The 144,179-nt window shown below is 37.7% G+C and overlaps 2 protein-coding genes and 2 long non-coding RNA genes across 4 annotated transcripts in view; all 4 read left to right on the top strand.

The window, feature by feature from the left end:
• The window catches only part of SP4 (Sp4 transcription factor), a 28,101-nt gene extending 7,257 nt beyond the window's left edge, over positions 1-20,844 (top strand). The window contains exons 4-6 of the mRNA XM_082043927.1: positions 16,111-16,339; positions 16,575-16,774; positions 17,816-20,844. Of these exons, the coding sequence (XP_081900053.1) occupies positions 16,111-16,339; positions 16,575-16,774; positions 17,816-18,063 (677 nt within the window). The 3' untranslated portion in view covers positions 18,064-20,844. The remainder of the gene's footprint in view (positions 1-16,110; positions 16,340-16,574; positions 16,775-17,815) is intronic.
• A 10,519-nt stretch (positions 20,845-31,363) lies between these two features.
• LOC309436986 lies at positions 31,364-46,450 on the top strand. Its single transcript, XR_014183451.1, has 3 exons — positions 31,364-31,467; positions 44,395-44,511; positions 46,332-46,450. It is a non-coding gene; the product is annotated as an uncharacterized lncRNA (long non-coding RNA).
• Positions 46,451-57,318: 10,868 nt separating this feature from the next.
• DNAH11 (dynein axonemal heavy chain 11) lies at positions 57,319-143,897 on the top strand (the record flags this gene model as incomplete). The annotated part of the gene is given in 26 exon segments (XM_082044605.1): positions 57,319-57,381; positions 59,555-59,623; positions 60,658-60,821; positions 61,574-61,644; positions 61,647-61,690; positions 61,694-61,703; positions 61,706-61,725; positions 61,851-61,949; positions 61,953-61,993; positions 65,963-66,101; positions 83,820-83,871; positions 84,332-84,567; positions 86,446-86,639; positions 89,128-89,299; positions 91,386-91,428; positions 91,431-91,496; positions 129,113-129,186; positions 131,544-131,631; positions 131,634-131,778; positions 132,382-132,504; positions 139,492-139,696; positions 141,032-141,196; positions 141,697-141,837; positions 142,087-142,103; positions 143,357-143,455; positions 143,894-143,897. Coding segments are annotated over 26 exon segments (2,544 nt in total).
• LOC309436985 lies at positions 110,072-124,409 on the top strand. The gene is made up of 3 exons (XR_014183450.1): positions 110,072-110,156; positions 110,705-110,851; positions 124,208-124,409. It is a non-coding gene; the product is annotated as an uncharacterized lncRNA (long non-coding RNA).
• Positions 143,898-144,179: the final 282 nt, after the last annotated feature.

Below are 144,179 nucleotides of genomic sequence, written 5' to 3'. Positions count from 1 at the left end.
TTGTGTGGATGTGTTAATTGACAACATGTGTCTATGTGAAAGGAACTTGTCTTGGGTTTAATGGTTTTAAGAAAAATATATTGTTCATAAAATCATTTCCATTTAGTGGACTGTTTCTTTGTCCCTCAGCACATTTGGCTTGGAGTATATTTGTTTTAGGAACAGCACAGAATGTGAACATTTGTGGATGCTGAAGAATATGCGGTGGGATAAAAAGAGACAGGTTAAACTGTGTTGAAATGCTGAGTATTAATGGCTTCCCTGTAAAAGTTTTGTGTTTTGCATGTAGGTTTCCTTTCACTGGAGCCTTCAGAAGAGGTTGCAAGCTTGTTCTGAAGTTGTTCATGGTTTTTGCTTACAGTGGGAATCTAGTGGTGGTGGTGGAAAGGATGTCTTTTCAGAATAATTCCCTGTTCCCTATGAAAAAAAAAAAAAGTAATAGATCAGACTTCTATCTATCTTACTTAAACATCTTGAAGTATTTTCATTGTGTCATGATGAAGGTGGTTCTCCCATCCAAAAGTGTATGAAAGACTTTTGTTTTAAAAATAGTGAAAAAATGTTACTTTTATATATACTTGTCCAAGCTTTGTTAGTTGTGTTAGGCAAAAGTCACCAGATTCCAGCACCTTGCAACTCAAGTTCAAGCCATTTTGTTTAAGATGGATGGTGACATGGCCTGAATTATGGGGAATTTGGAGTTCATCCACCAAAATAACCTGGAGGGATTCCCTTTGTTCAGTGGAACAGTCTGTTGCCTGACAATACTGAAACTGGAAAGTTTCAAGTCTTTTGCAGGGATGTGCTGTGTACCCTAAAACAGTTACTAATGACAATGAAGGCCAATACCAAGTGTATTTATTGGAGGCCTTTAAAAACATAATGAACATTGCACTTCTGTTTCATACTCTCTAGTAATGTGAGTTACTAGGGAATTTCTCTCTTTGACCAGCTACCTTCATTGCACTACTATGAGTAGTTATGCAATTTCTCAGTACCTCCAGGTCTCCTCCTGCTTTCTTGTGCCGTTTTTCATTTGTCTTCATCTGACTTCATCTTGTCTTCAAGCCTTTCTCTTTCCTTCTTTAGTAACTCTTCTTGTGTGACAGTCACTAGTTCTATGACTTGCTGTTCAAAGACTGAAGACATCATTTAGATATTACTATAATTCTAGTTGAAACTTTGCTGAGGAGTTTGAAACATTGTACCAAATTCTTCAAACAGGAATAAAATGATACATAAGATTAAATACATGTAACTCAGGCATAGTGACTGGAAAAGGGGAAACATCACACCCAGTTTTCAAAAGGGTAAAAGGGAGGACCCTGGGAACTACCAGCCAGTCAACCTCACCTCTGTGCCTGGTAAGATCATGGAACAGATCCTCCTAGAAGCTACGTCAAGATATGTGGGTGACAGAGAGGTGATTAGAGACAGTCAACACAGCTTCACATAGAGCAAATAGTTCAGCCTTCTACAATGGAGCGAGTGTGTTGGTAGATAAAGGAAAATGAGCTGATACCATCTACAATAACTTATGTAAGGCCTTTGCCATGGTCCCATGTGATAATATTGGAGAGATAAGGATTTTTGTGGATGGACTATTAGATGGATAAGGAATTGACTGAATGGCTGCATTCAAAGACTTGCTGTCAATGGCTCAATCTATTGATGGAGATCAGTAATCAACGGTGTCTCTCAAGGGACTGCATTGGGACCAATACTGTTGAATATCTTTATTAATGACATAGTGGGATTTGAGTGCACCCTCAGCAAGTCTGTGGTTGACACCAAGCTGAGTTGTGTGATTGACACACCTGAGGGACAGGATGCCATCCAGAGGGACCTGGACAAGCTTGAGAAGTGGGCCCGTGTGAACTTCATGAGGTTCAACAAGGACAAGTGCAAGGTACAGCACTTGTGTTGAAACAGTCCCAAATATCAATACACACTGGGTGACAAATGGATTGAGAGCAGCCACGTGGAGAAAGACTTCAGGATATTGGTAGATAAAAAATTGGATATGAGCCAGCAATGTCCGCTTGCATCCCAGGAAGTGTATCCTGGGCTGCATAAAAAGGTGCAAAGAAAGAAGTGCAGTTAGCAGGCTGAAGGATATGATCCTCTCCTTCTTGCCTGCTCTTGTGAGACCCCATCTGTAGTACTTTGTCCAGTCTGAAGTCTCAAGTAGAAGACAGACAGGGACCTGTTAGAACGGGTCCAGATGAGGGCTGGAACATGTCTCCTTCTAAAGGATGAGGGAGTTGGGGTTGTTCAGACTGGTGAAGAGAAAGATCTGGGGAGACCTTATTGCAGCCCTTCAATATATAAAGGGAGCTTATAAGAAAGACAGAGATACTTTTTACCAAGGCTTGCCTGTAGTCACAGGACAAAAGTCAGCAGTTTTAAACTGACAAAGGGTAGGATTGCATTGAAAATAAGAAAGAAATTCTGTACTATGAAGGTGATGAGATGCTAGAACAGGTTGCTCAGAGAAGTTGTCAATGCCCCAGTCCTTGGAAGTATTTAAGGCCAGGTTGAATGGGGCTCTGAGCAACCTGGTCCCTTGGAAGGTGTCCCTGCCCACAGGAGGAGGCAGTTGGAACTAGATCTTTAAGGTCCCTTCTTACCCAAACCATTCTATGATTCTATGAATATAAGAGTCAAAGGTGTTTCTGACCCTGTCTGATGCTGCCTGCAGGTGCTGCACGCAAGAGTAATCTCATGTATTCTTCCCACCATTCAGTGATTTGCATCTCAAGTCCTCCTGAGACAGAAGTGGGATCACTTTTTTAATATATACTTAATGATGGATTTCTTTTCTTCCATGAATTTGTCTTTTTGAAGCTGTGTAAATTCTTTACATCTTCAGTACTTGTCTGTAAATTGTGTCTTAATTGTTGTATGTTGTATGACGCATATTTATTTAATGTTCTCAAACTCCTGCATTGTGAAAAATTAAATTATCTAATTCACCTTTATACGATTTACGGTCTGCTATTATCTATCACGTAAGCTAGTTAGTGAGTGAGGGGTAGGTGCTTAGTCTGAAGTCCTAGAATATTACACTTGTGTTGTTGAATGAAAAAAAATCAATTTTTATGACAACATCTAACCTGTGGGTCTCCTTCCTCGTGTTAATGGAACAGTGAGTATGTGTAGAAGCAAAACTCAGTTGTGTAGCTGGTCAAGGAAGGATGCCTGTAGGTGGTAACAAAGTGAAAAGAGCTTAAAACAGCCACAGTATATACAGGCAACCTGGCAAATATAAATACCAAGGGTGGAAGTCAAAGAAGCTGAAGGATGGTTTTTGCATGTTTTTTGTTTTTTAACAACATCCAGTGTTTCCCTGGATGTCCATTGGCAAAGAAGCTGCAGCAAATACCTTGAAAGAAACAAGCTGCAAGCTATGGAGTCTGCACTAAAAAGAGATAAGTACAAAGAACTGAGCTACTTTCCACAAAACCCAGAAAGAATGCAGGAGTTTTTCTTAGTTTGTTTTACTTCATAGTGTGTTACTTAGCATTCTGAGGGTGTAGTTGGGAGGAGTGTAGAAATTTAGCATACTTTTTCTGAAGTCATGAAAGGTCACTTGTAAGTGCTCTCAGGTTGCCTTGAGCTGACAAACGTTGAAGAACCACAGTGTTCTACATATTGTAGCACTGCTTCAGAGTAATTGTAGAAGCATTTAGTCTTCTATTGAAAAAATTGCCTTGTTTGTGGGTTTTTCTTAAACTGAAATTCAAAATAGTGGTAGAAACAGTTTAACAACAAACAACACTGGTGAAAACAAATGTTTGCCTTAGTGATGGTAGCTTAAAAATAAAATATCAATATACTGTTGCTGACCTTGATGCGTAAGGAATGCGCAGTCCACCTGTTCAGCTAAATTGCCTATGGAGAATAGCTTGGTAAAAATGCCTCAGTAAAACAAGCTTTTTCTGCCTGGCCTGTGAGTAGCAAGGCATGACTTCATCATTAATTCTAGATAAAATAGGAAGGAGAAGCATTTCAAGTACCAACTTTGCTCATGATCGTGAAGTGAAAAAGGTTTCTAATGAGCCATTTCTATGCTTTTACCTTGAAGAATTAAATATATATTCATAAAACTTCAGAGTGTTAGTGAAACTGTATTTCCCTGTTAGAGTATGTATGTGGTCTTCTAAAAATGCTTCATCAATACAGGTGCACTCTCTGAGAATATCAGGTTTTGCCATCCCCTCTCATTCCCTGTTGTCAGAAATTGAAGCATATAGAGCAGGAAGTGAATTGGCTGAATTTTCATGTTCAGAAAACATCAGGTGAGCAAACTGAGTCATCTTCGTCAGCCTGCTAGCATTTTATTATTTTTCTTTTAAGGGTGCTTAGATCCATACTAAGCCAATCTTCTTGTTCTTCTGTTGCTGCCTGGGGTGGGGAGCAGCAGGAAGCATGTTCAAAATCTAATTTCAATAGTTTCCTCAGTGTAACTTAAATTATTAAGTACTTGGTTTCTCATGATTTTGGTACTAATAGATGAATCAATTCTTACTGCTTAAATATATTAAAAACGTTTAGTGACAGTGGTGATTATTGAGAAATCTAACTAGAAATGTTCTAAGGGAAATGTTAATTTCAAGTATAAATAATGTTATTCTTGACAAACAACTACATTTTTCAATGGTCAGTAATTTTAATGAACAATCTAGTTAATAAAAGTTGTTTGATTCATATGATGTAGCATATTAGTTTTAGAAGTACTCAGGACTACATAAAAAAATATGTAATTTTTATAATGAATATTTTGCCTTTGTCATGACACCTTGACCAAAACAATAGCTCTGGACATCTGCAGTCTCCTGAGAAATGTGTCAACTCAGCACACACTTAGGTTACTTTGGACTATAGTAATATGGATTTCTATATGCATCCATTCTTAAGAATGGAGTTTTGAGTAAAATTTAGTACTACTGACAGTGTCTAATAGTCATATACCTTAATCAACTGGTTATTGGTAAACCATGTTATCCCAACGTGCATTATTAGTCTTATTAGATTGGCAGACTAGTAGCATTTTGTTGTAAAGAAAAAATGATCAGTTAATATCCTTCTGCCAAAATGAACTTGGGATACATGTAAGGTACAAGTCTGACTTTCCTTAGTTGTAGAGTAGTTTCAAGTGATGATGTGACCACTTTTCCCTTGAGCAAAATACTGAAGTCTAAGAAATACGGGCCTTGGTTGTCTTGTTTCTTTGGTCATCGGGAAGTAACTGACTAAAACATCATGCTCTTCAGTTTGTTCTGAACCAAAAAGGAGGGCTGGGTAAGATTAAACATAAGGTTTTATAGGGATAACAATGTTACAGAAGAAGATGGCAGAATTTCTAAGGGTTTGGATCTTGTAGATTTATATGGTCCTTCTTCATATAGTCCTTAGGGAGCAGTTAGGCAATCTGGACATCCATAAATCCATGGGTCTGGATGGGATGCACCCACGGGTGCTGAGGGAGCTGGCTGACGCCGTTGCTGGACCGCTCTCTATCATCTTTGCCAAGTCTTGGGAAACGGGAGAGGTGCCTGAGGACTGGAGGAAAACAAATGTTACTCCAGTCTTCAAAAAGGGCAAGAAGGAGGACCCGGGTAACTATAGACCGGTCAGCCTCACCTCCATCCCTGGGAAAGTAATGGAACGACTTATCCTTGGTGCCATCTCAAGGCATATCAGGGATAAGAGGGTCATGAGGGGCAGTCAACATAGCTTCACCAAAGGGAAGTCGTGCTTGACCAACCTCATTGACTTTTATGAGGACATAACAAGGTGGATGGATGATGGCAGAGCAGTGGACGTGGTCTACCTTGACTTGAGTAAGGCATTTGACAGTCTCACACAGCATCCTCACAGCTAAACTGAGAGAGTGCGGTCTGGATGATCAGGTAGTGAGGTGGACTGCGAACTGGCTGAAGGGAAGAAGCCAGAGAGTCGTGGTCAGTGGGGCAGAGTCTAGTTGGAGGCCTGTATCTAGTGGAGTGCCTCAGGGGTCAGTACTGGGGCCTGTATTATTCAATATATTCATCAATGATTTGGATGAGGGAAGAGAGTGTACTATCAGCAAGTTTGCTGATGACACGAAGCTTGGAGGAGTGGCTGATATGCCAGAAGGCTGTGCTGTCATCCAGCGGGACCTGGACAGGCTGGAGAGTTGGGCAGGGAAAAATTTAATGAAATATAACAAGGGAAAGTTTAGAGTCTTACATCTGGATAGGAACAACCCCAGGTTCCAGTATAAGTTGGGGAAAGACCTATTAGAGAGCAGTGTAGGGGAAAGGGACCTGTGAGTCCTGATGGACAGCAGTATGACCATGACCCAGCACTGTGCCCTTGTGGCCAGGAAGGCCAATGGCCTCCTGGGGAGTATTAGAAGGGGGGTGGTTAGTAGGTTGAGAGAGGTTCTCCTTCCCCTCTACTCTGCCCTGGTGAGACCACATCTGGAATATTGTGTCCAGTTCTGGGTCCCTCAGCTCAAGAAGGACAGGGAACTGCTGGAGAAAGTCCAGCACAGGGCAACGAAGATGATTAAGGGAGTGGAGCACCTCCCTTATGAGGAAAGGCTGAGGGAGCTGGGTCTCTTTAGCTTGGAGGAGACTAAGGGGTGACCTCGTTAATGTTTACAGATGAATGTGATGAGGATGGAGCCAGGCTCTTCTCAGTGACAACCAATGGTAGGACAAGGGGTAATGGGTACAAACTGGAACACAAAAGGTTCCACTTAAATTTGAGAAGAATCATCTTCTCAATGAGGGTGACAGAACACCGGAACAGGCTGCCCAGGGAGATTGTGGAGTCTCCTACTCTGGAGGCATTCGAGACCTGCCTGAACGCCTTCCTGTGTAACCTCATCCAGGTGTTCCTGCTCCGGCAGGGTGATTGGACTAGATGATCTTTCGAGGTCCCTTCCAATCCCTAACATTCTGTGATTCTTTTGTAATTCTATAATACTTATCTTTGTTGGTCCTTGCCTGATGAAGGTTGTAACAAAGTTACACGTTTTACATCTTTACTAAACAAATTAGTCTTTGTATTGGTTAGCCTATCTACTGTTATAAAACAAAGGCTTGCGTCTCATGTTTAGTCTTACTCTAAACGATCTTTAAAAATGTTTTATGAATCTTATTTTTCTTGATAATAACTTTTAATCACCTTGCCAGTGTGTGGTGGGTTTTTTTTTTGTTTTTGTTTTTTAATTCTGAATAAATTATCAACTGCTATGCAACTAACCTAGTTTTAAAGTTAGCTATCTTCCTTTCTGTTGGAAGGATTTTCCATTTTCCATGTATGTACCTGTTAAATAATCCCTCCTGTGCACAGAGGCATATTTCTTGTCTTGATCAATGTGCAGATAACATTTTGTATATCCAAAATGTTTACTTACATTCATGAACCTTCTAGTCAAGTGTAAAATATGTGAGCTAGCTAAACTGTAGTCAAAAACCCCCACAAAACCCAGCCAAAAACTCCCTACCTCTCCCCACCCCAGAAAACAGGGTACTGGAAGCTTAGCTTGCATTTTTTTATGTCAACCTCCTTCTGTCCTTTCAAGATTAGACTATTACTATTTCCATGGTAATATACAGAAATTGAACAGAGATGTTGAAAAACACACTTCCTGAGACCAGTATTTTAGTTTCCATACAGCGGAAGTGGGTAAGATAGGCATTTGAATTTTTTTTTTTTCTTTGTTACAGTTTGTCAAGTATTGAGCTTCTCTGGTCAGACTGCAGAGACTAACAGCCAAAAAGTTTTGTTTGAGTCCTGTCCCCATTCCAGAGTTAAGGGGAAGAGCTGGAAAAAAGAACTGGGCCATGTTCTGTTTTGGCTATAAGCAGTAGAATAACCTGAAAGTTGGGGCAGAGTGATGGGATAGAGGGAGATGTTCCATTAGAGTAAACTTAAAAAATTCACTTTCTTAGATCTACTAATACAGTTCATGCAGTGCATCTGATGTTCTGCAACACAACTAGTACTTAACTTTTCAGTTATCTCTTGGCTCCAAGGTTCAAAGCACAGGGAACTCCTTGTATTCATCTGCAGAGAAGTGTTATTGAGCACTCATCCTAAATACACTTTTCTTTTTGATTGTTTTTTCAATGACAATGAAAACCAGGGTTTTTTTTTGTTTTGGTTTGTTGTTTTGTTTTGTTTTTTGGTTTTTTTTTTGGAAGGGTCTTTTGCCTTAACGGTAGAATAACAAGTTATTTCTCTGATTCCAACTTCTTTAGAATCACTTATAAGCTGATCATATTTTCTTTCCATTTGAAGCCACAGCATCCAGAACAACCAGAAGCATTGCCCTACTTTGACTGAAACCTCTATTTGGTTGTGCAAGACTAAAGTTTGTGAAGCTGTAGCTCCTTAGTTGATTTTTATGTTGTTTCTGTATAGGTCTTTCAGTGTTCTATTTGTAGTAGCTCTTTCTTTTGTTTAATAAAGTAATAAAAAGAAAACTGGTTTTCAGCTTAGTGAAAGATACTACCAGCTGGGAAAACTTCTTTGCTGTCTCAAAGTACTGAAGTGACTTCAAGTTGTCCTAAACCACTTGGGTAAAGCATCACATATTTGAAAAGTCATTAGAATACCTTCATGAAACTTCTTGGGCATTGTTTTGTCTTTGTGTTGCCAATAAGATTCTTGTACAAAATGAAGAAGACTTCAGGGTTTTTTTTTTTCAAGGTGTTTAAAACCCTCAAACTTTTTACAGCCTTAACTCTCTTACTTTTAAGTGGTATTTTTCACTGAAGTTAGGCATAATTATGATCCTGTTCAGTAATTTTTGAACACACTGAACCATTTGGCATAGGAAGCTTTTGGAGGAGAGGGTAACAAGTTCTTACAAATCTTGTCAAACTTAGCAACAGGCAGAAGATCAAAAGGTAGAAACTTGCTGCAGTGTCCCTGTAGGAGGTAGAAAAGACAGATGTCTAGTTGATGCTGCAGTTTGCACTTTAAACTTTCTGCTTGTAGTACCATCTGGACACAATGCTGTGCTGTGATAACCCGTATTTCTTTTAGTAGCTGGGTGTGTCCAGTTCATTTCTCTCCTCCAAACTGTTATTCTCTACAGAATGTGTGTCCTTGCATCAGCCCTTGTAAAGTTTCTCTTCTGAGGAATTCTTCCCCTGTCATGTGGTTGTTTCTTCACAAATCCTTATAAACCACTACTTCAGGTTAGAAGAGAAGGCAGACCTCTCTATGTACCATTTAAGTAGCACTGAATTGCATAATCTTCAGTGTAAATACCAAAATTCAGTGTTGTCTTCACATATATTTAATTTTAAGAGATGATTTGCATTTCATTTTTCAGCATGAAACCTCCTTCCTAGTAGATTTTGTTTGGACAAATGTGATCTCTGAGTATACTATTGGCACAGGCTTTTTTAAAATTTTAAAGTCTTGGCTATATGTGAATCAAAGTATTATCTTTTATTAAACATATAAAAATCTATTAATATAAATAAATATATTATAAAAATATTAAAAAAAAAAATTTATTATAGATTGTCTGCATGTCATTGTGGAGAAAGAATTTTAGAGTAAAGGATATTTGCAAGCTGACTGCATTTGATGTATGCAGGGGGAGATGAAAAATCTCTTTTATCCCATTGCTTTGCGTGAGTAAGTTATTGAGTAGGTGAGTTGCTGCATCAACTCTGATGCTTGTAGGGCTTTGGAACTCTACAGACTGTCATGAACGTAGCTGTCCTTTAGTAATATACATGGAATTATGGTTGTCTGTTGCAACCTTCTCTCTCATTTTTAGAATATGCAGTTGAACAAATTTTCTTTTTTGCAACATTAGCCACTCTGTCTCTAGGTACATTTTGCAAAGTGTTCCTCAAATTTTGCAGTAAGGTGTGTGCTACTGAGATAACTCATTAGTGCTATCATCTTTTTGACTGCTGAATGCTGGTTGCACAACACCAACAGGAAATCTATAAAAATTGTTCTGGGGAACTGAGTACCAGAAACTAGAAGTGTCCTTTTGTTAGTCTTAAATTTCTCTTCCTTCCAAGATCCATTTCTCTAAAGCCTGACTTCTATGATTTCTATGGATCATGAAAGTTAAGTCTTTTTCTTCCCTTTTTGCCCTGTTTGCCTCAAAGAGTAGATGTTCGTGCTTTGCATTCAAGGTTAACAAGAATAGGAATGCAAGTGTAATATGTAGTAAAAGGAAACTTGTTTTGACTTATGATGGATGGCCAAGCCTAATAACCATCATCTTCAGTGGTCAGTCACACTATAGGAAAATACTTCCTAGGTACTATGCATTAGCTTTCTTTAATTATCCAGGTAGTGTTATGGAAGTTATTATTTGCAAATTAGCTTTGAAGCCTACAATTGATTGATAGAGATGGTATTTGACTTAATAGTAATTACTTGAAATTGTTGAGATTTCTTACATGAATGTGTTACAGATTCATGTGTATGATAAAGCACATATGGGTTGTAACTGCTAAGGTGCAGTTTTACTGCAAAATTGGGAAACTGAGTAAGTGATGCTGAAGAACAAAGGATGTGCAATCTTTTATCTTGATAATCCTATATCTTATGATAATAAGTAATGCATTCACTTAACTGCTTAAATGGGAAAAAAATAGTGACTAAAACCACATAGGTTCTTCTATTTGAGAAGCTTTAAAAACTTATGTGGTATTATTCTTGATTACATTCAGTCATAATCGTATATGCAATATTGCAATGAGTGAGAGTCTTATTGCACTTGATTTGCAAAATAAATAGCATATCGGTTGCCTTGTTGTTTACATGTTGTCCTGTTGTCAGCAAAAGAAAAAGCCATCTTTTTGTTGATAGTAAATGAAATGCAATGGAGTAGTTGGGATTGGTGTAATTTTGTACACTAACATTTTGAGTAACTTGACAACTTGTGCAATGAAGTTCAGTCATACACAAGTTCAGTGATTATTTTGTTAATCAAGAAAGTTTCAGAATTTCTGCAAATTACTATTAAAGAAATCCTGAGAACCTGAGAAAAACTTTTTTTCTCTTCTAAAAGCAGGTGTAAATGTGCGGTGACTACTTTGACAACTCATATAGAATAACATAGGTGAACTGAAGTGTGACTTTGTTCACCCATGAAATGATTTGTTTAGACCCCTTTCTGAAATCTGTGTTGAAACATGAGAACTCTTGTTACTGAAAGGTTTGATTATGAATGGTATAGTGATATCAGGTCTCGTGGTTTGGAGTATGTCAGCAAGATATAATGACAAGTGATTTCGTGATTGTAGCAGAATTTCTGGGAGGCTTTATATGGCATTTTAATGCCACTAGTAAGAAGTCATAGGGATTGTTTTTAATAGGTCTTTTTTCTCCATCTAGAAAGTGTCAGGAGATCCTTCTGTTCCTGTATAGATAACATTATCTCAGCCACCTGTTTTCAAAATAGGCAGGGTTTGTTCAAAGAAAAAAAGCTAATTTGTATCTAGATCGTCTCTATTGAAAAATTCTTATTTTTATATATTTTTAGAAGTTGCCCGAATTTAATTTTGGAGGATACTGACAAGCTCATATCAACAACTAAGTTTTCTCAGTATCTGTTCTTCAGTAAACTTGATTTAAGAAACCGTGAAATTCCTTTATCATCCCTTAATAAGAATAAATGATGTAAAAGTTAAAACCCTTAGTGATCCATAGTGGATTCTAGTATATCCTTTAAAACAATCAAAATCCCATATGACTCAAGACTATAGTAGGCTCCCTTTGTGATTTAGCCCAGGGCATGTTCTGTCAGATGATTTGTGAAAAATTTCTGATTATTTTCTTCAAGAGAAAAGATTTTTCAACCTGTCTAAAATTTTAGTCTTAAAAAGCAACAATGAAGAATTTTATGTTTAACAAATTTAAAGTTATAGAAGATGCTTTTCTTTCTATTCTGTATGCTACTAGTGTGCTAGCTTGTTGGGATGATCTTTCAGGAGTTCGAAACAAAAATTCAGTCTTGAAATTACATTATTGAACTTCACAGCGTTTTCTGATAACCATGTAAATCTCTGGCAAAAAAAAAAAAAATATTTATCAGTTGTATGCTTCGTTCAGTTACTTTTTTTAACTCAAAGAGCAGAGATTTGTTTACTGAATATTGTGTGGCCTGGATCTTTAAATAAGGCTATTTGTGTGGTATTTTGAGAGTTTCAGAAACTTCTGTTCTGAGTTTAGTAAGTAGAATACAAGGGAAGTGGCTTTAAAATAACAACTCTGTGAGATTAATTTAAAGAAGAAAACAAACGTTCACATTATAAAATGTAATAACTTTGTTAATGCCATCTAAAGAACAGTAATTTTATTACACTTGAACTGAAACCATATGGATAATGTAATTGTCTGCCTGAGCAACCTTACTTTTGGCATTTTCTCTTTTGTATTTTTATTATCACCTTTACAGTTATTGTGAAGTTATTCTACTAGAGTATATCACTATATTATGTTTAATAAATAGATTAAGGTTGTAGCTCAGTAGTGTGTATCCTATACTCCAAGATAGGGATGTTCCTCATATGGGAGAGGGAAAGTTTGGAGCAGATAAAGTGTGTGTCAGCAGTAGTACTCAGTATTCTGAAGAAGTATTAGAAAACCATTGTGTAGTTGGCCATCTAACAACTTAGAGACTGAAAGTCAGTTAATATCAAATCAGCACAAATATCAAATGCTGAACAGGCTTTCCCATAAATGTGGATTGCTCAGATCCAGCAAGAGTTATATGCTGGACATTCATCACTGTAGCGCTACTTGTGGAGTGAAAAATTCAGTCATCCTCCTTAGGGTTCATTTACCCTAATTTGCATCTTACTTGGAAAGCCTTTGTCTAGCAAACTGGGGGAAAGTTGCACTGAAACTTGAATAGCAATTCAAGAAAATCGGAGAGAAAGGGAAAATTTAGAGGAAATGATGCTTTTCAACTGTGTTCAGACCACAGACTAGTTAGGTCCCACAACTTTTTTGCTCAAATAGGATACTGTGACATGGATGAAGTCATCCCTCTGACTGTAACGACAAAGGATAATTCTTATAAATGGACCTGAAAACATGACTGATAGTGAAAATAGCATGAGACTGCAGTAGGTGTGGCCATAATGTCTGTTATATCTTTAACTTTTGCAGCGACCATTACAATTTACAGTGATGCTCTGTGAATTAAAGGAGTTTGCTGCTTAGGTTTAACAGATGTGTGAGTGGTTTGTGCTCTGTGAAAGTCTACAAGCTGAGCAAGTTCTTCCTGTTAAGTTAGTTACCTTTGGCTAAGCAAAACCTGCAGATGGTTTTCAACACAAGCAGTCATGTTAAGATGAGCATTAGATATAACAAAAATTATCAGCTGCCTTTGACTCTCGCTATTCATAGCCCTTGGTCAGCGCTTCAACAGCTTGACAGCCTGACAAGGAATTGCCCTTGGACCAGCACTTTGTTTGGAAGCTCTTGTGTCCTCTTCTGCCACTGTTAGACCCAAGTAGATATTACTGTTTGCATTTATACAACAGTGTTCTCCTTATCCTATCATATTCTCCCTCAAGGATTTTTTGTGCATGCTTTTCTTTCCCATCAGAATATGGGAAATAAATTTATTTCCAGTACATAGCTATTGTGAAAAGAAAGACTTTGTTATGTCCTAGACATATGGAGGCTCTGCACTCAAGATTAAGCTTGTAATTCTTTTTCTATGGTTCCTCTGCTGCAAACACCAGACTTTTTTAGTAATTGTTTGTTTGTTTTAATACCTCTCTGTTCAACAGCAAGTGGGATTCAAATGTTATCTCTTCTGGGTTTGTCCTTATTATTTTCAGAGAACTGAGAGTACTTAGCATCCGTCAATATTTGTGGCCTTCTTAAGAAAACAAGGAATCTATGTTTATACTTATCTAGGCAGAGCAGGTGCAAATTCCAGATGGAAACCAAAAAAGAGAACTGGGAAAATTTGGTCAGTGTTTCTGGTAAAAATAACCTTGTACTGACCAAGGCACAAAACAGTTTTATTCTATTTCCTGTAGCTAACAGTGGCCTGTTTGATGGCTGTCAAGTCACTCTGGGACAGTCTCTGTATATTGTGTTCATTAGTTCTAACCTATCTGCATGTGTGTGGTGGTGTTCGGTGCTGTGTGTTGGATTTCATTTATGGCTGTTATCATGGCGTTAAACAAGATAGCATGTATTGCTCCTCAGCAATCACGTTGATAAAGTAGTCACTATCCCATGCTGTGTTATATATGAACTCACTTGGTACCTAGGCAGTTTAGACTTGAGAGAGTTTTCTTCTCAGTCTTATCCCCATTGATGGTGTCTGTTACAGATGCTTGAGAAGTAAATTGGAGTACCCATTTGAATCTCTCTGAAGGGATTTCTAAGTTTTAAATTAATGCTTCAATACTTCGGACTTTTAAGTCTTAAAATATTATAGTTTATTCTAAGGATTTCTGGTTGTTTTTTTCCTCTTCTTCATTACATGAAGGCACTGAATTTTTTAAAATGGCAGCATCTAATGATATTTTGTGTCATCCCTGTTGCTGGCAGGACTAGCATTGAGTGTTGTCAGATTGCAGCTGGAGTTCATATCTCTGTGTCAGATTTAATTTGTCACATTATTTTCTTAGACCAGATAGTACTAACTTTTTAAGCAAACATAATAATACCCTGCTACTCAAGAAACTACACTTCTTGTCTATAATGGAATAGTCTCTAGTTTGCTTTAATATCAAGACAGTAATCCTGATTTCCTTTGATCAAGAAAGTCAATGAGATCAATGAATTTATGCAATGAAACTGAATTCATAATTCATCAAGTCAGTCTTAGAATTCCATTTGATTCAGTCAAGCTGCTTTTCCAGTCTTCTGGAAAACATACTTCCTTCTGCAAAACAAAATCATAGAATCATAAAATATCTCAAGTTGGAGAGGACCCATAAGGGTCATTGGGTCAAACTCCCACCTCCTTGCAGGACTACCTAAAACTAAACCATATGACCAAGAGCATTGTCCAGGTGTTCCTTGACCTCTGGCAGGCTCGGTGCCATGACCGCTTCTTTGGGTGCCTGTTGCAGTGACCGACCACCCTCTCTCAGTGAAGAACTTTTTTGTAATGTCTGACCTGAGCTTCTCCTAATGCAGCTTCATCCCATTTCCTCACATCCTATTGCTGGTCACCAGAAAGATCAGCAGCTCCCCCTCCACTGCCGCTCCCTGAGGAAGCTGTAGGCTGCAATGAGGTCACCCCTCAACCTTCTCCAAGCTGAACAAGCCAAGCGGAGTGACTTCAGCTGCCCCTCCTAAGTCTTACCCTTGAGACCTTTCAGCATCTTTGTTGTGCTCCTATGGACACACTCTAATAGTCTGATGGCTTTCTCATACTGAGGTGCCCAGAACTGCACACGGTGCTCCAGGTGAGGCCGCACCAGTGCAAAGTGGGACATTTGCCTCCCTTGCCTGGCTGGTAATGCTGTGCTGAAAAAAAACAAACACCACAAACAAACAAACAAACAAAAACACCAAACAAAAACACAAAAAGACCCCCCACAACGCTCTGGTATGCTACCTTATTCAAGTCTAGTCCTAAAACATTTCTTTTTCTTTGTGAAATTTCCTTTCTGGCTCACTGTTGATTCAGGACAGATTGTAGGAGTGACAATTCTGTATGTACCATAAAGCAACTTTTAAAATTAGCTAATTGTAGTTTTCTGAATGTAGATGTTTTCAAAGGTCATTAGAGAGATACTAGTTGGCAATAGATTTAAAAAGCTTTCTATCTAAGATTTTGTTTAATGTTTTGTCATTTATCTTAGTTTTTGAGAAAAAGAAGATGCTTGTTACACTAGTTCACGTTTCTTAACAGTCAGTAATTTGCAGTCTTGTAGTGTTCTAATAACAAATTGCATTAAACAGGGGCTCTCTAAGCTAGCAGGTAAGTCGTCTGGTAGTGCTGCAGGAAAATGGCTGGATTTAATATTTGGTTTGTGGCTTCCTTTAACTTTAGGTGGATTTTCGTTCTACAAAACATATGAAGTGTCTTTGTGCATTTCACTTATTGAAGTGACTAATAAAAGGTACCAATGCTTTCTTGTTTTACAGGTCAACAGCAAGGACAGGATGGAGTAAAAGTACAGCAAGCCACAATAGCTCCTGTTACTGTAGCAGTAGGTGGCATTGCTAATGCAGCAATTGGTGCTGTTAGTCCTGATCAGATCACACAAGTGCAGCTGCAACAAGCTCAACAAGCTTCGGACCAGGAAGTGCAACCCGGCAAGAGATTGAGAAGAGTTGCCTGCTCATGTCCTAATTGCAGAGAGGGAGAAGGAAGGTAAATGTAAATTTTTTCAGTATGTATTTAGGCTTCTTATCACAGTTTGCCTTCATTTGGGCATGAGATTTTCTTACATTGCCTACATTATTTTTAATGCTTTCTATTACAAAGTATATTTATATATTTTTAGACAGGGGATTGTAATTGTCTCTATTAGCATGAAATATTTTTCCTAATACTTAATAATATTTTAGAATATAATTGCTCACCTGTTTAAATTTGATCTTTTTAGAGGCAGTAATGAGCCAGGAAAAAAGAAACAACATATCTGCCACATTGAAGGATGTGGAAAAGTTTATGGCAAGACATCTCATCTTAGAGCACATCTGCGCTGGCATACTGGTGAAAGGCCATTTGTATGCAACTGGATTTTTTGTGGCAAGCGATTTACAAGGAGTGATGAGTTACAAAGACACAGAAGAACCCACACAGGTTGGTCAGCCCTTTCTGTGTGCATAATAGAGCAAGTCTGCACCATAGTGGCCATAGCTAAACAGCGTTATCAAAGATCTCACTTATTAGCATCTCTGAAAACTACTACTAAGAGTAAATAAAGTAACTTCAAAATAGAGGAAGTAGTAGATTTCAGTTTTCATCAATGCAAGCTGACTGAAATCAAATAAATAAAATGAGATCTGTTCAAACTGTTCTTCTGTACCTGTGCTAGAAAAAAGTGACTGTCACAGATAGCTGATGTACATTAGCTAATACCTGATCTAAATTTGGCAAATTTTCTTGAGCATGTAGGATTGGCCATGGACCAGGATTGTCATTTCCTGACTTGGTCTAGCTCAGTCCTTAAAAAATGTATTAACCTAGTCCACACATAAGTTTTTATCTTCTTGGGAATTTTCTTGGAGTCTCAATTAAGAACTGATAAAGCAAGTTCTATTTACAGTTCAGATTGGAAAAGTGAACCTTTTAGAAACTGAAAATTTTATCAGCCTTTATATTTCTAACTCCAAGAAGGTTCCCCTCCCCACGATTTACAGCAGTGGAAGATAGAGCTTGAAGTCTAAGCACTAATTACATTTGAAAAGTGACAAGACTTTTTTTAGTATGGTGAATTTATTTCTTCTGGCATAGATTTCATACATCCTCATGGAGCCTTGCAATTCATGTTTCCTAATTCCCTTCTCATCACTGTAATCTTAAAAACTGTTCTCTCAGGGCTTTTTCCTCTCCTGCTCTGTCAGGCTTATACGAGTTTATGAAAATTATTTGGTGACCTGAAATTCAAACTTCTCACCAGACAATCACAGCATAGCAGATATTTGTTGAGAACATTTTAGTAGTGAAGAGTGGGTTGCCAAAAGCCTGTGACCTGGAAATCGGACAGGTAGAGAATAAAACATTGGATCCTTTTAAAGACACTTCAAATGTTGAATAGAAAAGGATCATATTCAAATGCTCAAACAAAGTGTTCAGTGTTGTCTTTCAGTAACATTTGGTTTTGTTCTTCTTTTAAAAAAGGTGAAAAGAGATTTGAGTGCCCAGAATGTTCTAAAAGGTTTATGCGAAGTGACCATCTCTCTAAACATGTCAAAACTCATCAGAACAAGAAGGGTGGTGGAACGGCCCTTGCTATTGTTACCTCGGGAGAACTGGACTCTTCAGTTACTGAGGTTCTTGGATCTCCAAGAATTGTCACTGTTGCTGCCATTTCTCAAGATTCAAACCCAGCAACTCCTAATGTTTCAACAAACATGGAAGAATTCTGAAAGGATCAATTATATGGACGCCTAGTGCTGCACTTACGTTTACATACCTTTCAGGATATGGAAGTGGGCTGGTAAAGTGGATTACAGAGCAGGAAATCATGTTTTCAGTCATGACTTCTGTAAGTGTTCCAGGTTGGAGGGTCAGCATGGGAAGTGTACACTGGTGCAACAAGACAAAAATTTCAAAAATACAAACAGCGCAAATTGATGTACTGGATTAACAGATGGGGGGATATTATTTCCATACTGTACTTTTTTAGTTATATGTCTGTATATCATGTAATGGTTTTAAGTGAACTTCCCCCTCTATTTTAGCATTGTATGTTAATGTGTTTATAAAATCAGATAATATCAATGTAAATCAGGGTGGACCTTGACTAGGATTAATATCATTTGATGAAGGTACTTTGTTTTTGGAACAAATTTGTAATATTTTCATGAGAACATCCTTTCCCCATAAGGCACAGCAAAACCGAATACAGATTGAATGATAGTGGAAATATTTTAGGTTTTGCTCAGTCCATAGAACACGTCAGTTGATTTTGGCCGTCTTTTCTCGAGTTTTGGAATTGCTTAATTAGCAGCTGGATGATGCATGCTGCAAAGTGGTTCTGAGGTTGCCCTCAGATTAATTTTGACCACTACATTATAGTAGTGTGTATAAATGACAATCAGTGAGTTCTAATTCCTCTCTCTGTTTGGAGAGCTAAGGTTATGTAGAATTAGTCTATACAGTAGGAAAGATAAACCCATAGAAAAATATTAATGTGAGGTTTTACAAAAGTAATGGTATCTTTATGTAGAATGAAAAATGAATCTGGCAACTTTTGTGTCAATTTTTGGTATTTCATTTCATTATATTTTCAACATCCATAGAATTATAGAATCATTTTGGTTGAAAGAGACCCTAAAGTTCATAGAGTCCAACCACTAACCTAACCCTGGCACTGAACCATGTCCCTAAGAACCTTGTCTATACGTCTTTTAAACACCTCCAGGGATGGTGACTCCACCACTTCCCTGGGCAGTCTGTTCTAATGCCAGACAACCCTTTCCATGAAGAAATTTTTCCTAAAATCAAATTTGAACCTCCCCTGGTGCAACTTGAGGCCATTTCCTCTTGTCCTATCACTTTCTACCTGGGAGAAGAGACCAACACCCTCCATGCTACAACCTCCTTTCAGGTAGTTGTAGACAGTGATAAGGTCTCCCCTCAGCCTCCTTTTCTCCAGGCTAAACAGCCCCAGTTCCCTCAGCTGCTCCTCATCAGACTTGTGCCTCAGACCCCTCACCAGCCTCATGACCCTCCTCTGAACTCTCTCCAGCACCTCAATGTCTTTCTTGTAGTGAGAGGCCCAAAATGAACACAGAATTCCAGATGGGGCCTCAACAGCGCCCAGTACAGGGGGACCATCGCTTGCCTAGGCCTGCTGGTCACACTGTTCGTGATGCACGCCAAGATGCTGTTGGCCTTCTTGGCCACTTGGGCACACTGCTGGCTCATGTCCATGGTCCATTTCTAACTCGTAGGTAACAAGAATCGTAAGAACTCAGTCTTAGTTATTTAAATGTTTTAATTTTGTTAGAATTCATGGAAATTAATCAGATAATTGAGTGTTGTAGCTCATTCTCCAGTATCTTCTCTGTGTAAATACTAGTTATTATATTGTGGTTAATGTGTTGAGTTCTTTTTGCTTTGACTTAATAGCCAAAGAGAAGAATCAATTATCAGATTTTAACCAAAAAAGAGTATTACAAGTAAACATTTTCTCTCTTTTCCCCTAAATATTACTGTCTTTGTTTTCTCTTCAAGGATAATATGTGGGCTGGTAATAAATATCTCTTGTCTATCCAATTTTACATTGAGCCTCCAAAGACAAAACAAGCTGGGGTAAGAGGAACATAGATAACTTTTTACTACATGACTTTTGATTTCAACAGTTTGGTTACATTTTCAGCTGTGCCAGTTTAGTAGGAATATAGAGGAAATGAAAAACAATGATGATTAAAACAAACTGCATTTTGTTGTGAAAACTCCAGTATGTACAAGGAGGAAAGATGGCCAAATATTTCATACTCAGGATTTTTAATTACTTCCCATAGGCATAAATGTAATCTTTTACACAGAGTCATTTGGTAATAATTCTCTTTACCAGTTTTTTAAAAAATTTATACACCAAAATATTTTTATGTAACTAAAGGAAGTACAGTGCAAGAAGGATAAGTATGGTTTTCTTCCCTGCAAATTACAAAAGGAAGAATGTGTTTGGTAGCTGTTGGTTTGAGACACATAACAGATACCTTGTGCATTCTCTCACAAAGCATACACTTCTCATCTGAATACTTTATCAATCTTGTGGTGTTTTCTGTATTTTTGAAGCAAAAGAAATACCAATCATTGTTTACACTGTGTACACTTTAGGCCAGCCCTTTGTAGCAAAATACTAAGCTGAAGGTATTTTATACTTTCAGTTTACATAAAAAGCTTTGAGATTAAAGAAAAACAATTTTACACTGTGGTTATAAATTTCAAGTTTCTTAAAGCTTTTGTAGACTTGTAACAGAGTCTTTAAATTTTAGTTGGGTTTTGTACATTATTTTGTATATTTTATTTAAAGTACTCTTAACTGATGTATCTGGATTTAAAACATCAGAATCAATTAGATGTTACATTTAATACAGATGAACATTAGGTAGTATTAACTGTTAATTTTATTATATAGGAACTGAAACGTCAAATATATATTTTATCATTATGCTTCACAATCAGTGCTATAAATTTCTTTATGCAAAGAAGAAACTTTCCTAATGTTAATACCATGTTTCCTAGAAGCTAACAATTTTTGTAAACTGAAGTTACGAGCATTCTGCACAACCATTTCATGTATAATTTCTTCATGCATACTTTCGTATGCAGATAGGAACCGAAGTCATTTTTAATCTGCAATGAATCCCTATTATAGATGTATCAAAAACTAAATCTGGTTGGCTTCATAGCGTCTCAAGTACATTAACTTGTGTTAGCAGGTGCGCATTTTACCGCTGGAATTAGAAACATTTTGCCAGTCTGTTCTGCATACCGTTCGGAATCCACTTTTCTGTCTTAAAAGGATCGTAAATTCCAATGTCCTTTATTTGACTCAGTGGGATATAGCTGTTGTAAGTAATAGGGCACAGATGTGCAGTAGTATCTTGTTTAATGGCATTTCACTGTTCATTCCCTTTGCCACCATTAAAAATTTTGCTTTCTTGTAATTATCAGTGCAAAGTGTATTTACCATGGTAGAACTCCAGTGTTAGAATAGTTTTTTTCTTACAATATACTTTCTTTGGTTAGATTTGTGTATGTGTTGCCGATTACATTAGAAATTGGTGTTAAGTCATTATTTATCACATTCTTTCATGAGAGCAGTAATAAAAGTGTGTAATCTAGGAGAAAAAGTTAATTTGTCAAAGTTAGGTAAGCATGATGTTTAGGTCCTATTTTTCAATTTTATAACTGTTTTATTGCAACAATATTTGTATTTAAGTCTTCATTTTAATGCCTTGTGGTGTTTTTTTTATGCATGTCACTGAATTGTCATCCCGCAAGAATTGATGTGCAGCATAGGGTATTAAATCTACATAATGATTTTGAAACAGAAAAATAGTTGATGGTAAAAATGTAAATGTTTTGCAAAAATTCCTTATAAAAAAGTTTTGTAGTAATATTTCACTTGTAAATTTTTCTAAAAAAATGGAAAAGGAAAAAAATGAGAGTAACGTTTCCCCACATCTAGAACTTAGAAATTAATTCTGCCAGCAGAGCCTGTAAGGCATTAATTTGACACTTTTACAATGCTGATTTGTATAATTTTTGGTGGGTTTGGAACTAAAATCATGTACAAGTTGTTGCCTGCAATAACATTTTGCAAGTAACCTATTAAAATTCCCTTGAGTTTAAAAGGTTTCTTCATTTAATTACTTACAATATAAAGCAGCAATAAATTATGTTTGAGTGATAGTCTGTTCATCAAGAAGAACACTAGAAAGCAAATGCTTCTCAATGGGGAAAGGTTGGCAGCAGCTTCTGGATTTGTGTAATTAAGGGCTGGACTTGCTGGTCAGCATTTCCCAACTGGCAGAGTCCCAGCAGGGAATTAAACCAGCAGATTCCAGCTCAGCATGAATTCTGTGGGGTTTGTTCAGCTCTTGCGAGTGGAAGTTACGGTTGTTCCTGAACATACCAGAGGAATAACCAAAGGAAAAACTTTTCTAAGGTAAGGAGTATGAACATACAGACACACACAAGCAAATAATTTTATATATATCTATCTAGATATATAGATATATTTTACAAAAAATATAATTATATTTGAGAGAGAGAGGAATAATAGAAGTGTTGTGATTGTATTGCAGACAGGGAATGAATAGAACAGATAAGTGGAAACTTGAAAGTATTGACTTCAGCTCATAGAAAAATATATTGAGCTTCTCTCAGTGAAATGTAAATGGGTTCCTGCATTGTGTTATACTAAAACAACTTTGGTATGCTAAGTTGCTAATTATAATGTATACTAATTTTTTTTAATACTAAGAGAATTTTGATGGTAAACCTTACAGTACTTCTGCAGTGAACGCGTAATCGTATTTCACAAAGGAAGAAATAAATACCAAGAACATTTGCTTGTTCCATCTTCCAAAAAGGGTGGAAGTTAAAATTTGTGGCTTCTAGCCTTGTACTGCAAAACAGAATAATCTTTCCTAACTGAGACCTAGAATCAATTATCTTTATTGTATGGTTGATTAAATACCTGTTTAATTTTAAGTCTTATTAGCCTCTATTCGAATGCAATGGTTCTACTGCTAGACAAACTTATTAACTGAAGTTAAACTATGCCGTAATTCAAAGTAGCTGCATCTGACCAACTAATACATCTTTATTGCCTACTTCTTCACTATTATGGCTCTGGCATTTTTATTGTGAATTATGAGGTATGCAGAGTTTTGAAGCAGTTTCTAGGTAATTGATAAGAGAGGAGTCACTCAGCCACCATTGTGGTACAATATCAGATGAGGTAACAAAATCTAACATGAAGACATTAAGGATGAATATGCATATTCCATTTTACCCTTTTAGTCCTTTAAATGTGATCATTTTGTTCTGTGAAACAAAGTATAATACCAACTTGAGTAATTTCTTCTACAACTTCACATTCAGAACCACTGCTATTAATTTTATTACATTTTATATTTATTCCATTAGCTTACTTTTATGACCAACTAGGTAGCAAATACGAGGCTCTTGTTTTCTATATGTAAAATTCATATTTAATTCATATTGAATTTCATGCTGTCACCTTCATTTCCTTATGCTTTCCATGTCTTTCCTTCCGATTCCTTTTCCTTTCACCAAAGCTACTTCCGTCATTTCCCAATACCCTGAGACTTGTGAACGCATGTGGAAATTCTGTGGGGACCAGTTGCAAGCAGCCGCTATCCTTGTTTGCTGGAATAACTTTCATTGGGCAAGGACAGCAAGATGCCTTTTCTAGCAGAACTGCTTCGCTCTATAAGTTGCTAAAGTCATCCTTGGGTAATTGGTGATGTCATCAGGTGAAGCGCATGTGTCTAAGGGCACTTTCTTCAGCTAAGCTACATGTGAAACACTGTGGCTTAGTGTGCCCACCCCATACACAAGTGATTTAACATTAACAGAAATGTTGAAAGGTCCCTCATTTTGCCATGGTATTGCCTGTCTCTTCTCCAGAACCATTTGGGATAAAAGATTTATATCTTGCACAGGATTTTTAACAGACACTGATGTTTGGGAATTGTTCAAATGAAATGTCTCTGCTAGCACTGCTGAGGTATTTTTCTGGTGGTGTTGTTTGGGTTGGTTTGGTTTGGGGTTTTGTTTGTGGTTTTTGTTTTAGTTGGGTGGGGGTTTTTTTTAGCAAGGATCAAAAATTATCTACTTCTAAATTGCAAGGTCAAGGAACATGAGCATTTCTTCGACTTATATGAGCAGCAGTGTGCAATGTAAGACTCATAATATGTAGATTCTAAGCTTTGCCTAGCATTTATACTTTTTTGTATGGAAAATGTCTATATCTTGAAACCATTTAATAATTTATTATAATAATGTCTTTAGCACAACCTTTTTATTAAAACAAACAAAGCTCACAACCAAACAAAAAAAACCAAACACCACAACTACAAAAATTATGTCAGCCTTTAGAGTTTCCTCTAGGAAGAAACGCTTTCTGTTCTAAAATAAAGTCTATTGTATACCATAAATATCCAGGGGTTTCTTTACGAGAGATATATTTTAGAGCATTTCTAGAGTTTTTCACTTTATCTCTCACATCTGTCCCCTATGTTGTATCCTGTCCTAGATTTCCATTAAGACCTCTCTTACTGCATTTTCAAATGCTATAGCTTTGTATCTTAATCATCTCCTGCTTCTTGCCAAAACCACTGCAGAAACACATAGGCTAGACAAAAGAAGTAATCCATCTCAAATATTTATGTTGGAAAAGTCTTTTGGAAAGTACTTGAGTTGAATGAGGTTTCTGTTCCATTCTCACACACTATGAAAGTGGCCCAGAGTAGAATTTAAAATGGAGCATAAATTTGCAGAGCAAGGGATGTTTCTCAAAAAATGTTTGTCCTACTGGTCTGAAATTCTGTTGGTAATTTTTAAGCTGTTTTAAATTCAATGCAGAGTTTTGTGTTACTTGTATATATTTTAAAAGAAAGTTTGGGAACAAATTCCAGGAAGAACCCAATCTTAAAGATGGCTGACCAAATGTGTTGACACATTTGTCAAAGTTTTGAAAGATTTTTAAACTGCTAAAAACAAGAATTAAGAGACGCATACTCTCCATAGATCTAGACACATTCAGATTTTTTTTAAAATGTAATTGAATTATAAGGTATTGATTTACTTTCATAGTTCAATTTACTAGCTTAAACTACTACTAAGTAAGGTGTGTGTCTGCTAACTGATGCATATGCATCTTTCAGGAGCTACTAGAAAGACTTTTGAGTTTGTCCATCCACATGTATATAAAACACTGTCCTCTTTTTGACTCCTTTTAGTCAGTTCTATTTCAGTCTTACAAATACACATCCCCTGTTTACAGTTTTAAAAATCTAAGGAACTAATATATAAAATTACACAGGTAGGTGGAAAAAAGCCAAGAAAGTGACAGCCAAACCAAGTGAATTAACACTTTCTAGGCACATGCTTTACTTTTATCCTGTTATAATTTTTACTTAGGCATGCCAGATTTTCATCACCTTCTCCTGTCAGTTCCTAACAGGAAACTTCCATAACTAGATGTGGAAGAAGTGTTTATTTAAAGGAAAAAAATGTAGCTAGAGCCTAAACAGGATTGTAGTTGGTGTAGCTTTTTCCACTTAAGTCTTAGGTTTTTATTGACAGCTGTCATTAAAGTTTACTGCTACTTTTGGTTATTTCTAAAGGTGTTTAATACAAGATGGCAGAGTGAACAGAAGCCAAAATAATTGAAGGAGGCAAGAATTACTGGAGAATGGAATGAGAGGAATGACAAAATATCTAATTAGCAGAAAAAAGGCTGATAGAAAAGAGTAGATTAAAAAACAGGAGACTAAAGAACAAGGACAAACCTGAACGGGATCTAAAATGATAACAGAGGAGAGGAAAAGTAATAGTTCCCATTTTGAGCTAGCAGGAGGTGGAAAATAAGTGGGTTTGTCCTTCTGCATACAGACTTCTTTTTTTATGCTTTTGACTTTCAAAACAGCACTGATCATGCAAATGGTGCAGGCAGCTTCTTTCTTGATGAGCAGCAGAAGTTGGTACTCAGTAGACTCACTACCAGAAGTTCTTTAAAAGTGGAAATTCTTGTTAGTGTTTATTTTTCTAAACTGCAGGGTGTGCAGGCACAGATTACGTTAAAAGTAGAGTCCCCTGGGAGCTGTGCACGAGCATAGTAAACGTCAGTCATCCTGGATCTGTTACCATCTGTTTACATTAAGACAGGCAATCAGTTTTTACAGGCTGTCATAAAACAGAAAGATTTTTCTACTTACATAGAAAAAAAAAAAAAAAAATTCAATTTCCCTCAGCTTTTTTCCCTCCTCTTTATAGCAGTGTGAAACTACACAGAAATCAAGTTGGTAATTTTGATGGAATAAAAATACTGTGGCTTAAATGGTAAGCGCTTAAGACATGAAAAAGCAATACATTTAAGCTCCTGCTCTTAAATATGGGCAGAACTGATTTCACTGTCTTCCAACATCAACTTACTGAAAGAGTTCAAATGATGTAATTTGGATGTATTATGGTCCATATGGCTTTCGCATTAAACATAGACCATACTTCTATGTTAACATTTATAAATTTCACTTATGTTGAATTGAATGCATGAAGCCTCTGTTGAAACAATATTGAAACCTTTGGGTAGCCCCTTTTTACACTTTAAGCCTTCAAAACTAGTTTGCTATTGTGGATCACCTAGAAACCACTCTGATTACTGTTTATTGTTACTGTTTATTATTACTATTTAGCCAGTAATAATGAGTGATTGCAACTTTGTTCTTCCTTCAGTTACGACTATTCAATAGCCTCTGTCTTCTGTTTGTTTCAGCATATTAGTCTTACCACAAAGCTAGAATAAAATTTCTTAGTCTTTTAAGAAGCCTAGTCTGCATTAGATTGTTATTTAATTTATTGGCAGTAGCCAACTGATCACCCAGTAACACACATGTGAAGAGTAGAGAGCTGGAATATGTAATATACCAATATGTAAAGAGGCATTACCTAGAAAAACACTAACTTGAATTCTGTCTCTATTTGATCTCTCCAATTCTATCAAGTTCTACACGTGGCCTGCAGGAAAAAAATAAATCATTATCCTTGGTCCTGAGAAGATGTCTGACAAATACACAGGAAGACATGCAGTGAAAAAAGTAAAAAGTTAGTTGAAACAAATGGGAAGTGCAACCAAGACCTGCCAGTTGAACAACAGTGATGAAGCTTTCAACCAAACTCTTACTGAATTGCACTGCTAGAAGACCTTCTGCTTTGCTGACTGCTTAAAACAAGATTTAAAGAAACAGAAGGATTATCAGAAAAGAATAAGGCAAATAAAACTGGAGAACAAATTATGTCTGTCACTGAGGTTACAGAGGAAGTCAGTAAGATACTTAGGGTCAATTTTCAGGAATTTTAGCCCTTATTTAATGGTGGAATTATTTTATTTGAAAAATATTGCACTTGGTTTCTCCCCGAGGATATGGGGAAATTACTTGCCTTCAACAGATCTAGAGAGACAGATGAGACTTTTTCACCAGTGCCCATCTAAGTTTGTAGACTGCTCTGGATGTGGCCCAAGATGCAAGTTTGTTTGCAGGGGAGTCTTAGAAAAACCCCTGCACTTACAGCAGGACAGCTACTTTCTCTCCTGCTCTGGGATCCCAGAAAGAGAAGTAGATCAAGCCTGGCAGTGAGGAGCTTTATTGCACAGATCGATGGCTCCAAAGAGCAAGAGAAGCTGAAAGAAAAGTGTTCCCTTGCTGTTTCCTTGAGAGAGGTAGGAAGTGCTCTAAAAGTTGGTTACATGCTAAATGTCAACCAAATGAAGCATGAAAAGCAAAAGGATAACACTGGTGGGAGATCCAAACTCCAAGCCCTAGCCACAGTGCTGTCCTCCAGCTGGCCCCCGCAGAGTGGGGAGTAATCCCCTTTTCTGAGAATATGAGGACAAAGGTGCTCACAGGAAAAAAAAGGGGGGAAAGAAATATAGCGTCCTCAGTACTGCAGAAGAATGAGAGAAAAAATCATCAAGGAGCACTAGTTTATTGCAAAAAGTGAGAGGGAAAGCCAGCTCCCTAGGTCTGGCAGGCAGCAGCTGGCAGGCAGTGGATTGCTATTGATGAGGGTTACCTCACTACCTGTGCTTAACTTTTATGAGAGCTTTAATGCAGCAGAGAAGGGCTCTGCACAGTCAGAGCTTTGCCCACCTCCAGGTACTGGTTTCTTGGATACACTGGTAGTTGAGCTCAGCTTATAGTCAACGTTTCATTTTTTCCCTTGATGCAACCTGGTTTTCTTAAAAAAAAACTCCTTGATCACAGAGATCTTGTAGATGCCCTTGCCAGGAGCAAGCACGTATTTTTTAATGGTACTGTTGCATTAGTCACATGGGGAAAACAACTTTGTCTGAGATGAGTGGCCACTTATAGAGGTGCTCTACCATTTGGCTGACCAGCAAGACGGCTGGCCACCGTTTGCTGACAGAGGAATGAGCAGCCTGTATGGGCCAAACTGAAGAAACCTCAGAGAGAAACCCATCACATGCCAAATAAATCTGTCTTTCTTTGCAGCTGACGTGATGGATGTTTTTCTCAAACATCTACAGATTTTTTGCTTTCACTATGTTGAAAACATACTCTGCAAATATCTGTATTTTGTTTGTGCTTAGTCAGAAACAATTAGCCAGCTCAAGTAGCTGTGAAGTAGTGAAGGCCATCACTAGTGACCTGTTTCTGCTGCTTTTAAAAAAGCAAATCAAGGAGAAGTCTTAAATCAAGATAGAAAATATTTATTATGCTGAGAGTGTAACTCCAGAAAGCAGCTGTCCTCACACCACTGTGTAAGAGGCAGTTACTTTTCCCATGACCTGAAGTTTAACTAAGAGCTGTCCAAATAAAGGCATGATAGCTGTGACGTTTCCTTCCAAGCCCCTGTCCCTGTGTGAGGACAGGCAGGACACATCCCAGGGGATGCAGTGACGCTAGCCACAAGTGGGAACTGGACATTTGTGGTCTGTTTTATTTCTAACAGCTTCCATCTGATAGGCTGTCCTGGAATCCCCGAGGTGTGCTGGGGAGCAAGTATGAGCAGAAAGCAAAAAATTAATTTATGGCAGTTTTGTAAACATTTGTTAAGGGGGGATGGTGAGATAGGGACCCGAATTTCATGCGTTCCCAGAGGCAGTGGGGAGAGGAGTGATGTGTAAGTATTGTTCTATAAGGACCCGATGCTGCTAATTATCACGAATTCCTCCAAATCCGGCCACTCCGCCTGTGGTCTTCTCTCCAGCTGCTTCCCTCGGGGCTGCCGCAGGCGGCGGGCGGGCCGGGCCGCCCCCGCTCAGCCGCCGGAGGGAGCGGAGCTGAGCGGTCCCCGAGCTCCCTTCCCGCCCTCGGCGGCGCAGGTGCAGGTGGCGGTAGCGGGGGAGGGCCGAGAACCGCCATCCCCAGGAGACGGGACGCGGCGAGCGGCAAGTACGGGACGGCGGGGGGTGTGTGCACCGGGGGGGAATAAATCGCCGCGGCGGAGGAAGCGGAACAGCTCTCGGTGCCCTTATCGCGGCTCTGCGAAGCGGTCCCGGGCGCGGCAGGTCAGTGGGGCTGGAGCCCGAACCCGCCTGGGGGAGGCAGCGCCCGGGAAACGCCGGCAGCTGCCGCGGGTGCTTCCTACCGCCCCACGGGGGACCGCGGCCGCATCGTGGTGGGCATTCTCCGGGGAATCGAGGAGGTTTTGTTGTTCCCTCGCGCAGTGTGGATAACAGGAGAAAGCAGAGGTGGTTGTTTGGTTTGGTTTGGTTTTTCAGTTCCACGGGTTGGGTTATTTTGGAAGTCTAAAGAGTGAGGAGGCTAGCAGGGAAGATGGTGAGAATGCTGTGTCAATGAAATTTACTCTTAGCCCAAAACAAAAAGGTTTTTGTTTGTTTGTTTTTGTTTGTTTTTGATCTTTGAGGGGGAGTGGGGAATGGACGAAGCTTCAAGCTTATTCCAGATTCTCAATTTGATCAGCAGTCTCAAATATTATGTGTTTGTATAACTCTTCTTTGCATCATTGTGAGGCTTCACTTACATCTCTTCTCAAACAAGCTGTATACATTTTAATAGGTTAACTCTGGGATACTAACCAAGGGTTAGAAATGCTGATGCTTTATAGTGGTCGTCTTCCTGCCATCCTCGCCTTCCTTCTTCTTCCTTTAAGGTATGTGGTTTGAAGATCTTCTGTGCTGTTTACTTGGACAAAAGTCATTGATTTCTTCTCTGCGGTACTGGCCGTGCGACATCTGTGCTGAAAACTGGAAATATGAGAATTGTGTAAAGCTCGGTCCCAGTTAAAACATTTGTGGCAAGTTAGTTGTTTTCATTAATGTAATGTCCAACTGGAAAATCTGTGAAAACTTTAGTTGTGCGCAGTGTAGCTCCCCTTCTCTCCCCTCTTCTCCTACTGATGGAGTTGTGGTATGGCCAGGGCTGTTGCTGTTTCTTACTTCTAGTTGCTGGTCTATGCCAGGAGCATGATGACCTTCTCTGAGGGGATTATTCCTCTGCTGAGGAGATGCCTCAGTCTCTCTTTGTCCTCTGATGGTATTCAGGGAGCTACAACATGGCCATAAGTGTCACTTAATGCTATATATGCTTGTTGGTGAGGTGGGGTGAACTGGGACCACCCTGTACTCAGTTATGGCTTTTAACTTTCTCAGGTAGGTTAAAAGTATTTTGCTTCAATGAAAAATCCAGATTGTGTATTTCTGAGAAAACAGTGAAATTCACGGTAATTTGCACAGCTGCCAAGTCATGAAATACAGAGCTCTGGCAAACAAGATTTTGAAGAGTTAGTTTATTTTTGGACATGAATACATAATTTACAGTGACATTATGCTGTCAGAAATATTATTTTGGTGCCCACCAACTTAAGAATCATGTGTATAGAGTTGAGCAGAGTTAGGTCTGTGGCAGTCTCATCTCATGTCCTAAAATGCAATCTCACTTGTGCCTGGAAGCATGACCGTAATTCTGTATCTGCTAGTGAAAAAGCAAGTTCTCTGGAAGATATGAATATAAATATTTTTGGCAGAGAGAATATAGATGACTAAATACAATTATGTATATTGAAATATGGCACTGATGAAAGGGGGTGTGCAGTATCCAGGGATAGTTTTCAGAAGCTGATTTGCATGACCATGTTTCCAAGCCCAAAGGCTTGGGAAAGGTCAATGCGCATCTATAGGGAAACTGGAAAAGCAGGTTTAGGAGTGTGTATATGTAGTATAGGTGTTCTGGAAAACATTCTTTGGATTTGCAACTTGCCTGTTTATATGCCTTGCTTTCTCCCCTCAGTCCCAACAAAACAGGCTGAGATTTTGACTTGTGTGATGCATTGGTTGTTGGAGACCAGTGATGGGCAGTGGAGGTTCTCCTCATTGTCTTTATTTTGTCCAAACAGTGCCACAGTCAAACTGATAACCTGCATCTTACTTGCTTCAGATGCCACATGAAGTGATGCAGAAAGCTATCAGTGCCATGAGGAAGACCACAGAAGGCCTTGGAATGGAGAACAGAAAGAACCTTCAGTTTGGGAAGCTGCCTCAAACACCACTCGAGCATACGGTAGCATTTATAGAAGAGGTATTTATAGCCAAATACTTGTAATAAAGCAGTAAAAACAAGGATGAGGTTTTAACTGGCAGCAGAGACAAGTGATGCAGCATAACTCTTACTAAAAGAAAAAAAGTGACTCTTTAAAAAAAGCAGCTACTCCACTCTCTATAGACTCCTCAGAGACGGCTTGCTGCTGGAGGCTTACTTCTGTGTGGCGTGTCACTCTTATTTTCATTTTGTTGCTTTTCCTATAATGCATGTGACTGCTGTCATCTGAATTGTTTGCAGCATGAGGTATATATTCTTTCCTGTGCTCAGGTGTCTAGAGCCATCTTCGATGCAGCGATAGTTGTTGTCCTTCTTGTCCAGTCTATGTCATTGTGAAAGATGAGGGATGAGTCACTTCCCTTGTGGGCACCAATGATGAACCGCCTCTCCTGCAGGAGCCGCAGCATGGGGGAACTGCCACACCAGCACGCAGGGAATCATCACCTCAAACTGACTCTCTGCTGACTATATGATGTAAAAACAGTTTATTAAGTCACACGATTAAAGGCTTTTACAGCTCATAAAGGAGGAAAGCTCCTAAGAGGGCAGTAATAAACAGAAGTAGTATTTGGTTTTCTACCAGTTTTCCCAAAACTGTGCTGATTCTGAAATGTAAATCATAGGAGATTCACATACAGGATTTCAAAACTCAGCTTAACTCCTGATAACTCTTATAAGACATGAAAACAAGTATTTACATGAGAAATTCTTAAAGAATAAGGCATAAGTAATTAAATCAATATATGTGCAATTTCTTTTAGTGTTTATGTCTTAAAGTTGCATAGAAACCTCTTGCTTTATTAACAACACTGTGTAGTAGACACTCAGAGTTAGGGCTGTGTACAAAATGTCTGGGTTTTCTTTGGCTTGTTAAAGTTCTGGGAATAGAACAAAATATTTCATTTTGAAGTGTAGCTGAGTCTACATGAATATCTTTAAAATATTACAGAGAGGCCATAACCCAGACCAGACTCGTACCTTTCAGTAAAAATTCCCTTCAAATTGCACTTGAAGCTCTGCTTTAAATTGACAGCGGATCTATGCTTGGTATGAAAAGGCAGTGTCATGAAAGCAAAAATTGTCGTACTGCTCTTTGCAGGTCCTGAGTCACATCTGTGTTTCTGACCTCTATTATTTGGGACTCTTTCTCAAAATTTTGAAAAGCATTGGCTCATCAAAATAACATGTTTTGAATGGAAATATCCTACTTCTGAGTAAGTTTCTGTATTTACAGATCCCAGGAACAAATTCTGGATTGAGGAAGAGACCAATATTCAGTGATTCATGTCCATAGTTGGGATGCAGGAAGCACAAATTTAAGACCAGGACAGCCAAACAGATTTCACGGAACGCTTACAGTTCTTATTGCTACAGTTCTATAACAAAAATTGACATTTCAAGAAGGGTATAAGTGTGTGCAATTTATGCCACAGTATTCCAGATACTGTGTATAAATACTGGTGGCAATGACAAAAAGAATAGTTTTCATCTTCTGTCCTTTAGTACTTTGTTAGCAGCCTTCAGATTTCAGGCTGGTCATTATCTCAGCAGTTTGATCTTGAGAGACAGGAGTTATGAATAGGGGCAGGGAGAGAACGGCAACTCTCCTGCCAAGAAGGAAATCTCTTCCTGATTGTAGCCCATGACAAAACTCCCATCAGCTTCAAAGGAGAAGGATTTCAAGCACAGCAACCTGAATGCATCTGAAATCCACTGCTGGGCACTTTGGAAAGGTCAGGTTTTTTGTTGTTTTTTTTTTTTTTTTTTTGAGGATTAGTGAGGAAGAGAAAAAGGCTGAGGGCAAATCGGGGCTGGCTTAAAGAGAAGAGGAAGTTGACAACTAAGTTTGCAGTTCATTGCTAAATCTGTGTTTATTAAGGAAGCTGATTTTTGTGAAACCTGATACAAGCATTCAGCTGGCTTAGGTATTTCTGCTTAAAATGAGAGTGGGATTATTTCTGCTTTGGTTTGATGTTATGGAAACAAATATCTAAGATGTACTTGTCACAAACAGTATCTGTAGCACTATTGTGGCTGTTTACTTAACTAGCATATTGTGCAGAGAGAAGCCAAAATTTCCCAGCAGTATCACCTGCTGGAGTTTTCAACTTAAATATCTCAGAACTTCCAGTCTCCATGTGTTGCTCTCCTGTGTTATAAAAATAATAGTCTTCAGCAAAAAGTGCTTAAAAAATATTTTTAGAACAAAATATATTAAAAACTTTTGCAAAGAAGAGATAAAGTGAGAAATGAAAGAGTAGAGATTTTCATGTGAATTTAGTGCTTGCTCAGTATATATATGAGGAGTTTCATTTATAGCCTTGACTTTTAAATCTTATCTCTAAACTCCAGTGACATCTCATACTGTGATTTTAGTGTTCAACAACAGCAAAATAAACCCCCAAAATGTCATTTTTGCTCATCCTTTCCACACTGGAGCAAACCCAAACCCTGTCAGATTTATGAACGTTGGGAAGTTTAAGGAGTTTATTATGTTAAGGGTGCATAACCTCCTTCATAAAGCCACAAATGAACTCATTAAGTTAATGTCAGCTTTACGAGTCTCTAAGGAGCGTGCAGCAGGGTAAGGCATCGCCTCTTCATGGGTGAGATGGGAACTGGTCCGAGTGGGAGATCTGGGGAAGGCTTTGAGGAGGGGAGAGCTGGTGTGGGCTCCACCATGCTGGAGCAGCTGGAGGTGCTCCAGTGCAGTCCTGGAGTGAGTGCGAGCTCCAAAGTGCTGAAGAAACCGTTTGTTACTCTATCAGGGCCTAATAAATTAGGTCTCAGGAGAGGAATTAATGTCAAAACAGATAAACAGAAGCACCGTGCTGCTCATCCTAGCTTCTCTGGCTTGTGTTTTTGCCCACTTGCTTACACAGCACAGTTCAGTTATAAGTGCAAAGCAACAGGTATGCTGTGGCTGCACTTGTGCAATTCATGTCTTCACCATGAAAACAAGCAAAAATAAACCCTGAAAGTGAACCTCGGGTTTGTAACTATTTATGCAAGAGCAGACTTGCACCACTATTTTCCTTATTGCTTCCGTTTGTGTTATTTTTCAGTTTTTTGTTTGTAAATAACTCTGGCACAGAGAGGAGTAAAAGAGACACAGTATAGATGTAGCAGCACATCTTTAACTGCACTGAGTTCATAGCAAGAACTCTGTCTCCCTGAACTCTGTCACTCAAAGGTTGCTCATCTATTCTGATGTTTTGCAATAATGTACTTTTAGCCTTATGAGGGCCTGAAGTGACTCAAGTCCACACACTGATGAAGACATTCCTCCAAGAAGCTCACTTGGGATGCTGGTGTGAAGTTTAATTAATCTATGGCTTTGACCTAATTCAGCAAAATAATTTCTGTTTGAGCACATGCCTAATTTTAAGTGTCATAACAAACAATAACATGCTGCAAGTTTCTACATGCTGTCCTGAGCACAACCCTGTACTGACACGGTTTAAGAAACAACGTGGAGAGAAGTTAGGAAATGTTTAAGTAGTGAAAGAAGATGAAGAATTTAAAATAGATGTGTGAACTTGAAAAAAAATCATAATCAGTGTTATGCATTTGCATCACAGAAAATATCTTTCAAAAGGATATCATGGGTGCATATTTCTAGGAAATAATTTTAAGTATGAGCTTATAGCCTGCAAGTAAACTGCCTTTAAATGGTATATACTAGTGGCTATTAAACCATGGAAAGCAGGGTTTGTGCTACTAAAAGGATTTGGTTTTCCTGCTAGGAAAATACTGGCTATAGGGGAATACAGAACTGTGCTTGCTTCCTTCTTCCCCTACTTGCAATCTGTTTCTGTTTTCTGAGGGAAGGAGGAGATAATACAAGTGGTGTAAACTTCTGAAGCTGCTCAATATTAATTTTCAGCTGACTGAGAACTTTTACTGTCCAAAAACATAATTTCCATCTACAGTACAATTTGACTGAGATTCAGGTAGATGTTAATGTGGCTAGAAAAACAAGATATAGAGCTGATTTTGATTCAAATAGTCAGAAGTTTGAGAAGCATGGCTTGGGCTAGCTTGTCTTTCTCAGATTTAAATGAGCAGTTTGCAATGTGGCACCAATAGCCAAGTTACTGTTATTACTGATTTGTAATAACAGTACTGTTATTTCTTCTGCTTTGCCTCCAAGTGTTAGTACCTATTCAAAGCAATAAGGAAAACCATAGGTCCTGGCCAGGCTGTGTTTCCTAAGATATGGAACATCACATGGAAATCATGTGAAATAAAACACAAATTTTGAAAGGACTGGTGTCAGGAAGAACTCCTCTTCCCATTCTCATAGTTGGAGCAAAGACTGACTTGCATCACATATATGCTGAAAATAAGTAAGGAAAGACTACTGTGTGACCTATGCAACACAGGAGAGGAAAAAAGAAAGGGGGAAAAAGAGCTCGTTTTGGTGGTTTTGAGTCTCAGATGTAAACTGGTAGTAAATTGCATGAGTGAGAAAGTAATTAAACAGTGTTCCCAACATAGTATTTATATTACTCCATTTTTTCTAAGCATTGAAAGGTGTTTTAATGTCATTTCTGTGCAATTAATGTATTTTAAACATTTTAATTGCTCTGTCATATGAAAACGTGGAATTACAAGAATCTATATTTTCGGTTTATTAATTTCAAAAGCAAGATTTAAGCTGTCTGTAGAGTCACCAGAATCGCATGAAGCTGTGCTTCAAGAGTACACAATAAGGTTATTCTGTTGAATTACCTTTTAAATGTGTTTCCAATAGATTGCATTTCTCTGTTTCCTTGAGTGAACTGTACCCTTATCATAAAAGGCCTCATCATTTTCAATGAGATTGGTACTAATCTGAAAGGATGGCATCAAAAAGGAGCGTGGCACTTATCATTGTCATATGCGTCTGTTACATATAACAACAGCAATAACATAAGTCATGTCCCAGAGAACTCACTGTTTAAGTAAACCAAAGGCTTGATTTCAGTTTAGGGCTGGCTGTGTACAGAGATGATTGATAATCAGTGGTTGAATAAGCAAAGATTTATAATCCTGTCAATAGCAAATGATTTTGAAAGCCTTGGACAGGGTCAGCTCCTTGTTGTATGTCATGGCAGTGAAGTAGGTGTGCCAGGCAGAATAGCTTAAGTGTGGACCTGAAACTGAGGGAGAACAGATGAATTAGCTTAAATGAAGGGACTGAAATGGGAAAAATAGAGTGCAAAAGGAAGAATGTAAACTCTAATGTTCCATTAATATTTTATTAAAATGCTTTGCTATATATTATTTCCCCTATTTGTAAAGGCTCGCAAAGTGTAATAAAAAGTTATTAAATAAAATCTATTTAACGTTTATGTTAAACTCTCAACATCCATTCAAACACCAAATTGCCATGTAACTTATTTATTAGAAAATTAAACAGTAAAATGAAGATTTTTCACATCTGGAATAATTTCAAGGAACTGTTCAAAGGTTCTACTGCCAGTAATTTGTGAGAAGGTGCTTGGCCATAATTTTGTTTAGTAAATAAAACTGGAGGTGTGATCTGTGTCTTCATAAACAGCCTTTTTAGATCTGCCTTCAAGGTTTTTTCTTATGGTTTTCCTCTGATCAGAACGAAATTCCAAAGTTCAGTGTCGTTCATCCTTAAATGTAAAGGGGAATGAGGAGAGAAGAGCTCTGTACAATCACAATACTGTACTTCCCTTCTTTTTCTATGCTTTTGACAGGTGGCCTTGATCTTTAATTGCTTGCTTTCTCCTTTGTTAAATTCTAGCTTCAGAGTCCTGTTGTTCAAAAAATTACTAAGATCTTAAAGGCCAAAGAAAGCAGCTATTATCCTGTTTCTCAGGACTTTTTCAAGGAAATAGAAGATGGTAAGGGTGGAGTGAACAAGATGTACATTTTGTCTGTTTATATGTTTGTGTTACAAAATATGGCAAGGCCCATTTTGCCACTCTGACTTTGCACCATCTTCTTCGTCACATGTTTAAACTGGACATTAACAGGCTAACTTATAAAATTTTCATTGAAATTCATTGGAATGCCTGTCAAATTATTGCACTCTGTTAGAAGACAAGCGCTGATGGATGGAACCTGATCTCAGCCCAAAATGGCATGTTTTGAAGTGGTGCCAAAAAGTTTGGATGGAGCCATACATAATTCTTAGCTTGTAAGGCTGGGAGAAAGAGAGGGCAAGACATGCCTAGGAGGGATGGCAATATGAACTAGAAGAATATGGCAGGGGGAGATAGAATGAGAACTACGACCAGGAGAAGGTTTTAGTTCCCCCACCCCTCATCTGCCAACACTACTTGCATTGCCTTAATTAAAGATATTAACCTTATGTGTTTGTGAATCTGTAATAAATGCAAGTTATACTGGTTTGGGATAAAGTAAGAACAACAAAAAACAATCTATAGTCCTGTCCTCATCACTACTCACCCTGGCCTCCACCCCTGCTCCCAGCTTACTGCATGCAGACAGTGTTATCCATGAATCCTGGTTCTCTCTTTCAGGTTATTCATGTTACTGTCCAGAATTATACATTAGGTACACATGTGTCCTAGGTTTGATTCTGAGTTTGAGGGAAGCCCTCTAGTGTTAATTTACTAAATGAAAAAAACTAGAACTACTTACGTTGGCACTTCTGTATGTGCTGGCACAACATATGCTATGTGAGAATTAGTAGCCGAAGGCTCTGTAGGTGTTATGGCAAACAGGTGAATACGTTTCCAATATAATTTTATTGGGGGAGAAAAGTCCCTTCATCATTATTTGTTGGAAGTTCACTGTACAAAAGTTGATAAATCAGGGTCAGTCTAGCTGGAGGGACTTGTAACAGGTTGAGTATACTATGGGAGTATCTCAAAAGTGAGAGATGCATGATGAGATACTTTACAAACTAGGATAGTTAGGGATAACAATTTTAAAAGATAATACATATTATTTTTCTGTTCTTATACAAAGTGGAAAGTAGCTTTATGACTCATATCATGACTGAATTTTTAAAAGTTACTTTAAAAAAAAATTTCTTCTTCATTCCATGTAGTCTAGGTTGTATCTTTCATCAGAAAAATCTTTTCAAAGGAGAAGCTGAAGAACCATTGGAACATGTGTGAAAATAGCTAAAACTACCTTAGAAAGCTTTAAGAGTTCATTCTTTACTCGCAGAAAGAGATTGCAGAGTTATTTCACCTGTGGCAAGAAATTTAAACCATGGGATTCCAGATCTGAGATGTTGTTTTCCAAATCTGATGTGTCCCTGAACTGCTTACTGAAGATTGAGGTATTACCTATCATCTATGTTGCTGGATAAATATAATATCTGAGATACGTGGGCTATTCTCAGTTATACAGACAGCAAGACTCAGGTTTCTAATATCTAGAGTGCAAAATTACAGTGTGTAGGAAAAATTAGGAGTGTTGAATAGAATGCTGTACAAGGAGCAGACTAGTATCAACAGTAAGAAAAATGAAAAACATGTTTCTTAAATCCTGCCTTTCCCAGAATTTTGAAAGCTGCTTGAGAAAAGTGCTGCCCTTCACATGCAGCCCATGGCTGGGACTTCCTCCCTAGCACGGTGACTGCATCTGTTTATTTCTAAGAACGGAGAAGGAGTCATCTGTTTATAGCTAGAAAAAAATGTGGTGTTTTAGGCTAGTCCTTGGATGAGGGAGTACTCTTCAGCTCCCCTTTTAAATCTGTGCCAAGAAGCAAGGGAAGATGATAAATCTGAGGCTGGGAAAGGAGTGTAGAATATTTTTTCTAATATTGTGGCTAGGATAGCTGTATAAGGTGGGAACAGCTTATGGTTCCTGCTCCTGGGGCCTTTTTTAATGCTTTCCTGAGCCTGGAAGCAGTTGCAGGAGGAGTTCAGACTGGCTGCTGATGAGGGTGCTCTTCTGGTTTGCTCCTGAAGAGAATAGGTGGTATGTGTTTCTAGACACACAAGGAAATAGTTATTTCCATCCCTTTGGGGCATGAAACAATTACTTCATTCAAGTGAAATCAGAGACCACAGAAATTAACTTGGCACATGTTGAAAAGGAGCATGAAGTGGGTTCAATCTTACTCCTCTGAGAAAGATTTATGTTTAATTTTCATAGCAACATTTTGTGTTATGATAATAAATCATGTGTTTATACAGGAACGTATGTGTTTAGTAGTACTTCCCCTTTTTAATCTAGGCTTTTTTAATCTGATAAAATGAAAATGGAGTTAAATTTGTATGTTCTATGGGACGATTAGCTTCCACTTGTCTTTTAATCCTATAAGTGGCTCAACCAGGGTAAAGCCTTACTGGAATTACCTGTTGTTCCTCCACTACTGTTTTGTATTAATTATTTAAGATGGCACAGATTTTAACTTCTCACTCTGCCAAACTGGAAGAGAGAAGGTCAGATGAGGCAAAAAGCATCTAAACCGTAAGGTTTGATACTGTTTTTTGTACAGGCATACCATTAATTAATGTTTATTAATTTAATATAGGAACCTTTAATTGACCTGTTGGAATTTCAAGAGTTGGAAAAGCTGGAGTTTGGTGGAACAGCAGGGAAAATTTTAAGTGGGCATGTCTGCAGAAACAATGAAGAGTTTCTGGAAAGCTGTGAAGTTTTCAGAAAGAGAGCACACAATCATCCAGATTATAATAACATGGTAATATTGTACCCCGCGCATGGGCATTTGTGCTGTTATTTTCTTGTTTATTTTAAAATGTCTGTGAACTTGAAGGTTGTGAAACTGGGAATTATATAGTGCTGAACAGAACTAGACATGAGATGACTGCGCAGCTGTGTTCAGTGTCTCCCACTTCTAGTTAAATTAGAAATTCATTTTCTTAAGAAAAGAATTCTGGGTGCTTTCTCCTGATTAGATGACAGAATTATTTAGAAGTGCTACATGTAGAGAAGCATTCAAATGACTCTTACCAAAGAAGTCTAAGAGAATGAAATAAATTTGGAGAAACTGAAATGAAATCCCCCTCCTCCCAACACACACACATTGCCAAAATTAAAAAAAAAAAAAACAAAAAAAAAAACAAAAAAAAAACAAACAAACAAAAAAAAAACCACCCAAACAACAACAACAAAGGGTTATTAATTACTTTTTGCAGACAGTCAGTTCTGTGAGCTTTTTTTTGTGACTGTTAGGGTATAATTTATATACAGTTCTAGTGTAAAAAAATCAGTTGATTCTACTTGAAAAATAGAGAAGTTTTTAAAAATGATTGGTATATAGTGAAGTCTTGCAATAGTAGTTAAAATAGTTCTTAACACAATGCTCACTAACAGCCACGGTACGCATATCTGATAAGACAGAAAGAATGTTTATTACTGTTCATAGAAGCCTTATTTGGTTGTTTTAAACATTTTTGGTGTTAATTCATAGCTAGACCTATCTGTGAAGTTGGAAAATGGTGCTTTCTGAAGGATTTAATTCACTTTTAACACAAATTCAGATATAGAAGCATCCTATTGCATCATGTGGTCGGCCTTGGTGCCTGCTGGCTGGAACACTCGGCTGCCTTCAGAACAGGCTCCGCTCCCAGCGCAGAGGATGCTTTCAGCTTTATGCATGGGGAGGGGAATAGAGGTGCCTAGTGACTGCCCCCCTCACAGGTATGGCCAGCAGAACAGCAGCCAAATTCATTCTCCCTTTTGGCCCTGGACCCACTGTCTTTGAGAATGGGGAGGTGTTGATTAAATTTCTCTGGAAGTGAGTAGGCTGGTGAGCCCCCCCATCTGTCCCCTCACAGGTGTGTGCCCCAGCCAGGGCACGTAAGGCAGAAGCTGGGGAGTAACAATGCCCCAGTGCCAGCTGCAGATTTAATGGGTGCCCCAGGATGACTCTCTTCTTTGCCATCCTAATCCAAAAGGTCACCATCATAAGCACGATTCAATCACCCCAAGTAACTGACATTAAAAACATACTTTTTTCTAATCTGGTTGCTGAATGCACTTCATTTAAATGAAATTCTGTCTCTCTGTTGGATGACCCCCAAAATCCTCAGACCAGCTGACTTTCCTAGGCGTGTCCCTGCCATTTTGCTGTGCTCCTGACACCTGCTTACCCACAAGCCATACTGGATTTGCACAGCTGCAGACAATGAGGAGGTGGGTTCAGCCTCTCTGATGGGTGTCAGCTTTGCTGGCATTCAGCTCAGACCTACTGCACAATGTTTTTGGCCGCACAGTAAGGAGAAAGGAACACATGCTTTGGGTAAAGTGTTATTTTAACAAGCAAATTTTTCTGAAATCTTAAAGTTGCTATTAAAATAATAGATATTATTAATAGTGTAATTATTAGCAGAACAGAAAAATGTACTGTTCTGTTAGATGTGGTAGGAAATATATTCTGTGTGTATGCATGCTGATTTTTCTTGCAAATATGTGGCTTAATCCAGGTAATTAAAAACCCAAAGGAATAGTTGTAAACCAGATTTGAACTAAATAAATGGCACAGGTTTAATTCATGAAGAAGCCTTGCAAAGTTGTTAATATCTCTGGTACTGCTTTAAAATCCACAGCAAAGCTTCCCATGTTTTCAGGTTAGGACTCACTATATTGTGCTTCTCAATTTCGTCACTCTTGATAAAATCCCTTCCCATTCATACCAAACTCCTGCTAATCACCACACAAAGCTACAAAGCAGCCTCAGAAAGTATGAGTGGCAGCAGAGACCTACTGCTGGTTGTGTGTTTTGGTTTTTTATTTTGGCCTGCCTTCTGAGGCAGCAGGATGCTCGGAAGCATCCTTGTCTGTAGGAGATGTGGTTTCAAGACACCCCTTCTCACATCTGTATGTAGTTCGCCTGGTTTTGCATTTACTCCTATGAAGGTTTCCCTACATACTCAGTACATAAATGTAAATGGTGCTGAGACACTGGAATGATAGTTTTAAGATTCTGGTTAAAGTACAGCAATTATCATATTTGGCCAGATGTAGATTGTAAAGTGGTTTAAGTGGATAAGTTTTTGAGGCAGTGAGTCCTTCCTTAGTGACCTGGCTGTCTTAGGACAAAAGAAGCCTTTATAGCATGTATCTGGATGATCATTGTGGATTGTAAGCTTGTTGACTTTCCAGCTTATTGTGAAGTAAAGCACAGTCAATGAGTGTTAGTTTTCAAGTTTGAGCCATTCTTAGTCATGTATGGCAGGCTTAATGTTGACAGAAGTTCAAGTGGAATACCAAGCACCAATTACTGTGCTATTTTTACTGTCATCAGTAAAGCGGGTTGTTTTTTTTTTTTCCCAGTTTCTTCAGAAACTATTCGCCTTTGGGTTTGACAGTACTAATCAGGAGGTTTATCAAACAATAGCTGTCATCTTATAGCTAATTTGTTTGTCAGAAGCTTCAAAGTTCATGCTATTCAGTGTATGATGTATGAATAGTGTCCGCATATTTCCAAAAACCAGTTTCACGTGCTTCTGAATAGGCAATGTGAGGTGTTTGGTTCATATGTGGATGCAAAGGCCCAAAATCCAGAACAGAGCACTGGTCTGGTTGGTGGCGTGACAATGGGGGTTTGAATCCAAAGAGGAGTGAAGGATGTTTAGCTTTCAGAGCACAAATATGGACTTCTCAGAGTGATTGCCTTACAAGCATTCTTGATGTGTTAAATATATATATATTTTAAATATATATCACACCCAGTCACAGAACTAAATCTGAGTTTCTTTATTTGCTATGGAGAAGTGCATGTAGTTCATCCTATCATATGTTTTTGTTATATATGTGGGGGTTTGTGCAGTGTGTTTAAAGAGAAACCCAAACAAACAAAACCCACATTAGTTGAGGGGTGAGTGGGTTAGAAAAGAAAATTGTTAAATAAACAAGTTAATTTGATATACCTTTCTAAAGATGCTGCATTTTATTTAAATATCCATATTGGCTACTGGTACTGCTTTTTACTTATTTTTCTAGTGTCTTGCAACAGAATGGAGATACAGCCAAGCTGTAAAGAAAAAAAAAAAAAGGAATATTTTCTCAAAGATGATCAGTGTTTAATATATTTTACAAAGGGACAAGTGTAGCTTTACATGGACATGTTACTGCTTGTGTTACAGGAGCAGGCAGAAGATGCTGGAGCTCTCCCTTTAGAGCCAGCATGAAGTTACATTAATATGGACCTATGTTTTCTGGTCCAGTATTATTTATCCAAAAGACCTCATTTGTGGCCACGGTTAATCACCTTGAGTATTAAAAAAGTACAGCTGTGCTATAAAAAAAAATGACTGTTGTTCTGTTGCCTAATACATGTGGTAGCTGTGGATTCTTAATCTAATTAAATGTAACAATGAGTCAGAGTCAAAAGATACTGTTTACTTAGTGAGTTGACTTCAAGTGTCTGAGTAGCTCAAGTCTGATGCTCATAATATCCTACTTAAGGATTATAAACAGAGATAATTTGGGCTTGTAAAAACTTGTTGGGAAGTCCTTTGTTTAATGGGAGGGTTAACAGGGTGAAACAGCATAAAAGTAAGGAGTGATATTACTTGACATAGGTGTCTGTCACTCTTATCAAGCTTCCTAAACAAAATATTTTAATAATTTGTTTTTTTTTAAATGTCTATATCACTAGTACACACATGTATAGATCTTGCACTGCTACACACACATATAGATCTTACGCTGTTATTTAAAAATAATCTGTATTGCTAAGCCAGTACTTCAGTTTCTAATTCAGTTTCTGTAAAAAAAAAAAAAAAAAAAAAGCATCACTGTTAGGTAGCACTGATCAGCTCATCAGTTAAAATAGTACTGAAAAACCTGAAATAAAATAATCTCAGAAGCTTGTTCAGTGACAGAGGCCAGCTGTGTGTTTAGTGTAACCATATGCTGCTCATTATCTTTTCTCCCTATTTTCTTCCTACTGAAAAGAAATGCATTTTATATGTTTTTATTTTTACTTTAATATTACAGGAGTTTGAAGATGATTATACTGAATTTAAAGCCCAAATCCTGGATCCTGACAGATGTCCTGCCTCAGTTCTTTGTATAGGATTTCATGACTGTTCAGGGTTAGAATCCATGTTCAAGGTCAGTATCCGTACATATGAATCTGTTCTTTATTATTAAAAAAATAGTTTTGTGCATTGTTTAAATTATACTTTATATCTAGGTAAGATAGTTGTGAATGGAATGCCCAGAAATACTGACTAACATGTATTTCAGTTGCAGAATCAAACTGAGTTCTTTGATTCTACGATCATTTTAATGATGTTCTGAGTACAGGTTCTTTCCAGAGGTTAACTAATGGCTGAGGCCAGATTCATAATTCAAAGAAACAGACAGATGCCCCACTCGCTGACATTCAGTATTTGCACTTGACTGCACAAGGTATGGAGAATCTCATGGATGGCAGGTGCATCCAGACTTTCCATCCAGGGTATGGCATAGTTGGCCTGGGTAGCTGGAGTGTGTTTCTGCAGTAGTACGAGTTATTCTTAGGCAGGAATAGTTCAGATGTAAGAAAGGGAACAACTGATCAGCAACAGTTCTTCAAAATACAAGTTAGGAGTTGTCCTATGTAGAACCTGAGTAAGTGATATCATGTTATTAAGAAAGAAGTAAGTATGAAAGATTGTTAAGGAGAAATCTCACCTTTTAATGACCATTGATGAGGTCTCCAACAGAGTACTGTGCGCAAGTATAAGCATTACAATTCAGGAAAGATGATCTGTTGATGGTTAAAGAAGAGAAGACAGAACAGACATAAATCTTCAAATGCATTAAAGACTTCTGCATACACGAAGGAAATAATCTGTTCTCTACGTCCAGAACATAATGAACTTAATTTAAAGTACAGAAAGTTCAAGTCTGATGACTGGGAAGACCACTTTATGCCAAATGTAATGAATCGCTAGAAGAGATTGCTAGGGGAAGTTACAAGCTCCTCATTATTCAAAAGTTTCAGGGAGGGCTAGAAAAGCATCTCTTGGAAATGGCAGAGGTATAGCACACCTCACCTTGGGGCAGGAATACAGTCTACTCACTCTTGAAGTCCCTTTTAGCCATACATGTCTGTGGCATTGTACGCATTGCACTCGAACTGTGTCAAATTATTGCAAATTAGTTGTGGTAAGTACAAGGCAGTAATGATAAACACAACTACAAATTTTGTGCAAATGAATTTCCTTTAGGTTGTTGCTTTTGGCATTGCTAACACTTAAATGAGTATCTTGCATTTAATGCTGGCATTTACCCCATTTGTTTCTAAACTTATTTTCTTGCTGAATTCAGATAATACAGTATTAAATCTATTTTTTCAAAAGGCAGATAACTTGTCTTTAATCATAGCAAAAAGAATGGAAGATGACTTATCCTCAGAGAAACCACTTCTGCTTCCCTCTTGTTTGGTAATTTTTTTTACAGCAGTAGGGTTCCCACCCATCAAAAAATGAACATATAATTAAGACTGTATTGGTGTGAGACACTGGAGGAAGACCCTACTGACTTATGAGAGAGACTATATCTGGAAAAAGGAGAGAAAACAGATAGGTTAGAAACATGCAGGGTAGGATTTAGAAAGAATCTTGAGTGTGGGGTAGATGCCTGGGTCTGGAAATCCTCATTCTGTACTTTCTAAGATCTAAGCTAACTTTTTTGTTCTTTGGCATTCTAGAATTCATCTATTTAGCACAATTTAAGAGCTTATTTGGAAATATGTGGTCTGTTTATCAGCACATGGCACATAACCATAGTATAGCTTGGTACAGTTCCAATACTTCAGAAGAATTTTGGATGAGATATCAAATAGAGAGTAGAGTATTAAAGGAAGAGAATTCTGATGCTTAATTTGTTTTCTTTTTTGCTGTTTTTTGTTGTTTTGGTTTGTGTTTCTAATTTTTATTTTCAAGCTCTTAGCTATCTTTGGAAGCTTTCTACAAAAATCAGTCATGATGGAGATATTTAGCCCAAATTACAATATTTGATTGGAAACATATTATGAAGAACTGAGTAACTGCAGATGTATACATGATGAACACCTTAAAAAGGTATGCCGCAATGTGAAAATAAAAAGTTATGTTCTTGTTGGTGCATAATGGCTTCGTTTCTGTTCTAATAAGTAGGCAGAAAAAAGAATGGAATAATTAACAAAAATATACCAGTTACTTCAGTAAACCTTAAATGGTCTAAAGAACTGAAGGAACAAATAGAGACATTTTGATCCTACTCTGCCTCATCTGTAAGTGTTCATAGTCACTGATTTAGTGGAAAGTTAACAGCCCTTAAATGAGGCATCACTAATCACTAAACAAGTGTGATCTGCATAATATGGTCTCTTACTCCAGTAAATTTAACATCCATGTTGTGCGTGTATACAGTTCAAAATTTCTGGTATATTCTGAACACTTCGTGTTTCTGCATTGAAATGTACTCAGTAGTGCTCTCAGAACTTATTTTCAATAACTGTAAAAGATTTGCACAATGATTGTTTGGATCGGTCAACACGACAATCTAGATGGTCTTTTGAGGTCCCTTTCAATCCCTAACATTCTGTGATTATGTGAATCACAGAATGTTAGGGATTGGAAGAAAGAAAAATATTATTGTTCTATGGTGGCAAGACATTCAAAGATAATTATGTGGGACTTAGACATCCAAGTTATGTGAAAATTGTGTCCCATCTCTTCCTTCTCTCCTGATCCTTAAGTAAACGTGCTTTTACATGGCAGCACAAGGAATGGAAAGCTCCTGTAGGAGTATTAGACAGACATGAATTAAATAACAATTAATAACAATTCCAGCTGTTGACTACTGACATTGCTAATACACAGAGGGTGTATCCTCCTTTTTGTCTAGAGAAGCATCTGCATATGAGAGACCTTTATGTGGTCTGTTCTGGTAGATGCACTACACTGTAAAGAGTATTACATACAATTGGGTAGAAGTTCAACTGATAGTTTTAATCAGATAATCTAATTAGTCAATCTGAAAACATCTTACCAGTTTCAGTAAGTTTTCCAGTCCACAGTGGAATTTCTGTTTCTCTGTCAATGTGATCCAAGCCAGATAGAAGGGATGACTAGGAACATAAATGTCGGATTTTTGACATGTACCTTAAACTAGTGTTCTAGTTACTCTGAAGTGACTTGGATTCGGGCTTATTGTTGTTCTACTTTCTTTTGACACAGACAAAGAACCTGTCAGGTTTTTTTCCCATCCTAATGGAATGGTGTGGGGGGTTTGTTGGTTTGTGGGTTTGTTTGTTTTTCATTGTTTATTGTTTGGGTTTGGTGTTTTTTTTTTTTTTTTTTTTTTTTTGTGGAGATCCTGGGGACACTTGTAGAATGAGAAAGCTATTTCCAGGTCAGCTTTCTATATTTTAAAATAAAGCAGCAGGAGTGGAGCTGTTTTACTGTGTGGAAGATCCCCAACATATTTCTGAATGAAGTTTTATGAGAATGTACATGAAATTACTGAGTTCATTAAGTAAATGATCCATAAAATTAATTATTTTAGAGTTGACAAAAATTCGAGTAAAAGCTATGACGTAAGAGTATAGCTTGTGGTTAAATAAATCCTCCACTGTTATTTCTTATTCATAGGCAGGTGCTTGGGTATCCTCACTGTCAATATACACATTTTACTGATACATTTCTGCCATGTGAGATACTGTGATATTTTTTCCTTCATGATGATGTTACCCTATTAAATTGGAATTGCCTGAAAAAATGAATGCTGTTAAGAAGAGAGCTGTGTCAGTAAAGCACAAAGTAACTCCTCTTCAGGCATCTGAGGTTGCAGTTATCAGAAGAAAATGCAGTTTAGTTGATGTATGTTGGTTTCTGTGGTCAATCTTTTTTATCTCTGGGTTTTTTATGAGGACGTGATCAATGACAGGTGTCATTACCTGTGTTTCATCAGGGTAAGCAGATGGAATTTGTTTCTTTTTTTTTCAAGAAGCTGGTATAATTCTAGCAATACCAAACCTAGGTTTCTCTTGCTTCTCTTCTAGTGTTGCATATACTCACCGATAAAATAAATAACAAAAATGAGAGTACTTGCTCATATTCTTTATTCATGTTCTTTTAAAAAGTCAGCATAATGTGCATAATGCAGTAATCTAAAGTGGATTATTTAGTAGATCTTTTAAAAAGATTGTGAAGAGAGTTTGTTCATATTTGTACAACTTTAAGAAGAAGTGGTTTAGTAAGTTAAGAGATTTATTGTAAGAGTATAATTGTTTTCTGTACCACTTTTAATTTTATGGTTCAAATGTAGAGTTTTTCATAAGCCTTCTGGGTGCTTTGAAAGACAATGCAAATGCAGCTTTTTAACCTCTTTACAATAATTGATCTCAGCTTTTCTTATATTGAATAATATATACGGGATCTGTGGATTTCACTGCCAGGTTTAGCTAAGCTCAATATACACTATAACTGTGCTTTTTTGAGTGCTCTTTTCCTATTCAAGGTTAATCAAGAGCTTGAAATGCTGGAAAATGAAATATTACCAACACAGGAACCCACAAAATTATTTGAAGTAGCTATTCCAGGCTATAAGCAAATGAAATAATGATAAAAAGAAGTGCAGTTGCTCAAGAAATTTGGAATATTAGTGTTTATATTAATGTAAGATTTTTGAAAAAATATAAAGTTAGACTATATTCTCAATTTTATATTTTAATTTGATCCTATAAGTGTTTATAGTTTGGGATTTGTGTTGTGTGGGGTTTCTTTTGTTTTTTTGTGTTTTTTTTTAGAAGTTTAAAATACTGAATATTTTCATGTTGCTTTTGTTTTTGAAATTATAGTTGCTGTGTTTTAGGATACTCAGAGCGAAAATATCTCTGTTCTCGAGTTAACCAATTTCAAGATAATCCCAAAGCAAAACAACCTTCGTAGTTTCATTTTTGGCCTTTTTAGTGCAAATAACTTACATGACTAATTAAAATCAATGAGTAAAAATTCAAAAAGCCAGAAAATTCCACTTCAGAACTGAGAATTGTACATTAGAAGACTGTAGAAGACAAGAAGTAAGAGTCCAGAAAAATCAGTGTATAGACCTGTATGGGCAATCAGCCTTGTAAAGTTCTCTTTGCCTCTAGAAGTTTTTTTCATAGGTAAGGTTAAAAATACATGCACTAGATTTTCTTTCCATAGTTGTTTGCTTAGCATTTGTGTTACCAAGAGGGGGTGCAGGGCAGTTTCTGCCACATCTCTCAGGTGTATCTGTATTATCAGTAGATACAGGTGTGTGTTTAAAAGCACAAGAAGGGTATGTATGTATACCTGTCAGATACTGAAATATTGCAACTGTTTAAATGCTTGGGTTTTGGGTTAAATTTTGAGGAGATGGATTATTTTGTGTACTTTTAGGTAGTAGGGGTGTAGGGTTGAAAAAAATAAGGTTCAGGAGCTGTTGCTGTGTGACTGGCTTTACCCTGTATCCATTTATCTGTTACGTAGCAGAAGGTTGTCTTTACCAAATGTTGTTGACACTTATCTGTGCTTTCTGCTTCAGGACAGCATTGATGATTGGGCTAAAACCCAGTGGAGACAGATTAATGTGGAACAGATGGACATGGAGCTCAGAAGCTTTGCCAAGGCAGGTTCCATAGCTGTCTCCTTCTGCAATTTATCTGTCTTGGTGCCACCCCTTTCTCACTCTTCCCTCCCACTTTGATGTTTCAGTGGATTTATTGCTTGTATCCAGACTGAATGTTCTGGACATATTTTGGTTTGGGAGCTTTCCTTCAAAACTTTATTCTTCTGGATCAGTTTGCAGTCCCTGTGGAGGTATTATACATGGTCAAACCATGCTGTCGTGCCTCTGAATTGAGGCAGTACATGAAAGAATAAAGAAGGTGGGGTTTATGACAGACCCCACTAGAAGGAAGGCATTATTTTGAGAGACAGATGAAATTTGCAGAAGTTTATCTGCTCTGATCTAAGACATAGCTCCAGAGTGTTGGAAGTTGCAGCAAAGATGCTCCTTTCTGTTTTAAGTATTTTCAACGTTTTGTTGATATTAGCCCTGCAGAAGACAGTTCCCATGAGACAGGGGAAGTATGAAGCAAAAATAACAACAGAGACCCCCAGGCTATTTGTAAGACACCTACAGAACAATAATAATTGAGTATGAAAGGAAGTCTTTAACCTAATGGGTATAAAGTTTCTTTTTCTTTACACATTGATTTAATTCAGGAATAAATAGCTTTCATCACATACCCAATCAGTAGTGCTTTAAGAGAAGAATCAGACATACAGCAGATGTCTTGGCTTAAAATGCTTCAAAATTACAACACTCTACTTAGCTCGTTGCAATACCAGGGGTCATATGCTGTGATAGGGGTGGTAAAAATGAGTGTTGAGATAAGTGTGTTCTCCTTCTGCTTTTGCATCAGTCGCTGGGCACATATGACAGGTTGTGGAATAGAGAAGGTGCTGATCACTGCCCATGAGCTGATCGCTTGTGTCATGTTCATCATGCTTCGGTGTGCATGAGGTCTCCCTTATACTTTTGAATGGAGGCTTTGAATATATTAAATTTATTGATACTTTTATCTCCAATAAGAAAATTGGACTTAATTTGTTGGGCTGTGGTAAAGTAAATGGCTCTGATCCAACTGTAACAATAAAATCACAGTGCAAATGCAGTGTTAACACAGTTCCATTACTTTAAGTGCCATACTGGAAAGTACATTTCCAGAGCCTTTGCATTATCTACCACATAAACTACTGACTCCAATAAAATCTTCCCTAGAATTGTATTATTTACAGCTGTCCCACACATCTGCACATGCAACAGGAAAGCAGAGTTTTCTGACAAAACCCTTAAATTTTTCTTAAAGTTATAAACAAGGTGGCTGTCAATGGGAAGTAATTATTGCAATTATTTTAATCCTTTATTAGAAAATGCGGTCTTTGGATAGAAAAGTTCATTCCTGGGATGTGTATAGGGCCTTGGACTAAAAGGCCAAGAATCTGATGTCATCATGGAGCGCAACACTGGAGTTGCAAAATGCTGCAATCAGAGACAGACACCAGTACCGGGTCACAAATGTGACAAGTGTAAGTATTCAGCCAGAGATACCCTTGAGATGATCTTTCATTCTCTACCCATAGATGCAGCAGGACTGTCAGCCATGTGGTGAAGACACTTCTGCCAACTCTTCAATGTGTAAGTGGAGCAGAGATTGAGGTTTCAGACAGAGGCATCTTGTGGGCTGAGAAGTGAATCTGTGGTCCTTGCTCAGAAAAAAAAAAAAAAAAAAAAAAAAAAAAAGACCAAATTATCTCAAGAGAACTAAGAGAACTATGGTTGAAATTGATGATCTTAAGGATCTCATCCAACCAAAATGATTCCATGATTCTAAGGCAGACCTGGCTTGTTAAATTAGAAGGTTCTTCCACACCTGACTCTTTCCCTGCTGAGCCTGAAAATAGCAGTAAGCTTGAAAGGTTCTCTGTCTTGTCTGGGACAGGGGAATACTTCCCAGTAATAATTAATGTTAAATATTTATAAGAAAACCAAGCGATGTGGCTAGAAACTTTTCTGGATAGAAAAAGAGAACATCTCTTAATAGCGATCAGAGGAAATGATGGGCAGAAGGAAATGGAAGGTAAGGAAAGAAAGGCCACCTGAAGTATCAGCCTACTAATATGTTTTTAAGAATTTGTGTGTAGAGAGACTACTGACCTGACAGCAGGTAGGAGAAAGAGAAAAAAAAAAGAGAGGGGTGCCAGAACAAGGAAACATTTTACCCGACTGTTGATCATAGGGCTGGAAAAGTAAAGAAGTTTGTATGAACAAATAACCACCACCACCACCAAAAGTTATTTTAATTTCTCAAAAAGACTCCCAGAGATTTTCTTCCTAGGGTATAACATGGGCAGGTTGTTGGTTTCCAAATTTTGAATAAAAAGTGTTTTAAACATTTTGGAAAAAAAAAAATAAATTGAAGCTCAACTTTCAGTCATTCCAAAATGAAATAATCTGGAAAGCTGAAAGAAAATCACAGAAGAGTGTGAGTATAACAGAATATTTCTACTCCAATATACCAAATATTTTTCACATACAGTTTAAAAAAAAACCACATTTATAATTATTTTTAGTGCCAAAGGCTCCTAAACAGGCCTAGCACAAGCTTTTTGTTTGTATTAAATATTTTTGCCTGTGTTAAATATTTTCAAAGCCTTGATTAAAATTATAAAGCTTTTTTTTTTTTTTTTTTAATTGATGTAATACAAACCAGAAACAAAACATGGGAAACCCCCCCTGCCCTCTCCCTGCCAAAGAAGGCTGGTGCGCAAATACTGTGCCTGTAGCTTCCATCAGCTTCAATGGTGGCCGTGAAAATAAACTTGCCTTTTAGTGTTATGATATACAATATGTCACAGTACGAAACTGTTTCAAAATGAAAAAAATACAGCAACAGCATGAAGAAACATTTCAGCTAGACTGATTAAGTTCATGTTTTTGGGACAGATCTGAAAGTATGTCCAGTATTTAGAGTGCATATAACTTTTTTCGTTGTTTTTTACTTGGATTCCGTTTGAATACTGTTATATGCTTATATCTGACTTTTCTTATTTGATCACTTACTTTGTGCTCTGCTGTCTCTTTGTTTTACAGGTCAGGCTTGTAGTAGCAGAAGACATTACCTTGACATACCTTCTGGGACTCCAGCTTCATAAAGTATTATAGAGAATGAAGTCCAAAGTATAGTTGACGATGCTGTGAAAGAATTGGGTATTGGAAAGGTGAGAAATGCCTATATTTTCCTCCTGCTTTTGCAGAATAGTGTGTAACAAACTATTTATTTGATTAAGGTTTTTGTTTCAAGAAATTAATAATAGAAGTGAATATTTTCATGTTACCTAGGGACCAAAATTCACAGCCAAGTGAAACTAACTTCCTGTCTGTGGTGTAGTTTACCATTACTGTGAATTAAATATAATTTGAAGTTCTCAACTCAAAATATGCAATATGATATGTATAGACAGATGTTATTACTACTTTTCTTGTCCCAAGGTTTTGGGAGAAATTAGACAAGAATGTACTGCCATGGAATTTTCTTATGAAGAGCATCACAGGAATGGAGCTCCTTTATTAAAGACAGATGAACAGCTGCTTGAAACTTTAGACCACAATCAAGTAAGGATTTAATTAATAGGAAAAACATTAGTATATCAATGTTATTTACTCCCTTGATACACTTGCTAGTTAAAACTTTTTTCCTGAGTCTTTATTGCAGAGAGTAATGTCTTATCCAGATGTTAGTATTGGGAAATTATATGTATGCTATGTAACTATATTTACTAAAAAAAAAAAAAAAAGCCAAACACCTGTTTCCTTGTAGAAGTTAACAAAATTACAGCTTTCTAAGGTTATATCTTCTTACATTTAAAAGCAAATCATTGAACACTGTAAATGGACAACGTTTTATTAAAAGATATCTGTTACGATATACAATAATGAGTCAAAGGAGGATTAGTTAAACTCTTATTAGTTCTAGTTCCTCTGTTTGATAAATTATTTTGATTAGTGCAGTTTTTCACTGTTTTTGGTTTTTCTAAGTTCAGCTGCAAATGATTCTGAAAAGTAAATATGTGGTATATTTCACTGAACAAGTGAGAGGTTGGCAAAATAAATTGAACATGGCAGTTTCTGTCATTTCCATTTGGATGGAAGTTCAACGCACATGGTCTCATCTAGAAAGTATTTTCACTGTCTCTGGAGATATCAAAAGCCAGTTGCCTGAACATGCAAACAGATTTGATGAAATCAATGGAGGCTTCGTAGTACAGCTAATGTTTTGTGTTTACTTATATCTTACATTTGAACTATTTACAGTGGGTTATTAAATAGATTTTTTAATAATAATAACATATTGCAAGTTTAGTTTGAGTATTGATTTGATAGGTGTGTATGTAACATACTGAATTAACATTGTTACGAGAGTCTCTGGCTTACCTGGGAGAATATCAGGAGTGAAATTTGCATTCTTTATTATTAAAATAAAAGTAATTATTTACCTTGTTTTTCTGTTGCATGGACTGGCACCATGTAAGGTTCACCACCTTATCTCGTCCTTATAGGAGTATTCATTGTTACCATTTTAAATCAAAAACAGATTGTACTGTATTGTTCTCTTTTACTCTTTGGTCTGAATTCTTCCTTAACTAGGAGGGAATTCTTAGCTTTAGCGTGATTAAAGGCAGATAATGTTAAGATCTCTGTACTCTTTTCAGCCTTTCTCTTTGTGAAAAAGCTCTGGCTGAATAGAAAGTAAGTATATAGCTTTTCCTTGCCTCTATTTTGTTTCTTCACCAGACCTGCTAGACATCATTTCAAAGGAACACAGCCGAAACATGTGAACCTCTTTGCACACTATTGTACTTCATTTTGTCTACAGAAAGGCAAGCTTTCCAGCTAGCCGTGCAAGGTGATAGTATCATAGAGCAACACTTTTGCTTCTGAGTGTTAATTTACTTTACAAATAGGAACACTTTGTATACAGAAGGTAGTGAATGTTTTCCCCCTAGCTGGGACAAGTACATGGTGTTCAGAAAGGGGAGATGAAACCATTGTGCTGAGGAAAAGTGTTACAAATCCTGTGCTGGCTCATGTTGGAAATCCAGATATGTGCAATTTGCATTTATTTGGATGTTTGAGTTGTAGGTTTGTGGGAATTAGAAATAGAAACGGTCAATGAAATTAGGAAATCTATTCTGCTTTTGGTGCTGATTGATCAAATTTCAAGCATGCTATGTGGAGTGATGATAAGTAAGACTGAATGATTTATGGTCTCTGTCAGGCTGTTTCTGACTGATCTTCTGACCACTGTACGAGGAATGGTTTTGGGTTTTGTGGCTCTCCTTCTGTTTTCCTCCCTTGAACAGTAATCTGCTAGGTCTTCTGACACCTTGAGACCAATTTGTATAAAAGCAAAGGCACTTTGATGTATTTCACAAGCTTTATACTATGTTATCTCTGTGCCAGATGATACTCCTGGCCTCAGTGACTATCCAGCTGTGGCCATTAATTTTTTGAGTGCCAGAGTTATTCATGTGTCTGAGGCAAAGCCTTTATAGATGCCATGCGACATCTAACAGAAGAACTGATATTCTCCAAGAGGATGAAGGGCTTGTGAGGCTTAAATGGTTGGATGGTGAACCTTTTCAAACATGATGACAGAGTCTTGTTAGCTTCTTTACATAACTAAATCTCAGTGGCTTGTTTCATCCACTCACTGCTATGTGCCACATATAAAAAGAGCAACCCAACATATCTTCTGTTCTAGTTTTCAGGCATAGAGCACGTTGATGTGTAGACAGTCATCTTCAGCCTCCATGGTATTTGGAGAGGTATGTAGTTATACAAGGCATTTAGATCTGAATTGACAATTTGTGAAATATTCACTAGCCATAAGTAATAACAATTTTAAGACTTCTCAGTTTTATACTGAGCTATCTTTGTTCTTCAGATTCTCCTTATGACTGACAATAATGTGATTAACCCCAGCTTTTCCTATAAAAACCTCCTGTGTAGTGATCACGCAGTCAGATAACATCACCATGTCAGTTTGTGCCATCAGGGAAACCAGAAGCATTCTTATTATTTGTTCAACTGGCATCCAGTTATGGACAATACTATTTTTTTTTTTTAATTGTCTTTAAAATTTCAGAACGAAATGTTGATTAATCACCTGGACATTCAGTGCATATTACTTGCTAAGATCAATTGAAGTACTATGAGCTGAAATTATTAGAATAAGAAATACAATTGTAAGATTCATGCAAGAAGTGTAGAGATTTAAGTGCTAAAAAGCAATGAAAAGAAAAAAAAATTTACTAAAAGCCACAGAACTGATGAAGCCTACGTTTGGGTGTTGAATTTCTCATACTTCCTCTCTTCCTTTGTCCTTTTATTTCGTCTTCCATTATACTTTCAGGTTCCCTCCCCTCTTATCCCTTAGCACACGCCCCTCCAGACCTGCAGCTCTCTCCCATGTCCCCTGTCAGCTGAACTGGGTTTTTAGCTGTTTTTGAGCCTTGTGTTTGCTAATTGGCCAGCCAGTATGTGTGCTAACTGGGTAGTGGTAGGTCAGAAAGAACAGTTCAGCAGCTTCTGAGACAATAACTTATTGTTCTCAGAACAGTGCTGAATGGATAAGCATTCACATTGCATAAAATCAATGTTGCATGTGGTTCTAATGATTGATTGTCTCAGCAGGGAGGCCCCAGACTCAATGAGTAAATGTATGCAGCTTGCCTCTGAGAGTTAGTTTCTCCAAGACACAGCTACATTTGAGTGCACAGGGACATAGGAAAGACTGTATTGTCTGCGTTTTCCATTCTGCAGTCATGGAGCAAAACTTCATACTTTCATATTCGGAGGTCTAAGGCAGTATGTCTGTGTGTTTAAGCCAAATGGATGTGTAAAACAAAATGTCTGGTATCTTGGTAACTGGGAGGGGTTCCTCTGAATGAAATCCTACTGAAGAGGCAGTAGGAGAGAGAAAGCAGAAGAAATAAACAAAAAAAAAAACCCACTCTCAGTTCAAGTTTATAAAGCATGTTGATGTAAAGAAAATCCTTTGTAAAGATTAAAGAGATGAACTTCCTATATTGTTAGTATAAAATATACCATTTATGTTACATGCATAAATTTATGCATGTTTTGTTTTTTTCTTTCAAAAAGTAGTCTCTTGGTTGCAACACCTTGAGGAAACTGTACACAAAATGGTGTGTCTCTGTTTCATGGCAGTGATACTGGCCTATGAAGAGAAGCACAGAGAACAGTGGGGTTTTGACTCCCCCGCCCAGGTTGCACTTACTGGTTCATAAATCTGATGGGTTTTGGACGTAGAAGTGGTGAGTTTCAGATGTGGAAATGGCATTTGGTAAGCTGGAAGAGGGCTTGGCGTCAGCCCTGAGGGATTGCCACAAGAAGCAGGTATGAATATTTTCTTTATTTATTTCAGTGAAAATAAGTGCAGTGTGAAAATGGTTTCATAAAAAGAGATGAGTGGCATATTTAATAATTTTAATCCTGTAGTAAATAAACTGCTGTTAGCATCAACTGGAAAAAAAGAAATATGCTTTTTGCTTCCATTACTGTTATCTCATGGACATTTTTATCACATCTTAATTACTGTGTGGTTTTGTTTTTTTTTTTCCTGTGTGATTATTCTGAACTGAGATGAAAGATAAAAGCAAAGACAGTGCCAAACATCAACCACAACAGTGTGGCAAGAACAGAGTACTCAACCAGTACACACACACACAAATATTAAACCCATGTATTTGTGTAAGGAAGCCAAAACTGTTGGTTTTGTTGGTGTCAAACCAAACAGTTTACTTCTAATTAGTTTTGATCACATTTCAGAAGGGATCCTTCTACTGTTTGAATTTTGCTTTGCCCTTATTTACCTCTAGCCTCTCTTGAATGTCTCTGTCCTGGTGTGAGTATTCTTTCTATTTGTGAAAACCTAGAAAATCTGCCAAAGGAAAATATTACATATGAAAGAGACTTTAAAGGGAGAGTGTAAAACTGATAGAGGTGTCTAAAATTACCCCTGAAATAGAGAAGTTGGATAAAGATTAGTCTTTGTTTGCTATTTTGCATAGTACAAGAACTAATGGGCACTGCCTGAAGCTATTAGGTAGCAAGCTTTAAACAAAAGAAATACCTTCACACAGTGTACCATTTAAAATACAGAACTTTTGGCTACTGAAAAACAGATGTATAAAAAAGGTCCGATAAAAGTGTTAGCCAAATTTCCAGTTCATGACTATTAAATAGAAAGCTGAAATAAATAGCATGGTTCGGTTTTGTTGGATTGGTTTGGGGTTTTTTTGAGGTGTGTGTGGTTTTTTAATTTTGTTTGTTTGTTTAGTAAATTCTGGCTAATGTATCTGCTTCAAGTTGTGACATATGTTCCAAACATATCCATCTCCTGGAGTTCTTTATGTTCCTTTTTTTTTTTTCCTCCCCTGCCCCAACACAATCTCTGCTTCCCTCTCTGTGATCTGATCAAGCTATATTTCTGTGATCACTTTGCAAGTAGAGCAGAACGATGCCTCATACTGTTGCTGCTTCCTGACTGGCCATAACATGTGGTGAGGACTTTCAGGTGGTTCTGCTGTAAAATGAATGGACTAGGAAAGATCATCTGGACATCTCTGCAGGTGGCAGCACACTGCCAGTGAAATTACCTTCTGGCTTTATTTTTGTAAGCATTTTCAAACTCTGTTAGGGCTTAGATGGTGATTCTCAAAACTTTTTTTGTGTGGACTATTACCTTCTGTTTGTATATTATGTAAAAATATTACTTTCTTCTTCTATATTATATAAAAATAATACAGGAAACATAGTGGTTTAGGCCTCAATATTTCACCGTCCATTTTTAAGCCAGAGTTTTGAAACATGTACGAGCATATTTCTGTCTCACACTAACTACCCCATAAATTATATTGTTCTATTAAAGTTAGTTATATTTGTCTCCTTAGAATCACATGAGGTACCTGTTTATATTTTTCTTTCCCATTAATATGAAACCTGAAAAATTCCATATGGTCTTTCTACTCTGTATAATAAATTAATATAATATTTTATGGTCTTCATTTCTTTGCCTGCTTTTAAAATGTGACTCACTGATCTTACCTCAGGTCTACTTTCAAACAGTTTGCAAATAAATGTTCTCATGCAAATAGTACAATTTTTGCAGAGTCTTGTGCTTATCTCTACAGAGATTTTAACCACAAAATTGACAACTCGGCTTCCTGCACATTTTCTTATCCATCCATTCATCTTATCCTGCCTAGTTAACCATCTTAAGTATTTGTGCTAATGTGGGTTGTCATTGTGTTGGAGGTGGTTCAAATGTCTGTTTAAACCAGGATTTCTTCTGGCATATCATGTTTAATATGAGTAAATTTGTACATACAAGCCAGTTTTTGTGGTGATTTAATTAATGATGTAGGCAGAACTAATGTCTAGTAGCAATAATGGTGGATGGTACTGGGACCCATCTGGTCTTAGAGGGTTACCTAAATCTTTTCAGGTCACTCAGCTAAATGCTCTTATTACTGTGTTCCTTGGAGAATTTTCTGTGTGTTATTGACAGAAAATCATGACCATTTGCACCATAGATGTTCATGCCAGAGATGGAGTAGCAAGCCTTGTAGCTCAGAAGGTGTGTGTTTGGGTTGCCTATATTTTACATGCACAATTCTAGTGGTTTTGACAGGCATTAATAGTGCTTAAGCTAAGTCTGGATCTGCATGTGGGTACCAGGACAGCAGAGGTGGAATAGGTATAATAATGAAGACACCCTGCTTCAGAGCTGTGTGCCATGTCCACATTCTCACAGGTTACTGCCTTCTGGATTTACAAGTTACCTGAAAAAGAGTCAGGTGTCAATTTTTAGCTTACTGCTAACCCTTCTAATTTTTAGCAGGTTTTCTGTAAGCAGCAAGATATTTCCTTTAAATATCAGATCACAAACCTGTGCGCAGATGATCCTTGGGCATTCTGGGGATTTTTCTCAAATGTTGCTACTTATTTGGCCTTTACTTGTTCACAATGTGTTTTGCTCTCCTTTTAGAGGCATACATGTGCATGTGCAAGGCATTCCTGTACTGTGGTGACTCTTTATAAGTGCAAACAATTACAATTTTGAGTGTTTATTGAAACCAAAATGCTTGCTTTATGTGTAACTTTATTCAAGTAAAACTAAGGTGGCTGGCACATGTTGCTGGTTTGAATGCACAGAAAGTTTCATTGGATGGGGATTTAAATGGGAAAGAATTCTCATTTTCCTTCTGACCTCCTGAGCTGTAGGAATAAAATGACTTTCTAGAATAGCATTAAGACAAGAAGGAACAAGGCTCAAGGAGTAAAATGAAATCATTCTTGTCAAAGTAATGTCTGCTCCCGGGCAAAGACTGTGTTGTTTGTAAGGAGAGGTCTTGGCTTAATAAGTGTCAATGTGTTCTGCTGTAATAGCTCTATTAAAAAAGATCTTATATTACACTCGCATCTGTATAAAAGCACAAGTGCCTCGAGGTGCGTCTAATACTTTATAATTGGTTGTACTAGTTGTTATTCATAAGTGGCTAGGAATGAGGTGTGAGACCTACTGATGACAGCTTCAGCTTCGTGATGGGTCTCATTTCTGTCATCTGAATAGCTCCTACCTGGCATAATGGCTCTGCAATGGCTTTCTAGGTCACCAGTTCCCCAGCTTTTGCTTTGGTGTCACAGCTACGCCATAGATGGGATGATGGCCAGAAACACTGTTTTGCCAACATTTGCAATATGCAGTTTCAGTGCTTTTATGAGTACTTGGGAAATACCCCTTGGCTAGTTATTACACCTTTGACTGACAGATGGTGACTATTACTAATAACAGTGTCTATCTATTTCAGTGAATAAAAAGTTAGATGTTTCTCAGAAGTTCAGTATTCTTTCATACCTCATTTGTATTTTATAAGACACAATGTCTTTGAGCATGGGTGTGAATACTTAAGTAATGGTATGATTTTAATGTCCATTACTTTTAAAATAACTGAATTATTTCTTGCATATTCAGTGTCTAGTCTGAAGAAGTGTATGAGTGGATCTATATCAAGGTTAATCAGGAGTTTTCAACAATATTGTGTTTGTTAAATTCCAAACCAGTACTTTTTTTTTCATGCAAACAGTAGAGAATACTTCTGGCAATATTTTGGCTCCAAAACAGAATTTCTTGTCAAAATCAGTGATGCAGAAAGGAATCCTGGCTGGCTTCGTGCTTATGACCCTTAGTTGAGGGCAACAATCCTGGGACTTAAATCTTTGAAAGAAACAAAACCGCAACTACAGCCTCCTGTTCCCTGTCCTGTGTGACCACTGATAGGATATTCCTTTTCTCTTAAAATGTTGATGTGGTTGTTTTTTATATCCAAAATAAGCATTTTCCAGTAGTGCCACATCATGGTTTTACATGAATGTGGAAGAGCTACGTTTGTGGTTTAGGACATTAAATTATAATCAGAAAGTTGACTCATAATATATCACCCATGAAACATAAAGTTTGAAAAAAAACCCTCCCAATGTTGCAAATGTTCCTTGCCATGCTAACAATCACTTTTCTTGTGTTCAGGTGTTACATTACTCTAACCCAGTCTCTCCACTTCACAATGAGCTGTGGTCCTGTGGAACTAGCCAGCACAGGTAAGAGACCACCAAAGATCTCATCTGTGCTCTTGGTATGATGGTGTAAGTCTTCAGCTGTTTGAGCAGATGGATTACAAGGTGAGATGTTCTGTTAAGCTGTATGAAAATAGAATACAGTTGTTTTAGTTTCTTTTTCATATGAAGTATATTGGAAATTGTTGCTTTTAAGAAAAAGATCTTGAGTCTTTCAGTTTTTATTTTAATCTGTGGGGAATATCTATAAACGTTTGGTCCAGACAGGAGCTTGGGAATGCTTTGATGAATTCAATTGCATCTTAGAAGCTCTGTCAGTGGTGACAGTATAAATAAAGACTATCCATGATGCCATTATGAACAAGAAAAATAAGTGGTTTAGCACTGCTGCTTTATTTTCCTGTGCAGTCTATAAATACTGAATCAGTACAATCTTCTCCCGCTGTTCCTCTGAAATGCAAGTCCTTTGTAAATGCAGTAAGGGAGAAGATGGTAACATTAAATCACCTGCATAACAAATGATATTAAATAACAAAAAACTTTCTCTTCAAAATGTAGCAATAAACCTGAGTGAACTCCTGGCCCTACAGGAATCCAACAACTTTGCTGTTGAAACTCTGTTCAAGTCCTGCCATATGAAAACGTTGTATCACGTGGGTGAGAATTGTGATGGGCTTCAGCCTTGGAAGAAGTCTCAGGGGTTCTAGGGTTTCCCAGTATTTTTGAGACATACCTTGTGTTTCCACCACACCATGTTCTCCTTCCTCTGCTTCCTTTACTCAGTGCTGCCTCTTGGCCCTTTCAAATTCCGCACATCCCTGCCAGTCTCATTTATTCTATATGTTTTAAAAGACAATTCCTCCTATAGCCATACTTCAGCCATATGCACTCTTTGTTGCTCTAACACTCCAGTCCTTCCCTTCCAAATTCAGTGCTGGCCAGAGGCACAGATTACTCAAAGCTGGTGCCTGTCAGGGAAATGCCTCTCTCTGTTTGCTCAGCTCCAGTAAACCGTCCCAGGCACTTGCCTTGGCTGTTATGTGAGACTGGGTCCAGGCCTAGAAGCACCTTTGTCATCTGACCACTCATGGCTGGCTTTGTATGATGCAGTTGTTTATGTCTAATCCAACTGTAAAATTTCTTCAAGTATCATCTTTGTTATAACAGATTTTTTTCTCCTTGGTGAAAACATTACATTGAAGTAATCAATTGGAATGTTTATTATGATGAACGCAGGATGTGCAGGTTGGACAGAACTACCTAAAAAACTCAAAACTCTGTTCAGGCAATATGCTATAGTGTAGTTTTATGGTATACAAGTATCTCAAGTCTGCACTTAGAGTACATATTTCACCTAATGTTACCAGCCTTGGTTTGCAGTGAATTGTAATTTGGGTTTGATTCAGCATTTCTGTGGGGAAAAAAAAAATGGTATTCACATTGTGCCTGCCTGCACACCGTAAGTGCAAGAGAAATTAAATGTATGTATTGCCTTTTTAAATCGACTTAAAATTTTAAAGGTATCTGTGAACACATGGAATGTACTTAAATATATGCAAGAGTATTTGCTGTTTTGTGGTAAGTAGGAATCCTCACAGATGGCTTAACCTAGTAAAATGGTCATTTGAAAAGTGTCTGACTATCACATTCTTCCATGAGTTTAGGCATGCATTTGTTCATAGGTGTTTTGTAACTACCATTTGAAAATAAAGCTGCATACCCTTGCCTAGTACGATATTGGATGTTTGTTTGAGAAGCTGTGAAAAGTATTGTGCACAGCAAAAGAATTAATATGCTTTTGTACACTGTAGGAAAGTCCATTATCTTTTTCTTAAAGTACTATTCTTTATATCTTAACACTGGTGCTGCAAGGAAGAAAGTTTTCAAAGTGTTGGAGCTGCACTTTGAACCATGTGGTAATGATCCTTGACTTAAATGGCATGGTACTTGCTTAAAAAAAAGAAATGTCATTTGAAATCCTTCCTTCTGCATTAACACTTTTCACTGGTTTAATCAAGACTTGAGAAAAAAAAAAAAAAAAAAAAAAGTTTTCATTTCTCAACATATTGAAGTTCAATGGGGCAAGCTGCAAGGCATTGCCAGGCTGTCTGGGGAGGCACAAGTAGAGACATGCTATCTGGGATCTGCTTCTCTGAGCAGTAAATCCCTTTGATTTTTTTTTTTTTTTTTTTTTTTTTTTTAAGGCAGAAATTTAGGGCAGAACTGGGCATCACTGTGGCTTTTGTGAGCAAGCTGAAACACAGATACTATTTTCTTCTGTATTAAAAGTACATCAAGATTTTGATGTTTGATTTTTATTTCTGCTTTAGCCACGGAATTCCTGACACACCATACTCCTTCGTGCTTTAATTGCAGAAAGACACAAAGTTTGCTAAAGTTAGAAAGCTGTTTGCTCAGGCACATCACATCCTCTTACCAATCAAACATCCTGCTTGAGATGGCAGGACTGGGCAGCAGCAGCAATTAGCTTTCTTGTTCTTAGAGTCTAAATTGCGATCATTTGTAACAAGCAGTAAGTAACAACTGTTTACGAGGAGGAGGTTAGGCTTTGCCTATGCAAAGACTGTCAACTTAGCCATTGCTTTACCAAGCTTTCTCATAATTGCCACATCAGATCCCTTCAAGGCAAAGCAGGATGAGTGCACACCAAGGGAACGATGTTGGGTAGCCCCTCAATTCAGAACCTGATACAGGGGAGGGCAAGGTGACAGGGACTCCATCCACTCTTTCTGCGTTTGGACAGTCAGCTGTCTTGGCAGCCACGTCCTCCACAGTCAGCTCGATGTGACGTTTGAAAAGAGAGGAGGAAGGATTGCTGTTGCTACCAGGTGTTTCATCTCTCAGTGGACTAACAGAGCATAGAAAATGCATGTGAATATTTTTTGTCATTCATTCATTATTTTTGTTGTTACTTTTTTTTTTTTTTTTAATTTTGCAAAAAAAATAGTAGGGAATGTGAAATAATACTAATTAGCAACATCTCTACTGAAAGTCAGATAATTGCTTTATTTGATATGCTTTCTATAATGATTTTCTTTGGTTTTGTTGCTTAAAAAAAAAAGAATTCAAAATGTACTTGCTACATGGAGCTGAAGTGTTACCTTTACTCAGTTGTCACAGAAAGAAAAAGCCTTTGGAATTGAAATGTACGCTGCTCCATTTGAGACTCAGGAATTTAGTGCTGTAGCTGATTTCTGTTGTAGCTCTTATCCATTGTACAAGGCACAGGAAAGGCTAGGAGGTAACTGGTAAAGCATTAAATCCTCATATTTGTCAATTAATAAAATCTCACGAGGTAGAGAAGATATATAAAATACTACCAGCCCAATGTTTCTTGTGCAGGCTATTATTTTAAATGCAAGAAGGGTGTTGGTTACCTTAGGTAGAATAGTGTATAATTTTTTATAATTGACCACAACACAGATAGCAGCGCTTGTTTGGGCTTACGAATAAATGCTTCTGAGGGAATAGCTTACTTAAAAATTGTTTAACAGATTGGTGCTTACTCTTTCTCTAGACTATACATTATTGATTTCTGTCAGAAATATATTGCTGGAATAAACCCCTGGTCTTATTTTTATAATATGTAAACATGAATTGGGAACAAGAGAAGTCTTTGTGTTTGTCAGTACTAAGAAAAGCTCTGAGGGGTAAGTTTCCTGGTTTGCAGCTGGCATGAAAACCAAATTCAAGGTCTCTTCTCTGCTACTATGTAACTTAAGTAGTGATTATTAGTGAGGCAATTGTTTAGCCTTTGCATTATTCCTTTGTGTTACACTTTTAACTGGAGTTTTTTCTCTTTTATATCATTAAAATGGCCATAGGTTTGTTCTAAAAGTTTGAACTAAAGGTTATAGTTAAAAAAGGAACAGTGAAACCTCCAAAAGCAACCGTAACCTCATGTAAAAGAATTAAAACCCTGAACAAAAACAAAGTCCTTTTAAAAAAAAGTCATTTTTAGCAATGGCATGGTGTTGCACTTGTCTTCCAGACCCTGTAAAGCTGTTTACCATGTCCTGCAGTTGCTGGTGGCAGGTGACACCGCCACTGCAGACTGTGCCTGCTCCGGGTTGTACCTGTCTCCCAGCCCTGCATTTCTCCACTGCCCCCTTCGTGTACAGAAACATTACTGAATGCTGACAATCAACAGTGCCTAATTAGCTCCTCTTGCTTTGAAGTAAGGTCCTTGTTAGCTTTGACTGACACTCTTAATTGTGATTTTCTCCAGCTCTGTCTTTAAAAGTGTTTGCACACAACAGTCATTTGATTTAAGTGACTTACTCTTATCATGTTTAAATAACAAATCTGTTTTCTTTCTCAGACCCTGTGCCATGGCTGTCCCTGACATTGAACTGATCTGTGAAATGATGTTGATTGCAGAACGGTTTATTGCTACACGCCTGTTAGCCAAGAAGCTTATTAACTTGTATATTCTCTGCAGGGAACTGCTTCCTAAACAGGTGAGGGTCTGTTTTGGGCTTTTTTGTTTCATATGTGTTAACTAACACAGAGTCACTTGGAAACAGTGTGGCTGGACATCGTATAATAATAGATATCTTTTATCTATGTAGTTTTATCTTTTATTTTGAAGACACTTTAAATCACATGTCTATCCTTATTAAATTGTTAAATATGAATTTAGAAGAAAGTCCCATTTCCTCTGATCTTGGGACATTTGTAATGCATTAATTTTGCATTAAGTAATTGCATATCACTGCTTCATACCTGGGATGGTTGAACTGCATTGTGCTGTTGTGTAGTATCTGTATTAGAAATATAAATGGCTGGTGGAGAAGAGAAAAACCTTGAAGTAAGAATTATTATGAATAACAAATAATATATTCTGTTTGGATGTATGTTGTTTAAGCTTTCCTCAGTAAGTGGAGGATTGTTTGAAAATGGAAATAAAGCATTGCTAAAAAGTTTAATTAGTATACTAGGAAGAATTAATATTCAGAACTGTTATCTTAAAAAATCTACAATTTATAAGACTTTGGAAAGTTTATAATTTCTTCCCCATATGCATGCTGCTTACTCATTTCCAACTGAACCATTTTTCACAAGACATTCTTAATATTCAATTTTGTTAGTGAAATAAGAACTTGGAGAACCCTTCAGCCTTAAGCCATAAACTCTAGCAGGCAGGGCCATTATGAAAGCAAAAGCAACTTTATATTCATGTATGCATAATTTTGAAATTATCTTTAAATATCGTGGAGTTTTTCTGACACATTCTTGCAATATTTCTAGAGATAATGAATTTCAATGTTGTACATCTTAAGACAGTAATATTGTCTGCTTTACTAGAACAGGGACTCATCAACTTTAATGATTACTTTGTCCTGGAGTAATTTTCTGGAGTCAGAAAAATCACTCGTACATTTATTTTCAATTTTAATATTAATAATAGTGATACACAATGATACACAATATTAACATTTGAAGCAAAAGCTAGAATGTTCTTGTTATGTTTTGGGTTGTTGTTTTTGGTTTTGTTTTGTTGTTTTGGTTTCTTTTTTTGATATTATTTGTTGTAATGGAAATGGGAGAAAAAAAAATCCCTTTGATTAAAACTCTGGGCTGCCATAGAAAACATAGAGCAGTTCGGAGAACTCTTAAAATATTGTTTCAATGTTGGGGCTTTTGGGGTTCTCAACAAACCTTTGGTGGCACTTAGGACCGCAGCTGATGAAACTGCTTCAGAACAGGGTTGTCAGGGATTTCAGATCATATGCTGTGAAGGAAAGGATTTCTGGTCCTGTCATCCCATGGTAAATAACCTGAGTGTCTTAAAGTCTTTGTATACTGGACAGTCCACATGACAGGCTGCTGTAAAGGTGCTTGCTCTTTAGCAGCCCATCAGACAGCAAACCAACAAAAAATTTGAAAAAAAAAAAAAGTCTTACCTAAATCTAAGAAAATCTCATTAAACCCAGTATGTTCCTAATATTTTCTATTTTCCTAACCATCTCCATGTTTAACTTCTTTTGTTGGGTGTAACATTTATAAAATGTAGAGACTCATTTTCATTGTGGACACTCAGTATCTTTAGTACCTCAGAAAAAAATGGCAGTTTTTCTTACTGATGATGAAGTGTTCTGAAGTTGAAAATTGCTTTTTATTTTTTCTTCTTTGTGATATATCTTTTGCATTTGATTCACAGTTATGGAGTGCTGCTATTGTGGAAGCTGATAGTGACAGCTTTTAAAAGTTGCTTTTGTTAACTTACGGGTTCACTACTGGTTTTGTTTCCCTCTTTTTTGTGGGTGGGGCTGGGGGGTGGTGGTGGAGTTGTGTTTTTTTGTTGTTGCTGTTGTTGTGTTTTGGTGGTGGCTTGTGTGTCTGTTTGGTTTTGTTTGGTTTTTGTTTATTTTTTTATTTATTTTGGTTTGGGTAATAAGACCAACTAAGCTGTATTTATATTGAAGCCCTAGTTGTGGGTGCAGCTAATATTTTGAAACCTTGCCTGCCTGGTAGCCAGTTTGCACGCTGACAGTAGGGTAGTCACAACCCCAGATGGAGTTTTGAAATTGAGAGTTGGGTAGTTTGTGCACATGAAGGAAACAAACTTTAGATCACCAAGAATGATTCGATGCATGCTAACGTAAGGAGATGGTGGCCATGTAATTCTTGGCTGCAGCCACACAGAGTTCAGAGGGGAGCTGATCATCCACATACTTACCCAGTTGTTCATATGGTAGCTGGTTCCACTCTGCGTGAGCTGCAAGAACACCTTTAAGTGTAGGTGTAGCCTTAAATGTTGAGCCCTTCAGCCGTTGCAAAATTGGCTGTTGAGGCGTTTCCTTCAATCATACAAGCTGCTGTTATTCAAATTGTTTACCTCTCAAAAATGTTTCGAACTCCTTTTCTTTCTACTTCTATCCTACCTAGGAAGGAAAGGGAAAGAGGTGAATGTTAGGCAGCCCCAGAAAAAAGAGGAAGAGGGATGCAAGAGCCTATGTGTGATTAAAAAGTTGTGCCTTCTGCATTGGGTATCTGCATTCTCACTAGCAAGGCTTAGGGGAAGATACAGGCTTTTTCTCTGTCCTTCGCTTACCAAAACTTTCTAGGCTTTCCCTTTAGGCTACGAAGATGTTTATTTTTTCCTTTAATTTTGCTGCTGGAGCTGTTTGCAAAATATGTTGAGAGTCTGTCCAGTCTTCTCTTTTGGAAACAGAAAAGTATTGCCAGCAGCAGGTTGAATTAGTACAAGTTTGGCAGCAATTTTTTGCTTGCCTTGATTCATCATGGAGGTGTAGTTGCAATTAATACAATACTTGATAGTACAAATGTTATCATTTATAATATGGAACAAAGCAGTGGAATACTAAAAATTAAACAGACATTCACTCTTCTTTTTTTCTTCTTTACTAGACTTCCAACACTGTTCTGAAACCACTGCAAGACTACAAGTGATTAAAAAGATGTCATTTTACTCTGTATGTAAACTGATTGTTTTCTTCTTAAATACTACCACTGAGTTTTATTTCCTGTGCTAGCATGGATAGTTAATGTTTTCACAGGACCATTACAGCTGGGGACCTCATGCTATCAAGTACATTTTGGTAGCTGCTGGATCACTGAAACAAGGAGACAAGAACAGATCTGAAGATTAGGTAAAATCTTCACTTAAAAGCAACTAAGAGCAGGAGCTGTTTCTGGTGTTCTGCCTTTGAATAAAACCAGAATACTAAAAAGAGAAAGATTTAATGCTCTTGCAATGTGTTGTTTACCACCCTTTTCCAGGTGCTTATGCAAGCCTTATGAGACTTCAGTTGGCCTAACGTAGTGACAGATGATATTCCAATTTTCATGGGCCTGATCAGTGACCTGTTTCCAGCTCTGGATGCTCTGAGGAAGAGGAACCTGCAATTTGAACAGATGGTTAAACAATCTACCCTGTAGCTTCTCTTGCAGCCTGAAGAGAGCTTTATTCTCAAAGTAAAAGAATTCATTGCCTTTAATTACTCCCCTTAAGAGTTTCAATCAAAATAATTGCAAATGGGTTGTATTAGACATGAAGGTTATTTTTGAGTATGTCATGGTATTGATAAGGTGTCCTCAGTGTCTTGGTATTTCAAAGGCATTTTGTCATGGCAGTAACACACCTCAGTATGATAAATATGCCTATAAAGAAATATGCATCCTGTTCAAAAAAATCTGTCTACATTGACAAACATGTTTGTTTGTGTACAGCACCAAGCATTTTGTACTCGGCAGCAAATTAATTGTTCATGATTATTTATAGAGAGGAAAGAAGAGTACAGGAGCAAAAGCCTATAAATAAGCAGGTGTGGATTTGGAATGTGCTTGGTTATATGTGCCTTTATTGTGTTCTGGTATTTTTGTATGATATAATGCCCATTGTGCTGTGCACCAAAAACGTGCATGTACATGTATGTATGCATGCATATGCTTAAGAATTATCTATAAGCTAAATTTAAACACTCATTTTAGTGTGAATGACAGGTAGGGTGAAAAGGTGAAACTTAGAAACACTGATTATTATACAGACCAAATAAAAAGTGTGCTGCTTTGGACTACTAAGAAGGTCCATTCCCACCCTCCTTCAAGAAGCATCTATACCTGCTGTACGCAGTAGCACATTCCTTTGTTAGTGTTTATTGGAAACTGAAATAACCAAGCTGGTTAGATGTGACTTACTTCAGGATTTATAAAGAATTTTCTGCTGTAGTCTATCTTGTTCCATTATCCTGGCAGAAAGGTGAAAGACAATAAGCTATACCTTGGGGTATTATGAAGTTTGCATACTTCATAATAGAGTCTTTTGATTTCTGCTCACTGGGTTTATCAGAAGACGAGTGCTGAGGAACACTGACTTGTTCCTATTGGACTTTAGAAAACTAATGTGGATGCTCTTCACCAAGACAGAAATCCATAAGCAAGCAAGGTATTGCCATTCTACAGCTCACAGAACTACATATTTGGAATAGAAGTGTTCCTTTAGTGGACTGATTTTGTAGTTTATGGAATTATAGCTGCACAACTGTTCTGAGTGTGGAATTAATGCTGCTAAATTGATGGCAAAATTGTCATAACTGTTCTGTATCCCTGGGCTGACACAATCCTCCTGGACTATATGGCTGTAAAACAGAATAAGATTTGTTCTCTCTTGTTGAGGTAACTGCATTAATTAATATAAGCCAATTCTCTTCTTGTTTTCTGGGAGACAAACAGTGTTGCTTGATACAGCAAATCTGCTGAGAAGGTGTATGTCCATTTATCCTGTTAAAGGAAATAGGAACATGAAGGGGACATGATTTTTGTGAATAATTGTGTCTGTTTAGAGGACCACAGGAAAGGAAAGGCATTCACCCTGTATCCTTTCTCTGTGGTGGCTTGTTCAGCTGGAGGAGCTGCTGGGAGTGCATCACTGTGTTTGTCGTTGGAAATGTGGAGACTGGAAAGAGTAAGGTACCTGCCTACTTACACAGCGTGGTTTATGTCTCACATTGTAAACAAATTACCATGGTTCCTGCAGAAAACGTTCTGCATGTTGCCTTTGCCTTGGGCTGCAGTGTAACAACACATGTTCATGCCATCCAGTCAGCCACATGATGTGCAATGGCCAGGCTTGAATGTTACAAGTAAATTCTATGTTGTAAGTGTTGTTTGCATGTCCCAAAGGAAAATTAGTCATCACACCAAGTAATGAGCATTCAGTTTGACAGATAGACTAAGAAATATTTGTTCTGAAAGGAGAGGCAGGATGGTTTAATTAGGCTTTTGGACAGCAATTGTGAAATATATTGCCAAAACACTAGACAAATATTTCTAATAGATAATGCTTGCCCATTTCTGCTACTAAACATTGGCAGCTGTGCAGATTTTCTTCCCATTCAGCACTTTCTATTAGAGAAGATGGACTGCAGAGTACAGCCACTTCAGAATGGGATTCTCCTTTCCTATCCTTAGGCCTAATGGAATTTGAGGCTAAACTAGCACAGAGGCAGGATTAAGTCAGGGTGAACAGTTGACTGAGTGCAGGGTTTTTCAGTCAAAGGCCCAGTGCAGGAAGAAAGTTAACAATTCCTATTGTATCAAAATTGTGACACTAACATGCAGCCTGTGCCTCCTCTTTAGGTGTTGGAAGCACTCACACATACATGAACGTGAAACAAAAGCCTGTTTGGAATGACCTTAACCCAAAAGCTCTGGCAGCTGATGAGCTGTTTGGTTTTATACACACTGCAACACGAGAATGGAAAGATGGGAAGTAGCACACATGTTCTTACTGGAACCTGTTCCTGGAGGCATCATTCTCAATCAGAAACGAATAGTGCCAGAGTTCAGAGGAGGTGTTAGAGACCAAATTATTGCATTTTTCTATGTTTTGGTGAAATGAAATGTGGGTTCAGAGCACTGGTGGCTATGGAAAGATTGGAGGCAGGGCAGGATGCTAGTAGATAGAAGAGTACTAGCCTGAATGATGCCAATTCTACTACCTTGAAGGGCGAGTTATTCTCCCCCCAGGCCTATGAAACCTCCCATATCTCACCCATATCATTAAGACTAATGACATACTCTCCTGTAATCATAACAGAAAGAGGTCATTATTACATAAAATGCAGTCATTTTGCTGTATCAGGTGTTCACTGAAAATATTTTTGATTTTACTTTGAATTACCATCTAATAAGCAAGCCAAAGAGAAAAGTATGGTTTTGATGATACAAAAGCTTCTTGTTTTAATGATGCATTAAGTCTTCTGAAGTTTTAATTGCTGTGCAGTGTTGTTATTTAAACACTGAAGTGATGAGATTCTATTGAAATATAATTTGCAGGTCTTCTATCATCTCTTCTGAGAGAGTGAGTTAATATTACCCATGAAGGACGAAAATTGTTAGTTCTGGATGAAGATATAGATCCTAGGTGAACTGAGTCACCCAACACTGTTATGGATGGTAACAAGGTGAGCATCAGAGAAGCAACTACAGTGGCTATCCTTCTGCCTTTTTTCACATTTTCTTCTTCCTTTATTTTTCTGGAGATAGTTTTTCAGTGTGTATTCCTTTCTTCTTCCATTCTTATAATTTCTTTGGTTTTCACTATTGCTAAGTAATATTTTAGCATCTGAGTAACACATTGTGTCTTGCTTATTTTGTACAACTAAAAGGCTTAATTCAAGTAGCCTATGTATACTGCAAGGTTGATTGTGCCTCCTAGTGTATGAATGGATGTAATTCAAGATGTCAATCATAAGATTATTGAAACTGGTATTTGGAAAGCCTCTCAGTAAAACAGACTGAAGATTCTATACATGAAGTTCTCGATTCACTGTAATTAGGAAGCTAGTGTTAGGGAATCTAAATAATTCCGTTTTAAGCAGTAGTACCCAGCCTTCTTATTCTCTTTTTGTTAATTATACATTTAAACCAATTTTGTTGGCTATCCGAAATGCCATAATGCAATGATATCCAAATCTAAAATCTGAATGTAACCTTGGGAAATTGATTTTAGTTTAGCCCATCCTCTTAAGCTTTCCTGTCTTAAGAACTTAAACCTACCTAGTGAAGAGGTCTCTGGTTCCTCAGGGAGGTGTCTCCCTGGGGCTAGCTACACAGCCTGCCTTCAGCTAATGAACAGAAAGTGGCTTTACCAAGGGATGTGTCAGAGCACCTAATTTTGGGCTCCTGCTCTGGATCATTTTCTGTTTTTTTCTGTTGACATTGAGAAGGACTTTGCCTCTTCTGCTTCTGTCAGCTTTCAAGAGAGTTCACATTGATGAAGCAGGCTAGTCATCTTTTGAATAAATGCAACTGTGGAAAACTCAAACAAGATGAAGTAAAACTTTTTGAATTTTTCCTCATCTGTGTTTCTGAAGTAAAAAGCTGTAGCAATTTTCAAATAAAGTGTGTTTAGCTACATTCAAGAAATAGTGTATGTGTGTAGTGTTGCAGACAATTCTTGCTCCTTTGTGGGTCTATAATAAATCCATACTTGACTTGATCATGTTCTTGTTAGACAATGTATCTTAGCTTGCTTCTGATGCAAAATTTACTGATGATTTCTAGGTTCTGACCCTTACAAGCAATGAACATGTACCTATGACTCCATCAATGTGGCTGTTATTTGAGCTACACCATTTAAGAGCAACTACACCAGCTACCATATCTAGAGCTGGTGTTCTCTATCTGAATACCCAGGACCTGGGGTGGAATCATGGGTACCTGATGACATTAGTTAGCGTTTTTAGGATTAATCTTGAAGATTAATGGGAGTAGACTCCATTATTTATATTAATTCTTACTTCTAGTTTTTATTCTGATAATAGTGGGATGATATAGTTGGTGGCCATGTATATTCTCAAATATGCAGTTCAGAAAATTTCACCATCAGTTAAGTGTTTTATTTTCCCCTCTTATGTGTACTGCTTAATCAAGGCAGAGGTGTGACAGGTTGACTCTGTCTGGATGCCAGGTGCCCACCAAACTGCTCTATCACTCCCCCTCCTCAGCTGGACAAGGGGAGAAAAATACAAAAATGCACTCATGGGTTGAGGAAAGGACAGGGAGATCATTCAGCAGCTACTGTCATGAGCAAATCAGACTTGACTCAGGGAAATTAATTTATTACCAGTCAAAATCAAATTAGGCTAATGAAAAACCTTAAAACATCTTCCCCCCACCTCCCTTCTTCCCAGGCTTAACTTTACTCCTAAATTCTCTACTCCCACCCCCCTTAGCAGTGCTGTGGGACAAGGGAATGGGGTTTGCAGTCAGTTCATCACAGTTCATCACATCTGCTCTTCCTTCCTCCTCAGAGGGAGGACTCCTCACACTTGCCCTGCTCCCATGTGGTTTCCCTCCCATGGGAGACAGTCCTCCATGGACTTCTGCAGCATGGTTCCTTCCCACGGGCTGCAGTTCTTCACAAACTGCTCCAGTGTGAGTCCCCCACGGGGTCACAAGTCTTTCCAGCAAATCTGCACCAGCCTGGGCTCCTATGCCCATGGGACCACAGGTCCTGCCAAGAATCTGCTCCGCCACAGGTTTCCTGTGGGGCCACAGCCTACGTTGGGCATCCACCTGCACTGATGTGGGGTCTTCCCCAGACTGCAGATAAATCTCTGGTCCACCATGGACCTTCATGGGCTGCTGGGGGACAGTTGGCATCACTGTGGTCTGCACCACAGGCTGCAGGGGAATCTCTGCTCAGGTGCCCGAAGCATCTCCTGCTCTCCTTCCTCACTGATCTTGGTGCCTGCAGGGTTGTTTCTTTCACATAGTCTCACTCCTCTCTCCAGCAGAAGTTGTGTAGGGTATTTTTCCCTCCTTCTTTACTATGTTGTCCCAGAAGTGCTACCACCATCGCTGATGGGCTCAGACTTGGCCAGAAGCAGGTCTATCTTGGAGCTGGCTGACACAGGCTCTGTCAGACATGGAGGAAGCTTCCAGCCGCTTCTCACAGAAGCCACTCCTGTAGCCTCACAGTTACCATAACCTTGCCAGATAAACCCAATACAAGTAGTGAACTAACTCTGTGCTTTTTGTAACGCAAATCTGGCAGTAGCAAGAAGTAAATAGCTTGCCTAATTTTTCTGACAGCTTTTTAATAATTATCACCATCTTTGATACTGTGAGGGAGACTGTTTTACATTGGCTTGGATTTGGTTTCTCTTATTCCTCTGAATCACAATATAGCTCTTTTAACTTGTTTCCTATCTATACTTCATGCAAATTACTTATGAGAACAATGTTTTCTCAATAATATGAGTTTTCATGTATAAAAGGGAATTTAGTTATTCAAGGCACGATACATTAACTTGAAGCAGTCCAGCGTGAACTTTTCCTTTTACATTTGTTGAGTTGATCCAAAACAGTTCTTAAAAAATGTAGTAAGTGAATCTTTTTAACATTTGTCAGTCCATGTTTTTATTTTCAAGCAGTATTACTGCTGTTTCATGTCAAAATTCAATTTTGCAGCATTCCAGTATGTCATCAACATTTCAGCTGGTTCTGTCTGTGTTAGAGCTGTATGCCATTGGGACAAGAAGCCTTCAGTGCACATATTTCCCAGAGAAATCTTGTCAGTATGAGGATTTAATTAAGCAGTATGAGTCTGTACAAGCTGCCCACGTAGGGTGATGAGGATCAGAGGAGTGGTGAGGACATAGAGAGGCTACACAATCTCCCACAGCAAACAGAGGAGTGTAGAGATGGAAACAGTGGGCAACAAACTGCCCAAATAGAATAGATGTCAATGAGTAAATAATCGGTTTAGACTGTGTTTGACTAATACTGTGTGAACACGAGCAGAGGATAGAATTGTCTAATCCTTGGGAATATGAAGGCATGTGGCTGTTAACCTGAAGCATGCTATAATTAGTTTAAAGATAAGCAATTTTAGACTTGGTTTTGATAGGAACTAAATGAGAAGGATTACTTTTTTGTCTTTAATTACATATAGTCAGGCTTTTCAGGCAGACTGGGTTATATATACAGTTATAGATACCTGCAATGCAAGTCACGTTGAACTTGGACGTCACGTAATCCTCGGTCTTGTGTACATCTTACACACTGGTATTTTAAATAATCTGTTCTCAAAGAACATAAAACAAATACAGAATTCTTGTTCTCACCTGCTTTTAGGTGGTCTAGCCCCTTGAAAGCAGGAACAAAGTATCATCTGGGTTCTTTTTCCTGCCCTCCTTGGGATAAAACATAGAGTCAAGGAAAGGGAGTGTAACCATGTGCTAATATCATAATAGCTCTTAGAAATGCAGCAGTGTCATGACCTTTGCATGAACAAATAAAAATGTAAGGCTGTTGGCACTTATGTCTGACTTATAGCCAGTGCAGTAATATTTGTGCATTGCACTAAAGGCAGTCACAAATAGTTCTCAAAAGTCAACAGAAGTTGGGATTTCAAAGCTAGAGGGAAGAATTTTTTTATCTTTTTAACCTCTTTTTGATAAAAAAAAAAAAAAAGTAAGTTGTTTTCCAATTTGTTTTGAAGGTATGTTACCAGCTGGATAGAAACAAGGAAATACCAATCCGAAAAGGCCAACTTGACTGTTCTCTTTGTTAAATATGTGCCTCCCTGCTTAGAACAACTCAGAACAAGATTTAAAACTGTTACTCCTATTCCTGAGAATAATATGGTTTAGGTATGCATTAGGATTAAAACTACTTGCGTTTTAAGAAACAGTATTTCTAAAACATCCACCAAGCATGTGGTACTATGCAGGAGCAAAAATACTTCATATCACTGTGTATCTGAAATGTATGTGAGATGAAATTGAGAGTTTCTTATATAGCAAACCTGGACCCTTATTTTGGAGACGTACAGAAATTCAGAGGTTTTGTTTCGTAGCAGTCCACTGTAACAAGAAGAAATGTAGTCTGCAGCACTGCATGTAATTCCCTGATTCCTTAGTTCTTGTGTTGCTTCTGTTAGTAATGTCTTAAGTAGCTTACGGCTAGCCATTTCCTCTCTCTATACAAGCATTCTGCCTCTCTCTAATTAAATGCTCTCTAAATTCATTAGTGTTAGTTACTCTCATACTCTGATAATGAGTCCCTACATTATTAAATGTTACTGAAGAATGGAGCTGAGCTCTGTTTGTTTCATATATAAATGATCTGATACTGCACATCCTTACATTGACATTTTAAATGTACTTAAAATGCCTTGTAATTCTAAACTCTTCTGAGTGTTTGCCTGCTTCTAAATAAGTCAATATGAGAAGAATAAACTAATTATCGAGTATGAGTGCTGAGAACTTGTCATAATGTACACGCCTCAGCTTTGTCATCTTCTTCATATACCTTGCTTTGAGTAGAGCAGAAAGGAGCTCCTAGACAATAAGAAGCACAGCAAGGAGTTGCAGTCTCACTACTTAAATTTAAATACCTTCTTGAGGCCACTGTCATCTTCCAATGGAGTAAGACTCACAGATCATTCTCTTCACATATTTATTTATTGCAAACACTGTTTTCTGCTGGATTGTTTGCTGATCCCTGAAAGTGTGCCAATGGATTTCCCCAGAGAGACCTATGAGATGTATTTTGGGGTTTTTTTGTATTTGGGTGTTTGGTGGGGTGCTCTCTCAAGATCAGGTAAGTTAATGAAAATGACCACAGTATCTCACCATGCTTGAAAAACAGATACACTGAAAAACAGTATATATACACACACCTACCTACCTTTTTAAACAAATACAAAGCTGTATATGCAGGTTTCTACTCACTAATATTGATGGGGTGGACAGCAATGGCCCATGCATCTGATTTGTTGGCCTGTGGTACTGTGTACTTTAGCTATCAGACCCCATCTGTAAATAAGCTAACTTGACTGGAGGGAGCAGAGTCATTTATAGCTTTCAGATTACCAACATTAATTCAGCTGCTGGTAGCATAAGAAGATGAAAGCAGTGAAGTTTCCATCCCAGGTCACAGTGCTCAATTATTACCTTGATCCAGAGACGAGGAAGTTCTTGCCCTGGGTGGATGAGGTCCTGAGTCCCGATGTGCATCCAGAGGCACCCCTGCAGGTACAGTGCACACCAGTGACCACACGCTGAGCATTACTAGATACAGGGATGGTTTATGGCCTTGTCACCATTTCTGACATCATTTTAAATGTTCTAGAAGTAACACCCCCTAGATGCATTTGGATCTTGCTATCTGGGCCATGTACTGAGCTGAGTGTTGAGTATAAACAATGAAGTTCTATTGATTTTTGTATTGTTAAAGCACTACCAAAGACACTCTGTATTCAGTTTGTTAGTGGTTTATACCCTTTTTCCACAGTAGGAGAAATTCAGTCTCCAAGTCTATATAATCATTGAAAATAATGCCCGCAGCAGCTGTACACCACCAATTGAAGTAAAATGTTAATTTTTCTGTTGGCAGCTTTATACATGGGTATTCTTTTGCCAGTTAAATTCTTTTCATGCTAACAGAAGTGTATGATTTCTAAGGGAAGTAAATCACTTTATCACATTTCCACTACAATCTTGGTCAAATTACAAAGTTAGCATTATATTTGTGGAATACAAATTAGAGAAGTTATGATAGTATGAAATACACTTGTCAGTGGAGAAACAGAAAGCATGAGCTATTGGTTGCAACTGCCTCAGTTTGAGGGTTTGGTTGTCTTTGCTCTTTTTTTCAGTGTTTTGCATAGGATATTGTCAAATGTTTCATGGTGTTTTGATTGCATTAACTTGTGGGTCTTTTTATTTTTAAATGCATAGATGAGTATGAGTTTTCCTGGGGAGATTAGAAGTTTGTGGACATAGAAACGTGAAGCTGACCATTAGATGACATTATCCATTACCAGCTATCCTGTAACAAGTTCTCTTTGAGGTTTACTATCAGGCAACGTTCACAGTAAGTAAAGATAGTCTATTTCCAACTATTTGCCCAAAAAGCTTTAGGTATGCTGAAAGCTAAGCCAAAAAGTAAATGGAAATACTAATTGAAAAATTAAACCAACTATCTGTTGCACCAACCTTCATTTCTCTACCAGTTTTTGGGAGACTGGCATTCTGTAAAGGCTGAGGTGCAACCAACACATTTCAGCTACAACCTGGTTTCAAAATCTTTCTACTAGAGGAAATGGAATACATATTTTCAAGTAGAAAGGCTGTGTAAAAAGTAATCCAGTAGAACATTTTGTTCTAGTAATTATGTTTGAGAATAATAGAATGGTGTATTCTATTTCATTGCTTTTTAGAATCAGTCCTAGCCATAGAGAGACAGAAATTACTGTTTGCTTTTAAAGCTAAACTGTATTGTGTAAGTGTTTGACTATTTTGGTTTGTTTCCCTTTCAATTATAGGCAATCTTTGTTCACATGTCTGAGACTACATATCTCAAATATTTCATTGATTTACTCTTAACAAAAGGCAAACCAGTCATGCTTTTTGGAAATGCTGGAGGAGGAAAATCATTGTTTCTAAGTGACAGGTTTGCTGTTCTCTCTGAAGACTATCTGCTGGCTAATATCCCTCTCAACCACTGCACAACATCAGCAGTGCTCCAGAGTAACTTCCATACAGATGCAAGAAATCTACCTTCCCTCAACATCAAAGGTGAAAAATATTGCACAGTTTTTATGGTCATCACAGCTGTTGGCTACTGTCATTCTCTGAGTCTTGGCAATCTCATTGCTTTGCAAAGTGGGAGGTGCAGTGACGTTCGGGAGGGCAAGAAGAAAGGAGAAGGATGAAACTGTTTGGGACAAACTGACACTGTGCTCCCACAAGTTGCTTGGTGCATGTGAACAAGAGAAAATTTGGCTTTATTTATGTTGTCAAGAAGCCTTGAGCCAGGTTCGGCTAGCTTGGGTGTCCCTGCATTGTGCCTGTAGATGTAACAATGAGGGCAGTCAGGAGTTGAGCTTGCTTTTGCTGGGCACTGTGCAATCCCCAAGGAGGGCAATCCCTGTCTAGACAAGTTTGGAGTCTCCATAGGTGAGATGGATGCAGAGCAAAGGAAATGTTAACATAACACACAAGCAGACGGGGGCTGTATTTTGGCTGAAAATGTTACACTGGTGGTAGCTTTTGGAACAAGAGGAGTCAGACAGTCAAAGTAAAGTAGACTCATTAAAGCTCCGTGTCTCTTCTGCTTTTCATGAGCAGCACAATCAAGGGAGAGCCCAACTGTCAGCAGATAACCCCTCTTTGCTTTTTTATTTTAATGCTTGCAGTAACTTGAACTGATGCAACTACACAGAAAAAAAATTATGTGCCCTATTCACTGTACCACTTTTCACAGCACTAAAAAGCACTGGAGAAAGCAGTTAATACACTGGCTTATCCCTTCATGTGTCTGGGAAAAGAAAGATAACAAATTCTTACTTTTAAAAACTTTCCAAAATTTAAGTCTTCAGATAAAATCTTTAGGAGAATTTAAGTTTGCTTAATGCTTAAATCAACTAATTTGCAATCTTTTTTTTTTTTTTTTTTTTTTTTCTAGCCAATCTACATTGCTGCTAAAGGATCAGCTTGTTAGTAGGCTTAAAATATGTATAAATACTCAAATCTCCATTGGATAAGTTTTTACTGTGCTTTTTCATTCTTATTTCGTATTGGTTTCTTCTGTATTAAGGTCAGATAAGTAAATACCACTTTCAGCTTACTTTGTACCTTATTTTAGTCTTTGAAGTGTTTCCAAATTCATGTTAACATAGAATCCTGGATTAACAGAACTTAGTCACCTTTTTGCCCCTCAAAATGAACAGAGAGATTAGGAGAAAAGAAATCTGCTGTGTCGTCAGAGTGAGAACATGAGCTGTCGTAAACTGTCATAGGTCTTTCAATGGGGAATCAGCCTTGAAACGTTTTCAGGTATTCCTCTGATTAGAGAGGGGATTTTTAACGAATGACTGCCATTCCAGCAGCACCCGTGACCAATGCACTGGAGCACCAAAGCATAACACATTCCATTGCAAATTGAAGGTGAGGAAAGGAGCTCATAGGCAGCAAAGGCTGTGCGTTCTTCTTTCAGAAAACTTCTTATATAAACCAAATAAGTGAAGTCAGCATCACAGGGGCTTTCTCTGCAAGTGTTTAGCACCTGTCAGCTATACTGTGATGTAAAATTTGATAGGTTATGAACCTTTAAGGACTTGTTGTGAAATGTTACTAGTATTCCTCCAGGTTTTAAGTCAGTGTTTGTAAAACATTCACCACTCCTTCTGAGAAATATTAAGAGATGAACAGAGAAGTGGACTCTCTGGTTGTCTGCAGCTCTTCCTTCTGCCCGCTGCTCTTCAGCCAAGTCCCTCTGCTAACCACAGAGGGTGTAGAACTCCATGAGAATTCAGGAAAAAAAATATATTGTGTTTGCTTTCTGTTGTGTTTACAACATTTTTTTCAATGAGCTGTGACGGAATGTTTCTGTATTGTCATGTATAGCTAAAAACGGCTGCTTGTTATTTTTGTATTTGTGTGAACCAATGCTTCTTCCTATAAAATGCATTCAAGTGGTACACTGAAATGCCTTCCTTATGCATTTTAGGTTATCACTCCAAGCAATAGTTTGGAGCAAAGTGTTGAATTTTTTTTATTTTTTTTTTTTATGGAAAGAGGCATTCAGATCAAATTGCACAAACAAGCAATTTAAATTGTGTCAGTTCAAAAAGAAGAGCTTAAGACCTGAACTTGTTCACATACAGTTATTCACTACATTACCATGTTCTTTCTATGGTTTAGAGGTTAAAAGATTTTTCTTACAGATCATATCACTTTTAATCAGCAGTATTTTCTGCCAGTTCCCATCTTATCTGTATCCACATAACTTTTTTTGAGGTATCTGCTAGAGTGGATGAGATTAGCATGTAGTGTTCAATTTTATTTAGCATTCCCCCAAGTCATACATCTCACCCTCTCTGCCTGTAGAACAGAACCTGGAGGCAGGTTCTGATGCAAAGTAATATTGATACATTAAGTTTGGGGTCTTCAATAGTACTGAAGTTTGGAACAGAGAAGAAATTTGCATAAACATTTATGTACAATGGAATTTAGTAAAATACATTTCCCTATTGCAATAATGAAGTATTTTAAAAAATTGGAGTTATAGATTGTAATTGTGGACACAATCTAAAATTTAGATAAGGTTAAGAATCTAGAAGGCATATTCCTAATTTGGGGGTTAAAAGGACAGGTATATATGTACTTCAGGTAACAGAAGAAGAAAGTTTTCTTTCACCTAAGATTTTTGAGGTATTAAGATACTTTAAGCCTTTTATGTGCACATAGTTTCTGCAAAAAGCTTTTACACTTTTGTGGCAGAGAAGTAGGATAAGTGCAGGCACAGCTTTTCCTCCCTGAATTTATGATCATCCAGTTGCAAATATGTGGAGGTCCTACATTTCTCTCTTGTTCTCCGGCACACCTACTTACTTTTCTTCTCCAGTCAGTAACCATCCTTTTATCTGTCTACAACTAGCCAGAAATGTCATCGGAAACATTTGTTACCTTTCTTGAACTGGACAGACAGAATCATTATTAAGGTTTGTGAATTATTTATTTCACTGTAAAACCATATAAAACATATGTTTACATTTCATAACTTTTTTTTTTTTCTTTCTTGCTCTCTTGCTCTCTTTTTGACAAATATTAAAGTCTTAAAAAACACTATTGACTGGACAAAAAAAAATCTGGGCTAGATGCACAAAATTTTTGAGAAATCTTTTTATTCTTGCTCAGCAGTATTGAGTGAGAAATCTCATGCTTACAAAATCTGAATTAAATTATATTCTGTGCAGTAAGGGTTGTAACCACGATCTAAATGTTTCATAACCAACTTTGGTTCAAGTCTCTACTCTGAATGAGGCAGAGAGAGCTTTTGAAATCTGGCTGCTTGCTGAAGATTAGAGGCCCAGTCACTGCAATATGCTGAAAAGTTTTCCTTGAAGTCTACCAATTACTGTGGTTTCATTTGTGCAAAACATTTGTGTGATCGTTTAGACAACAAAAATACACAACCTTGAAACGAAGAGAGATTGTTAGTTTCTAGTCCTGTTTTAATAAACTCCTAATTATTTCTGCAGGTTCTTACTTCCATGCACAAAATAGAAAAAGTGCAATTAGAAATCAAGCTTCCATGGATGATGAATCCTTTCTTGTGAATCTGGGGAGTACTTCCCCAAGTGGCAAAAGCTGAGGATCACATCATAGCAAAGTTCAATATTTTAATAATGCTTAATACATTCTGTATTTTCAAGATGACTTAGAGCTTTCTGGAGTTATTCTTTTCCTTACACCTCTAAGGGAAGCAGTGCAATTGAATAAAAATTGTATAAACTTAAAATTTACATCTCAAGGTTCTACAGTCCTGATAAATATGTAGGATATTTGAATTAATTTGTTCACTGTTGTAGTAATTTTTTAATCTGATAATCTGTATTCAGCATCATGTAAGCACTGCATTTTGGGGAATATGCTGAAATTTAATACAATCAGCTTAATATTCCTTAGCATGGGAGGCGTCACACTAGTTTCCTGGTTAAATGTCCTCATTAAATGATATTATCATTCATATTTTTGCACTTTCCTATAGGGCAGAAATCTTGATTCTTCAGTTGAGGTTAAGCCTGGAAAATGCATGGTATTTTGTCACAAATATTAATCAAGCTAAGTTTTCTTTCTCAGGTATGATAGGCAGAAGCTAACTATTAAAGAAATTAATAACCGTCATTATATTGCCTGTGTGAATCCAATTGCTGGCAGCTTCACTCTCAACCCAAGACTCTAGGTATGGTTTCAAGTGTCATGTTATAGCAATCCTGTATTTAATACATGAAATAATTACTATTTAGCTTTTAACTGCAATAGGTAGGCGACAAAAGGGGATAGGAGAAAATGTAGTGTCTGAAATTCAGCCTAGGTTCAAAATTCTGCTGTTCCTATAACTAAACAGAAAGAGACACAACTAACATATTCTTATATTGAGATTCCCCTGAATGCCATACCAATTGTAGTCTCACGTGGTCCTTCACCTGGCAGATGTGCCCTTGGGGCTCATAGCCAGATATACAGCTGCTGTGGAACTGCATCAAGGATGAGGCTAGAAATGAAGTCTTTTCTGTGACACAGAAGTAACTGTATTTTCACCAGGCTGTATTGTCATTTAACATTTTAATAACTTTATTTAACATGTCATTGACTCTGCTGTCTGATGCTATAGAATCTTCTTTTTCCCTTTTCATTTTCAGAGACATTTTGCAGTATTTGTTTGAACTTCCCTTCTTCAGATTCCCCAACTACCATCTGTAGCAATATCACTTGCTTCCACTTCCAGAGACATGCTTTTACTCCATCAGTAATCAATAATATTTCAGCCATAAAAGCAGCCATATGCCTTCGCCAGGCAGTGGTTCAAAACGTCCCAACAACTGCTATTAAGTTCCACTCAATCTTTAACATGAGAGACCTCTCCAACATCTTCCAGGTCTGTATCATGGGTTAATTTTCTATCTAGCAACACTCTTATTACAGCTGCTCTTAATTATTTAGTGATGCACATTGGTCTGTGGACTGATGAAGAAACGATGCCCTTTGTACTAAGTAGACAGTAGTCCCTGCCCTGAAGTGACTATGGTCAGGTAGAGTAAAGGGGTAGAAAACCAAGAAAGAAAAGATACTTAGTGGAACTAGAGCAATGGTTTGTAAAGTTCACTATGCTTGTTTATGATTTTGAGAAGAGAAGGTGAACATTTGTTCAGAGGCAAGACAACTTTCTGGAGATTAGGTGCAGTGAAACAGATTGAAGAAGCCCTGAAGCAGGGGCTGAAACCAGTAGCCAAACACCAGACCAGGCATTAAAGAGAAAAATGAGGGGAGGATATAACATGGTCCACAAATATTGGTCCCTCTTGTAAAATCAGGTGAATCTGATCCTGATTTGGCTTTACCTGCTTTTCAGTTCCTTGGAGTGCAGCTCTGTTCTGTTCTGTAATATTCTTCTTGCCTGCCCACCCCATGGATCATCAGAAACCATTAGAAAGGAGGCATGGATTTCTCAGGTCTCCTATTACAACAGTTACCTTGGTTTGATAAGGGTGCACTGGCCATCATGCACATTTGTACCCATCCTGGTGTGGAATTTGTTAAGGAAGGAAGTTTGAGGTGACAGCTGAGGAAGTGCTAATTTTGTTGTGATAATCTGTATCCTGTTTTCTTGAGTGGTATTGCAAAACTAGTGAACATACAAGATCCTGGGAATGCTGATACTTCCCTGTGTCTTGTAGTGCACAAGGGCATCAAACCATAATGAGTCACGTAAGTGTGCCAGTCAGTGAAGAATAGACATTTGTTTAAATTGTATTTTGCACACTAGATAACATTTTTTTTAAGTGCTGTCATCTGAGACAAAATAGGCTACCCTTAAGGAAGACCAACTGATATTCAGCAAAGATATTAATCATCCTGAGTAGATACCCGTTACACATTGTCCTTGAAACTATATAGTCTTTAAATAAGAACCAGAATGTCTATAAATTAGCAAGTTCTTCAGCATGAGCTAAAATGAGCATATTAAATGCAAGTATATTTGATTTTTTAAAAAGAAAATAGTTTTCTGACAGGTGGCAGGCATGGGGGCCATGGGAGGGAGGCAGGGAGAGAAAAAGAGAGAGAGTATTTGAATTTATTTGACAAAAAATGGAAACTGGAAAACATCAACTTTGTTTACTAGTCCTTTTTTCCCTTCCGTTCTAATTTCTAATTGCCAATAAAAAAGGAGTGAAAAGATAGGAATGAGGACACCCAAATGGAAAACTTAATGTATTTGGCAGTATTTGAATCTACAGGGTATTTTAAAAAGATGGACCCAAATTCAAAGCAGTATATTTCATGATGGCAACATGTTACAATTACACACAAATTTATAAATGTTTTAATGACTTATCAAGTTTTAGTAACCTCTGAAACTCTGTGCCCCCCCCCCTTTCAAGTGTTAAGAGTTTCATTCATGGGTGACTTGTGGTTGCAGAAATATAGTGATTTCAAATAGGATCCATCTTTTTGAAACACCCTATACACTGAGCAGTGACTTCATATCACAAAGAAATTATTGTTCCGTAATTTAAAGTAGTTCAGACATGAACAATTAAAGATATAGACAGCTTTACCAGTAGTTTGTTTGGAGCCTGTCTGTTTGGATGTACTGTGCAAATGCTTTGAGCCCATACTTGTAGCTACATGTAGTCTTTCAGTGCATAGGAACATCAATTGCCACACTAGTGGACTGTTTATTCATGAAAATGTTTTTCATGTGCTGTGTTTGGGGAATTTTTAACTATTATTTTTCTCTCTCACTATGTGGTAGAACGTGGAAGACCAAGTGTTGCTGCAATCTCCACTCATCTATTGCCATTTTGCAAAGGGCAGAGCAGACCCTTGCTACAAGCCAGTGAAAGAGTGGGAGCCGCTGAGGAATATATTTGAAGAGTTCCTAGAAAGCTACAGTGAAATGCATGCTTCTATGAACCTAGTCATATTTGAGGATGCCGTGCAGTATGTGTAAGTGGAATATCTACAAAGGAAGCAAATAATTCTTCATGATGCAATGTTTGCATGAAGTTGTTGCTTTTCACCATTCAGAGACTGTTGCAGTGCGGACTCCTAACAGTCTTAGTTGGAAGGCTTATGCGAAAGCATCATTCAGCAATAGTTCTGCTAAATGTACTTTATTGGTGTCTTTATGGAGGAGTAGATCGTGGCTCAGTATTAAAGCTAACCTCCATTTTGTTTATTTAAACAGAGATTCATCCATTTTTGTGCTGCAAGGAAATTGACACCACCTATTCTCTGTCTGCCTTATCTTTTAATTAGTTGATGGTTTCTTTATAAGAAAAGTAATGTTTACTTTTTGTTTCCAAGAAAAGGAAAATGTTTTTAAAACTGGAGTAATTCAAAACAAGGACAAGGAATACCTTAAGAATATACTAAATGATGCCACTGCATGGCAGACTTGAAGTTGCCTTGCTACCTAGACTTGTACTTTTTAAAATCTAAACCAGTCCAGACTTCTAAGTGTCATCATAGATTTATTTAATTTATTTAATTTATTTATCCATTGATTTTTTTCCATATGTATTCTTATCTCAGTTTAATGTAAATTGTTTTTCTTATGTTGAACAATATCTTAGTACCCATCATGGCCCTAAATCTAAGTTTCTGTTTCTGAAATCTGATTAACTACATTTGCTTTGTTTTCATGCACAGAAGAAAACCGGCCAGTTTTTAGAAGATGAAGTGAAGATTTTACTGAATAAGTGAGGCTCAGACTTCATTGTTGCTCTTTGTCATTATTTGTAATCTTTCTTCAATTTATACAGTCGTTCTGGTCATGTATAATATCAGTGATTTCTAGAAAGAGACAGAGGCTTAGGCTGGCAGAGCTTAGCTTTGTTAAAGTAGTTTCTATTATTTGCAGTGTCAAATCATTTAACGTGGAACCTTTTCTTCTAATTGAGTTGGACTAGGATTTCAATGTCATCGTTTTTCACTTTGCACATATTCAGGCAGGAGCTATATAAAAGAAGGCACTCTTGACAAAGCAGTCTATTGTAGAAGCTTCTCTCCAAGAGGATTTAAAAAGAGCTTATATTACAAAGATAATCATATGGATCTTACATAGGGACTGCAGATTTTGTTCTGCTGATTTAGAGGTTGATGTGATAATCATCAGAACTGCAGGCAGCCTTCTCAGGTATCGCTAGTTTTGCTTGACAATGCTGGTAAGCCATTATCTTCTCTCTGAAGTTTAGTGACCGAGAGTAGTATCCCAGTTTGGCAAAAAAAGTGGCAGGGTATCTTAGCCTTACAGTTTGGCAGGCCCAGAAAAGTGTATGTGAAATTAAATCCTGTAAAGTTTTTTGGCACCTTTTATGGGTTTTTCTATGGATCCATTGTGAAATCATGAATACGGCTGACAAAGTTCTACAGTGAGGTCAAAGAGAATTGGCTTCCAGTAATGTTTTGGTTGAACAGGTTTCTACTTCTTTGTTAGATGCAACCAGATTAGGCACATTATCCCTTTATTTAAGAAAGCTGTTGATGTTTTTTCAAGGATGATTTTTTCAGTGGCATGAGACATAAAGAGAATGAGGAGGTTGTTTTCCTGTTTTATTTTCATGGATACATGGAAGCAAAATCAAGCAAAGGAGTCCAACATGCTGTATCTAGGCTCTGGTCTGCTAATACTAGGCTGTAATCCCTTAGAATCTGTATTTGATATTAAAAAAAAAAAAAAAGAAAAAGAAATTTTGAAAATAATTTTCAGATACTTATCCTACAACTGATATTTTCATCGTTTATGTATTTTCTTTAATGTCTCAAACATATTTTTGGGGGGAAGAATTGCCTCACTACTTACATTTGAAAATTTTAGCAACTGAATCTTGTCTAATTTTGAGCCAGATTCTCATCTGGCCTCATTCACCCTGTAGTATTCCATGATCAGCAAATAGAAACATGTACTAAGTAGTCTGGCCTGGATGTTCCAAGCTTAAATTAATGCTTGATGAATATTTTTCATGAAGTGATTCATCATCCCTCAGTCTTTGTGATGTGAACTGCCAGATGTGGAATCCTCATGTGCTCTTAAAGACCAGTCAACCTCCCTTCACATTAACTAGGTCTTTATTCTGAGTCCAGTCAGGGTCCATCAGGATCTTGTAATGATGCTTTGGAGAGCAGCTCACTGTAAAGAATATGCAACTAGACAGCTCTGGTCGTTATAAGAGGCTGGTGCAGACCTTCAATATTTCACAAAGGGAAACAGCTTTTCTTTCCACTTGCTCAAATATTGGGGGAAAAAAAAATGCTGATGTGAAGTTAATGAACCTTTAGGTGTCAGTAGTACATTACCACACAAGCAGACAAGAAAGAAAGAAGGGTGGGAAGAAAAAAAAAATTAAAAAGCAAGCATGATGCAATAAAAAGAAACTGAGAAACTTGGCTAACAATGTTGAAGCATATGTTATTGGGTTTTTTTTGCCCTCAGGTGCCAGATCAGTCATATCCTAGAAGCCCCTATGGGTTATGCACTTCTGACTGGAGTAGGTGGTAGTGATAAACAAAGCTTGTTGAGGCTGGCAGCATACATCTGCTCCCTGGAGGTTCTCCAAATCACAGTGAAGAAAGATGACAGGATCCAGGAGCTGAGGGTAAACTATTAGATATTATTTGAGTCTGTTGAGTTCATCACTTCAAGAACTTGTTCTTTTGTTGTTGCACAGGCTTGATAAAATCACAGGCAAAACAGTGTGGTTTACAATAACAAGACCTGTGATTCCTGTGGTTTCCAGCTTTACCTCTTCTCTTCACCTCTGAGAAATGGGTGGTCAATAGATATTTTAGTATCTGTTTGTATGCTTCACAGAATTTTGGTAGTTTTTCCACTTTTTCCAAGGCAGCTACTTCAGACACTACAAAGATTTGGTTGGAGTTCTGGTATTTAAAGTTAGCAGTTTGTTACAAATTTTTGCATGTTGTTGCATGTCCCTGGTGAGACCACATCTGGAATATTGCATCCACTTCTGGGCCCCTCAGCTCAAGAAGGACAGGGAACTGCTGGAGAGAGTCCAGCGTAGGGCAACAAAGATGATTAAGGGAGTGGACCATCTCCCTTATGAGGAAAGGCTGAGAGAGTTGGGTCTCTCTAGCTTGGAGGACACTGAGGCGTGACCTCATTAATGTTTACAGATATGTAAAGGGTGAGTGTCACGAGGATGGAGCCAGGCTCTTCTTGGTGACAACCAATTATAGGACAAGGGGCAATGGGTACAAGGAACACAAAAGGTTCCACTTAAATTTGAGAAGAAACTTCTTCTCAATGAGGGTGACAGAACACTGGAACAGGCTGCCCAGGGAGGTTGTGGAGTCTCCTGCTCTGGAGGCATTCAAGACCTGCCTGGACGCCTTCCTGTGTAACCTCATCTAGATGTTCCTGCTCTGGCAGGGGAATTGGAATAAATGATCTTTTGAGGTCCCTTCCAATCCCTAACATTCTGTGATTTAGTGGAATAAAATGGATGTGGGTGAACAGAGGGCAAAGTTTTGTCCTTGTTACCTGTGAGTCATTTAATCACACTGGCCACATGCAAAGATAAAGACTATAGTTGAGTGAGGTGCTCTGTCAGGCTTACAGACTTCAGGACCTTGTAAGGCTGGGCCCTGTCTATGTGAGCAAACAGGGAAGGAGGGAACATTTTCTTCCTCTTCACTCCATGTGGGCAACAATTGGTGCTTCTGAATCTCAGACATGGCTAAATAAGGATCTGATTGTGGCCAAATTTGGTGGATCATGGTCCCCAAAAAGCCCTACTGTTAGCCTTGGGCTGTGACCAAACCACCACAGTGTGTGCAGCCTGAGACATCTGTTTTCAGAGGGAGGTACACGCTGTTCTATTTTGGAAAAATGCTGTGTGCTCTTCAGTGTTTTATATGGTGTCTAACTTCTTGTGCCCTCCTTCCCTGGGCAAATGAGGTGCAATGTAAGATGTGGGCCCAGATGGTCATTTCCCCCGTCCTGTTTCCAAGCAGGGAAACTTCTAAGCCTCTGTTAACAAACCCAGTAATTTGCTTTCTACTAGGTCATGTGGCAGCTTGTTCATATCAGGCAGCATTGACCTTTTTCTATATTTCAAATGTGGCCACACTTGAGTACAAGTGATGTGGGTTGCTTTTCTTTCTGGAACCTCATGCCAAAAAGCATTCCACGTTTGTAGCACGGATAGCACAATGGTTCCATGCCATGTCTCTGTCCAGGCCACTCATGTGTGACAGCAAAAGTAATAGTGCACCAGTGCATTACTCAGTCTTTTTTTTTTTTTTTTAACATAAGTAAGCTCTCCTAAATAAATTCACTAAGAAAAAAAAAAAAAAGCTCTTGCAGAAATAACAGAGTTTAAAATTGATCTTACTCTTCAGTGCAATTCCTAGACATTATTGGTATGGCTACAGCTGTTCTTGATGGGAACTTTCATGGCTGCAATACCCCTTTCATAGTATGGAGGAATTCCCTCGATTAGTAGTCTGGTTTGATCTTTACTACCAGGTCATGTTAAAACCTCAGTGTTTTATATAGAAAACAGAGGCAAACTGCTTTTCCCTTTGGATATTATGCAACAAACTAGTGATATGTAAATGAACGAGAAGGTGAAGTCAGCAATGCGTTGCCATCCACTAACGTGCATTTCACACTTTTTGTGTCTCGATGTTTTAACAAAATATGAGTGATTGCCTCCTTTCCTTACAGGAAATTTGTACACGAAGACTGGTGCCAAGAACATACCCACAGTATTTTGCTGACAGGTGCCCAGGTTCCAGATGAACACTTTCTTGTGCTGATTAATGACTTATTGGCATCAGGTGATTAGAGCAACACATTTCTTGAAAGATCTTTTCCAATGACAAATGATCTGTGGTTTCATTGAACTTTAAAGGGATAGTTTCTCTTTCAGGTACTTGTAGGGGAACTTTGAGAGTGGCCAAATGAACCCATCCAACTTGAGCAGTGAGTCTAACTTGCTTAAGAAAGCATTGCCCACTGAGGAGGCAAATTGCTACGGCTTGTCATGCATAAGTGCACTGATCTGGGAGGAGATGGGAACCTCTCTTTGAATTAATGCCATGTTTGCTTTGGTACAATTTCACTGACTTCAGGCAATGTCTTTGTGATGGCACAAGTGTAACAGACAGCAATGCAGTTTCACCCATGTTTTGAAAATTAGAGAATCTGGATTCTGAATGTGGGGATCTAGAGATTGGGTGGCAAAAAATGGGAATAATACCACGATGTACAGTTGGAGAGCATCTGGAAATATTTTATTATTATTATTGTTTATTTTTTTGCAACCAAATTGGAAAACAATTTTCGAACAGTCTGTAAAAACAGAAGGAGCCACTATTCTGAGGGATACATCATACATGAACTTCCTGTCAGGGCAAATATTTTTGTCTTTTTAAAACAATGTTGTTGACTCTCCCTTAAAAAACAAAAACTAACAAACAAACCTCCAGTTAGGCACCTAAACCCCAGGTCAAAAGCTGTTTAGCAAACGCATTAATATGATACCATAATTGCAAGAGGTGTCTCTTTTAAACTCCACTTTAGAGGCAATGTTTTTGAGTCAGACTGTAATTCTCTCTTGAAAGCTGGAAAACAGAAGTTGGGAATACTGGTTTTGGAGTGGCATCTTTAGGAACTTTCAGTTTATGCAGGCTTCAATTTTGCTCCTCATCTGAAACATGTATGTAGTTGATAAGAAAATTAAAAGTCTGAACACCATCAACAATTTGGCAAGAGCATGTTTCGAGAGGAATATGTGTTCCCTACTTCATGTATTAAACTGATCTGTTTGTGGATGAGAAGAGCCTTCCCATAGCCCATTATTCAACAGTAGTCTCCTGTGTGGGTTTTTTCTCCATCTTCTGAAGTGTTTAACCACTGCTGATCTAAAGACCATTCCTATTTGGTTATGAGAATTTTTGGAAGTTCTTACACTTCATAACATACCACTTTCTCTTTTTTTTTTTTTCTCATATTCTCTCTTTTTCCTATTCTGCCCTAGTTTTGCTGTTGTTTCCTCCTATCTCTAATTTTGTTGCCATCACTTCTGTCCCTTCACTTATTTATTTTGTAACTTAAAGGCCAGTGGAGACTTCTGTGGGATCTAGTGTGACATATTCTGTATTGTTTTCACTTTTCCAGACTTCAGTGATATGGTGCCTACCTTCTGTCTATCTATTTCTAGTCGGTGCTATTTGTCTCTGTTTCATGACTAATGCATTTGTGTACATTTTTTAAGAAAGGACAGCAAAAAAAAAAAGTTCAAATCTTTCTTCATTTTTTTCTTTCCCATTTCCCTCTCTTTGTATTTTTCTTTCTCCCTCAACAATTTCTTTTTTATTCCTTTTTATTTTCCCTTTTTTTTCTTTTTTCTTTTTTGGCTTTTCCCATTTCTTGTTCCCATTCTTGTCCTTTCCCTCCCTTTCTTCCCTTTCTCCCCTTTCTTTTTCCCTTCCTCCCCTTTTTCCCCTTTTCCCCCTTCCCCTCCTTTCTCCCTTTTCCATTCTTTGCCTTCTTTCTTTCCCTTTCTCCTTTTTTTTCCCCCCTTTCTTCCCTTTTTTATCTTTTTTTTTTTTTTTTAAGCCTTTTTGAAAGCAGGTTTTAAATTTCTTTTACTTTGCAACCATTTCACCAGTCCCCCACTGTGCAAATTAGCACTTCTGGAGGCAAGAACAAAAGATATCTATTCATGTTGCAGGGAAGCAATGTAGAGACATTATAGTACTGAAGGAGACATAAATTTCATGAGTTAACACACTGGCAAATATCTGTATGGACTTTTAGTTAGTGCTGGGTGACCTTTTACCTCCTCCTTTCCCTAAATTTGAAGAATAAAAGACTAATAAAATGTGAAAGAGAAAAAAAGAGGGAATTTAGACAGTTTCAGAATGTTAAAGCTCAGTGAAGTCATATAGTCGCATTTTTTCATTTCATTTAATAAAAATCAACATCTCGCATTAAGCAACATTTCCCTTATGCTCACCCATCTTCTTATATCCCACAGTTCTCTTTATTATGAGAAATCTGTAGCTCAGGAACCAAAACTACACAATGGTATTCTTTGAACCACCATATCTCTTTGATTTTGTGTTGGTTTTGATTGTTTTCACTCTGGAGCTTGCAATCTATTCTGCTGTTAATGAGCTGAGAACATGCCATGTGTGTAGTTGTGAATTTATGTCAGTGTAAATTGGAAATATGTCAGCTGAAGGCAATGGGTTGCACCATTAGAAAATATGGGTCCACAACAGAAGCGTGTGCAAGGACATATATGCATGTGGTGATTTCAAAAGCTTCCATGATGAATAATGGAATAAATTAAAAAGGAAGAATGCTGCTTAAGCAAACAAAGCTGATGGCCAAACATAGTAAATGGTAAAGTGCTGACAGTGCTAAGGCCTGCCATAAGCTGGGAAGTTTCTAAGACTCACAGTGATTTCCTGAAGCTCCAGAAGTTTTTCAATATCTCACACCTCTATACAGTCATCATTCTTGACTACTCTGCGCATTACCAAAGCCTCTTAGAAAAGTATAGGCTAGGGAAGCAACTGTTTCTCAAAAGTACGGATATGAGGCCAGGTGAGTCAGTCACTTGATCTCTGATTTTGTTTTATTCTTTTGGTCATGGCAACCCTTCAGCTTTTTCCCAAAAATGGGAACACTGTGCCTAAATGCCTTGCAGCCCACATGGCCTACACAAACATACCCTTAAATGTTATCTTCCTAGTAAGCATACTCTTTACAGCATTTCATCTTTGAGTATTCTCTGATTTCTCTGTTTCCTTGGTGCTCTTAATCATTACTATATATTGTAAAGTCATAACTTTTATATGGCTTTTCTTCTGAACTGTATCTCTGTCACTCAGTGTGTATGCTGCCAGTTTTCCCCATGAGCTGTTAATCTCCACTACAAATATTTGCTCTTCCTTTCTTCAACAAGTTTCTGCATTGTGTATTTTCCTCATGTTTCAAAGTTTACAGTCCATTGGTGGCCTTTGTGAAGTCCCAGGATTAAGAATTAAATTTGCTAGTTTTAGGGGAATGCCATTTCTCTAATTTCCTACCAATAGGTAAACTCAGCTGGACTACTTTAGTCATGGCATCCTTATAATGGTCTTCTCCTTAGTCCTGTCAGTATTTAGCTGGCTTCCCACTTTCAACAGAAATTTGCAGTACAGTAGTTTCATGCTCCAGCTAGAATTAATGTCAAACACAGGCAGGGCAAGTGCCCTGCATTGCTACAGGCAATCTTGTCCATATTATTGCTACTACTTTTAAATCATTGCCTTTCATTTCCAAATCCTCTTTCATCAGGACACATCAGCCTTTTCCTTGTAGTCTGTTTCATCACTGACAGAAAACTTCTTTTTATCTGTGAATACAAGAGGAACTTGTACAGCTTCAACACAGCTTGACTTTTGACCAGCTCTTGTGGTTTTTCCTTTGAGGGCATAGGTACACATGACTGTCAGCTTGACTGCTTTAATCTCAGCCAAAAAACACATGTTTTTAGGGTTTCTGGTTCTATGTTAAACTAATGAAAGTCCCAGATGTGATTATCTGATTCAATGGGAAACAAGGGTTCTATTAATTGTGCTATCTATCATTTGATGAGTCTCACCTCTCAATTTCTGAGCTCCTCAACCAGTTGCCACCAAAGAGACAGGTGGGTCTGGGACAGACAGACACAGTTACTGCCCCACCCCCCAAATGAAGGCTCAGTTATGCTATTAGACAACCAAGAAGCTATTCAGGATTTCTGAGATTTGTAGCACACAAAACAGCTGCTTCTGCAGTTGGCAGGCTCGTACAGAGTTCCTGTTTCTCTATGAAAAGCTCCAGGCTTTTCTCATTTGGATGTCAGCCATCCCTTCTTGAGTACTTAGAGAGCTGATTTTCAAGGATACATCTATATTAGTAAATTTATGAAGTCTCTTTTGTGGCCCTGAGAATTAGAGTTGTGACATGACTGGCATCCACATGACTTAGCTTTTCCCTTGCTCTGCTCGCAAGATGATGGTGATGGTGTACAGCTGGTTAGAAATGATTCCTGGCCTGTACTGCTCCTTACTCCTGCTGCAGCACCATTTAGTTTCTGATGGGTTAAATTGTGCAAGTGAGTGTGTTAATAGTTGAATAGGATGTGCCCTGCCAGACTAGTGGCCCAGTGTGTCTCAAGGTGCTTTTCAGTTCCTTGGTATTAAGATATACTGTTATCTGTCCTGCTCTCTATTCATTTGGTGAACCTGGAGAGCTTGCATATCTGAGATAAGCAGGAAGAGGTTGAACCGAGAAATACAGTGTAAAAGACATATCTATAGTGAGAGTGACATGTGAGTGAGGCTCAGATGGGACATCTGAGAAAAGAGGATTTTTGCCTTCTTAGGAGTGGTGAATATTACATGGAAATTGGTATTAGTTTTACATTATAGCAGTTCTTTTGTCCATGCTGTTTCTCTCTTTACTCAGTTGTGTAGTCCTTCTCAGTCCATGTTTATTTCGAAGAAAGGGATGGGTTTATCTTGCAGAACTTTGTTAGTTTTTCTGTTACTATATGAGACACCCTCACTGTAATATTGATATCCTGGTTGTCTTGCAAGAAGTGAAGAAGTGAAGCATTTCTTAATTTCTTAGATGGAGAATTTCCTTTTTTTTTTTTTTTTTTTTTTTTTTCAGTCTGCTGTCAAATTAGACGGTTATTTACAGCCTGGGCAGAAGATGTTTTCAAAACATAGCCTCCTTGCTTAAGTAAAGAGTACTCAAAATGTAGTCAGTAATAATTACGCATTTTTCCTCACAACTTCTGTTATCAGATCGCATGGCATCTTCATTATTCTGTGTGCATGAAGTCCTTTATAATATTGGGAATTCACTGGGGTGAATGCAAATGAACCCTGAAAACATGCCACATCAACTCCGTGTGGTTTTACCAAACTTTACTTGGTTGCCTGCTTTTTATTATTACCTTTTCAAGTATATGCTGTATCTTATATTTTTGTTGTCCACAAAAAATAATCAACAAAGACACAGTTATCTAATTAGGGTTTTATATTATAGCTAGGGTTCTGCTGGAATTTTCTGCCTAGCAATATAATACAGTGAGAATCACTCACTCATAACTTTGTGTTTTAGAGAAAAGTAATGGAAATTATGAATAGTGTGTTTGAATTTGAGCTCTAGAGCTAGCTATTCCAAGAAGTAATATATTAAAAGATTGAGAAATTGTTCTTCTAAACTTCATCCTGACATGATAATCTACAAAGTTTGTGTGTAGGTAACTAATTTCACCTATCGCTACTTTTTATTGGATTTAATTGCTTCTGTTGATTCTCTGCAAGGTTTCTACAATTCAGATCCATTGCTGTCCTCTTTATTATTGGCCTTTGCAGATCCCCTCGTGTAGTCTCTCCTTAGCCTTCATAGCAGTTCTTTTCGACTGTTATCTTCTGCTTTGTAATCTGCACTTGTAAAATTACAGCTAGGTATTTGAATATGTATGAATTGCAAACAAAAGACTGGAATATCTATATTTTTTTAACAGTAAGTTCACCTGCTAGCTGTTTTCAGGGATGTTCACAGTGTAGTTATGACAGTTTAGTCCAGGTTACTTACTAATGTATGTTGCCTTTTTTATGGTCAGGCTTTCCAGCTGAATAATCCTGGTAGGACCAGTGTGTGCCTGGTATTTCTTGCAAAGACTTTCAGTAGGGCTCGCTTACCAGGCTCAGAAACTTGTGCTAGATATCACTGTGTTCACCTCCTTCTCCATACTCATTTGTTCTGGAAGTTAGTTAACTGTTGAGAGGCTTTTGTGTCCTGTGGTTATCCACATGAGCTCAAATAGTACTGCGTTCCATAGACACAAGGTTAGAATAAAGATTAGAACATACTACTATAATGCACTCTTAAAAACTTCCAGAGCTTTTTTTCAAGGGGTGGTTAAGGGCAAGAAAAGAACAGATGAATTCTGGGTATGACTTAGTAAATCTAGAATTTAGATGCTAGGGTAAAATTAAAAGTAAGCAATCCTGAAAAGTCAGTAATATCTTCTCAAGGATCTGCAGTTCGTACAAACTAATGCAGCTCCTTATCGATGCAAGTATTTCTTTTAAATCACTCCTAACAGATAAATAACTTTCTTCCCTGAAGTTCAAAATAAAATTGATATAAATAGGGCATAAATAGTAATCATTGCACACGAACAATTGTTCAACATTTGGGGAGCATAAAATATCCTCCTTACTTAGGATACAAGACTAAAGAAAACACTAGTTCTGACTTGTGTTTGGCAAACAGTCTAAGACTTGGATTTGGACTTTTCTTGCAGACCAGTACTTGGAGGGTTAAGTCAAAATATGTGCAATGAGAGTAGTGTAAGACGGTGTAGAAGATGTAACTTGCAAGACTGTGTATGGTTTGCAGCTTTGGAGATGTGATAGATTCAGTTAGCAGCACTGCCATAGCAAGGGCATTTGTAAGAAGCACATCAAAGTGGGGACAGATACCTCTACACTCTCCATTACCACTGATACCATACCAGGGATAGTATGCAAATCTGAGAAAGTGCCTACTAGTATAGTAAATGAGGTGCCCCAAGCATCAAAACTGCTCACCATGCTTCTGATATTATAATTGGACATAGAATTTTATCAGAAAATTAGATGAAATGAATGAGAGGGAGAGAGAATGTGTGATTGAAGGACACATGGTATGACAAAGAAGAAACTTCAGAAAACTCACAGAAGTGTCCAAGCTCTTCGAGAATTATGAAACAGACCTAGCAGATTTTTCATGTATGTTTCTTCTCTGATTCAGAGTTTTGGGGTGGAGACCATTTATTCTTGCATCTTTTTGATTGTTTCTTCTGTTTGCCCTTCTTTCTCATCAGCCTGGTAAAAATTTGCTGTAAATTCCAAGATCTTCCTGTGGTCTTTGTAAAGTTTCAATGTCGTTTTCATCACGTGGATAGAATGGATTTCTACATGGACATTTCTGCCATTTGCATCTTCATGCTGAACGCATTCAAAGTAGATGACATTTTCTTCTGTTCCTCAGACCAACTTGCTGACTAGCCTGTCTTTCAAACATCCCTGGACAACCTGGACTCCACTGTGTTTTTGCATGGGTGTCTATATTTCTGCCTAAATTATTGAAGATGAGGAGAACATTAACTTCTTGCAAAGATGAGAACAAGCACTGCTGTTTGTAATTCTTGCAGGAGTCAAAGGTCACAAGTGATTTAAAACCAGTGGTTTCTCTTGCTGATGCATTCTCGAATGCTTCCTGCCTGTAGTTAGAAGAATTTTAGGTTCATGTAAGAGAGGTATTTTTCTGTTTGACAATAAACTAGATCAGTAAGGGGACCAGAATAACTACAATTCAAAACTCTGTTTTAACAGTAAATAGTCCTCTACATCCCATTCCACAAGACAGAGAAAAAAATGTACTATGAGATTACTATGCTCATCAGCTCTAGGAAACAGGTAAGCATGTTGGAAATGGAATAAGTACTAGTAAATACCCTCCATTTAGAAATATAAAGAAGTAAACAGATTTTAAAATGGCAGAACAAGTATTTAATTCACAGTGCAGTCTAAAGCATGGGCTTGGGGTCTCTATTTATTGAATATTTATGGCTCATTCACCAGTAAAGATTTCATTGAATTCTTCTCTATTTTATGCCCCATTTAGTATTTTAGTCTACATCATTCCTCCTTGTCTGTCACAACATGGGAGAATATAATTGCTTCTGTTTGCCTTCCTTGCTTCTTCCTCTTACCCTTTTCATGTCTTTTTTGTTGAATTTCCCTGTAAAATTGTTTCACATTTCTTCTGTCTTTTAGCTCTTCTGTTTCCACCATGGCTCCCAACACAAGTAACCACTTGTGCTTTTCTTACTGTTATACTTGGCTGTATCACACCCTTCTGAAAAGGGTGTCATTGATCTGAAGTCTTCAATAATCTCAAAATTCCACTTAGTTTTTGGACACATCAGAAATAAGTTTTTTGTGAGATACAGCCTGACTAATGCTTGTGACCAGAAGCCATTTCTTAACTGATTTTGCTAAAAAGGGTGGGAATGAAAAAAAAGACATAGCCTGTTCAGGTAAAAGATTTTCTTGTTTTGACTTAGTAGTTCTACTGAAACGTCCTCATCTTTCCTCATAAATAAAGGTTAACTGCAGAAATTATTGTCTTGTGTTTTCCAGTGCAGAGGCATATTTTTAGAAACTATGAGATAGTGGTAACTCTTTTCCATTTTCTATGAACTCTTCTTTCCATATATGATAGAAGCTTTTTCCTTCTTTTCTTACAGCTTTCTGCTGTTCATTCTTTTTGATCCACTTTTCTCTTAATAGGTAATGTCAATTCCTGATTACTCCGGAATAAACCTGTCATTTCCCCAGCCTGCCTGACTGGGTTTTGCCTGGTTCTTGCGGCTGCTTGGCAAGTGATAGTCTTTTCTGAGACCACTTGGATCTTTTTTTGTTGGAATTAACAATATTGATGCTATATGGTTTGAGAAGCCCTGTATAGCAAAAATAGTTTATTTTGTAAGAGGTATACAGGAGACACCTCAGTCCTAACAGCCTGATGTCTGTCATTTTGCTAATTACCTAAAAGCAAATACAATGGTCAAAACATGTGCTAATGGCAGTAAGCAGGTCCACAGGTACAACTGAGAGACTAGAATAACCTTTCTTCCCAAATCTAAGTTGCTTTGGGTAGGTCGAGTGATACTAGCAGCCAGTCACATATTTATTTATTTTTCTTTGACTTTTTTAGCCTATCCTTGTTTGAAAACTCTTTTCTGCTTTTGTAGAGAGTAGTCCCTAAAACTTCACACACAAACCAAGATCCAGATCTCTTCTTTTCCCATTCTTTTAATGGGTTTGCAACATGTATTAAAGTGGCAGGAAGTGGCTTGGATCAATTTAGCAACCCAAGAACTGGGTTTGTGTCTCTGTGACCAGCTGAACATGCACCTTTCTGGCTGTCTGCATTGCAGCCAGCCCCTGTGGCTGCATTATTATTTATAGCTGTCAAACCCAGAACCTGATATGAGCATGGAGAGAGGGGAAGGAAGCCGCAAGTTCACTATGTTTGTACAGTGGAAAGGGCATAAAACATGTTTGCCCAAGGTAACGTCCTAGCCGATTAAGTTTATTAGTTGCCAAATTTGTTCTGGAGCCTCAGCCTTGCACTGGCCACTGCTAGGCCATGGTTCATTGCATGCCTTTCTCTAATTGCCCAAATTCGCCCTGTGATTCTTTTATCTCGCTTTGCCCTCTCACAGATCGTTCTGTGTTCCTCTGCCACCGGTGCCACACCAAGAGTCCGAGCTCGGAAGTTCCCAGCCGCAGTGAACTGCGCCGTCATTGACTGTCAGCAGGAGGCTCATTGAGGAAGCCGAGGGGGGTCAAGGTACAAGCCCCTCGGTCTTATAAGAGAGCAAATGGAGATCGTTGAAAGATCGATAACTGAATAAGCTGAAAAGAACAATGCTCTTTTTACTCCTTCTTGCATACTTCTTGCCTTCGGTGTTGTCCAAGCTCACCCCTGCTAAAAGCTGAATTTTTATGGCGTTTCACTGCCTAGTTCCTAGCACAGGCAGGGAAGTGAGAGGGGAAGAAGAGAGGTTTGTAATTTGTAGCACTGCCTTTGCAGAATCCTTCACTTCTTGGCTTTTTAGGATCTTAGAGATACAGAATTTATTTAACCCTTTTCAATACAGTTAAATGTATTCACTAGTGCTGTAGCAATTGGGGCTGAAATGTTGCAGTAAACAGCCCAGGTTAAATAAAGAAGAGTTTTCCCTCTGTTCAGCAACTAAGCAGGTGAAGATTTCCCCTATGACCACATGACAATTTTATTTAGAGTTCTGATGTTTAGGTAATGTTTCATTTTTTGTTCCTGATCAGTCTGGAAAGTGACTTCTTAGATTTTTCTAGGAAAAAAAATAATACATCAGTGAGTTTCATTTCAGGCTTTCAGGGTGATGATTGCCTGGTATTCTTCTAAGAGCTTTAACAAGTTGCTTCTGCTGTCCCACCTGGTTAGCTCCCACTGTCCTGAGCACTTTAACTGGCAGCAGGTTTTTGCTGGTGAAGCAATTCACACAGATCTAGAAAATATTTGCTTTCTTTCAGTGATTGTGGTTGCAGGGGTTTCATTCTAGAGGGCTCTTATACTCGGGACCATTTATTTGTATAGGAGATTTGTAATCATGAGAGACCGAGGATTTCAGGAATGCCCATGGAAGAACCTTCTCGTTTTCATCGTGGTAGCAGCAGTCCCCGAGCACACCTGTGTTGATACATTGCCAGCATTTTTCCTTGTCCTCCATTCGAACCCATACAAAAATACCTGGGTCTTCGGGAAATGAAGGCGGAAGTCTGCAGGGACGCTTGGAGCTGCCCCCGGGTTACCCGGCAGCCCCTTCCCCTCCTCGGGGCTGGCGGAGGCCAAGGGGGGGTTGCCCGTCTGATACCCGCGCTCCAGCGGTGTGCGGATGCCTCCTACGGGGCTGCGAGGGAAAGAGATCTTTGCAAGTCTTTGTCACGTTTCTGTTTTCCGTCAGCACCTTCTGGTTTATTTCAATAGCTCTGAAGAGATTTAAAGTGTTACTTGGATAGTTATTTGTGGTCTGGTGTACTGCATGCATGTTTTGCCCTCTTGTTAATATGATGTCAATTTGCATGTTGCCATTTATTTTAAGGAAACTGCTAGGATTACTTGGAGAAAAGAGAATGGCATCTGTTTCGACTTAAATACATATTTCTTTCAGATCCTTAACTAATTATATTTTGCTCCCTTGAAAATACATCTCCTCATCAGAATTTAGGCTTTTAATATTGAAACTGTTTTGTGAGTTCATTATTGTTATTATTATTTTATCTTTTTTTTCCATTTTTTTTTTTTATATTTAGGAAAGATTTCACTGATTCAAGCAACTGCTTGTGAGTCTGTCTTTCACAGTGGTGTTAACTGCTCCTGGTAACTATCTTTCCTGTTCTGTTCCCAGCAAGTGAAATAAATGGCAACTAACAAAATAACATGACATTTTGTTGACAGTGAGTTAAGGTTTCCTTGTCATCAACACACCTAAAGCACCACTTGATGCCTGAGTCATGCCTGCATGTGCAGCTGATGAGAAGAGCAACAGACAAGGCAGCAGAATGCAAAAAATATTAGGATGAAACAGAGGAAGGATTTGAAAGTGATGGGAAAAGTGAACCCAGAACAGAGGCATTGAAATAACATATAAACTGTGACATTATGGGGAGACTTAAGCAAGAGAGACAGAAGAGAAGCAAAACTGCACCAGAAAGGTAGGAGAGGTGTACAGCAAAGAGTCTGAGGAGGAGTAAAAGGAAGGTGAATGGAGAATGATCACAGAAAAAAATCATTACTAAAGGGAAGGGGGACAGGAGAGTTGCAGAGGTGTATTAGGATATCAGAAGAATGACGGGCTGGGTGGAAAAGGACCACCCTGAAGAACAGAGGGAATGTTAGCTGCAGTCTGTCATCCCCTCTCCACTGAAGATTTATGGAAGGTGGTCTCCTCTCCTTCACTCATCTCTAGAGTTAGTGTGTTAATACGTCGTTTCACTTGCTCCCTTTTAGATATTTCAGGAAAGCCTTTTGTTTGTTTTTAGCAGAGAAGTCTTGTTAGCCAGGGCTCATGTATGTCTAGATGTCTGGAACATACTGTAATTTTGCTGTCCCTTATGACGATCATTGCAAGGGCTATTACTCAGTGATGATTTTGGCATAATTGATGCTTAGCTCCTAATTGTCCTTTTTCAGTGTTCCTAAAAATACAGCGATCACAGTTGATAGATTTTGTGTTCATCGCTGTACAACATTACAGATTATTTTGAATTAGGGTAACTTGAAGTTAAGCTAATGATTTTTTTTTCTCTTAAAAGTTCAGCACAAATATGACATCATATCCCCATTGCTTTAACAAAAATTGGAAACTATCATCTGGATTTAAATGGTGAGAGAAAACGACAAAAAATTCACAGTGATTGTGGGAGTTGAGAAGGAAGTCCTAGATTCCTCATCTTTTTATCTTCAAACCAAGCCTAGGTACTTTTCTGGAAGATACAGTTTATCCAGGGAAGGAGAGGGGCAAATTGAGCTCAGCAAGGGAGATAGTGAGCTGCAGCATCAGTATGTACTATGAGGGATGCTGTGATCCTCCCTGCTGCCCTGTGTGAAAGTATCCAAACAGAAAAAACAAGTGATCCTCCCTGGTTGTGGTGCCTGTTGAAAATATGTCCCATGAAGCCCTTTTCACTCAGAAGGATGTTGGTTAGTGTGTGGGTTAAAGACAATAGACAGTGAGTTCAGGTATAAATGGAGGGAAATGGACAGTATCAGAAATTTAATCAATTTGGATATCCAATTTATTGATAGAAAAGAAAGGGAAAGAGCCCTCTTCTGTTTCAGTACTCAAATTGCTAAATTTACATTGTAAAAGAGCACAAGAACACTGTGCAGTGGTTCTGAAATCCATGTACTGAGCTTAACGAACTTACAGAAGTGCCTTTAAACCTGATTTGCTATAAAACGAGACCTAGAGTATTTTAAAATAATGTCTCTGTATCCAAATTCAATGTGACAGGCAATCTCCCTTACTTTCAGCTGGTGTCACATATCAGCACTGAGTCCAGAATAAAAGAATCAGGATTATTTAATCCATCCCTTTGTAAACAATAGCAATGCACATCTCTGCCACCTCTTTCAAGTATTGCGCTGTTGCTGTCTTATATGCTGCTTCTCCAGTGCTTGGCACCAAACAGCACACACTATTACGCATACCGAGGATAAATTCTTCATGCTTTTAGTTTATCATACTCCATAGTATTTTACAACATGTGGTACAGCAAAGGAGAAGCCTGATGTAATTTTTTTTGCTTTCTTCTTTTGCCTCTTAGGCTCCCTGCTCCCCCAAACACATACTTCCCAGTTACCTCTTCCTTCAGACAAACTCTGGCTTGGTTTGATTCTCATTTTTTATAAATGACTGCAGGATGCCTTCAAGTGCAGTGGCACTCGTCTTTTTTGCTCTTTACTTGGCATGTTTCAGCTAGCTCAACTTAACTGCAAGGGGCTAAGATTTATGAATTTGGTAATGACTAATTTATATCCTGAGGAAAGTAAAAGGGCAAAATTCCTTTTGAACACTAGTCATAACTTGCACTGGTGTTTTTTTTGGTTGGCTGTTTTTTTGGGCTTGGTTTTGGCTTTGTTTTTTCTGCTTAGAAGTCAGTCAGCCAAGGCCTAGAATAGAGAGACTGCATAAGAATGAAGAGACTTCACCCTTATATTTTCTTTCAGATTGTATATAGGCTTATTGCTCATTTGTCTTTAGGACTACTGAATGGTTTTGATTCGTACCAGCCTGATCTTTATTATTGGCTTTAAGCTACTTTATGCTTTCTGGTGAACTGCAGTTAAATCAGATTTTGTTCCTGTATCAACTCTTTTTTGTTTGCTTTTTTTTTAAATAAAGAAGGCTAAATTAGCAATAATAATTTCCTTTGCCTACAACCCTGAATGGGCATATATTGAAAAGTACAATGCAGTATTAAAAAAGAAAAAAACCTGGAGATAAATGAATGGCAGAATAAATAATTTATGCTAATGAAATTACTGCAATTAGTAGTTCCACAATGACCCTTTTAAAAGCCACAGCTGTTAATGTCAGGAAGTGCTGTCACCGCTGACCTTATCATAAGAGAAAGTGACAAATTGAAAATGCAGGGAAGACCAGTCCTCAAAGAGGTCTGTTCGGGAACGATTAGTGTTTTCTGAAAACCAGTGTGAATTACAACCAGCTGCTCTCTGGCTCGGCCTGTCTCCCATGCTGTGCCATTTTGTTAAGCTCGATAACAATAGTTATTTTGCCCCATTGAGACAAGTTGTCTCGGGCCACTTCCAGCTCTACCGGAACCCACTTCTTCCCTCACTGATTTACAAATGAAACTGTTGTTAGAGGGCTTTTCAGGGCTGCTGAGTAGAGACCTCTCATAAGGATCATGTGTAAGGAGGTTGTCTTTCACAGGGAAGAACTGTACTGCAGGGTGCGTGTGTGTCACAAACAATGAAAAAGAGAAAAAGGCTGAAACACATTTCAGCTGGAAGCAAAGCACTGCTCAAATTTGCATAAAATGTCCATTCCTGCTGACTAGCCTTGCATTTACAAACAATTTTATTTTTAAGATGGATTTATGCTAGCTTTGCCTCAACTAATGATGTTCCATTTTTTTTTACTTGTAAAGCAATTTATTTCTGCTTTCCCTAAATGTAAATTATTCTTTATTTAGTCCTTGTTTTAATTTCTGTTTTTGTAATCACAGGTGAAATAAGTATTCTTCTAAACTACCTTTTAAAAGTCACAGGAAAATAATGAGGTTTCTTACTGAGAAAAATGGCAAGAATTTCTGCATCAACCTGATTGTAATATTAATGATGTAGATTTAAAACATTTAACTGCATCAACAGCCACTCGTGAGCAATTTTCCCAAAGTTCCCTAAGCATTATTGACAATGCTTTGGTAAATTATGTGTGACTTTCCTAAGAGTTGGTGTAGCTCATTTAATTCATATTAATTGATTTTTAGGCTGTCCTTGATTAATTGAACTGGGTTCGTCTTGTACAGAATGCAATAAATAATCATTAAAATGAGGGAGATGTGACTCTACAAATTATAAAGTTAAGTCTGCTGGAAGTCATAGAGGACAAAATGGAAGTTAGTTACAGTAATGATGTTAAATAGGTTTTCTTAGCATGTCCCTGTTCATTTTAGATACAGTACTCTTGCTTAGACATGTATGTACATATATTCTGGTAATATAGGTAGATAGGGTCCTTCAAAACAACAACAAAATAATTTTATGGATTTCTTATTTCATTTTTATCCTGAGCAAGTATATTCTAATTCAAAGTAGTGTAGTAGTATATTGTATTTGCTAGTTCAGTTTTCGAAACATTTAGAAAAAGGACATTTGAGATTTAGTTCTAGAACTACCTCTCTCTTTGCCGTGAGAGGTGAACTAAGACAGGCATTTTACCTCTGCATTTTACTCAGAAATACATGACTAAACGACCATCTGGAGCTGTTTTAAATACACCTAGCCTTTTTTGCGTATCATATACTATATGAAAAGAGTTTTCCAGTCTCACAGCTGCATTTTACTCCCTGTGATGAGAGAGAAGCCCCAGGCAGAGCTGTGTGGCACCCAATGCAACCCCTGGGGCTACAGGACCCCTCTGGGGTCCCTCCTGCAGCCTGCTGAGATTTGCTTGGAGGTAGAGGTAGATTTGTGGTTGGATGCGTGGGTAGCACGTAGGGAAGAGTGTGAACTGTCACAGCTCAGGGTGACTCTGAACTCCATGAAGTTGTAAGCACTTTTCTGATCAACTGCCCCTTGAAACTGATAAAAGATCTCTTCAGCACAGAAATGTTGCTCATTTCCTGACATTTTATGGTATGTAGAGAGTCAGCTTTCAGAAGCACTCTATGGTGGTCTAATTCTGCCCTCCTACCAGTTCATGTTAGTTTGTCACTGAATTTGACAAGCACACATAAGCAGAGACTTGTACAACTTTAGAAATCCAAATCGTGGAGTCCAGTTCTGCTCTATCTTAGGTTAATGGCATAAATGCACTTCACTTTGAATAGGAATTTGATGATTTATGACGTATATGGGAATCTGTGTGATTAAAGTAACCACTCTATTGTATTTCTTTAACCTACAGAGCATTTTTCTTAAACAAGTTTTCCAGAGGTGAAATAAAAAATCCATCCAGTATTAACTCTGCTGATAGCAGTATAGTGAATGATTTAATGTCTGGTTTTAGCTGTAAGAAGCATTTATTTGAAAAAAAAAAGGAAGTATGTTGAAGCATTGAGCTTCTATGCTGATGAAGGCTTAATGAATGCCAGCACAGAATTAATTAATTTACATGCAAAAAAGTTAAGGGAGGCTCACTTTGGTTTAATGTTTGTTACATGCTGACAAAATTATATTAAGAGTAGGCTGAAGAATAGTTTTGGGAAGGAGCCATCCTTAGAAACATAACCTTTCTGACTTACATGGGTATGCTTAATTTTTGAAACATATCTTTGTTCCTCTGTTTCCATTTGTTCTTGTTCCTTGGATATGTTTGACATCTTATCCAGGACTCCATTTGTGATTTCACAGCTTATGCCCATACCATTGTGAGTATGCTGAGTGCCAAATACAATCATAATGAGAGGTGATACAATTACACCACTCCAAAGAGTTTTCTGGAGCAAATCATTCTTTATAAGATCCTCCTAAAGAGAAAAAGCAATATGTCAGGACACGTGGAGCACTTGGTGAATGGCATGCAGAAGCTGAAGGCAGCAGCTTTCCAGGTAAACTGTGAAAGTCACAACCCTTTTTTTCATTTTTTATATGTAATCTTGGTTTTGTTGCTAATAAAACAAAGTTGTCACAGTACCTTTTCATTAGACTATTTAGTTGCATTTTTGTGTTTCATTGAAATGACCTAATTTTGGAAACTGGGGTTTGTGGTTTTTTGTCATATAGAAGCTCTTTGAGCTCTTTAGGTGTCTTTGGAAAGGGGGCTCCTTCCATTCGAGCAAGGACAAAGTTTGGAGACAGGGTGAGTGTAGTGGGGCCACAGTAAAAGGGTACGAGGGAAAGCAAGTACCACCGTAAGAGCCAGATGAATGTACAGAGAAGATGCAGTTCTGTACATGGGGATTTCGTGCGTAACCAATGACCAGCTGAGGGGTAATGGAGGCAGCAGAAACAAGTATGGCACCTTTGCATCACCTGTGGTCACCTCCTTGTGGGAGTAGTGCCCATTCAGCACTTCTGTCAACACTTCATTTGTGGCTAGTCACTCCACAATTACAGAAGGGAGGGGAAGCTGCTTTTGGAAGCCTTTGTCCCTGCCACGTGGTCTGTAATCCCTTTATGGATGCCGAAGACAAGCTGTAATCCAGCAATTTCTTTATACAAAAGTCTGTGTGTCTTATATGGAAACTGCAAAAGAAATGCTCTGCCCCAGACTATGCATAACGTTGCACCTGCATGCTACTACCTGAGATTAATAATGGGATCCGGCTGGCTTACTCCCACTTTTCAAGCTGAATACCTGTGAAAATAAATGGTCAACAGCAAAGGGTGACTGCTTTTTTTGAAGTTTTTGATAAGGTATCCAATACTAGTAAATTATTAAAATGGTCTTTTTCTCAGATTCTAATTTGATGATGACTAAAAGATGATTTGATGATTTGAAGTGCCACATGCTGTGAAGCATATGGAGCTGCAGCTCCTGCCTAGCCAGGTTCTTGAACACTGAGCCATTTTTATCATGCACGCCAGAGCTCTATACAAGAATATCAAACATAGCACCATTTAGTTTTTTTTTTTACATTTTGATTTGGGATCTTTAGAGAGCAGTGTAGGGGAAAGGGACCTGGGGGTCCTGGTGGACAGCAGGATGACCATGAGCCAGCACTGTGCCCTTGTGGCCAAGAAGGCCAATGGCATCCTGGGGTGTATTAGAAGGGGGGTGGTCAGTAGGTCGAGAGAGGTTCTCCTTCACCTCTACGCTGCCCTGGTGAGATCGCACCTGAAATATTGTGTCCAGTTCTGGGCCCCTCAGTTCAAGAAGGACAGGGAACTGCTGGAGAGATTCCAGTGCAGGGCAACAAAGATGATTAAGGGAGTGGAGCACCTCCCTTACGAGGAAAGGCTGAGGAAGCTGGGTCTTTTTAGCTTGGAGAAGAGGAGACTGAGGGGTGACCTTATTAATGTTTATAAATATATAAAGGGTGAGTGTCATGAGGATGGAGCCAGGCTCTTCTCAATGACAACCAGTGGTAAGACAAGGGGTAATGGGTTCAAACTGGAACACAAGAGGTTCCACTTAAATTTGAGAAGAAACATCTTCTCAGTTAAGGTGACAGAGCACTGATTCAGGCTGCCCAGGGGGTTTGTGGATTCTCCTACTCTGGAGACATTTAAAACCCACCTGGACGCATTCCTGTGTAACCTCACCTAGGCGTTCCTGCTCCAGCAGGGGGATTGGACTAGATGATCTTTTGAGGTCCCTTCCAATCCCTGACATTCTGTGATCTGTTATAACTCATTATTATAGCATTGGCTTCTCGTTTCAAATTGGTCAAATCTTGAAAAGCTAGATTTTGTAGGTTTTGTAAGATTTCAGGAGATGGCCATAGACAAGCTCTCAAGATCGCCCATGCAATAAAAGTTAAGCCTGCTAATATTTGTTTTCTTCTTTGTCTTATCACCTCTATCCAGATGAGGTTAAGAAGAGTCCCCTCTGGTCTATCTGTGTAGCTGCCAGATAAAATACTTGGAGCGACAGGGGAAAAAGAACGAAACAAACAGATATTCAAAACATTTACTTTCTATGTGGGAAGGTATTGTCACTGGATGTTTTGATATGGGTTTCTTGCCTGGCAGGCAATAAATTGCTCTTTCAGCAAACTAACAGTCTTTATTAATCAATCTCTGAGTCTGTCTTAACCTTTCAGAAAACCTCTGCTGGAATTGTGTTCAGAGTGATTACTCAGCATTTTCCATAATGTCCTTTTGCTTTTATGTTTGCATCTTTGCTAAGTGCTGCAACACTGGGCCCTGCTGCAAGCTGAGACACCTGGTTACAAACACAGCCTCAGCAGGTGGGCAGACATCTGGCCATCTCAAGGGGGCTGTGGGGTCCCTGGTGGGAACAGGTAGGCTGTTGTTATTAAATTCTTTAAATCAACAAAATTCTGTGATCTACAAATGTGGATCTGCCAAATGCAAACAAAATAAAAGAGGAAAAGACAGCACTTTTAGTACTAAGACCTATGAAGCATGAATTTTGTTTTACGTTTCAGTTTTTGGGGCCCACGTGGCATAATCTCTTAAGTACAATACCTAATGACTCTTACTCCTGAATAACACATTACCCTTTGCCCCGTAGGTAGAAGATCTAAAATCCAAACTTGCTTCTCAAGAGGCAGAACTGCAACTGAAATATCAAGATGCTGAACCTTTGATTGCTAAGATCGGGTTTCAGACTGAGAAAGTGAGCCAAGAAAAGGCCATTGCAGATGCAGAGGAGCAAAAGGTCAGTCTAATTCCCCCATTTAGTGCTGTTAAGCTATATTTAGCACAAAATAAACCTCTTTAGGTGAACAGTTTTTAACAACTTCCTCTCCAGGGAGCATAAAGTCTAAGGAATTATTATACTTACACATGTAACAGCATTTCACACCGTGATTACCACTTGACCTTTCTTTACATTATGCCTTTTCCCAACCTTTTAGCTGTTTTAATGAGATGAAAGAACAATAAATACTGAGCTCATTCAAGCATTTAATGGATGTGGATCTTGAGAATCAGACTTATTTGTAATACAGTAAAGGTCAGAGAGTCATCTCTGAGCACTTCAGATTTCTTAAAGCTTTGAGGGTCGAGATAAATTGAACAACTCAATTGATACAGAAGTTCATTCCAGTATCTCACAATATTACAAGGTGCGAACCTTGAATTTTAAGACTATTGTAGCATTCCTAATAATATGTGTCAAGTGTTGACTCTTCTTTTTGCTTGCAGTCCAGCCTATTAACATTAGTTACCAACATCTGTATTAGAAACATAAAGGTTTACATGCATTAATCCTCACCACAGAACAAACAGAAATGCGTAATTTTATCTGGAATATAAAATTTTTGTCTACTGTTACAAGCACAGTTTTTGAAATACAGCACTTGTAGTATGGAATGCTGTAAACTTAAGTTCTTTTGCCATTAAAATCCAAATGGCTTATTTGACTCTGGCATTTTGCTAAGAAATCTAATGTACGTTGTGTTGTTTATCAATACTGCAAAGTGAAAATTTTAACTGACCAGTAACAGTTATTAATACCTGATTTTGAACAATGAAAACTTGAAGTTGCCAAGAGCTTTGTAAATATTCTTCAGATATTGATCAACAGGGAAGCCTATACTCTCTTAGAAATCAAAGTGGTCTTTCATTCTCTTCTGTTTTGTTTCTTAAAGACATTATTATTGGGTGATATGTAATACTTTTCTAAAGACCTTGTGTCTTATCCTAATTTTATTGAGAGAAAAGTGATTTTTGACAGTGACATAAATGAAGACCAGATCAGGACTTTTATATTTCTCTGGATTATGCTAGTTATGGACTTCAGCTTTTTGCTGATCCATATCTTACATAGGACTTGAAAACTGCTGTGAAGTTTGAAGTCCAAATAGTGCAATTAATTAATCGTGAACAAATTGGATCCAATAGCTCAACATCCTACCAACTACTTTTCAGTGGTGCATTTCCTATATTGGTTCCATATGCTTGTGATGGATTTGCGTGATCAAAATACACCCTTAACATAATTTTAACTACTTCATTAAGCAACAAGGTGAAACACACAGAGTGATTATTGTGGCATAATCACATCTTTGGGCCACTTTGTTTTCAGGGATGAAGTTCAGTGCATGACATTAATGATTACCACACTCCCCTGTTCATTGCTTTATTGCACTTCTGAAATGTTTTCATTGGAAATGAAAGTGTCATTTTGTGCTACATTAACCTAATGCTAGTTCATAAGGTTGATGACAGTTTCTAAATATTAATCTTCTATAATGTTTGTTGAAAAAAATCAGCAGATGAGAATATATCTTCCAGCTAAGTTGTGAATACTCTTCACAATTTATTAAAATTTGTCACCCTTTAGAAAATTATTTTGGCTTTCCTGTTGTATAGATTTCAAACTGGATGTTATAAGGTGGGGTTTTTTTTAGTTTTACAACTTTAAGCAAGTAAATACCTTGGAGGTATTGCCTTAGAGTGAAGCATTACCTAAGAAAAGGGGAAGAGTGGAAGTCACTTTAGATGAGACTTATCTGGAAAAGTGGGTTCAGTCTGGATGGCCCATAAATGTGGCAGAGCTACATATCTATGTAGTAATCAATGAATGTGCCACTGCAGTTGTGGGCAGTAACACTGCTGTCATTTTACTGGCTGTTTGTATGCTCTGAATGATGCCAGCTGGGGTGGTTTACAGATGAAGATGCATATGCCATTGCCTTTTAAAATGAGACCTACTCTTCCAAAGGAAGAAAACACGCAGAGCATGATGTAGGTAAATGGGTGATAGTGACACTAGCTGAGGCTTAGGAGCAAAGATGGATCCAGGCTGAACTGCTTTTATGATTTGCCTCCCTCAGCTGAAGTGCACTCTTTCTTTACGTGGTATATTTGAGCCACTCTACTCATGGTCTGATTGCTAAGGGCACACTGCTTCCATTTTTTCTAACAATTTAGCCATCATTGAAGAGCTCTATTCTGTTGAAGTTATTGGTGTGAAGGGGACTAAACTTCTGGAGACAAGGATGAAAAGCTCCTTCATCTCTTTGTGTATGGAAGTAGATTGAGAAACATTCTTAATGCTTATCTGCAATCTGCTCTGTTTAATTTTTTCTCACTTAAATATCTTGTCCCATATTTCCTTTTGGGCATCAGGAAGCAATGAATAACTAAGCATAATAAAAAAGGGAGACAGAACTATAATACAACTTGCATGACTTAAATTAGTTGTTTGTTTTAATGGAAAATACTGAGTCACATAAGAAGCACTGTTTACTGTAAATGTAATACTTGTTCGCCTGGTTACATCCTTAAAAACTGTGACAGAAGGAGCATCTTGGCTGTTCTAAAGTTTTCACTTTAAGCTAATTTCAGTAACATGGGTCTCAAACCATGTTAGAGAAAATATAAACCAAACCAAAACTGCAACTGTATATGCAGTGTTTAATTTTAAAGAATATGTTGTGGCTATTATGCAAACCAATAAACATTGGGAATTTAATCTTAAATGCTACACCGGTTTTGTTCTGCACTTTTATTTCACAAAGAATGGAGGCAATTTTTAACTTAGTTATTAACTTGTAATTTGTAATGCATATTGATTTTCAATCTTTGTTATTTCCACAGACAGTGTCTGTGTGTGTCCTGTTTCCCATGTAATAAACGTATGCATGGGACGTGCCCCTGGAAGTTGTAGAAACACGTTTTGTAAGGATATTAAATTCTTACAGAGGCTTGTTACTGCCAATGCACAGTGCTTGTTCCAAGTATTAACATCTTAATCACTCTAATATCCTCTTTCTCTGTAATTAGATTTTGCTTAAGCAAGATCTGACAGAAAATGAGCCTGTGAGATGAGCATGAGGTGCAAGGATAAAGAAGAACCAAATATAACTGACTTTGGCCCCAGGAAATCCTTAAAAATGTGTATGATAATCTTCCACATATGCAATGGCAGATGATACTGAACACCTTCCAGGGTTACTCTACCAGATAAATTTGCACCAATGAATCATTATCAGCTTTTAAATAGATAATCAAATCATTGCAGAAAGCTGTGGAAGTGCATAGATTTTATTTAAAACTGGTACTAGCTGTTGTAAAGTCACTGATATAAGCTACTGTTAAGCCAAAACAAGAGTTTTGAGAAATCTGCTTAAATTGGTATCTGCTTAATTTCTGAACCTGAAATTAAGTACAGTGCTTTCTCATAGGGTATTTCTTTCTCTCCTTTTCTCTCCCTTGTTTTGAGGCCTATGGTTTCAGACTTGGAACTGAGAAAAAGGCAAATTTACCAAAAGATGAAGGCTGGTTTGACAAATCTGATATATCTACTGAAAAAACACAGTGAATGTTTTACTGGTTAGGGAAACCCCAGTATGTCACTAGAACTGACCATTGACTCACTGGTATCTTCTCTGGTTTTCTAAGAGGGAGCCATTGAAAGGGGGGAATGAGGGAGGTGGGGTGGTGGGTAAAGTGGCTCTCAAACTCTTAGTGAAAAATCTTTACTTTCTTTACTTTTTCTCCCCCATACATCTCTTGTTTAGCTCCAGCTTCTCCAATTGAGCTTAGATCATTAAATGCTTACAGCTTACCTGCTGAAATGGCATAAGCTGTTGAGCTCTTCCCCTGTGTTCAATAACTCCTCAAAAGTAACAGTGTGTCCTAATATTCCCCAGCTTTTTTTTTTTGTAAAAGAATGCTTATTAATCAAGCAATACTTACAAGAGCTTTTTTTGCTGATGGCTTCTAGTTTTTCTGTAGCTGCTGATAATTCAGCTTTTGCCTGGGTCAATGCACAACATTTTGGCTCTACGTCACAATACTCCTTCAAAAAGGCACACAACATATGTATGTTAGACAAGAAGTTTAGTCTAACATTCATTATAAAAATTGCAAATGTGTCCTGATAGAAGACTTTCAGATAATCTTAGCAGCCTCTCAGTACACACGTTTGCTTTAGAGCTATCTTTCTACACAGTAGTGGGATGCAGAGATTTCTCCAATATTGACCTTAAGACTACAGGTGGTTTGATTATAGCCTGTACAAGGATATCTTAAGCAGAACTGAATCTATCCTCAGTGGGTCTGCTGTCCAACTAAAATTAATTTATATGTATCACTTTCATGGCTTTAGAATATAAGTAGAAATTAGACACACATTACGCTTGAGTAGATTTCACCCAGATTTATTAGTTTTTTACTATTTCGTAATTAACTTGCTGTGATGCTAGGATGAATGGAAGAATGCTGCTGACAGGTGCTTAAGGGAATCACAAGTGATAAGCTCTGTCTTACACTCCAGACAGCCAGAGTCATGTAAAATATGTACATCTGAAGAATAATGTTTCCTAACTGTTGCATCATAATGGCAATTAAAAAGTCCTGGACAGCCACATCTTTAACTGAAAATAAATACATGTGTACATACTGTTAAGCACTGAATACTTCCCAATTTATATGTGGTTGCTGTTATGTTCTTCCCAGAACACTATACTGAGCTTACCAAAACAATAAATAATTTCAATAACAGAATTTTCCCTCATCAAGGCAAGAGAGGAACTGATATACCTACATACCTCATTGAATTTTACTATATTGATGACCCAGGCACCGAGACCAGCTGCTGCAAATGATTCTGTATGAACATAATTTGGGTTGAAATCTGGATCTTTCAAGTAATGTTCCTTGATGACTTTCAGACAATTCTGATGAACGTGCTTCTTATCACAGTTGATTAAAGCTTGTAATAAGTCATCAACCTGCAAGAAGAGAAGTTCCAGTGCACCGATACTTTTCCATTTCAGAGAATCAGAAGCTAATTCTTACTTTTGTCATAAATGCAAATCTGGAATCCTGCTCTGGCTTTTTGTTTCAGAAACATTATGTAGTACAAAGCAAAAATATTATTTCCCCCCAAAGCCTGAAGTATTCACCCTCAGAAAGACATTTTATAATGCACTTGAAGAATTTGGCAGGATAAGATAAATATCATTAAATGCTCTCCCTTTGACTTTTCTTCTGCAGTCAATAAATCCCACTGGTGCTCAGACTGACTTGAGTTTGTCACCAAAGGTACACAGAAAAGAACAATACAGGGTCATATCCCCCTACATTCAAACTGTAAGAAAATGAAGTTGTGATTTAGTTTCTCTTTCTCTGGCTCTCATTTTTAACTGTTCTTTTCTTCTCTTATCTCAGATACCACATGATGTTCCACTGATCATTACCTATCCCATAACGACTCTTGCAGCTTTCCAGTTTCGGTCTTTGGGCGCTTTATACTCCAGTAAAACCATTACTGCAGTAATAACATTGGTTACAGCCATTGGTGGGTTTGTGAAGACTTTCAGTTCTTTAAGATTAACCTGAAAAAAGAAACTCAGAGGAACAGGTACAGAATTGTGCAACAACAGTAGATTTGTTCCACAGAAGCTTTCTGATTACTAACATAAAACTCTCAGCTCTTTGAAAACTAGTGCTAATTATTTTGTGTGGCAGAAATACTCATGATCATAGCCCTTCCCTTTCTCTGCAATCCCGTGTGCAACTTGGCCAAGCAGAGTGATGCAAAGTGTAATGCCGGTTCAGGTACAGCAGTTTCCAACCTGTTGCTTTGGAGCATGCTGTCCAGAGAAGCTGGAAATTTGACAGTACTTGGCACCTTGGCACTGGAATGACCATTTAATAGCCTTGAACTATTTGAACAATGAGCAGGGTTTATTTTTTTCAGACATCAAACTGCATGATCTTTACCTTACTAAGCATGTCGAGGGCTGCTGTAGCAGCAACAAGAGCGGGTTCAGCTTTCAGCAGGTCATCCTCATATTCTTTCTGTCTCAGATATACCTCTTGAATGGCTGCTACCTATTAAAACAATAAATTTTAGGACTTATATTGAAAAATAAGGCTGTAAATCAAATCACAGCTGCTTAAGCACTCACACTTCCAGTACAATGTCTGTATATACAAACAGATTTAAAACCCCATTATTTTATGTTATGCATAAAAAAGTTCTCTACAAGTAATAAATGAAAGCTGAACAAATTGGTAATGAACATATTACTTTCACTGTTTTCTCTTAAGGTATCAATTTAAGAGAATGGGAATGATTCACTTTTACTGAAACTCTTAATCTAAACCTGTGAGTTAATGTTATCCCAGAATTCATTCTTTATTTCAGAAATTTCCTGTTATTTCTCCCGCTATTGTAGTACCAGCTCTTCTTGTGCAGGAGGAGATGCAGATTTAGCGGATAAGCAAAGATAGCTTGTACCATGTCTCTTCCTCTTCTGGTCCCCTCTGCATACATGCTGCAGTATCTGTTTGCCTCTGTATGACACAACTTTGGCCTTGTGACTTGGAGTCACCCATTCAGATCAAATCACATCTGCCCTAGTGAAGCTTATATCTACACTAAAAAATAGCTGTACTAAAGAATCATGGTTTTTATTTCACACATCTATACTGCTATATGTTTATTAAGTGCAAATAGTTTTTGGACAAAACCAGTCTTTTAATGTGTAGGGAGGTTTTTGCTGGTTTGTTTGTATTTTTTAACTTATTTTTAATACCAAGCAGTCACCCTTGAAACTCATGGAATCTTTTTTGTTTTAATGTGTTGCTCAGAGAAGAGCACTAACGCATCTCTGTTCCTTCCCTGACAGTATTTGAAAAAGCCTTTTCTTGCTTTAGTTGATCTTGCAGTGCAGTAACCCTCCAACTTTGACTGTAGTCCTGTCGTCTTATGTTTATTTAGTTCCCCTTTTATTTCCTTAGGCATTTTTCTGGTGGTGGTTAGCAGCAGTTTTTTTCTCAGCTACACTCAGTTCCTAGTAGGAAGAATTCTGCACCACAGACAAAGCTGCAGTTCCCTCTGCAGTTATCTGTTTCCTACATTAGGCCACCAGTTGTCATGTTGTCATTTACTATTAGTATTTTTCCTAACCACTTTATAAAATCCATACTTCCTGTTCAACCAGGCTTCCTTTTACAAGATGAGAGGATCCGGTTAAAACTGTTATTTTTATAAACTATTCATACCATAGCTGACCAACCTGATGAACTTTTTTAAGGAGCTGTAGCTGTAAGTTTTGATTCCCTGATAGGTATTACTCATGGCAATAGTAAGCTCCAGAGCTCATGAGGTTGTTGAATGGAGAACACTATAACTGGTGAAGTTAGCTATTCATAAATGCAAAATAATACATTTTGGAAGGAAAAATTTGAACTGTTCACTAATAATTCTTGATTATTTATTTATTACTAGCTTGTGGAAGATCACCTGAGGCTGTTTGGGGTCAGTTCAAAGAAAACTTTGAAGTTAGCCTAGTTTTGAGTTGGGAGTTGGATTGGATGACCTCCGAAGGTCCTACTTGCTTACACTATCTTTTGATTCCAAAAATAAAGCAGAAATTGTGTTCATCTGGTAATATTTTACAAGAAGAAGGACCTCAGTAGAAGAATAAAAAATACTTTTCTATGCAGTGCATATACTATGTATATTAAAACGTATTTGTAACACTTAGAGTGGTAAGAGAGTGTTATAATGATGTAGCAAAAACTGCTGCATAGATCTTACTTAGGAAAACTTGGGTTTGGCTTGTTTCTTGTACCTCAGTATTCTACTACACAGTCCCAAAATATTTCACTTCAAAAGCTTCAGTTTACAGTGCAATTCTTTGCACAAGGCAATGCAAAATGTTGTTAATTCAAATGTCTTGCAAATTCCAGCTAACAGTAAGGCTCTCATCCAATTTGTCGTGCTTTTTTCCATGCATGAGGTGATCGAAGTTACTCATTTCCATGAACTAGTTACCTATGCACACACTGTATCCAAATGGGGCATATTGTGCATGAGCTTCCATACACTTGGACTAACAATGATTTACATCAGAAATGTTATTGAAAGAAAAGATTTGAAAGTGATTGAAGTAAACTGGTTTTAATTACATGATTAACTGAAAGCCATGTGGTAGACTCGAAATGATTGAAGTAGTTATAAAAATATAGTATGTAACATAAAGATGTGTGTATAAAAGTCACGGATAGTTTCCTCAGGACTGGCAACTAGGGAGGAGGGGGAAATTGCAAGTTAGCACACACCAGAGCTTTAAACAATTTGGGAATCTTAGAAGGAATTTTAAGTTTCCAGAATTATAACAAGTTGGAGATGTGACACCCACTTAGTAAAATCTTAATCCAAGAAGTTTGAACTACAGAAAACTGTGTGGCTGAGAGATGCATTTCCTCTGGGATCTGTTCGTTAGTACCTCATTTCCTACCTGTGAAATGTTAGAGGGTGATGGGGGGCTGAGTTCATTCATAGGGTTCACTAGATTGAAGGAGCTCTGCAGATTGGAGGTACAGAACAGTCTTTGCATTTCTCCTTTTAAACAGAACTGACACTCATTAATTCCATTAAATGGACCACTTTGCTTGGTTTTGTTTTAACCATAGGTACAGTTGGCATTTCACAGAGCCTCCACTTAGCTTTCTGGGCTCAGCTTTTTTCTCCATCATCTAAGCACGCACAACATGGTCAACAGTGAATAACTTTGTAGGTTTTCATCCCTGTTCAATGATCCTGAACTGCGTTGTTCAATCTTACATTCAAAATCAGCTTGAGTTCCTCAACTGGAAACTTGTATTAATCCACATGTTAAAGGACATGATGCTCAATGTGACATCCCCATGGGGGAGGACTGTTATGTACAGCAGTAGCATTAATCAGAATTAACTGATGGAAAGATGCAAATTCAGAGTGAAACACTGACTTTTTTTGCTGGTATCCATTTTTAGAGATAGAATGAAGTGCTGTATCAATATTTACCAGTTGTGTTCCACTTCTCCAGGAAGTTTTACATCTAGTAAACTTTTGTCAGCTCTGTTTTTCCAACCATGGTAACTTCTTGATCTGCTTCATTTAATGTTTACATTCAGTATTTTGTAACTTGCACCTCCACCCTACACAACCTATTCCAGCTGGCTCATGTCAGGCCTTCTAAAGGTATGATTCACTGTGTAAGGGAGTCTGTGGAATGAGTATAAAGAGAAGACAAACTTTCATCTGGAAAAAGAAATGAACAATGCAGGCACTTGTCAGTGACAAGTACCTAGATTTTATTTTCCTTAGCTGCTGACAACCCTCTGGATGCTATCAGTCTCTAGAAAGATCTTATTCTTTACTTGAGTTGTAAGTTCTCTAATGTTTTGAAAGAAAGTCACTTTTGATATACGGACATTCTGTTATACCTCTGTCTGGGCTGCCTGCTGACTGGATCCAGTCTGTGAGGAGTTTTGACCTCACCTACCACCTCTTCTTCAAGAGTGGTAGAAGTGCTGTGCAGCCCTATCAGTCACCCTTTGAAGAGCTGAATTCCTTCTAAGCTTGCATAGGGCCAGTATACAGAGCCTGCAAGAAGAAGGTACTCCTCATCTGAATCTGCATGAAATGAAGCAGTACAGAAGAGATACTTCATGAATACTAGCCTTTAACAGTCCTTTTCATTCTAGAGCTAAACAGATGGGGTAAGAGCAATGAAGGAGTTACTCTTCTATCTAGCCTTTTTAAAATACCTTTAAAGTGGCATTAGGGTTTTTCTTCAAGTCTTTTCTCCAAGCATCAGTCCATACATTCAGTTACCCCCTATCCCTCACTTAATTTCTTGCCTCTTTCCCTTCTTGTCATTTATTTGCCTGTCTCTCTCTCATCTTCCTCTGTCTGATTTTCTAAAGAATAGACTTCAAGGCAGAGTATCAGTTGTTACTGATATCTGCTCCTGCATTCATGGATGTTTTGTGCTCCCTGGATCATAATTCAGCTTCTTTTTGTTGGCAAAGAAAGAGAGAATGAGAGTTGTATGTATTTTTCATGTGGAAGATTTTGTGGCCAGCAATTTTCAGTGATGCTAATTGTTGCAGCTGTTAGTAATCAATAATACATCTTCAGCTTAGACAGCACAGCTAAACTAACCTCCTTTCACTTCTCATGGCTTCCAGAATGTACCTTTAGATGAGAAATTAAATTCAGACATGGGCAATAATGTAATGAACATTGTCACAGTAATTTTTTTAATGTCAAATATATACAGACTGGTACTAATATAGTATGTCATTTAAAATATTTACGATGTTTTAAAGATGATAAAAAGATACTCTGTAGGTGGTGATCCTTTCCTGTGTGTTAAACTTTTAATATACAAACACATACAGTTGTCCATCCAGTCAGAAAATTGCTATGTATTTACAGTAAATGAAAAGAAGAACAGGTTAGGAAATAGAAAAAAGGAACGTTTCTTCACAAGCAGAATTATTTTTTAAGTATTTGGAGTGAAATTAAATCAGATTTCTGTCCTTATACAAACTACAGTTGTCTGCTAAAAATATTTGTGAGAATTATGAATTTACATTCACATCTATACATTACAAGAAGTATGCCCATTATATATTAAAAAAATATATATTTATTATTGTTAGCTCTAAAAAGTTGGGCTGAGTTCATCCTTTTGGCAGATACCAAGCAATTTGTATTACTTATAATTACAATTGAGTGAAAATACACTCTGTTCCTGGAAAGGATTATACCAGGGCGTAGCCCAGCAGGCTTGCTATGGAGAGAAATTACTATGCTGTGATTTGTGGAGCATACTTCACTAGCACTAACTTTCTCCATAACAAGTGTTTTCAAAACATGTGAATTATCCTATAGAATTTAGAGTACTGACGTATAAAATGCAATATGTAATCCTGTCTTTGCTAGCCCTAAACTTTATTGATGGTACATCCTATGAAAGAATGACAAAAGGGAATGGCGTGTTTTGTAGTGACACAGTTCCTGTTCTAAAGTCATGAAGTAGGAAGTGCACTGGTAAAAGAGGATATTATGTACCAAAAAGAAACCTAAAAACAAACAAACAAACAAAACTGCAAAGACATTGGGGCATACCTTACTGTTTGTCTCACTGCAGAAGAATGTTCTTGTCATCTTCACTACCTGAACTTTGATGGAAATATGGTCAGGTTTATGTTATAATGCAGGCAAACTTGACATGCCTAGAAATAAGTCTCTCTTAAAAAAGAGAGTAGAGAGCTGTTTCTGTGTTCATTTTTCTTATGCCTTGCATGCTAGACTGATGAAATTTTGCTTAAAGCCCACTCCTGTGAGACACCCTTATGAGCAGAGATTGTCCTTAGTCTCTCAATTTAAGATCCATCACCATTAAAAAGTGGATTGACTCCTTCATGATCCCTAAGAAATCAAGCCAGCCTTCCCTGTTAAGCTTTAAGTTGTAATTTTATCTTTCCCTTTTTTCAATTAATTTCTTATTTTAATTTATATTTTAGTTTTAAATTTCCTGATTGCACACCACCAATTCAAGCACTAAACTTGGCAGATGAGATATAAATCTTTGATCCTGCAAAACCACCAAGCTTTCATGGAGCTATGCACTCCTTGCTCTTGTTGTGATTCTTCCATTAAACCTGAAATAGAATAGTTTTATTTTACAGTGGAACTCATGTTATTAGTTCTGTAGTTACTCTAGAGAAACAAAACAGTTTCAGGCAACTCGCCTGCTGTACTGTCCCTTGTCTTTTTAAAAATGATCTTTCAAGCTCTGTCCTTGTATTCAACTTTTGCCTCACCTGATTATTTGCAAAAATAATACTTTTCAAGGTGTTAACTTCTTTGCTTTTATCACTCAGTTACCTGACTTTGTAACACCTTTCATTTCATTAGTTCTTCATAGTTTGCTGAGCTGGAAGAAACTCTTTTTTTTTTTTCTTTCTTTTTTTTTTTTCTTTTTGTTTTTTGATAGAGTACGAAAGAATATAAGTGTGTATTGTCCTGATGAAAAGGGAAAACTGAGATAAACACATTGTGGGTGGCTTTCTTATTTTTGGTCCTTTTTGATGAACAAATGCCGCAGTCTGGAGTTTTTATTTTTACAACCAGAAGAAACTAGTCTTTTTTTTTTTTTTTCACCTGTTTTGTTGACTAACTGTTCTTGACTGATTATTACTGTATTTCTTAGAGTTTTTTCAGAAGTACAGGGTGTTGTGTCTTCAACAAGGAGAACAATAGCTCTTCATCCAAGCATCTCTGAGCTGTTTGAGTTAGGTAGGCATTAAAAGAAACAATTTTACATTATTTTATATAAAAATCCCATGTCATCCTAACTGCTCAGTTAAGAGAATCTGGAGAAAATGCTGCAGCTCAGCAAATTACCAGTTGTATGGCAGGAGTGATAGAGACTGAAGAAAATAAAGGGTCTGAGCAGTCTGAGAGGGAACATGCAGTAGCTCACTGAGGGTGGGCAGGGGCTGCTACTGGGTTGAGGTACATTCAGGATGAAATCCCTGAAAGCAGAGAGGGGGGCATGTTGCTGCCTTTGGAGCGGAGTGCGCAAAGGTGGTGAAAGGCCTTTGGTGAAGGTGTGGATTGGTATGCAGGAGATCTCCTTGTTTTCTCCCACAAGTGAAGCCATCTTGTCCATCCAAGAGCAAACTACTGGATCTTCGTATGCCACCCAGCTCATATACAAAATGAAAATCCTAATTCCGTTCTTGTATTTTTTTCCTCTCTCTGTTACAATTTGAAATGCTCCAGAATGCATGGGACACAGTTACAGCATCCTAGGAGGTTTGAGACTGAATCTAGCACAGGGAACTTGCACTTTTGTCCAGGAGCTACAGATCTGGTCATTGCAATGCAGGCAATTGTCATCAAGCAGAAACATATCTCCTCCCATTACCATACTCCAAACACCTGATCTCTACCATTTAAATTAGTATTTAATGAGGGATTCTAATAGTGGTTTTGTTCTAAGTTGTTGTTAGTTAGCATACATATGCCAGGAGCTGTAGAAATAACAGAGCACAACACAACCTTTCCTCTAAATTTTGTATCCTTCAGACTTAAAGGTCCATTCTACAGTCATTAAAAGATATCATTTAAAATAATTTTTTTAAAAAATATATTAAATAAATAAATAAATGATGACTACCAAACAAACAAAAACAACAAAAAAAACCCCACCCCAAATACAACAAACCTTAAGCTAGAGTATTTATCCATTCCTTTCCCGAATAGGTTCTGGATAGCAATCTGTGTAAGCTCACAGCTTCACTTGAGGAAGTGGTTGCAGAGAAAGTCCAACGTCAAGATTATGTAAACTGAACAAACAAAACTATTGAGCTGACCAACAGGCTGGTCAGGAGACTTGAGGTAAGAAGATTTTTCCTGGATGTTCTTGCTACTGTGAATTTTGAAATATTTGAAATGTTTTGTTAAGCATGAGGTTAATCTTAAATTTTTAAGGACAGTGTGGGGAGAAAAGACTGGTGGTGAGATGACTCTTTTTAGAAATCATTTAAATGAAGGAAAAAACAGAACACACAAATAAACCTGTAATAAAATCCTGAGAAGTAAAATTGCTTTTCCTGAAAATCATGTATTGCTGAGCAGCTGATGTTGGCATGATCGCTAGAGAAAAGTCTCTGTAACTAAGTCACCACATTTATACACAACTGTGAACACATTGCGACAGCCTGGGCAGCCTCCAGTTAATGAGCAGAAAGACTGAATAATCTTCTAGGTCAGGATAGATTTGCCCTGCATTTGCCCCCGTTGCACTTTAGATTGTGAATAAGTGGAAGGCACCAATCAGATATTTACTGTTTCCTTATAGTTTTTTTTTCTTTTTACAGAAACTATTAATTTTTAAATAAGAATGAAATGTATTTATGTTAAAATTATATATATTTAAGTGTGGTTATTACCTTTATTTGCAGACAAACATCATTAAAGCTAACACATGCCTATTTAACAGTCAGTAGCCATTTAAGTCAGCCACAGCATTGGTGTGTAGTCTCTCCTAAGTGTTTACAGAAATTGTGCTGTCTCAATTAATTATCTAGAATTCTAACCATTCCTTTTTGACAAATAAGTGTAAATAACAGGAAATTAAAACTACAAAGAGTATTTACACTATGTGAGTTCCCAAGACAGTCTGAATAAATATTTTAAGCTGGATTTCATAAAATCTCTGTGACTTTGCTTTCTAAGATCAGAGAATGAATACTTTTGTTTCCGTAAATCTCTCAGCAGAGTCTGGCAATCAAGAAGATTAAATCAGTTTATAAAAAATAATTGTAACTGTATAGAACTAATAAAAAAACCCAGTGCAATTAAAACTGATCCATTTTTGACACCTGATTTTGAAATTAATATGCCTAGAAATATAAAATATGTAAATAATTTTTCCTTTGGTAGAAAAACAGTGAGGTCATTGTTACTCTCTGCATGTGAAAACTTTTGTTTGCCCCAAGACACATGGGGCAGTCACTGTTGGCCTGACCTTGCAGACATCCAAAGCCTTTGGAAGCTCTGTGGAAGGCAATGGCCTTTGCCCATAGGTAGTCTCCAATGCTTGGATTTGAAGGTTAAAAGAAGGTTTTTTTCAAGATTTGAGCTCTTATTAGTGGTCTTATTGTGTAAGTTAAGGTGGAAAATATTTAAAAGGATTAATCGAGAACTTTTCCTCTAAGAATAAATTCTTTTTTACTAGAACAGGAGACAGTTAACTTCTGAAAAGCATCAAGACTGATGATTTTGTCTATATAGCATTGACCTGGAAGCTCAGCCATTCAGACTAATAAATCAGGCAATTTATATTTAATCATTAACTAACTCCCGAGCTGAACAGCTGTTCAAAATTAGAAATGGGTCACCCCGGCCAGGATGACATTACAGGCAATCTATAATGCATTAGAATAAAATTATAGTGATTTTTAACTGTCTGGAAATTTATTACACTGCATGTTCCAACTCTTAAACCCTTGTTAGCCAATGTCACTAGTGATTTATGGTGCTTGGGTGGTATGGTAAAATTACTGAAGATTTAAATAGACAATCATTCTATGTTTAGTAAATCTTCAAATTTCAAAGCTATTTTTGAGAATGAGGTGGGTGCTCTTTATTGTTTATGACTTACCAGTCAGTGACAACAAGAAAAGAGAATGGGTAAACCAAAAAGCCTTCTTGTAAATTAATGGATTTATTGTCTTGTTGCTTTCAGTTAACGGTTTAAAGAAGAATCCAACGACTTCTGTAGACAAAAATGGATGCCTAAAATACTTCAAAGCAAAACTGCTACATTACAAAGATTGCTGTTAAAGCTTCTAACAGGAATAATCCTTTATGTGTCATTTGCTGGGCATCTCTTATAAATGTAGTTGGGGGTTAGGAGGTCTTTACACACTGAGTTCCTGCATTTACACTGTGAAACATTAAATACTAACTCTTCTAAGCACAGTACTTCGATTAAAGATACTTCCACTTTCTTAGTGGATATTCTATATTCTATATAGATATAGATATCTATATTCTATATAGATATATTCTATATAGATATAGTGGATATTCTATATTATTCTATATATATTCTATATTTAATGACAAAAGAGTTTGAGTCTTCTGTTATTGTAGAATTCTCTGTCTGTTTAACTATTTCAGTAAATATTTCTGATTTTTCTGAAAAATATAGTTGGAAAATATTTCATTAATATCAAATTTAAAAATTATTTTGATACTTTGTTTTTGTACACATATAGATTTGTTTAGAATGAAAGTGAGTTGTTACTTGAGATTGATTTTATACATTTTAAAGGCTTTCAAGAACGAGCACATCTACAAGTATTCTTTTAAGCTCTTAAGCAGCTAGCACCAGCAAAATGCAAGCATTTTATATTAAATTATTTGAAGTATGGAGGATACTTTCTATTCAGTGATTTTGATTACATCATGTTAAAGGACTGGAAAATTATGTTTTGATTACTGTCATTGCTCCGAAAAATAGATGTCTGTATGGACAGTGGGTAAAGGACAGTCCTTATAAGTTGTTCAGCAGTGCATTTTCCTCCTTTCATGTTGGCCCTTTCTTTGCTTCAGTCCCTCTGTCTGCTGGAGAACGATTTCCTGAGGTTTCCCTGATGCGAGTGAACAAACTGGGAAACAACTTCTATTTTTACCTGAGTATTTCCAACAGTACAAACAAGGAAGAAATGTTTTGGCAGTCTATTCTAATTTTACATCTAGAATTTCATCAGTCGGAAGATGACTTTAATGGATGATCAATTTTTACCTTCATTTCCATGCTGAAACTATTTGAGCATGGAACTATTCATGTATACTCTCATTCCTTTGTTGGGAATTGCATACACAGAACAAAGTATAGTGTGCCACATACTGCTAGTTTGGGTTTTATGCTGTGTCCATTTGATCATTAGTTTTGTTGGAATTTGGTAGTAGTTGTAATTGTTGTTGTTGTTGTTGTTCGTTGTTTTCTTAAACTGTTCTTATCTCAGCCCAGGAGCTTTCTCCCTTCCCTTTTGATTCTCTCTGTTATCCCACTTTGGAGATGGACAGCAGTGAGTAAGCAGTTATCCTGGTCTTAGTTGCTAGCTGGGGTTAAACCATGACTCAAATATTAATATACTTTCATTTATCTGAAATTCTTTAGTCACCATTTCAACATTTTAAATAGGCAGTGGGCTGTCTTTACAATGTAACTGGAAAAAAATAACAGCTTTCTGCATAGCTACTAATAAGAAATTACCAATATTTTATACTGTTCCTGACTATTCAACCAAAATATCCCAGGGTAAGCATGTTTAAGCTGAACTCTGTAAAGTACACAAGGGATTCCAGAAATGTGGGCTGATATGGGGGGGGAAATAAATAAATAAATCGGTAATTAAACTCTGACAGAATCAGTGAGGCTGGAAAGAACCTTCTGAGATCATCCAGTGCACCCCTTCCTGCCCAAACTGGGTTGGTTAGACTGGATTCCCAGGATCGTGTCCAGTTGGGTTTTGAATATCTCCCAGAATGGAAACTCCAGAACCTCTCTGGGCAATCTGTGTGTTTGACCACCTTTGTCTTTCCTCCTGTTGAAATTTAAAATCATTACATTTGTTAGCTTAGTAAAATTTCTGTAGATAGTAGGTAAAAAAAGCCAGACAAATAAGAGGAAAAAAACCCTACAACTCTTTTGTTCTTCTTCCCCTTCCCTTGGAAAAAGGCATGAGAAAATAGTAGAAGTCACATCTTTGTTGAGGTTGAAACAGCTTTTTCTCCTTTCTTCTGTTTTTTTTTTTTTTTTTTTTCTTCTAATATTCTTGTTTCTTTGCCTTCTCTGAATCTGGATGGAAATGACTGCACTTTGCACAAGGCAGTAGTGCCATACTGTACCTGGCAGTGGAATGCCAGATGCTGTCAGTATTTCTGTGTGTCTGGATAGTGTATCTGATTCAGACCAAAGTACCAATTACTAGAAAAAAATCAAGCAAGAGAAGGACATGGCATGCTTGATTAAGTGCTCCAACCTATTTTTTCAGCTTCAAAGGCTGAAATCAACACCAGAAAGTATGGACTGTTTCCAGCCTTGCAGTTTTAGGCAGCGTATCTCTTGCTGACAGAGTACCTTTCCTGTTGTACTTTTGCATGCTTCTGGTTTTTAGTGTGGAGTTTAAAAGTTCTGTCACTTCCAAGTTGTTCAGGAGATGACATTTTCTAATTTTGCTTTGCAGTCTGAAAACATGCATTGGAGACAGTCCATTGAACACCTGAAAGCAAAAAAGAAAACTTTATGTGGTGATGTCTTATTAACAGCAGCATTTGTGTCTTACTTTGCACCCTTCACAAAGCAGTATTGCCAGGAACTGATGAAACATGTCTGGATTCCTTCTCTAAAGTCACAAAGGTAAAATTTACTGTACAAAATATGGCGTCTCCAGTGAAAAGTCTGGTTGGTTAAAGATGCTGTCTTTCAAAAATTTGAAGTACAGATCTGTATTTAAAAGTGGCTTTCCTCAGATTACAGGTACACTTTGAGAGAAATGGGAGAAGGAGTTTAAGTTCTGTTTGCAAAAGAAAATCCTTTCCCTTTCCAGTTCTTTATGCCAAATTCTGTCTTTTGTGACACTTGTGAAACAGTAAATGCTATACATAGTGATAGAACAGTGCAGAGAGACCTATTCCGCTTAGGTTTTCAGCTCCAGGAAGAGCAGGTAGTTGTGATAATCTCAATTTCTCTGGACATGGAGGAAACCATGTTAGTACTCAATAACTGCAGAGAGGCTCTAGCCCTTAGAATTGTCTCTGAAAAGGTTCCTCCATCCTTCCTTGTAAAGCTTTGCGCCATTCCTTTCTTCCTTTCTGCTGCAAATGTTCCTCACCTCTTTCTACTTGTTTCCTGCTTCTCATGTGCTGCAAATCACAGCATGATATCACAGTTAATATAATTTATTATCTGAAATATGTGAAATGTCAAACTCTTACCCCCATTTTAAATGACAAAGCTAAGGCACAGTGGGTGAGCCAAGTTGCCCAGGAACACTCTGAAAATACTGTTAAAGCCAAATCCAAGGTTCCCAAGGTCAGCACTCAGAACTGCAGGGACATCTTTTTGTAGCCATTTGATTTTTGCAACAGTTTAACAGTCACTATTTTGTGTGGAGCTTTGTTTTGCCTGGAACATCTCCCTGACCTTTTTCACCATAAAATTTTTTGCAGGTAAAATGCAAAAAAGTGGGGAAGAGTAGAAAAGAGGAGACAAATGCATTTGGGAAGTTAAAAATACATGTTTATTAATAATCCTCTTTAGAAGGAACACAAAGTTGTTCTATGCCATGAAGTATCAGTTTAGTCTGGATACAGGGACAACAGATGTATCTATACAATACAATATTTTTTTGCATTGTGTGAAAATTTGTATTAAGAACACTGCTAACACCTCAATGTTAGTGTTTTCCACAAGGAAGTATTTGAGCTCATGAAAGTGATTGTATTGCTTGCCTTGCAGTCCAGAGATAAACCAAATCATATTTTCGGTCTTCTGGTATATTTACCACAGGAGATTAACTTGTTGCATGCTTGCAGAGAGGAGTGTATGCCTGTTGGTCCTTTTGTGCTTGTATTTTCAGCAAGTTCATCAACAGTCAAGTTCATTTTGGGCTCTGTGATTAGAATCAGGGGTCGGACAATTTTAAGGTGGTATAAATTTTCTAATAATATGGTAGCTATGACATCGTGCCACAGAAAATGCACTAGATGTATGGTGCCATTCTTATTAATACTAATAACTGTGCAAATTTGTCTCAATTTAAATATATGTAATTATTTTCTTTATAAATAAGCACCAGATTTACATGCTTTTTTATTTCAATGTGCACTTTTAAAACGATCTCAAGTCTACAAGTCAGCACTAAGGACTATACATGTTTAGGGAGGAGGAAAATTTTGATGGAAGAGTTTTTAAAGCACTTCTGAATGGGGTGAAAGATAGTTTGGGCTAAATATTGATGGTTCTGTGCTTCCCTTTAATTTATGGATTTAGAATTCAATCCAGCAATCACAAATAAGGAAAACTGGGATATCATTGTAAAGGAATGGACATGGATTAGTCCTTGAGGAAAGGACATGGTTTACTGCTCAAATTAGTTTATGGTTGGACTTGATGACCCTGAGGGTCTCTTCCAACCAAAATGATTCTACGATTCTATGAATTGTTGGGGATTTGCCCTTCGCTTAAACAAAGAACAACTTACTTCCTGATATCTGGTGTAGATCTTCTATGCTTCCACTGGCCACTTTTATTTTCCAAATAGCTTAGTTATTCAGTCTCTCTTACTCTGTTGTGTAGCATTACGCATTTCCCTTCCCACTCTTTACCCATTCAGTAAACACTGATTTCAGATGTTCCATTTCTTTTCGATTTCATCTCCTTGTCAATGCCCGCAACAAGTTGGTGTCCAGCAAGTGTGGCTCTGTAGTGGCTGTTCTCATGTATGCGGACACCACAGGTTCCTTCTGAGCAAAGGGGCACTCACACGAACACGTTGCCACAGCTGGTGCCAGGCAGGGAGCTGCAAGGCTGCCTCTGCCCCTGGAGGTGGTTCTGTTCTCTGGCTTTGGATCTTGTTGATAACACAGCTGAACTATATTAAGAAGATACCTTGGGAATCCTGTTTCTATGATCTTTGTGTAGATAAATGCTGATTTATGCTCCAGAAATACCTGCTCAAGAGCATACATGAGCATTGAATTTGCAATATCAGAATCTGTATACACCAAAATTTGTAATATATGGTGTTTTTTTAACATTTTATTGAACAATAAATATTTTTATGAAGTAAATGTCTTAAATGAAAACACATTTTTTAAAATGTCATAAATGTGATAAAGTGCTTCTCATCATTATTTCCTAGCATAATCTTTTGCATCGGAAACTCCACAGGGATCTTCCTTACCTTTCTGCCTAGAAAGCCTTAATTTATATCAGCCCAGTTATCTTATGAATTGCACTGAGTCATGTCTTGCTGCTTGGTAACCTTGCTGGATGATTATTTTCCACTATGATTCAAAGGTTCTTATTGCTGTGATGGAGGGCCTGGACCCGATTGTCACGTTGACGGATGATGCTGCGATTGCAACATGGAGTAACAAGCGACGGCCGGTGATAGGATGTCAACAGAAAATGCCACTATTCTGACAAACTGCAGGCGTTGGCCTCTGACGATAGATCCCCAGCAACAGGGAATTAAATGGATAAAGAATAAATATGGAGCTGACCTTAAAGTCATACATCCAGGACAGAAAGGGTATGTGCATGCTGAAAAATTGGCTTTCACATTTACTGCCCTGAAGTTGCCCTAATTTTTGCAAGAGCTTAGTGTTTGTTGGAATGCACTTACTTGAAGACTTGAAATATTGCAACTATGCTGCTTATTTATCCATAGTATCATTTTCCATTTAAAATGGTGCTTGAAAGGGGACTTTTTTTATGTTGTTTTCAAGTGTTGAGAAGGAAATAAAGTGGAAGTCAAGGTGCACTTTTTGTGAGGGGCAAGTCACCTTTTCAATAGGCAAGGTCCAAAGCCTGATGATGTGACATTAGTTTCAGTGTACGGTTTAGTCAGCAGAACACAGCAGATGCACCTTAGAGGGCAAGATTCAATCCAGTGCACTGCATTCAAGGCAAAAGTCAATATTAGGTCTCTTGCTAGTAAACAAATGTGTTTTCAATTCTTGTTACTGTTACTGCATTATATGTAAGTTGATACCACTTTCTTTATGAATTTAATTAGTGGTTTAATCATGTTCTTTTAGAAAAACTTCTCCAGTTCTATTAGATAAAATAAATCTTTCTAGGACCAACATTTATCTAATATTTGAGGGTTTAATTTTTTATTTTTCATGTGAAGTTTTCTGAAGACCGTTGAAAGAGCTTTGGCTTGTGGAGGGACTGTACTGACAGAATACATGAGTGAAACTATTGATCTTATACTTGATCTTCTGTGCAGAAGACATACAGTTAAAAAGGGAAAGTAAGTATACTTGAGTAATCAGAATTTTTCCACAACAACTGAGGCTATATTGCTTTGATTGCCACATTTTGCTTACTTCTTGATAACCTTTCATTAAGTTATTTATTTCTTTTTTTTTAAATGCAATGGCTAAAAACTTGTGATAAGTGGATATTAAGGTGTTGCTATCTACATCTGATTAGATAACAAAATTATCTTAATTCACAAATTGGAATAGAAATACAGTATAGATGTGTATGTGAGTTTCTTGACCCAAAGTGAAAATCTTTTACTTTTTTTACTTCAAAAAAAGTAACAAAATGAGAAGCATATGTTATAAATTGGCTCAAAAGAAAATAAAATACTTCATTTGTATATTAGGCATCTATAGGAAAAGGCAAAATATTAGAAATTATAGACTGGATTTGGTTTTAACAATATAGGGTTTTCCAGCTGCAATATCAGCATAAGAAAACCATGGCTCCACTTTGCAGTGTGCTGCCACAACTCTTTATTGAGCCACCCCATGAAACAAATCAAGAACTTGGTTTAAAAAGAAAAAAAAAAAACAACAACAAAGAGACTAATGAGGAAAAATGAATGTCACAATGTCGGGCAGAGATGGGGACTCTTCACAGTGGTATTGTTACCGATGTCCCATGCATCAAACCAGTCCAGTTGATAGTGTTCACAAACCCATTGAGGCAGATGTCATGGTGGTGTTGCTGTCTCCAGTTTTACCCAGAAACCTAGTCTGCTAAGACCAACACTCACAGCCCGTTTCTCATGCAAGTGCTCCAAACATCCGAGTACGGGGACTGTACTGACCCCTTCCTCCCAATGGAAGGACCAAAGGTCTGACAGCCCTGTGAGCTCCACCCCAGAGGTCTGGAGCTAGGAATTTGAGTGGGAGACTCAAATTCTAATCAGCTAACTCCAGGCTGATGAGTTAATGTGTCTTCCCTGTTCTGACACTGCAGTGGCAGGAGTGGCAGATGGTACAAGGTAGGGAAACTTGATGTTCTGACTTTTTATGGGGGGTGTCTGTGCACCTCATCTGTCATTCTCATGCCTCTTTTTCCCCTGTATTTGAAAAATTGATATCAAATTTATAGAACACCATTAAAATATTGTCCAAGATCTAATTAACTCACCTCTAGATACACATTTTTCAGGATGATAATAGGAAAAGTAAAGGAGCTTGTACTCAAGTCCTTGGTGCAAGAGAATTTCAGTCTGTAATGTCTTCCGTCACTTTTCATGAAAACTTCCAGTGTGATTGTTGAGTATTCAAGGCAACTGTTACCTAAAGAATAATTTTGATTTGTGGTTGCATGAGAGTAAACTTGTTAAACCTCATTAAATGTTTTATCTGTTGAAATGAAATGCCACGTTATTGTCTCTGCTCAAATGTCAATTTATTTTTAAGCCTGAAAGTGCTCCTGTCTTCTATTCCTGATTTCAAACAGCACATCAACAAGCTAGATTTTAATGTTGAAGAATATGATATTTATTCTGATAAAAAAGCCAGAGATACCCCTGAAGCATTTCTTGAATGGGTCTCAGATTACTCACAGTATTGAGAGTACTTGTACAGTTTCAGATTGTTAGAAAAGAAAATATGCAATATAGGTTAAATAAAAATAGTATCTATAATAGTTTTGGACAGATTACCCAAGCTTTTTCTCCCTCCTTCCCCTCATATTTCAGGCAGTGGTGCCTGAAATAAAGTGGTGCCTTGCATACGTGAAGCTCCTGGAAGATGCACTCTTGCCCTGCACTGTGAGATCTTCAAATTATTCCTTTTTGTTACATTTTCTATAATGGTATTTGAAGTACTTCAGAGTAAGACCATATAGCTTGCTTTTTAAAATCTATAGAGAAGAAACTCTATTGAAAATTAGAATTATACTGGTGTGAGAGATCAAAAATTTCACAGTCTAACAAGTCTTAAGGCATGAGACAGAGGGATATAAAACAGTAGAAAGAAGTCAGATTGAAAAGTTCAAGGGTCACAGCAATACAGTTTTGCATTTCCTTAGCAAGGGCTTCCATGCAGCACAACAGAGCTGTACACATGCACACAGACACAAACACAAATATATGAAGCTATTCAAATATAGGTTCTTCTGGAGAATATTTTAGCTGCATTACATGACCTGGCACTCTGTGGCTCATTGAGGATGCAGCAGGTCTCCTTTGTGGGGCACTAGTAATATATATATATATATATACCTTTTATTACAAAATAATCAGAGTTTTCCTCATTCTAGATTCATTTATGTTACTTGTTTATTTTAGTAGTTGTGGCAGGCACTTTGAATTTTTTTTTCCTAATAAAGAAAGACTAGAAAGGTATTTGTGATAGATATGGTGAGGTCCAGCAGTTGAAGTTCATTAATAATTGGAATGTTGCAGAGTATGAAGTAATGAATACTAATTACTCCTTTCATGTCTGACAGCACCCTGCGGACCAATACATCAGCCCAGACTTTAATTTGGTTCTAGTAATGGTTTCATCAATAGTACATTAATTCTGTGTTTGAAAAGATATACAGTTGAACCTGACCCACACAGTAGATACCACTGTCATAAAATGGCCACATACTGACAACAAATGGATAATTACAAATAATTAAATTCACTGAGCTTCAGACAATCCTAATTTTACGTAAAATATATCTTATCATATCCATCGACAGAAAGCATAGCAAGGGAGATTTATCAACTTGTACTCCTTCCAAAGCAAATTTACTAGCCTGCATATTAGAGAACTTGCTGATCTGTGAAGCAGCTTCATAAAAGTATATCTCCCCTTCCTTGTTTACCAAGATTATCCTTGTGTTATATTCTTGAATATTCTGTAACACCAGCTTCTGGTATTGTTTCTGAATGAAGCCTGCAAAACTAATTCTCAGAGTCAGAGAACTTCAAATATATGTATAATTTACATTTTCCTCAAAATGTGGGTGATTGTAGGGTGAACTGCAGGTACTTGTTATCTGTGAAAATCAGACTTCTTGCCTAAGTGGCTCAACATATATTTAGAAGCCTAACAAGTTTTAGGTGTTCAAGTTTGGATTTATTTTTTTTTATTTTAATTTTGGAGCAGTAAACCTTCTTAGTGGGTCTTAATGCACTGTAGGATGTGACTTTATGTTCAAAATGGCTTTAGAATGCTAAGATTTGTATTAAAATATTTTAGGATGTTTACTTTAAGAAGAGGGAAAAAAGACAAAAGAGAATAAAATAATTTCCAAAAATTATCAGTTGTGGTACATTGCTTTGTTAAGGCATGAAAGGCATAAGAGGACATAAGTAAAATTTGGGTGGAACTTATTAGCAATGTATGCAAAAATTATCCGAAATGCACATAGTTAGATTTTTCTGTAGCAAATAAATCAAGGCATAAAAGTAGGTGCCAACGCTTATACAGTGTTGGGTTTTGGCCCTCGCCTGCTGGAAGAGTGAAGCCATTGAACAGGTTTGGTACGCATAGGCTTTAGCATTTGAACATTAAGCACTGTTTCCTATCCTGTCTCCTCAGCACCTCTCTTTTGGAGATCACTGGATGTGAGCATTAACTATAATAGATCAATGTCATTTTAACTCCTAGGAGAGAAGACAGAGGAATAAATTCATTGTTCGTAAGTCCCCTATTTGCATTCACATGAGTTGTTACACCTGCTCAAATCCTTTGCACGTTCACAAAGTGCATGTCTCTTCGGTTGCAAGATCAAGTTATTACAAGATTCTTTAAGATGTCTTGAAATTTGATTTATGTGCAAATGTAGCTTGTATGAACAAGTTTCCATTCTTACGAGGCATGACTATTATTCATGAAACAGCAAGACAATTCACTCAGTTTCTCCACAGGGAGAAGCTTTCCTTGCCTTGAACATCTCACCAGCTGTGCAACTTTAAATCAGTGCTTTTCCACTGAACTCGTTTGACCAACTTGCACAGTTTACCTACTGAGATTGCCTAGTAACAGCTCCATTCTGTGCTTGTTTCCACCTGATTTATTCAGCTTCATTCTCTACATTACTTGTTGGAGTCTGCAAGTCGGTTCTAGAGGCTTTTAATTTTAAGCGGCGGGAACTGAAAGAAGCCTCCTTCGGAAAATGTGTTTATCCCTCTGTCTTCACATTGAAAAATATTGTTTCCCTTTCCTTTCCTATCCAAGAATTTATCACTTCTTTTCCATCTTGCTGAGTTGATCCAAAACATTTAGCTACAGGAAGCTATCCTACTTTCTGCTATTTAGAGTCATGGCATGTTTTGGAGAACATATGCCCTGAAAGGTACTGGTTTTGAGTTGCATGAAAGTGTCTGCTAAGAAAAGTTTTTGCATAAACTCTTGAGCCATTTCATGATATGAAGTTGTGTTCCTATAGTGAAGATTTTTCTGGCATCATAAATTCCTGTCTTTGAAAGACCTGAGCACTCTTTCCTCAGGCAGCATATACGCAAAGGAGATGTAGATCTTTGTGCTGATAACTCATGTTTTGACATATCAGACCAGATGTTGCATTGTTCATAGACTTCTCATAGCTGAGAGCTTAGTATTCGTGTTGCCTTCTGAAACTTATCTGAATTTATATTTGTTTTTTCCAAAAATCTGTTGTTCCTCAAAGTGTATACAAGACTTTTAAAGTGCTTTGCGGATCCTTTTTTAATGCCTTAATCTCTTTTATTTCAAGATCTACAAGAATTTCAACAGAAAAAAAAATAGTGAAGAACAATCTGTCTTTAATATACTTTTTATGTTCTCAAATAACAGGGAGTTGGAGCTCACATGGAAGATGCTCTGTCTGTTCCTGGGTAGAACAGTACATTAATTCAGTCCATTCTATCTGCCTCTGCTAGTGGAATAGGAGATTATGAGCAAAAAATTACCAAAAGTAGAACTTGGTTTTAGTAATTTGTCTGGCAACCATTTTTTTTGCGATGCCTTCTGGTATGGACTTCCATAAATAGTGCCTGTATCTACTTCATTTCTTCGGAATCCAGAACAAACCTCTAAACAGATACATTTAATTGAAAAAAATGAAGCAATTCTACTGGGTTTCTCCACCTCTGCATTTACTGTTCTTGCTTACACTCTTTGAAGCATATGAGAGCAATAACAAAACATTTATTTTTCCCAGATCTGTAATTAACAGAAAACCTAGAGTAGCTACAGTAATAAAACGCACTGAGTCATTATGTAGTTTTTGCCTTTCATAGATGATAATCACCAAAATGGGTAATTTATTGCTCCTGTGAATTGAGAACCCATAGAGTAAGTACTTGAATCCAGAACTCTAAAGCTTACTATGTTGCCACATAGACCTTCTGAAATATAGTGTGACTCCCTTAGCAAAGCTTTTTCCACTGACAAATCAAACTGGAAAAGTTGTCTTCTGTCAGATCTCTGCTTGCCTCTTGTCTCTGTGTGTGTGTGTACTGAAAGCAAAGCAAAACTGTCAAGCTCTGCTGTTTTATTCCTTCCAGCTGTAGCAAGTTTTGAAGGCTGTGGAGAGACCACAGTATCAGAATTGAAATCCGTGTTGCAGAACTGGAAGTTGAATTCACGTCCACCTGAGAGAGGTTGTATGGCCTGAAGGACATGACTGTATAGCTAAGTTATTTCACTATTATACAAGCATAAGCCCACAAAGCTCATCTCCAGTAGTTTGCGTGGCAGTAGTATAAAACATAGATGCTCGATGCTGAGTTTTGTAGAGTCACAGTTTTCCTAGCACTGGACATACTAGGTGGTTATTTTTAGTAATTCACTGCTGTAGATCATAAGTGACTGTCTTTTCTTCCTGATCCTTGGTGAAATGCAGAAGTGCTTTCAGGACAGGATTTCATTTAGCCTGTGTCTTCTGGCTGAGGGGATGTCAGAAGCAGGCAAGGATGTTAAGAGCTGAAATATGTGTCCTTGACTCTGGCAATGCCCTATAATATCCTAGAAATAAAGCAGTGTTAAACTTTGTACAGAAAATACTTTTTAAACTCATGTTCTGATGTGACTTTCATGAATTGCATTTCAATTATTTAGTATCTAGACCATTGCAATCACTTTAAAGATTGATTTGACTTAAGAAATGTCAATCAATTTGAATTTTGAGAAAAGGTTTTCTGTCTGTGTATGTTCCATTGTACAAATATTCTACTGACTTTTTTTAAACAGAATTTTGTTACTGATATTTGGATCTCCGTTCTTGGCAGAGAACATTCAAAGCTATTGCTGTGTCAAAAACATTGTACTTGTGCCTGTGTGTGGTAGGTGATGAATGAAGACAGGCATACTGTTCACAGTGCAAGCAGATGACACAAAGTTGTGGCACGTGCTCACACCAGACCAGACGCAAAGCGCACACTGTAGTCTATAAGCAGTCTTTCCATTTTTTTTTGGTGCTGTGCCATAGAAGTAGGAAGGAGAACTTTATGTTACCTCACTGCTGAACCCCAAAATAGTGCTTCAGCAGTAGTAGTGTTGCTGTACGGAATAGACTGGCACCTCTCCTTGAATACAAGGGGTCAGAAAATGACATCTCTCCAATAAGGGATCTTATTCAGGGAGTGAGAGGTGAACCTAGCTATAACTCATTCTGCATCTGCTTAGGTTTTCTAGGATTTACTGCTAAGCTATTTAAAAAGATGAAAAAGTGAGCTATATTTAAGGAAATGATTTTGAGAACTAACAGCTATCTCATTAACAATTGTTTGAAAACTTCCTAAATTTGTGTTAAGTAATAAAGACAGATGTTTACCCCTAAGTCACAGACTCTGTCTGCTGTATATGCAAATGAAACTATGCCCTGTGTATTCTTCATATAATTTTGATATATTCAATCAACCTTATTTTGTTTCTTAGTCTGCAGGCACCTAAAGTTTGGCTTGTATCCATTTCCTATGCTTACAAGATCATGCAGTACCCATCTTTTGCATTCTAATATATTTATGGCGTTTTAATTCAGTGAGATCCTCATTCTTGCACATTTTATTCCTTCCCAGGTATATCAAGACTGAAGTCAAAGAAGGTGAATTCAACAAGAATTTCTGTCTCATCCTTCACACTAAGCTGGCTAACCCTCACTACAAGCCGGAGCTGCAGGCTCAGACCACCGTCGTTAATTTCACTGTCACCAGGGATGGGCTGGAAGACCAGCTGTTGGCTGAGGTTGTTAGTGCTGAAAGGCCGGACTTAGAAAAATGTGAGGTAAAGACTATATTTTGATCTGTCCATTGCTCCATCTGAGATTTTAAGGTTAGCATTGATATGCTTGTTTGAATCTGCTGCAGAGTAACCCATATATTAGAAGGATATACGTTAGTAACCCGTATATTAGAAGGATTTTAAGGGTCAGATTCTGAAAAGTGTAGAAAGTACTTCTACTTATTTGCTCAAATCTGTGCTTCCAGAGGGCTGGGCTTGACCTAAAGCTCTGCTATAAATTAAATTTATTGTGATCTCATTCCCACACTTCTTTCTACTGCTTGCTTTGCTCTGTGCATTGCATTTAATTTACAGTGCAGGATTTAAGCCTCCTGCAGTGCTTTGTGCTTCAGTGATCTCGAACCAATAAATGTCAATAAAATTTCATGCCAGTCTATAAGAGGATATGATGGCACTGTTAGGACCTGAGGCATTTGGTTAATAAATCATGGTTTATTCCTGCAAAGATGTAGTTCTGTGGCTGCTGTAGTCATATCAGCATATAGTAACTTATGAAGAGAAACGCTTTTATAGCGGATTATAGAAAGGACTTCGAGCAGTCTGTGATCTATGAGCTAAAACGTGAAAAAATACTTAGGGATTTGAAATGAATAATAAGAATACTTCCTATTTCTCTAGTGTGTCTTTTCCAGTTATCTCATGTAATTTACTAGCTTCATCCACAAAGATTTGCTACACCTCTTTGTGGTCCTGCTGCTTCATGCAAGGGCAAACAAGGTCAGAGAGTTTAATTACACCTTGAAGAATGAAAGTCATGTACTTGGGAACACGATCTGAAAACAGCTGGCCACTTTCTTCCGCATCTGCACATTGCTCCACATGGGGCTGTATGTTTACACCTGTAGCACCTAAGGATTTTTGGTGCAAGGGTCAGACTTAGATAGAGAGCTCCACATAAGACTAGTCAAGCTCTTTCCCTGTCAGAAGGTCAGTCCAGTAGAGCGGACTGACCACGCTTTCCCACACTGCTTGCTGCCAAAGTGGGGATCTCCAGCCTTGTGCTACTGTTGGTTTTCTCAGATGCCACATAAGTTACCACTTGCCATCTCTGACAGGATCCCAATCTTTTTGTCTAGTCGGAGGGAGAAAGAGGCTAGGGGAAAGAGAAAGTTCTGGTCCGTGGTGACCTTAAGCTTCTTGTTTTGGGTGGCCCAGGACCTTAGCGCTGGTGTACAGAGACAGAAGGTAAATTGTCTTTTTCAGAAGTTAAATTAAATTAATTGATGTAATTAAACAGAAAATATAGCTGATGAATGCTATAAAAGACTATTTTTTGCAGTAGTTGTTTAAATACAGTGTTTTCATTCTCTCTGCTAGTCAGTCCTGGCCAAGCAGCAGAACTGTTTCAAGACCGAGCTCGGGCAGCTGGAGGATGACATGCTGAGCAGCTTGTCAGCTGCCCAGGGCAGTTTCTTAGACAACAGTGAACTTGTAGAAAAACTCAAAACAACAAAGTCAACTGCAGCAGAAATACAGCACAAGGTAATAACAGTTGGACTATTCTTAACAGCTTAACATCACATGTAAAATGTGTATTATTAATTAATTTTAGAGAGATATTTCTGTGAGCTTGGAATAGTCAAATTCCTGTCTGTCTAGTAAGTGCTGTCCACCCACATATTCACAGTTTAGCTGTATCTGTATGTAGCTGTCACCATGTTTTTTTTCCATTTTGATTCAGATGCTTGAGTTAGTACTGAAAAGACATGTATCAGCATGAAATGGGAACAGATATATTCATATACGATTGCCATATTTTCACAAGTGAACAGGCATATTGCTGCAGAAAGCTGTCGTTCCCTAATGTTTACCTAAGAAAAGAAGATTGCTTACCTTAAATATTTTCTACTGTCTGAAATAAAGTTGGTTTAGTTCTAGCGTACATCCATACTCTTTCTTTTGTACACATAGGAATGTTTTGGTAATAGTGTGGGATAATCACGACCCTTTAAAAATTAAGTGAAACAACCTTCATCCTGTAGATAGCTGAAGCTAAGGAAAATGAAGCTCAGACTAACATGACAAGAGACCATCATAGACCGACAGCCACAAGAGCATCTGTTCTTTACTTCTTTATTAACAGTCTGGACAGCATCAACCCCATTGACCACTTTTCACTGAAGGTAAGAATTTATCTTGCTGATTTGGTTTCAAAGTGCCAGGAACAGAACTCTGCCTCCAGCAGTGATGCCCAATATGTTAGTTATCATTTGTACCAGATGTTTACATTTGCAGGGCTGCGTGTCTGAGAAAGGAGAACGCGATGTGATCTCCTGCTGGTCCATAACACAGGGCATTCCCACAGGTCTCTTTGTCAGCTGTCTCCATTCTGGCAATGTTTTATGACTGTGCTTTACCTTCTTTTTGTTCAGCCATCCCACAGAGTCAGGTAGGAAAAATTTTGAGGGATTCTGTATAAACAATTCACTCTGGTAAATTTACCAAATGATCTAATGCTATGAGGAAGGGAAATCACCCACTGCAAAATTACCAGCTTGCCTTAGTGCAAGGTTCTGCCTGCTGAGTTAAATAAGGAAGCAGAAGAATATTGCTGTTTGCATCCCTCACCCCTGGTTTACTGAAAGTTTCCATAAAAGCCTCTTGGCAGAAGTGCTTTGCATTTTAAACTGCTTAGGGCAGCTCTTCTTAGAAGGCTACAGTCAGAAACTAATTATCTTATGAGTAGAAAAACAAAAGATCAGAATTCAAATAAATAAAAATAATTGTACTTGTTTTCAGGCCTTCAATGCAGTCCTCCACAAAGCAATTAAGCAGGCTGAAAATGCAGGCAATATTCAGTGTCATATCTCTAACCTGAATATAGCTGTCACATATTCAACCTTTATTTTCAGAAGCCAAGGACTTTTTGAAAAGGATAAGCTAATTTTCTTGGCCCAAACAGCTTTTCAGGTGAGGAAAAATTTTCACATCGGTGATACTGATATTTACTGGGTTTTCTGTGTTTATTTAGTGGAAGGTGATGCCTCTGAGCAAACAATTTATCTTGCTTCTTTTTGGCTATGCAGTTTCTCACACAGTGTGACTGTTGCTTCAGTATCAATTACAGAAATTCCAAAGATATTTTAATGTAATTCTTGTCTTTTAAAATGCTGCAATGAGTTTGTGAAGCTACACTGAGGATAAATAGCATGATTTAGCTGCTTGTTGTTCGGCAATTAGCATTGAAATAATGTGGTATGTAAAGTAAATAATACATATCCATATCACATTCAGGCTGTTACTTTTCCTTTTAGCTTTAGTACCAGTATGCCTGGGAAAAAAATTAGGGCTCAGTTGTACTGGGTGGCAGGTTTTGCCCTGAAGAGCTTGCTTCAGGTTGTATCACAGAGCTGATCAGTAACAGAAGTAGGAATTAAACTAGAAACCAAGAATTTGGGAGGAAGGTAAAATATTTTAAATTGAGTAATCTCATTCAGGAGAGGATAGGAAAAAAAAAATCAATTGACACAATGCATAAGTTGGAGTTTAAAGCAAACAGATACGTCTGGAAAAGAAGGGAGAGGAAAGAGGGGAAACAAACTGGTGATGATTTCTCTGCATCATGGTGCAGATGGATCTATCCAAATGACCTTGGCTTTTCTTTTAGCACTGTGTTGCTTAACTATTCTCTTTTTTTTGTAGCAGTGGTACAGGGATGGATCATGAAGAACAGAAAACTGTATGGCAGCTGAAAAATAAGCTCTATCACAATTACAGAATAGACAGAAACTGGAGTAAAAGGTAAACTTCTGATTTATTAAATACATTTTTAGATTGAAAGAGAGAGGGCTTTTAATAGAGGAAGAAATGTATTTATATCAGAAATGAGAGAGAATATATGGTATCATAGCGAAAGTGTCTCTTCTTCCCACAATATGTGTTTATCTAAGGTTAATTTCAGTGTGCAAGACTCACATTTTTATGTATGATGTTTATGTTTCCACAGGCTAAGGAAAAATGACTGCTATTTTTGGTTAGCTCATCTTAAAATTTGTGTGAATTTGTGTTTCAGTACATAAATGCTTTATATATAACATATATATATATTTAAAAACACATTATATACTTTTATTATATATAAATTATCTATCTATATGTATATAGATAAATGCAGTTATATTTTCTGCAAAAAGTTTTGACTGAGAGGTAATGTTTATTTTTCATGGTGTTTTTTTACAGGTAAAGGAAATTTCATTTTGGGGAAGGGAATGGTTTTAAATAAAATTGTCACAGCCTTTAGTGACTAATATCTAATAATATCATTCCATTTGTGATAGATTTCAAATAAATATTTTAAAATATCATTAAAATGAGATGTAAAATACTATATCAAAGTTTCAAAAAATGCAGCTGTAAGAATTCTTGTTGCTTCAAGCTCCCTACTCAGTAATACTGTGAGCAGCGAATACTTTAAGGCAGAAGTGGCTCTGAAGGAAGTCTGACCTTTTTCAATTTTGTATGCTGT

The sequence above is a fragment of the Streptopelia decaocto genome (genome assembly GCF_964273445.1).
Source record: "Streptopelia decaocto genome assembly, chromosome: 2".
Lineage (NCBI taxonomy): Eukaryota > Metazoa > Chordata > Aves > Columbiformes > Columbidae > Streptopelia > Streptopelia decaocto.
This window is presented reverse-complemented; position numbering and strand designations above follow the sequence as displayed.